At 42.3% G+C, this 116,564-nt stretch overlaps 2 protein-coding genes across 2 annotated transcripts; one reads left to right on the top strand and one right to left on the bottom strand.

Moving 5' to 3' along the window:
• Positions 1–7,000: 7,000 nt before the first annotated feature.
• On the top strand, positions 7,001–46,997 carry vopp1 (VOPP1 WW domain binding protein). Its single transcript, XM_049565643.1, has 5 exons — positions 7,001–7,319; positions 32,119–32,177; positions 41,746–41,823; positions 42,879–43,012; positions 46,789–46,997. The coding sequence occupies exons 1-5, from the start codon at positions 7,269–7,271 to the stop codon at positions 46,992–46,994; spliced, it is 528 nt and encodes a 175-aa protein (XP_049421600.1). The 5' UTR covers positions 7,001–7,268; the 3' UTR covers positions 46,995–46,997.
• Positions 46,998–58,019: 11,022 nt separating this feature from the next.
• Positions 58,020–103,872, bottom strand: lancl2 (LanC lantibiotic synthetase component C-like 2 (bacterial)). The gene is made up of 10 exons (XM_049565593.1): positions 103,453–103,872; positions 101,614–101,818; positions 93,436–93,553; positions 91,973–92,180; positions 89,472–89,619; positions 79,468–79,614; positions 75,874–76,056; positions 68,993–69,169; positions 67,476–67,548; positions 58,020–63,472 (listed from the first exon to the last, which is right to left on the bottom strand). Exons 2-10 carry the CDS (start codon positions 101,776–101,778, stop codon positions 63,396–63,398), a joined length of 1,296 nt encoding a protein of 431 aa, XP_049421550.1. The 5' UTR covers positions 101,779–101,818; positions 103,453–103,872; the 3' UTR covers positions 58,020–63,395.
• Positions 103,873–116,564: the final 12,692 nt, after the last annotated feature.

A 116,564-nucleotide genomic window follows, 5' to 3' on the forward strand; every position in this document is an offset into this window, starting at 1 on the left:
TAGTCTCTCAAAGCACTTCATGATTACCAGGGTGAGGGCCACCGGACGGTAATCATTCAGGCTGGTGACGAGAGACTTCTTCGGCACCGGGATTATTGTTGCTGATTTCAGGCAGCATGACTGCCTGGGCCAGGGAGAGGTTGAAGATCCTGGTGGTGGGGGGGCAGTCCTGACCTGAAGGCAGCGTCGCAGGACCTGAGGAGTGAGCGGACCTGGCTGGTCATCCAGGGTTTCTGGTTTGAGAAAACCCGGATGTTTTTGTCCACAGTCACATTCCCGATGCAGAACTTGATAGAGTCCAGTACCGTTCCTGTTCATGTCTCCAGCTCCTGGTGTTCAAATAAGTCCCAGTCTGTCTGATTGAAGCAGTCCTGCAGTTTGGAGAGTGCATTATCAGGCCAAGTTGTAACAGTCCTTGTGGTGGGCCTGGCTCTGTGTCTGAGGCGGGTGTAGGCTGGGGAGAGCAGGAGGGAAAGATGGCCTGACTGGCTGAGGTTGGGGAGGGGTATGGCTCTGTATGCGTGCTTGATATTTGAGTAAACATGATCCAGAGTGTTCTCCCCTCTAGTAGAACACTTGACATGTTGGGAAAACTTCGGAAGTACAGTCTTCAAGTTGGCCTTATTAAAGTCTCCTGCAATTATGTAAACACCGTCAGGGTGGACCCGCTGCTGTTTGTTTATGGTGTTCAGCAGGAGAGAGAGCGCTGTGTTTACACTGGCATCGGATGGAATGTACACAGTCGTGACGATCACTACAGTTAGCTCTCTCGGTAGAAAAAAAGGCCGGCATCTTACAGACATGTACTCGAGGTCTGGGGAACAGTGTTTGTCAATGATTGTCCCGTTGTTGCACCAGTTATCATGCACGTAGATACAGAGACCCCCCCCCTCTGCTCTTACCGGAGTCCACAGTCTTGTCCCAGCAGAGCAGAGCGCGGCCTGCTAGCTGCAAGCTAGCATTGGGTATTCCTGGGTGAAGTCAGGTTTCGGTGATAATCAAAACACAGCAGTCATGAACATAGCGATTTCCAGCGAGTTGTAATTCCAGGTCATCCATTTTATGCACCAGGGATCTGGCACTTGAAAGATACAGGCTCGGTAGAGGTGGCTTGTGTGGTTGTTTTCCTAGCCATACCAAAACACTGGACCTACCTTCTGCTTCCTCTCCCTCCTCCGTCTGCGCCGCCTCCTAGACCCGACAACAATCCACGGAGAGCCCGGCAGTCTCGCTATGTCGTCTGAGATGTTTTGCGTGTCGTGAAAGTCGCTCGAAACAGATATCTGGTGATGGTCGCCGATATCCAAAAGTGTCTGGCGGGTGTACTGAATGTTCACAGCACCGATAGTGCACGAACAGGCAAAAAAGAAGTACAAAAACGACAAAAAAGAGCACTGAAGAGGCCACATGAAGCCTCATGAAGCATTTTCTTTATTCTATGAGCCCACTAGATGGCGCTTTTTGTTCAACAAAAGGTTGAAAACACACTGAATTGGCATTCTTTGAGCCTCTCTCTTTAAACCATGAGCACCATCTAGTGGGCTCAGAAAATAATGAAAATGCTTCATGAGGCTTCATTTGGCCATTACTAGTGGATGGGTCCAGCAACCACCAGCTTTCACCCAGGAGGCCAGTGTTCACTTCCCATAAGATTGTAAAGCCAAACCCTGATCTTTCTCCTAAACCCAACGACGTGCATGTGTTGTTGAAGAAAAAAAAAACCAACGTAAATTTGCGGTGTTGTACCGATGTAGTGCTTTTGTTTTGAAAGAGACTGCATGCAAACTGTACATTTCCTGTGACAATTGAAGTGTATCTTAAAAACAGACGATGCATGTAAAAGGCTGAAGTTGAGACAGCATCATAGGACGTCAACAACCAACACACCCAGGGTACCTTGCATATGATATCTCTTTGTTCCGTGAACGCTCAAATGTACCCTGTAGTTATCTAACTGCCCCAAATTACTTAGAAACAACGCAGATTGCCTGTTTGCTTGTAATAAGGTCATTTTAAAATTAAACCACCTCAGATTTATGAAGTGATGGAGAAGTCATCACACCATCTTCCCTCGTGTCCAGGTTTCTGCTCAGTTTTATGGTCATACAAAGATTACACCGTAACTCTGGAGTAATTATGTTGTACAATGCAGGCTGTAATCTAAAGTATTACCAACTAGAGTTACAGGGACCAGGGTGTTTAAATCCTCTGTTACCCTGTAATTACTACATCAGGGTTCATTTGTCTGGGGATACTGCTGGAAATAGAGCAGATGAGAGATTGAGGCGGTAAAGAATCAGTGAGTGTATCTGTGTGTGTGTTCCTAGAGCATTTTTCCCATTAGCACTACTGCTGATTCTCATGCAATACAACGTCTATGCCAAATAACAAGTGGCTGCAGCAGAGCACCAGAGGAACATCTCATCAGCCCTTTTTCCCATTATGTTTCACAGCTGCAGACCAAAAACATTTGACGGAGGATTTTAAATGTCCACATCTGAATATATTCTTTTTGGTAAAAAGTTTGTATTTTGAACATGACATTCATTCTGTTGCTTTGCGCAGTGGTAATTTTGACAGCTATTTTAGATTTAGTCTCAGTGTTGAGATGAAAATGCTCATAGTCACATTTAAGATACTTTTTATCTTTCATAGTTTTAGTAGACAAAATTTCAAATTGTTTTAGTCTACATTTATTCATTATGCTTTCTCTTTAAACTAATTCATGAATCAGAAATTAGAATTAAGGTGACAGGGTGTTAAAAAAATTCATTTAGACAAATAATTTCTACACAGTACCGAACTATCATTTCTCCAGCAGTGTTTGACAGGTTTAAGGGCTGATTTACTTACTGATTACACTTACTGATGATCATTTGAAAAGATCAACATATCTCTGTTTATGCTCTCATCAAATAACAATGATCTGTTGACATGTGGCATAAACCAAAACTACGAACCTATTGTCACATAAAGGATAGCTACAGTGAGGAACCTTACTTGAGACATAATCTAAACAAAACACAAAGATCGCTGTGTGTACAGTTGCCTTCAGGAACATTACCATTATCCTGAGAGAGGGGAAGGTTAAATGTCACCTCAGAGGAGGAAGGAATTTGTGCAATTTAGTTAAAGTTGAGAATGAGGTTCATTTCTTGTTTTATTGGCCTATATATGAAGACATAAGGGATGTACTTTTCAGTAAAATTACCTCTATTTATACTGATTTCTTTTGGTTGGATGATCATGAAAAATTTGACTTTTGTTTAAATAGGGGAACCTTTGTGTGGTTGACTTTCTTTGCCAGGCCTGGGATAGAAGGTAAAGTATTTTGTTTCGTGACTTAGCAGTGAAATAACATGTACTTTGAATTGTTACTGCAACGTCATTGCAATTGATGGTGTCTTGTAGTGATGGCCAAATGAAGCCTCGTGAAGCATTTTCGTTATTTTCTGAGTGCACTAGATGGCGCTCATGGTTTAAAGAGAGAGGCTCATAGAATGGCAATTCAGTGTGCTTTCAACCTTTTGCTGAACACAAAGTACCGTCTAGTTGGCTCATAAAATAAAGAAAAGGCTTCATTTGGCCATCACTAGTGTCTTGTAAACCCATAAGGGTTGGACACATGTATGTGCGCATGACAAAAAAAAATTAAAAAATCAGTCAAACCATCTTTCTTCAAAAGTCTATATGATGGCACGACACCTGATGAAGTTCTATTAACTGAAAAAGACCAAAGGATATGATGAAAAAGCTCTTGATAAAGCTCAGGAAGTGAACCTTGAGTTTGAAATATTTCAGCTGTAGCATTGGTAGGGTCGTTTTTGAATGTTGGACAAAACCAAGTTGTCTGTTTCCCCCTTCTTTATGTCCTAATGCTAAGCTAAGCTAAACTAAACTAATCTGATTTTGATCTTCATATCTGAATTTTGAAAAGAAAGCAGGTAATTGTAAGATATTGAACAATTCCTTTAAAAGATAAATGCCATAATCACAAGCACCAACTGAAGCCTCTGTGGCAAGATAGCTGTCCCTGAACGTTTGATTCTTTAGATTGGCGTGTGCTTTGAAGATGTTAAGTTATTGTTAGCTAAATCAAATATCACCAGCTGCCTTTCACATGACATTATTTTGGGATTTTGTTTGATTATTCAAGGTATATTTAATCTACTCTCATGATATCACATTCATTCATTCAGTTGCTGCATCAGAACACCCACATACACCTCAGTCTCTTCCCAAGAGACTGCTACAAAGCTCAGCTGTCTACACACATTGTGTGCCATTCATTTCCATCCCTGACAGTAACATCCAGCTCCATGTTCTCCTCTCCTGCCGAGGCTCTCCATGTGTTTCCTCCACAGAATGGAAGAACAGCAAAGTATAACAGCTCATCTCCCACACAGCGGGATGTTAATTGTAGGCATACGGTGCCAACTGACTGAAATCAATAGTGAATTCTCAAACACGTTTGGCATGACGCTGGTTTAGATTAGATTAGATTCAGCTTTATTGTCAGTGAACAGCGCACAGGTACACAGACAGTGAAATGCACCTGACCAGAAGAAACATTCAAGTGGAGAGAAATGTACAGAATAATATACAGAGTACAATATGGAATAAGCAGTAAGGGGATATAAATACACTATACAGTATGAGCATGATGTGTGTGATACACTGAGATATACAGTGTGGGAATAGGCAGTGCAGGTATATTAATAAATCTAAAGGGCAGAGTGCAATTACAGTACTGCTTATAGTAAGAGATAACATGCAGGATAAATAGCTGGAGGAGTGATATGAATACAAAAGGGCACATTATTCAGATGCTTACAAAGGTGGGTTCACAACGTGCGTACGCTCTGCTTGGTACACACATGGGGATGCACAGATGGGTTGTGACTGGGTGAAGAAATAAATCATTAATGAGCACAATATTAATTATTCTCTAAATGTGAACGTGGCAGAGAGCAGAGCAGAGCTTCTGTCCAACCCCTCATTAAGGGAGAAGCTAAAGAAAAATTATCCTTCCTCCCTCAAAATTGTCGCTACAGTTTTTAGTTTTGCTGTGAGCAGTTGGGGGTTCGGTGCCTTGCTCATCGGCAGTGCCCAGGAGGTGAACTAGCACCTCTCCAGCCACCAGTCTACATTCCATGCTTGGTCCAGATGGGGACTTGAAGTGGAGGCACTCTGGTTCCCAACCCACGTCCCTAAGATAAGGACCTAGCTACTGCTGCCCCCCACCATTTTGTTTTTTATTGAGCTAGAGATTAAATTACATATATCATGTTGTAGTGTCAGCGCTCATTTTGTTTTACAGGAAACAGATTTAAAATGATAAGCTCATGAACAAAAACATGGAAACAAGACAAAACATAGCTGTATTAAAGCTACTCTTACCTTTCTTGCATTTCACACAGCACTTAGAAAAAATCTGAACATCCACAACTCCCGCCTCCCTCCATGACGTCCTCATTCCGTCTATGATAGACGTAGGCGTTGGCAAGGTAACATCAGATATACGGAAGAGGAGAGCAAGTGTAACGTTACAACCGAGACAGTCAAACACAACCCCGGAGTTTTAAAACTCAACTGGAGTCAGTGATGACTGATGAGTTACAAGGTTAAGGTTACAGTGCTAACGTTAGATAGCATTAATGTTACTAGTAAGTGGAAACGCACAAGGAAGATAACGTTAATGTTTCAGAGGCTACGCTACAGTAGGCTAACGTTAGATAGTAGCGTTAACGTTACTAGTAAGTGGAAATACACAAGGAAGATAACGTTAATGATTCAGAGGCTACGCTACAGTAGGCTAACGTTAGATGGTAGCGTTAACGTAACTAGTAAGTGGAAATGCACAAGGAAGATAATGTTAATGATTCAGAGGCTACGCTACAGTAGGCTAACGTTAGATGGTAGCGTTAACGTAACTAGTAAGTGGAAATGCACAGGGAAGATAACGTTAATGTTTCAGAGGCTACGCTACAGTAGGCTAACGTTAGATGGTAGCGTTAACGTAACTAGTAAGTGGAAATGCACAAGGAAGATAACGTTAATGATTCAGAGGCTACGCTACAGTAGGCTAACGTTAGATGGTAGCGTTAACGTAACTAGTAAGTGGAAATGCACAAGGAAGATAACGTTAATGATTCAGAGGCTACACTACAGTAGGCTAATGTTAGATGGTAGCGTTAACGGTAAGTGGAAACGCACAGGGAAGATAATGTTAATGTTTCAGAGAAGAATGGCAATTCAGTGTGCTTTCAACCTTTTGTTGGACAAAAAGCGCCATCTAGTGGGCTGAGAAAATAAAGTAAATTCTTCATGAGGCTTCATTTGGCCATCACTACCATGCACCACCCCTCCGGCCCACCATACTTGGACCTCCGCCACCTTAGCTTACAATGTTGCCCCACCGTGTTTCCCCGACACCTATGTATCAAGTAAATTCTTCATGAGGCTTCATTTGGCCATCACTAGTTGAACAGGTGTACCTAATAAAGTGGACGGTTGACGGTGTAATGTTTTAAATTGTATTAGACAGTAGTTGGGTTTCCATCCACCTATTTTTATTCGCATTTTCAACAATTGCGAAAAAAAACTAGCGAAATATCGCAAAAAAGTTTTTACGCTTGGAGGGGGTGGAAAAGTCAAAAGCCATTTAGATGGAAACCCAGCTTGTGTCTGGTGTTGTTTGAGCATTTGTGTGTGTTTGAGATGTTCTTCCCAAATGATATTTGAATATCTATTTTTTACCCAATTGGCTCTGTAACTTTCAGAAGATGGAGACAAGAACATTTTTCACATCTTTAAGGAGTTTTTATTTCTGTTTTGTGTGTTTTATACAATAAATGCGCCAAATTCCTCTAAAACACAATAATAATAAAATGTGTGTTTCTGTTTGTGTGTGCGCGCGCGTCAGTGTGTGTTTGTGTTTGTGCGCGCGCGCGTGTACAGGGCGGGGGAGGGCTGGTAAAGGGGCGTGGAATAAGACAACATCACAGGCTAATGCAGCTTCCCAGCATGCCATTAATCTCCGTCTGTGGACCGTCTGACCGTCACCCTGGTTGCCTCCATCCGTCCTCTCACCCGAAGGACTCCGAGCCGGACCTGATGGATCTGATCTCTGGGTGTCATCAGTAACGTTAGCGGGATGAAAGCGACATAGTGATTAAGGGAGCATCTCCTCCTCCTCCTCCTCCTCTTCCTCGTCCTTCACTTTTGCACCAGCGGAGCTTGGCTTTCACTCTCCCACCGGCGGAGATATGAGGAATCCAGTGGCCGATGTAGCCCTGACATTCTGGCTATTTCTAGAGGTGAGCGCTGCCTGCTGTTATTGTCCCGAGCGGCGGTATTTTTAGGGCTTTTGACAGACAGACACGTCTGGTGTCCAGCATGGTGCTGCCCCTCTGAGTGTGTTTAATATGTGGAGACAGTAAAAGGTTTTGTTGGAGGCAGATCGGGCTGCTAGCGGGCTGCCTGTGATGTCGCTCTGTGTGCCGCCTGGTATTGTTTTGAGCGTTCTTCGCCAAATCCCATTCAAAAATATCATAATTTCACATTGTTCTGCTTGACACGAAAAATACACACATGATAGAAGACAAATTAGGATATTTGTAACATCAATAGCATCTCCTGGGAACTTCGGCATATAAGTGACCCACCAGGAAACACTTAATATCAATAAAATCTTAACATTGGTAGCACCCTTATCCCCGCTTCCATCTCTCCAGTGTTTTTTAAAAGAACAAATACATGTAAGAAAGAGCAGATGCTGGTGGCATAATGTGCATGATGGATAAAGAGAATGGAGAGCAAACAGTCCTTTTATTGATGATAAAACACACTGACTTGTTTGATAGGATGCTCTGTGAGAGTGCTCAGCAGGCTGTGGAGCTACCTGTGATTCTGTCATCCTTTGTCCTTGTGCCCAGACCCCCATACCTGCTCAGTAGGTTACTGGGCCTGTAGGACACACACACACACACAGAGGTGTGCATGAGGCTGAATCCAGTTCCAGGCTGTAATATCACATTTTTTAAAAAATGAATTTGTCATTATATTTTACTGCATGTAATGTGATTTTTTAAGTGTTGTCATAACATATTTCTCAGAGCTTGATGTATTTATGCTTTTTAAAAACCCAGTGTCGTGTCAGCAAAGTGTTCCTCTTTTCTTTACTGTGTATCACATGCTCTTTTTAAAGGGTGACTTCAGTATTTGTCAACCTGGCCACAATTTTCTCATGTTTTTGTGCCCAAGGGACTAACGGCAACAGCAGTTTTTAAAATTGGTCCAGTACTGAGTGAGCCTGCTGTAGCTGACAGCAGCGAAACAGGCTGCAATATAACCACTGGGGGCAATTGACCTATGGCTAAGCCCCGCCCTCAAACAGGATGAGCCAATCACAGTGTGTATAGCCATTCCCATACACTGGGACATTCTCTGCCTGGACGTCCATTGAAATGCATTACAGAAAGTCAGTTTGTTGGGTTTTATGAGCTTTTTCTGAGATTTGAAGTTTAAAAATGGTCAAACGGTGTGCATGGGGTACATGCAACTCTGACACAAGGTATCCTGAGAGGCTGGGCGACCAGGTGTATTTTTACACTTTAAACCACATCTCAAGCGAGAAAAGTGTCTCCTTTGGATAAAGTTGTGTGGTAACGTTAGACCACAACATCAACTCAACGTGAATAAGATTAACAATGATGTCTACATCTGTTCTAAGGTAAGTCAACATTGTGTTTGAGGCAACATATTGTCACTTTGCTGCAAAGAAATATAAAGTTATCTTTAACATCTCTAGCTAACGTTAGCTAAAGTTAGCCTAACGTTAGCTCCTAGCTGCGTTGTTCATCATGTCACCTTGTTTGCTGGGAGTTCATTAGCCTATTTTGTTCTAGTTTTGTACTTTGGTGATGGTACATCATTGTTAGCTGTTGTCCAAAGGGCTCTAGTTAAGCTAACATTAACTTCTGGAGCTTAGCTTCATTAACTTATCTGTAATGGCAGAGATAACAAAGGTTGGCAAACGTTATGCTGAATGATTCAGTGTAAATACTGTAGCACCAAACTAACGGAGAGACACTCTTGGTAAAGATGGTAAAAAGGCCGTTATCCTTTTCTCATATTCTGAGCCAAAAACCTTAACTTCAGTGGCACTTTAACTTGTTGTCTTTGATGGTGACGGCAACCAGATGCGGTTCACAAGCGTACACTGTGACCTGTAAATGTTGGCTTGTAATTTAAGCTTTTCATCGACCTTCTCAACAATAAAATGATGAATATATCCCTCCAATGCGTAGTTTAGGCCCTTTTGGTTACTTCTCAATGACATCTGATCGTTATGTCTCCAAAAATCATCAGTTGCCTCCTGTGAAATGCCGTGTACTGTGACACCTGCCATAGCGCCGGGCACTGAATGTTGATAGTTTGTCTGAGTGAGTGGAGGGGGCGTGGCTTAGCCATAGGTCAATTGTGCATCGTCAATTTATGCCCACTTAAAGTGTTTGTTTTTGCCACTGACAGACTCAGATTGATATTTTAAGTGTTTGACAACATTATGGAAAGGATCCCTACAAACTTGTAATCACCAAAGCCACCAAACTCCATTTAAATAACAGTTATATCATTTATCATTGTAAAACGCACTTCATTAAAAGTAAAAAATAATAAAATAAAATCACAAAAGCCGTCTTGGTTAGTCTTTACACTGTTCCATCAGTCAACAAACTCTAATCTTTGATTGAAATCAAACCTGATTCACCCAGTTAGATGTGAACATATGCTGCCTTTATACACACACTAAAATTACTGCTCATTAAATAAGGAGTCTGGTGGGTTTTGTGATGGTGATTTTGGGCTGTTCGGGTCAAACAAAAGGATCTTGTGTGTCTTGTGTCAGACACTTAGAATAGCAATCTGAGCCTGTAAGTGGTAAAAACAAACACTCTTTAGTGGACGTACATTGAGGGTGCACAATTGCCCCAAGTGATTATAATGCAGCCTGTTTCACTGCTGCCAACTGCAGCCCTCTCCCCTCCCAAAATTGTTGTTCCCATTAGTCGCAGGGTCCAGGTTAGAGAATATAGAGGTTAGTCTTTAACATCTCATAATGAGAATAATTTAGAGTTGTGTGAATGTTCTGGATGTTACTGAGGATTTAAGGATCATTTGAGGAGAATGAGGGGATGGTGATGAGTTCCCATTTTATTTTACAGGGCTCTGAAGGAAGCACAATGTGGTCACGATCTCCACTCCTCCTGCCAGTCCTGTACCGCTGACACTCATGTCTATTCATGTATTATTAATCAGGGGCCGGGCAGCTCTGCCTCTTGTTATTCTTCTTCTTCTTCCTCCTACAAGGAAATCTGCCTTCCCATGCATGCACAGAACTTTGCACATAGGTTCAGTCCTGCACCAGTTTCTCACCTGGCGTTGTGGGGTAGTAGTCCTGATGGTGGGGCTACAGCAAATTTGAAAATTCATAACGTATTTGTCATGCGTGCAACCACTTTGCAACTTTCACCAAAATGTAGACCGATATAAACAGAAATGTTCAGATGCTTCGAGCTTCAGGAATTATTATATTATGTTATTATTGCACCCACCTCCTCCCACAGTATTTGCCCAGTTGACACCAAACTTGCTCCACAGCATCTTCAGACTGTTCTCCACAAATGATCCAGCCAGATTTGTGAAATATCAAAAATTGAGCCCAAAGTGTATCAGAATGTCTTACTGTAAACAGCTACTGCATATTCTTGCTGAATAAATCTCCAATGTTCCTAAAAAATTACAGCAATTTTGATGTGATTGTAGAAGTAGTGTGGTAAATTGCAGATTGAATCCCAAAAATAGAATTTCAGTCTTAGTCAAAGAAAACTTTATTTCCATTTGCAGTATTAAATTTGGCGGCATGGCTGTGTTCTGGGGCCTCTCTGCCTGTCCTCAGGCCTACGCAGAAAGCCTCGTCTAAAAGTCTCTGTGGAAAGCCTGAGGCAGAGAGAGCACACCTCCCTGCCCTTCCATGTGCATATGACGAAAGCCTGGGCCAGAGAGAGCAAACTTCCCTGCTCTTCCATGTGCCTACATGGAAAGCCTAAGGCAGGGAGAGCAGCAGCAAAGACCCCTCAGGAACAGACAGAGCAGCGTCAGTGACAAAAGAAATGACACTGATAAGTCAGACACAGCAAAAGGAGGAGCTGGGGTGGAGGCAGGTTGCAATGCAGCTTGCAGAGGAAGCAGCAACAGTAGGCAGGCCAGAGCAGTTTAAATAGGGCGCCCTGAATGAGATTCACCAGTTGGTTGCATAGAAAGGAATCATGTGATCTATCAGCTGACTCCCTTCCATCAATCAGCTGCTCCATCAGTTGATTGGGCTGTTTGAGATCAGCTGATGTAGCTGGGATGTGAGCTGAGCGTGACATCATGTCCTGCATGAACTAACGCTATGCTCAATTTTTGACAATATTTTGTTGTCTCTCTAACTACAGCAGTCAGTGGAGGTGAGAGCATCTTTAAACATCACTTACAGAGAAATCAGTCTTTATAAAAATAAATGACAGTAATCTCTATATTGTCTATGAGGTACAGAAATTCTCAGAATTTTGTCTTGAGTACAGAAGTTTTGACACCAGTTTCAAATCTGCCTCTACAGGCAAACCTGACTGCTGAAGTCATAGCGTGATGCCACTGATGATTTCTTATTTGGCTCAATAAGATCCTGACTTGCTCTTGTTGTCTCAGGTTGTGGGTTTGGGTCCTGGGTGATGCAGAATAAAAATGCATATCTACTGACGTTTCTGTTTCTGTAGGCCGACACAGAAGTTAGCGTTACCTCGGTTTCTTCGTCATAAAGCCTGTCGGATTTTTCCATTGGATTTTGGATTATTGCTGAAAATAAACTTTGTGGCAAACAAATATTTATGATCCTGAGACAATTTGTTCAGCAAGATAATCTCCACAAATCAACACCACTTTTATGACTTTTGAAGCCTAAATGCAATCGGCAGAAATAAAAAGCCAACGTTAGGCTATAGACGAACTATACCACGGTCACATGACTTCAACATTGCCACCACTGCAAGGCTGTAAAGCTGTGTTCGGCGTGATGATGTTCTGTAGTCTCATTTAGCAACTTGTTAAGACACATAAAAGCTTCAAAATTCATGGTGGGATATTTACTGATGAATTTTATGTCGTAGAACAGGTAACCGCAGGCCTTGTTCAGGCATCGAACCAAAAACCCACTGACTTTGAGACGAGGGAACCCGGAGTGCTAACATGCTAACTCTTTCCCTCCTGTTTCTGTCAGTTGTCTTCCTCCTCTTTCTTTCTTCACCTCCCTTCTTCCTCTTCTTCTCCTTCCTCCTTAAATGCCCGGCCTCGACTCACTGCTGCACAGCAGCTATAATTCTCATCATTATTATTTTATTTCATTCAGCAGACTTAGGGAGCACATCCATTTTGAATGTGAGCAGGCAGCTGAGGGAGTTAAGCCCTCAGACCTTGTATTGGCTGCGTTCACTTTGATAAGAGGTTCTGACAGCTTGTACATTTGGATTGAGACTGCTGATGTTTTGTTTCATTTCCAATGGCTTTGACCAGCAAAAGCTTAAGTCATTTTACATCTGTCGGGATGGAAAAGCCTCTGAGACAGCAATTAGACACGGGAAGACTACTAGAGCTGGGTATCTTTAAATATTATAATACCAGAACCTTTACCCGTAACCTTTAAGTGATGCAATAGAGTACTTCATTTCATACCATTTTGGGTGTTGCAGAGATGGTGCAGCTGTCGACCCTGAAGTTTCTTCATGCTTAATGAGGTTGTTTATCATGTGACTCATTTCCAGCAGAGCATGTGAGCTGAACACGAGCGCGCAGAGATTGTGAGTGGAAGGATTTTGGATGGACTGCATAGTAGATTTTCTAAAAAGTTAGTCACCCTATCTGGTCTTCATCCCATTCCCAGTTTCGTTTAATAGTGACGGGGAGACGATAATGGAGGACAATTTAGTCTCGACGAAATCAAGGAATGCGCCACTATGGAAACACTTGGACGAAGGAGGCAACCCTTGTTTGCACTGATTGAATAAGCTGCAAAATTTATTTGTAAGGAATAAAAGAAACAACGTGTATTACCGACTTGATGCGTTTTTTTTTTTTTTACAAAAACCAGACCGTTTTGTTTTTTTCTCATACCGACCCAACCCTACTCACACCTGACCCAGAATGCATCCATGTGTCAAGTACACGTACTTTTCCATTAAAAAAAAATCGTCTGCTGCGAGCTCAACAGTGGAATCTACAAATTACTTGAGAAGGAAACTGAGCGAGCAGTGAGGCAATTGAGGTGAAATCTGAACTAATATTGATTGAGTGGCTTTACGGGGTTGTTGCTGCTGCACTTGTTGGCCGGTTGTACATCGCATTGAATCAAAGAACACTTGCGGTGCTTGGCTGTGTGCAATAGGGTGAAAATGGAATTGAATGAAGGTATGGTTAGACTGCAGGAGTTAGGTTGCACTAGGTAGGACTAGGTTGTTTCAGTGGGCACCTTAAAGGTAAGTGGGTAGGCTGTGACTCAGAGGTAGAGCGTGTCGTCCACTAATTGGAAGATCAGTAATTGCTGCTCTGCATGTCGAAGCATCCTTGAGCAAGATACTGAACCCCAAATTGCTCCCGATGGCTGTTCCATTGGTGTGAGTGTGTTAAAAACTGAGTAGTAGGTGGCACCTTGTATGGTAGCCCCGGCCACCAGTGTGTGTATATGTGTGTGAATGGGTGAATGTGACTGGTAGTATGAAAAGCGATTTGAGTGGTCAGTAGTGATGGCCAAATGAAGCCTCATGAAGCATTTTCTTTATTTTATGAGCCCACTAGATGGCGCTTTTTGCTCAACAAAAGGTTTTGTTCTTTGAGCCTCTCTTTATACCATGAGCACCATCTAGTGGGCTCAGAAAATAAAGAAAATGTGTCATGAGGCTTCATTTGGCCATCACTAAACTAGAAAGGCACTCTACAAGTGCAGGTCCATTTAAAGGTATTGAGTAGCGATACCCAGTCGACCACTCTTCAGGGAATATTGTAGAATGTAGCTTAAAATGTCTCACTGAATGAGATGCAGGTTTAGTTTAGAATCTCAGGGATTTAAGATTCTGTCCACACTCATGAGCAGTCTTTTTTTTTGTCACTTAAATATCACGGGCATTATTACTGTAGGGTTTGAGGATGTGCAGGTACATGTACAAAGTTAGGTATGGGGAACAAAACTGATGCAGCATAGTATTGTGATATTGTATCTATACAGGGGTGTCAAGCATCAATCTTTTACTATATTTTTAGTTTTTGCAAATACACATTTTAATTCAACTTTTGGTGCTAAAATAGTAAAATGAATCGCTTTTTCGGTCCACTATGTGGCACGTTATCTCAAAAAGGACTGCAGACTGCTTCTCCAAACTAGAGCAGGACACCAAAGTCACACCAGAGCAAACACCGCAGACCTCCTGCAAAATGCAACACAAGGGTGGAGCAGACAACGGCTCTAACATGGGTGTTGCCATTAAGCAGGATACCCTCATGTGAAGTGTTCGGCTCGCACTTCGTCTGTCCTCTCAGAGAGCATTAAATCTGCCCACAGTTCAGTCTGTCAGGTGTCTACAGCATTTCTGACAGGTGTTATGACGGTGTTGGTCAGTCTGTCTGCTCTGTGTCACATTTTGCTGCAATAAAAATGATTAAAGTCGATAAACAGACTGAAAACCTTATCTCAGGAGGTCAAACTGATGTTGGCAAAGTTTTCCTTTGGGAACTTATTTGCAGTTGGGAAAAAAGTCATCAATCGCAATACATTTTACCACAATACTTAGCATCTTGACCTAAGTATTGTGATAGTACCATATCGTAGGTCGTCTGGTGATTCCCACCCCTAAACAAAGTACACGTCTTAATCATTGAAAAAGTTAAATGTGTAACTGAAAAAGTGTTGTCTACTCTCCTCTGGTGAAAATATTAGAAGTTCTTAGTCGTAGTATTAAGTAGAAACAGACGATTTCACAACTGCGACAATAAAACAGATGTATTAAAGTTAGTAGTGGTGGAATGAAATTTATCATATTTATTCAAGTACTGCACGGAAGCACAATTCTCCACTGTGACTTGAAGAAAGTGCGTTCACACACAGTTTTCACCTACAGTAGAATGAATGAATGAATGAGGTGGCATGATGGTAGCCTGGTTCCAGACCATAGACCCTGCCCACTCAACTGAGTAGGCTTGCATTATTGGTCTGGCATACTTCAGTGAATTTGCGATTTATCTCGTCCAAACGATGGACGGACCAATGAACGCCGGGGGTCTAGCGATTAGCCAATCAGCGCCACGCTGATGTCAAGCTGTACGCTGGTGGGTAACTGGTGAGGATAGCAACAATGGCGACCGCTACAGATCCTACAGACCTAACGATGCTATCGAGGTATTTCGCCACTACTCGCGTTAATGGAGGACCAAATTAAGGAAGCTGCTAAACTGGATTTAACGGCGATGCAGCTGGGCGTGCACGACGACAGAGGCATTTTAAACAGGCAATGCTTGCTTGTTTTCGGCACCCCCGAGGCATGGATACTAATGACGTCAGATTCTGGGTGAGTCGTTGATCTCTACTGATTGGTTAGGGAAAAAATCAAATTCCCTCCCCCTTGTAAATCGCCTTCAATGGAAGCCATGTCAGACTGAAGGTTCTGGGAGCTTCAGTCTGACACTCAAGCTAGCCGGATGGTGCAGTGGCTAGCTTTGTTGCCTCACAGCAAAATGGCTCCTGTTTCAAACCCGTGGTGTGGAATCTGAACCCCGGGGTGGAGGAGCCCTTCTGTGTGGAATTTGCATGTCCTCCACATGTCAGCGTGGGTTTTCTCCAGGCACTTTGGCTTCCTCCCACAGTCAAATATGCAGGCTAGGTTAATTGGTGACTCTGAACAGGCCGTAGATGTGAGCATTAACCTTTTTTCACGAGATACAACTGCAGTGTAACCAGACACACGTCTCTGTCAGGTTGATGTAGATGTACAGTGTTTTCTTCTGAAGTAAAAGTACACATTCAGTAAATAGTATACCGCCAAATTCTTTACCTTGCAGGTGCTTTGGAGGCCTTTTGTTTGTTGATTAGCTGTGCCATAGAATAGCAACATAGTTTAAACATCATAATAAATCTGTAGCTGTCTGGGGCCAAGGTGTGTTACTGAAGTGCGGTGTCGACAGTGAAGTTGTTTGTATGATGGGCTCTGGAGAAAGCAGCAGGAGTGGAGCTGAGTGGGTGAAAGACTTCTGTGACTATAGGATAGAGTTGATGACAGAAATACAAACAGGGACGGCCTCACGTTTGGGCTTTTGATTCCCTCCTCAGCTGATCACCCCTGAATCGCATCGTTTTATTGAATTGTTTTTACACTAATTGACTTGTATTAGATGGAGGTAGGATCAAGAGGAAGCTCGAGTTGAATTAGTGTGTGTTGCATGGCTGGGACGGCTCTCATTTGGAAAGAGAATATACCACAGACTCATTTTTACAATTCATTTCATGCTGTATAACTTCATTTGAAGTCATTTTAAAACACTTAAGAAGTCAAAACTGGTTCATTTGCTCATTTCAAATATCTAATATTAATTCATTCTTGCTGACTCTGAATTAAGCTTTGTGACTCATGGGGCGCTGCATGTGCACCCTCCATTGAGCGGCCAGCACTGGTACAGACACTGGCATACAGGCAGCACATTAACCCAACAACAGCCAACTCTCTGAATCAGAGTTTAACAGCTACAGCTGAGTAAACAGTTGTTGGTGAGATCAGAGGTGTCTGTCTAAACCCTGCACCACCTAATTGTTCAAATGCTGTGGATTATGTGAGTTAGAATAAAACTATAGTCAGTCAGTCAAACTTAAACTGTGATTTTGATGTGAATACAAAGTAATTAGTTACATTTACTGCTGTTTCTGAGATGCTTTTGGTGGTTACAGTACAGTTATTGTGGGGGCGATATATAACTCCTAACTGCTTTTTAAGACAAACAAATTCTAACTAATTCGATGTGTATTTACTGAAGTATGGAAGATGAAGAAGATGAAGATGGAAGGGAGTCAGCTGATAGATCACATGATTCCTTTCTTTGCAACCACTTGGTGAATCTCATTCATGGCGCTCTATTTAAGCTGCTCTGTCCTGCCTACTGTTGCTGCTTCCTCTGCAAGCTGCATTGCTACCTGCCTCCACCCCAGCTCCTCCTTTTCATGCTGTGTCTTACCTATTAATGTCATTTCTGTTTGTCTTTGCTACTGCTCTGTTCTGTTCCCGGGGGGTCTTTGCTGTTGCTCTCCCTGCCCTTCCATGCGCCTACATGGAGCGCTTAAGGGAGGTTTGCTCTCTCCACCATAGCCTTTCCACCTAGGCGCATGGAAGGGCAGGGAGGTGTGCTCTCTCTGCCTTACGCCAGGTGCACAACCTATTTCTCCTGTTTTAACAGAGAGTTTCCCCAACGCATTCCCCAGCCCCAGAACAACGCCGCGAGGACCTGGCCAGATGCGGGCGGCTAGCTAGCGTGCTGTTAGCGAGAGCTAGCAGAAGAGCTAGCAATATCTTCCTGCGAAGTCACTGTACCAACTGAACTGAGACGAGTTGAGTAGTGTGCTATTGAAAGAGCTGATATAGAAATGAATGCGAAATTCTAAAATATAGAGTAATTATCAACCGCATAGAAATCAACCTATGGTCAACAGTCACTCTTAATAGTGGAAAAAAAGCTTATGCTTCTTTTTCTTTTGCATAAATAAATAAGATATTGTTTGTTTACAACTGCAATTGTAATTTATTTCCTACTTCCGGCACTGTTACGCTCCGTTTCTCCTATCTTGTCAACGGCCGAGTAGGAAAAATCCAACGCCTCCACGGTCCGACGGTCAACAGAACTGCTGCCGTGCTGCGCAATAGTCCGTTACTATCCGTCATTTTCACCTCCATTGGAATGAATGACTTTGGCTCAGCGTCAATCCGTCAGTGCGTTAGGTTGTGGACCTAGCTTTAGGCTTTCCGGTAGGCCTCAGGAAAGGCAGAGAGGCCCCAGATCAGAACCATACCACCAAATATGATACTGCAGATAAAGTGAAACACTGTGTAGATGTGAGTGTGCAGAAATCTGTTCTCCCAGTTTGGACTTGTTGTTGTGTTTCCAGCACATTGCAGGTTGTCCTGCACTCTGACTGGTTAAAAAGCAGTTGAACTGAATAGTTTTGTACTTTGTCATTTGTCTCATCGTCAGAGCTGGTAATGTGGGCTAAATGGTGTGTTTGTTGAAAATCAGACTTAAGTCAGCTCTAATGATGGAGTGTGACTGACGTCAGATGTCTGTGTGGTTTTCAGGAACACATTATTTACTGCACAAGTCAGTCGCAATTATCAACTGGAAAAATATGGTCATTTTAACATGAAATCAGCCTGCTGCTGACTGTCCACCTCCTGCAGTGTAAAGAAGTGTGTAGCCAGAGACACTTTGGATGTTGTCAGAAGAATTTTGTACATTTTATTTTCCTGAATTAAACAAATATCTGAACAATATCTGAACAGTGTGCTGGAAGCTTAAAAACTTTCTCCATGTATTATTTAAAACCTCATTTCAGACAGATGTTGGATTACTTTCAGATGCCGTCGGCCTTTTTTGTGTTGTGTGACAGTTGGCAGGATTATTATGAAAATATTTGAAACGCCTCACCTTACATAAATCCCACACAAATAACTGACTGAGCTTTTCCTCAGGCCTTTCAGAGTCACTCAACCATTTATTGCCAAGAGACTGTTTTTTATTGCTTTAGTTTGCAGGTTATCTCTTTAGTTTTTGTTTCCTTTTGCTGTAGATTTTAATTAACATTTGTTTTATATTGTGATGTGATGTTTACTTGTATGCACCCCAGGAAGAGTAGTTGCTACTTTGGTATTGGTTATTAGGGATCTGAATAAACACTCAAGAAAAACCTTTGCCAAGGTCGTTAGCCGTCTGTTAGTGTAATTAATATAAAAAACAAAATAAAATCAGTCAACGGGGTTCAAGATAAGTAAGACATTAGGGTGAGCGATATGGGGAAAAATTCATATCCTGGTATTCTCTACTAAGTGGGCGACATGTTCAGCTGCATCCTGATCCCCTGTTATTTTTGCTGCATGTGTTTTTCCACAGCAGGGCAGGTAGAAGAAGTTTACCTGTTGGAGGTGAGTTGTTTGCAGAGGTGCAGTAAGAGCCTGTTGTCTGCAGCTCTTCATCAACATCTCACTGTGGCTGTTTCTGATTTCACTCTTCCTATCAGCTGTATTATTACACTTGTCTTTATTGAAGAAAAGCTGCAAACAAAGTTCCACTAATACAGTGATAAAGACATTTAATTTCCTGTAAATTCTTCACAATAAAAATCCTAGCTTATTTTGTTATTTTATTGTGAAACAGCAAAGTAAGGAAATGTTGAGTTCTCGAGCAGCAACTTCACACAACTTCTAACACGGCTGATAGTGAACATGAAACAGTGAAATAAAGCAGATATCTAAAGTACAAACAGGACGCAGGAGAGAAACTAAACTCCAAACCACAGAGATTCAGTTAGAAGCTACAGACGTACTGAGAGCTGAACACACAGAGACTTTTACAGACGCCTGTCTCTCTGGTCTCCTGCAGACAGAGGTGAGGAGAGTCTCATATCACACACGCCCTGTTTGAGCGGGATGGTTTTGTGTTGACTGCAGTTGGTGAGACGCCACTGCTACCCGCTTGAGGGCGGGCGGCATGGCTTTTGGACCTACTCTGGAGAAGGAGTAGGTGCGCAGCTCGACGTGGCACCGCACGTCTAAACTGATAACAAACAAACCGGTGCTCGATTGGACATGGCTAAAAGTTACAGAGGAAAAGGCCCACAGTATTGTACGTGTGCTACTGCGGTAACTTAATTCATCTCACAGGCTGGGGGGGCGCATGGTACTGCACAAGATGAAAGGACCAGCTTAACAACACAGCCAGCAGTTAAATACAGCTCATGGAGGTAATTGAAGTAGGTAAGGTAAGGCACTTTAAAACACAGCGTCTGATTGCCACAAATATTGGCAAAACGACTCCTTCTTTGACTTCTTTCGGAACACAGAGGCCTGATACACACATTTGTAGATTTCCACGTACACCTTCCAGGGATATCTCTAAAGGTAAGGTTTTTAGGTTCTCTTCAGTTTCAAAGTCATCCACTGGTAGTTGGTTGTACGTCCATGGGCACACTGCAAACAGGACCTGCTAATAGCTAATTCAGCTTAGTTTTAAAGGCGCCAGTTGTAGGCCTCAGAATAACTCTCTGAACTCATCGATGTATAAGGAGACCTGGATGCAGTGTTGGAGCTTGGTCATTCCTATTTAAGTTAGTCAGTGAAGCCAAAAACGTTAAACTGCAGCGTGTATTATTACCCAGATGATCGTCACGGCTTCCCCACTTCCCAGTTAACCTGAATAGGGATATAATGGTTCAGATGTAAGTAGTGATGGCCAAACGAAGCTTCATGAAGCATTTTCTTTATTCTATGAGCCCACTAGATGGCACTTTTCTTCAACAAAAGGTTGAAAGCACAGTTGACATTGACACTCTTTGAGCATCTCTCTTTAAACCATGAGTGCCATCTAGTGGGCTCAGAAGAGAAAATGCTTCATGCAGCTTCGTTTGGCCATCACTAGATGTGAGTAATATGCGTTTTATTTGGTTATTGTTTCATCCTTATACAAACGTTCCTGTATTTGATCAGATAGATTGTAGATTTGACTGAATATAATTTTGTTGACTCAAACAAAGCCTATGTACAAATTATCTGTACAGACAGATAAGCAGCAGGAACATGACACCAGCGATCACAGTGAACATGACTGTAGCTGTTGCTTGAACGTTTTCCCAGCAACGACTGAAACAGAATTTAGGTCTGTTCATCAGCAGCTTGCAGTCTTGCGCCATCTCAGCCTTCACGTGGTGACAGCAGACACATCACTGAACGTACCACTGAAGTCCGTTTGGATTCAGCCTAACTCCATGCTCTTAGTTAAGAGACTCAGCAGTGCCTCTGCTTTCTCAGTACACTTAGGAAAACCAATCTGTGTGTGAAGCTGCTTGTGCCTTTCTACCACTTCTCCATGGACGGACATACTGTATTACAGTATGGTGCGCCAACTGTTCAGCAGCAGACAAGAGAACTCTACAGAGTCATAAACACAGTCCAGAAAATAACTGGACTTCCCCTGTCCTCTCTGAAAGATAACTTCAGATGATGCTGCCTCTAAAGAGCCAGCAGCGTTCAGAGGGATGCAACTCACCGATATCACCATCTCCTCTCTCTGCTGCCATCTGGAAGGTGCTACAGGCCGTCTTAAGACCTGCACCTCCAGGCTCAAACTGCCTCTACCCCATAAACATAGTTGACTTTGCAATGATATAATTATAAGGTGCAATGGCATTTGGCACTGTGTACAAAGAGCAGCTTTTGATATGTTACATCTGTTGATTAGGGGAAAGTAGGCAGCACATGATCGGTCTTTGAAGTATCGAACGCCATAATGCTCACTAGCTCAGTCCATAGAGACTTGGGTTGAGATCTGGAGGGTTGCTGGTTCAAGTACCCGCCTGGACCAAATATAAAGTGTGGACTGGTAGCTGCCTGATTGCCTCCTGCGCACCGCCAAAGTGCCCTTGATCAAGCTCTTGAACCCTCAACTGCTTGGGGCACCTGTCCAAGGCATCTCTCCATTTAATGCATGCACAGGTCCTGTTTGTGCATGTGTGTGTATTTCGGGCTTGTGTGTATACGACAGCAGATTATGAAAGCATCTACCTCTTGTCTCTGACTGGAGCTTTGGGTTTTGTCGACTCCAACTTGGGTCTTTGTCCACCTCTCTGTTCAGGCCACCGTATCCGTCCACGTGCAAGGGCAGGCTTGTTGTGTGCAGTCATCCCGTTAATGAATAGTCCATATCCAGGCTGGCATGGATGTCGTTTCTGTGTCTATAATTAGAGTATGATTGCATTATCACGCAGCTATATAATTAAGGTTCTCTGGTGTTTGTTTCCTTCCTTCTATATTCAATCGAGGCTGTGAAATTGAGTAACAAAAACTAGCTTACATGATTTTCTAATGTTGTTACATTAGTGCATGATTTCCTCAGGACACAGTGAAGAAATGCTGCAGCAGCCGCAGAGTTAAAAAAAGCACATTTTCTGTGATTAATTGCTTTGTGTTTACAGCATCTTTCTCTGTAGTTTGTGACAGTGTGTCTGTGTGTGTGTTTCACCGCGGCAAAATATGGTCCCGGTGACACCTTTTGTAGCAGGAACTACCACAGAAGCCATTTTGTATTTGCCAGGTGTTTATCTGTCTGTGTGTGTGTCTGTCTGAAGCATCCCAATCGTGCAAGATGCAGTCATGAAACGTTACATGTGTGTAGCTGGGATCAAAATGAAGGACAGGTTTGAAGATGGGTGCGGTCTGAGCAAGGTGGCGGCAAGTGGGGGTAGAAAGTAGGAAAGGGGCTCCCCTACTTAAAGCCCATGCACACATTTGCTTTTAGTTGCGGATCTCTGTATTGCAGCTGGAGTAATCCAATCCCAAGATGGTCTTGAGGACCCAGTTCAGAATTAATCTGATCGGATTTCAGCTGTCAGTTGGCTCACATCTTGAAAGTAGGTTGTGCAAAAGAAGAAAAGGGATTCTGAAATTGGATTAGATCATGTAAATATGTCAGTCCATCTTTTTAAACTAAATTTCGTTGGTAACTTTTCTTTTATTGTAGCCTTTATTTTAGTGCCATGACAATATTTTCAACATGTAACAGGATCCTGGGCATATTTCTTTTTTAAACAGCTGTGCAAAAGCAGATAAAACAAAATAATAATAAAATAAATCAATAAATAATAAAATATTTTTCATTACAGTATAACTGCGCAGGTTTAAAGTCAGGTGTCCACAGTAATATTGACTTTTTGTTACCTTCAGTACCTAGTGCAGGTATTTTGAAATATTAATTTGACCATTCTCATGTAGAAACCAGTATTTACTTGTTTCAAATTACAGTATTTAGATAATTTGGCAGATATTAGGCACTCTCACTGCTAACAGCAGAGAAATGGTAACAACATGCCCGTTAATGCATACAGGCAGACCAGTACATTACCAAATGTACATTGTGTACATGACTCAAGAAGCTCAAACTTCCTCCAGCTCTGTTTCCTCCTAATTGTTCCCACTTCAGGCAAAACACAGACTGACAATCAAATGATCCTTGTTGGCCTGTTGCTGCTTGTTAATGGCATCTGAGGGGTCAGCGGAGATCAATAAGAGAGGGAGGAGGGGAGAGGTGGATGGATGGCAAATGAGAAGAATGGAAGAAAGGAGTGAAATATAGAGGAGATGAAACAGAATGTTAGAGTCCAGCAAGAGAGATTTTTACTGGCTGATATCGACGCAGTTCTGTCAGTATTTTAAAATCTCCTTTTGACCAAGATATTTCCTGAAATTGCCTGTTACAAAATCACAAGAATTTCAGTTCATTCTTGGCAGTGTTTATTGATTAAGACCATAATGAGCAGGGCTAGGTACTCGATACCTTTAAGGTATAGACCGAAATAACCTGGTACCAGTAGCGGTCCTAGCACACTGGGTGCTATAAGCTACATTTTACAAGATAACATTGAATACATCATGAGAACGTTATAATTTACCTCCACCCAATCCTCATTGACACAGTGTAAATCAACGCAACCTCCGTCAGCGGTCCGTTGCGGCCACCGGCTGCTTAGAGGTAATGATAACGAGCTCTCCTCCTGCTGACGTCATGTTCTTTCTCTCCACATCCACTCCTCTCAGTAGTGTCGTGGTAGTTGAGTGGCCACCAGAGAGCTTTTGTGGTTTGACACGATAACGATACAGCGTGATTCGGGGCTCATGTGATGTTGAATAACTCGTCCATCTTCCCCAGAGAGAAGGTAAAGAGAGGGCACTAGCCGGCATTGCCCGGTACCAAGTGGTATCAAAACGTCTCCAGTCCAGCGATACCTGCATTCAGCCCTTTTTGGGCTGCAGGTCTGGTGAAGATAAGCGTGCTGTAGTCTGTTTGACGAAGTCAGGAGTTTAGTGTGCCACCAAAACATTACAAATTATGGCTACTGTAAAATTTAAATTAAAAGCCTCAGTGAAACGCAGAGTCCCTTTCTCTTTGCCACATGTTTTGAGAAATAAACACAGGTCACAATTAGATGCCAGGTCTGGTTGCCATGGACACCATGAAGCAGTTCATTTTTATAATAGTTCTTTGGATGTAAAACCTCTTAAAGCCCACCGGTAGTGATGGGCAAATGAAGCCTCATGAAGCATTTTCTTTGTCTTCTGAGCCCACTAGATGGCGCTCATGGTTTAAAGAGAGAGGCTCAAAGAATGGCAATTCAGTGTGTTTTCAGCCTTTTGTTGAACAAAAAGCACCATCTGATGTGATGATAAAATAAAGAAAACACTTCATGAGACTTCATTTGGCCATCACTACCCACCGGGTTGTGAGTTAGCTCCTTAGATAGCACATACAAATGTAAGTGTTTGAACTTTTGCCAGCCACCCTATGGAGGAAACTCATTTCGGCAGCTTGTATCCGCGATCTCATTCTTTTGGTCACTACCCAGAGCTCATGACCATAGGTGAGAGTTGGGACGGAGATGGGTCAGTAAATCGAAAGCTTTGCCTTCCAGCTCAGCTCCCTCTTCACCACGACTGTCCAGAGTAGCGCCCACATCACTGCAGAAGCCACACCAAAGCACTGATCCAGGACTGGTTCTGTCAGCACCAGTTAGCGGCTAAACAATCAATCAATTTTATTTATAAAGCCATTATCACAAATCACAATTTGCCTCAGAGGGCCTTACAGCACACGACATCCCTCTGTCCTGTCGTCATTTTTTAAAAGATACCCAGCCCTGATAATGAGAGACTAAACTGCTTTGAAATCCAAGACAATAAGAAAACATGATCATGTCAGTAGAGAAGTGTCGTCACCCCTACAGGGTAGAAAAAAATAGGACGTGGCGGCAGCTTGAAACAGTTGTGATGAGTGTGTTCAGGAACGTCTGACTCTTCTCAGGAAGCTTCTTTATTGACCCGTCTCCTTTCACCATCTAACCTACACCATCCTGCAACTTCAAAGGCAAAACACAGCCTGATCACCACACACACACACACACACACACTCCTGCCTCTAAAGCTTTCATGTGCATTTGAGAACCATTTGAACTGTTCATCCCCACAAATGTCCTTTAGCCAAAACCCATCTGAGCTGCTTTTAAAGCAGGGAAACACATTCTCTGGTTGCGTAACGGTCATTTTTGTCCCGCAGGAGCACAGAGGAACATTTTCCTCTGCTGTCAGCGCTTTCACTGAGCTCTAATTAGAGAGGGACAATGAACAGAGCTGGACAGTGACCATTGCTGGCAGAGTGTCGGAGAGAGGATAACAATTAGGTCTAAACTAATGTAGATGGATCGTCACAACATTAAGAAGCCTTTGTCATTGTAGTTATTGTGTGTATGTCTATATTAGAAATATTATTTTATGTTAATATTTGATTTTTGTCCTTTCTGTGCATGTACTGCAGGTAGTATGCCAATAACAAAGTCCTAATTTATCTCGCCTACACACACCATCCTACCAGAGGTGATGTTGTTAGGCAGTCGTTGGCAGAGTATTGGGAGATGAGAGGCCAAAAGCGATTAGATTCTGAGGAGGATTGAGAGGGAGGATCAAGTGTGTTGATATCAAAGCCTGAGCTGTTCATAGGATCTGCTTCAGCAGCACGAGGCCAGCAACAGCAATTAACTGCAGCCAGATAAGTGGACATACTGATGCAAAGAGGAAGGCAGACATATAAATGGTACTTGCATGATGTTAATGGCGTGTCCTCTCTCTTCAGCATTAGAGCCTGTGCTTATTCAAAAGCTGTGGCTGATGTTGAGCATCACATTCATGGTCACAAGAAGATGAATATTAATGAAATAGGTGATTCTGTGACATCAGCACCACTGTCAGGTCTAAACGTCCTCTTTTGGACACGGTCTGCCACGGTCATGTTGTGTCAAATATTATCCTTAAAGGCTGAATTGCATTAAATTTACCTTGAAAATTCACAGTCCCAGAGGATTAAACGTTATTTCTTCTTTTTCCCCCCTTTTTTCACGCCTCTGCGTCTGCAACATGGTTTTCGGCTATTCGTCCATCTGTACATGTGTACGTATGTACATACATCTGTCCTATCATTGTGAATACGCTCAAGAATGCCCCAAGGAAATTTCTTCAACTTTGATACCAATGTCCACTTGGACTTAAAGGATAACATGGGATAAGAATTTTGTGGTTGAACATCAAAGAAAAGCATCAGTGTCCATCTAGTCTGAGTGGGCGGAAGTTCGCTGCAGAGATCAGCCTCTCATTGGGCGGAACGAGCTACCCGCTGAAGTCCCGCCCTACCACCTCCGGTTGTGTAGCAGTTTTCAACCGTTTTCAACACGTCCTTTACTAACTTTTGCGGTGTTTGATCTTGCAGGGATGTAGCCATTTTTCTGCCATGGTTTGCATCCTGTAGGCGATATTTTTGTGGGCGTGTTGCACCAAAACCTGTTTCCCCCCGGCAATATTTTTGCAAGCACACCGTTGCTGTGGCACTGCCCAGAACGATTGTGATTGGTTGAAAGAAATACAAGCAGCCAGGGCATTTTTTTCTCCAATCTTAAAGTGAGAGTCGGCCCAGCCAGACCTTTCTTTTCTTGAGAAAGGTCTGGTGAGCAAGACTAGTGTCCAGCCATCCATTTTCAACCACTTATCCGAAGCCAGGTCTTATTCCACTTATTCCAGATGCCCCTCTCCCCAGCAACACTTTCCAGCTCCTCCTGGAGGACCCCAAGGTGTTCCCAGGCCAGATGAGATATGTATCCCTCCAGTGTGTTCTGGGTCTGCCCCGGGGCTTCCTACTGGTGGGATGTGCCCAGGACACCTCATTTTGTTACTTCATAATGCTCTACATAAAACACTTTTCTGGACATTATTCAGTGTCATATCTCCAGAACAGAAGGGGAGACACTTGGTCAGATACTGAATTTATGACACTAATCTTGGGTTTCCACCTTGAAACTGTGCTGATTGTAGATCTTCTGTGTGTGGAGCCTCCGTGTTTTCACAGGCATGGATGTAAACTGTAAGAGAAACTTGACTGGTGTGCAGAGGCGTACAACTGCGGGACGGTAATTCTAGTTGTCTGATAACAACATTATATTTTCAGGCAAAAACACCTACAGTACACTGCATATCTAATGGGCAGATACTTTAGTGAGTACTCATATATTTCCCAGCTGATGAGCCAGTCTAATTTGGATGGCAGTCAGGTGGTCCACCACTTTGGTCCAAACTGAAATATCCCAACAGCTGTTTGATGGATTGCCAAAGAATTGGATACAGACCATGGACACAGCATTGGGGGCAGGGCCTGATCATTCCTATGGAAGTTGTTCAGAGGCGCATGAAGCCAAAAAATCTCAGTTTCTGTGATATTAATGTTCCCACATCTTCCACTTTATGGGGACCGTAGAGCCAGCGCATTAGGGACTTACGGCCACCAAGCCTGGCCAAGTGGCTACCTATTATTCAAAGTTTATTAAGGATAAACCCCTTGAGATGCATCATCTTGTTTTCGAGGGGGTCCGATACAACAACGAAAAATACCTTCCACTTAAGTGCTCCACTAACTTTAATGGGGATAGAATGATGCAATCTTGTGGTTCTTCTAGACTTTCAAAATGCTGTTGGACTAAATGGATCAAATCCCAACCGTGGAACGAGTCATTTTGCACCTGGACCTGGTCGCTGTAATTTCACCCTTGGCCACAATTTAAAATTGGCTTCAAAGCCTGGTGCTGTTCCTTGGAGCCTGGTAGATGATGTACTTTATTATCATCCCCCTGTTTTTCCAGCTTGCTCCACCTTGCTACACAGATATTCATGGTCCTTTGAGGATGTATCCTCATGACTTTGATGATCCCCTAATGTTTCCCCCAGCACCTAAAACAGGTTGACACTTTGGTTTAGACTGAAATATCTAGAATGGATTTTAACAGAGGTTTGACACTCAGTCCTAGAAAAATACGAGGCCTTAAATTCAGCTGCTGTGTGTTTTAAAATATTTAAGAAACATGGAAGGAGAGACAAAAGTTCAAGTGAACTGGCTCTCTGTCCATCAGATTATAATTTATCTAACTCTGAGTACACACTTTCTGTGTGGGTAACATTTCCCACCAGCGACCTCACTGATAGCAGAACACAGCCTGGACAAACAGAGTGGATGTGCATTGTGTCAGTGAGAGGGGATGGGATGCTTTCCTCTGTTGCAGCTGTACTTTGTTAGCATCTCCTTTGCCATTTTTCTCTCTGACTCTCACTGTGTGTGTGTTCCTGCCATTTCTTCTCAGCCATGGTGTCTCAGTGTGGTCCTATTCTCCACGAGTACCCTGACAAATAACCTGTTGTGAGCCACCAAAACAGCTCCACCTGGCATGCCACCCTGCAGCTCTGTTCTACACGCAGTGTCACAGATGTGGTTGGAGATTGTTGTATTGTTTTAGGCCTGTATTTATCAAACTGCTAAAAGCAAAGTTTTAGACAAAGTGAAACATAGAAGTAACAATCCTTCAATTTTATATTTCTACTTATTAAGTTAAAGCCACTACAAGCAACTATTAACTGGATATGCAAAAGTCTCTGGTTTCTGCTGATTCTGTGCGTGACCTACAACAGCAAATGAGACCATCGGTGTGAAGATAAGCTATTTCTATATAGTGTATATCCATACCTTTAGGAAACTGTGTCCGGGTCCGCGCCAGGTTGCTTCCAGGACGAAACGATTTACGGCACTCAGACGGCACACGTCATCTTACCTAGCTGCTTACATTTATAGTGACTCTTATAAATAGTCGCTATTCCTCCTCCTCGACCCGACGTCCGCGGGGAGTTAAAATAGCAGCAATCATCGGGTAAAAGTTCTGTGAAAGCACTGGACTCACCAACAGTCAGCCACGTCTCAGTCACACAGAGAAAATCCAATCCTCGGGAAGTCAGGAAATCCTTCAGGATAAAGGTTTTGTTCGCTAGCGATCTAGCATTTACCAGCCCAATCCTGGCAGCAGCCGGCGGGTCCACGGCGTTAGCTGTCCGGGGAGCCACACACAGAGGCCGCAGGTTGCGCAGATTCACCCCGCGCCAGCGGGGACGAGGAGAGCAGGGGCCGCGGGGCTGGAACACCTCAACCGGGCTGACGACAGGTACCAGCCAGGCGTTGACAGGGTCCAGTGAGTGTAGAGAAATAAAGAGGCGAGGCACCGCTCCATACTCAGTCCAAGAAGCCGTGGAAGTGCTCGCCCAACAGGCCTTCAGCCTTACCAGCCGACCGCTGCGTTTACCCCGGCGGCGGTGGCGCTTACGCCGGAGAGGTGGAGCTGGGGCGCGGCAGAGGTGAGCTGGGATCCCCGATAGGAGCGGGGGCAAAGTTTTCCCGTCTTGTTGTTCATTCATCCCCAAAACAAACACACGTGCGAGCCAGGTAAGCGTCTTTACGATAATACGTGCTAGAGCTCATGGGAAATGTAGGCTTCATTCCGGCAAAACACTACTGCTTTTGTCCACAGGGTCACCAAAATCAATTCAAAATGAAAGTTCCTTGTAGGGGCTTTAAGACTAAAAACTATTTATGAAATCTTCCAACTTAAAAGCACAACCAGAGCTCTCATGGAGGGAATGCCAAGAGTGTGCAAAGCAGTAATCAGAGCAAAGGGTGGCTATTTTGAAGAAACTAGAATATAAAACATGTTTTCAGTTATTTCACCTTTTTTTGTTAAGTACATAACTCCACATGTGTTCATTCATAGTTTTGATGCCTTCAGTGAGAATCTACAATGTAAATAGTCATGAAAATAAAGAAAACGCATTGAATGAGAAGGTGTGTCCAAACTTTTGGCCTGTACTGTATATATATATATATATATATATATATATACACATACATATATTTAAGAAATAAGAATATGGCAGTTCAGTCAGGATCACTTTAGTTAAAGAAAACTTTTTTTTCTATTTACAATGTTGTATTTGGCGGTGTCGCTCTGTACTGGTGCCTCTGCCTTTTCTCGGACCTAGGCAGAAAGCCTAAGGTGAAGAGAGCACACCTCCCTGCCCTTTCATGCGCCTACATGAAAAGCCATGTTACACAACTTTTTGAAATGTATGTATGTAAAAGTATGGGGTCAGATCAGTCTCATAATGAATGAACTCATGCAGGGTTTTTCACTAATGCACATGCTCTGGTTCACAAATATGTAATTTAAATTTGGAAATTTTCTCCACACTTTTAAAACAATCGCAGAGCTACAGTTATGTGATTGGTTTAAAAGTGTGGAGAAAATGTAAGGAGCCATACGATTGGCTGAAAGCGAACACACCTGATTAACTGATGAATCTGTCAATCAGAGTCATAAATTTGATTGACAGATTTATCAGCCAATGGTGACGTTCGTTGACCTGTGACGTCAAGGGAGTCTCAAAATTCACTACGCAGATTTCTCTCACAAATGTAGAGAGATTCACAAATGAGAAGCAGTTTGTAAATGCACATTCAGCGATTCGCATGATCTGTGAATTTATATTACAAGTGTGCCTCAAAATAATATTTGTGAAGCAGAGCGTGTGCATTCGTGAAAAACCCTGCGTGAGTTCATTCATTATGAGACTGATCTGACCCCATAGTGATGACACCAGTGACTTTCTGAAAAGTTCAGAGATTTTCTACAAGAAGGACTTAACAAAAAACAGCACAAAAAAGCCAGAGTGCTCAGAAATGTTGGGCATGGCTGCATCATTCTCTCCTCATTGTGAACAACTGAAGAAAGATGTTAGTGCTCTCAATAAAAAAATGCCATGTGGGCACAGGCACTAAGAAAACAAGCAAATATCATGCCACTCGTGTCACAGCTGTGGGCATGAAAGACCTCTCGTGCTGGGGAGCATCTGGGCAAGTAATCTGTTGCTTAACATGCATTGTTGAAGCTACAGTTTGTTTATGTAATCAGCACGGGCACCACTATAGTAAAACTTACCTCATGGTACTCGATACAGACTGTTGCTGTAACTGAGTGAGGGTGTTTTTTCCTGCAGATGAAACATCAGATTTGCTCTGAAAAGCTGCTCCCACTTCACTGTGCCACTTTAATTCCAGAGTACTTTTTTTTTTACCACCAGGAGTTAATAGAGTTCAGTGCATAACAATGTGATATGAGCGAATGTCATATCAATTTCATAACCATATCTAAAAACAGCATATTTTCATTTGCACTGAGACTGGAGTTCAGCTTGTTATCATTGAGAAGATGTCTCAGCTGTAATGGAAAGTGATGCTGCCTGCCACCCTGAGGCAAGGCACGTCCCTGCAGTATGATTCACTTCATTTTGCACGCTCTCCTCTCTTCGCCTTCAACCGACTCCTTTTCTCTCCTATCTCACCTTTGCTCTCGTCGTACTCTCTTTCTTCTTCACACTCGCAGCCTATACTGTACCGCTTCTTCGCAGAGCGCAGGATGATAACAGTGAAAATCCTCTATAAGCCACTACAAAGCAGGCTGCATTTTCACAGATCATTTCAGAGACAGTTAATTAAAGGCGCTCTTCAGCCAACCAGCGTCAGTTCTCTGTGCTTTCCCAACTGAAGTCACTAATGGAAAAGGGAGGATTTATACATAAAGGATTCTTTGCATCTCATTGTAGAATTATATCAAATTAAAAAAGAAGGTTTTATATATGATAGAAGACGAAGCTCTAAATATTTTGAGCTTTTGAAATGTTTGGGACTTTGAGTGTTACTTCAAGTAAAGCAGTTTATGCCTCACAATCCATCCAGAATTAGAAATTCTAGGACTAAAACTGCTGTTTGTTTGTGTGGTGTCTATTTTAATAACTATCTAAATCTGTCTTTTATCTTTTACAGTGTGTAGAAGCCAAAAAGTACTGCTGGTATTTTGAAGGCGGATACCCCATCTACTTCATGTAAGTACCACAATGTTGCACTTCTACGACTTCAAACCCATGAACTTGGGGTGGGCGATACATCGATTAGACTGTATAGCGGCTTGTTTTACGTGGGATGTACAAAATGATAAAGTGATGACATCATATATCCAAAAGTTTAAAGGTCATTTGCACTGTGGCATCATAATGTTTTACAAAAACACTTTCCTGGGCATCACTCAGCATCATAACTCAGAAGGGGAGACATTTGGTCAGATACTGAATTGGTGACTCTAATCTCGGGTGACATCCTTCAAACTGTATAGATCTGTGCTGCAGGGCGGGAGATGTGTATGAAGCAACCATGTCACAGACTTGGATGTAAACTGGAAGTGTAACCTGACTGGTTCGAGGAGGCGTACAACTATGTAATTCTTGTTGTTAATGAAATGTGACTTCTCTCCCTGCTTTTTTTTTTTGAACAATTCTCCTTTGTCACACTTTGGCAAAGGTGTAATAAAATCCTCACAATGTTTGTGACAACAAAAAGTGCTGAAACTGTCTGAATCTAGTTAAAGAAAAGAAAAGAAAAACTATCTTGAGTCCTGACTCTTGGTAATCGTCAGGAGACGGACAGAATTTGTCACAGTGCACATAAATGGCGAGCCCACAGAAATGAAAGTTGACACAGAAGCAAAATGCATTGTAATGTCCCTGGAGACTTTCAAAGAGAAAGCTGCAAACGTTGTTGCTTATGGAGGCAGCAGAATTGAGACCACAGGCCTGACATGCTGTTTAAAGGGGCGGCGCCACCTATTGCCTCTCTTCATAGTGGACAGAGGAGTGCAACCTACTAGGTTTCGTGCATGTGTGAACATGGGCATTGCCACAATTAGCTCCGATGTCTAGTGATGGCCAAATGAAGCCTCATGAAGCATTTTCTTTATTTTATGAGCCCACTAGATGGTGCTTTTTGCTCAACAAGAGGTTGAAAGCACACAGAATTGCCATTCGTTGAGCTTTTCTCTTTAAGCCATCTAGTGGGCTCAGAAAAAAAAAAGAAAATGCTTGATGAGGCTTCATTTGGCCATCTCTACCGATGTCCCAACGCAGAACATCACATAGACTTCATCACACAGACTCTCAAGCAGTTCGAAGACCTGTTCAGTGATAAGCCGGGAGAACTGTCAGTCACAAACGCAATTGCAATGCCACACATAGTCAAAAACACATAAAGGCACATAAAGGACACACAGGACATCAGCATCAATCCTAAAGACCTCAACACAGTGTTGGAAAGGTGCCATTACTCAAAAAACAACACAACTGAACTTCAGCGTTACAACCCTGACATCAACAACTGCTTTGAAGCCTGGCCCTTCAACCTTGAAACCAGTGCAGCGAGAAAAACCCAAAGCAGCAGCTCTGTGCCCGCTGAGACTGTCGAAACCGCTGGCGTTGGCTCAGACTGCATGGAAAGTTGTTGTTGGGATACAGAGACAATCAAGCTGCACAGCTAATAATAGACAAAAAAGAGCCGGCTAGATTGTTTGACCAAAGAGAACTTCAATGAAGAATGGTACAAAAATAGAGAGTGGATGATTCTTTGCAAAACCCCCAAGCGAGCCTTCTGTGAAATGCAGATTTGCTGCTGTCAAACAGCTTGTAACTTTCTACAAATGTGGAGACGGTGGCTTTGAAAAGTCTGGAATTAACAACTGGAGAAGTGGCCAAGCCTCATGGACAGCCATGTAAAGCCTAACTTTAACAAAGAGTGTGTCCAAAAAAGGTGCACTTACATCAGTCAAACACTGGTCAACATTCAGCTTGTCAGACAGGAGCGCACTGAGCAGGAGGAAAGAAGAGATGGCGCTGTCTGCAGTTATACCAATAAGGAGAGCAACTTTCAAACGGTAGTCGAACTTGTAGCTGAGAAACCCCCACTCTAAAAGCTTCATGCTCACTGGTAAATATGCATCACACAAGACAAACAATGAACTGATACACGCCATGTATTGAGAGTCTCTCACCACTCTCATGACTGATTAAAAAGAAATGCAAAATACTTTGCAATTATTGTGAATAAAACTCCCGATTGTTCTGGACATGAACAGCTGTCCTTGTCTCTACAGTTGGTATCAACTGAATTTGTTGTTTTCGAAGACTTCGTAGGAATGAATGACTGTCCCGATACTGACGCAGAATCAGTAACCCTCACAGTCACAGACGTATTACTTGGATGAGGCTTTGACATTGGTGACATGAGAGGGCAATCCTACAATGGGGCATCTGTTCTACAGGGACAAATGTCAGATGTTGCTAATCGTATTCAGACACTAATCCAGAAGCAGTCTCAAAGCATTGCACCAATCACAGTTTAAATCTAATAGTTCAATAAGCTGCTTCAAAGTGCAACATTGTGCGTGGTGCCTTCAGTTTGTTACACAACATACAAGAAATCGTTAATAACTCACCAAAAGACTTTAAAACCGTCAGTGTTTACAGCTGCGTAAGCTGTAGAGATGTTGATGGACTCAGACTTCGACAATTCCTGTTCTGCTCAACATTCTGAATCCGATTTGGATGAACAAACGAGTTTGGTGGGACGAAACAGGATCTCCAAGATGGTGACAGTAGTCAGGTTTCCATCCACCTATTTTTAGTCGCATTTTCAACAATTGCGAAAAAAAACTTGAATGGAAACGCCAGAAATTCGAGAAAAGGCCGAAAATATCACAAAAACGTTTTTTCGCTTAGAGGGGGTGGAAAAGTCAGCGTATCGATATTAGGAACATGCGACTTTTGGCAATGGAAACAGATTTAGTGAATAAACGATGACACAGGCTACCGAATCCTACGGTATACGCCCGCCGGGAGCCGTTGAGCACCGCGGACAGTCGGACCAATGGGCTGTCAGACCAATGACATGGACCCATGCTGACAACGCTGACATGAGTGTGATGAGAGCTCTCGCAATAGCCAAGAAGTTCCCAAGGAATCTCTCCATCTTGTCGTAGTCATGGATGTGCTGGTAATTGTTTACATCAGCTGTGGACATGAGACGCTCTCAATGACGTCATGTCACGGCGCCCTCTTCTTCTACGGGTGTTCTTTTGCATTTTCATTTTTCATGAGAAGCGCCACTTTCTGCTCGACCTGTTGACTCCCAATACTCGCAAAACAATAATGAATGGAAACGTGCATAAATTTGCATTTTCTTTTTCACAAAATTCGCTTAAAATTTGCGATACATTTGGATGAAAACCCAACTAGTGACACACGGACAAGACGACCGCAGAGGTGGAGGAGACAACAGAACACTGAACGGTCACTGAACGTGGCGACGTGTTCCACTATACCTCAACCAGAATATTATTTTCATTATTATTGTCATTGTTGTTATTATTTTCATTTAAACAGTTTAAACAGATGTAAGATAATGAGAAAAACCAACACACACACACACACACACACAAAAGTAGAAAAGTAAATGTAAATGACATATACGCTTTTCTCATCCAAGTCTGCCTGACAGTTTGATGTATGTAATGTTTACATATTCATAGAACAAATTATTCTGTGGATCTTAAAAAGATTAGTGAATATGATCAAAAATAATACTCGGGCAGGGAAAGCGATAAAGCAACAGTAATTTTTTTCACTTATTTTATGCGCAGAGTAAAAACATTTCTGTGCACATATGAGTGAATGAAGCCCAATGATGACTAAGCAAGACCTTTACACATCAAAATTAGCTCCCCACGTGTTTAAATGCTTGGCTGAGGTGGAAAAGCTGGTGTACTGATAAGAGCAAAATGTGCAATAAAAAGAGCTGAAAACATCAGATCTGTTTGGAGCGATGAGGAGACAGTAGTCTTCCTCTCATTATTAGACAAAGCAAAAATATTTCCATCATGATTTCCACGTGTTTTTTCATTGTCTGAGCTTCGCCTGGAGTTCTTTTAATTACATCGTCTTATTGCTCCCTCTTCATCTTTAATGACACCTGAGTGGAGAATGAGCTCCACCAGCCGTTAATTTCCATGAACTAACTCCTGATATTCACATAAAAAATAACATTCATTCACTTTTTGTCTGGTTAAAATTGGTGCTACATCTGGAGACGTTGCTCATGTGTCATCTGGAATACAGTAAAGAGGCCACCATCTGCATTGAGCTGCAGAGTGCAGTGTTGACTCAGTGGGTTCGTGAGCACGTGCAGCTCTTGCATCAAAAATCAATTGAGTTTGATTCAATGTAATTTCCACATTATTGCTCACTGGAGCTTTAATCTTTGCTGCTCACAGACTTAGGAAGCAGAGTTTGTTTTACTGATTCAAACAGATGACAGGCGTCCTCCACACTTCCAGCTTTCATCTATTTAGTTTGCTTTCAGCTGCTGGCCACAGCTACAGTGGTGATGAGACGGAGGAAGAGAGAAAGAAAGACTGGGAGCATCAGTGAAGAGAAATTACGTTAGTAATGAAAAACAACACAGAAGACAATCCTCCTTTCTCCTCCACTTTCTTTCTACTTGTCCTCTCAGCCCTCAGTTTCTGTTTTCCTCTTCAGCTTTAACAATACAGGAATCCAGTTTATTTTTCAAATAACAGTCCACGTGTTCAAAAGAAATTTGTGACAAAGAGAAAAAAGAAAGATTTGTGCACAGCATTCACTGCAGGAATATACATCTAGTTTGATAATAACTGAGCAGAGGACAATCTGCTTTACTGTGTGAGTGATTCATGCCCCTGCCTCGATTTCAGTCTCAAGATGAAAAAATACAATATGTGAAAACAGGAGTGGCTCCTTATTACCATCAAGGCAACAAAAAAAGGAGTTCAGTCAGGACCACCTTAGTCAAAGAAAACTAATTTCCATTGGCAGTATTATATTCGGCAGTATGGCTCTACTCTGAGGCCTCCTTGCTGTTCCCAAGCCTAAGCAGAAAGCCTAAGGTAGAGGACACCTCCCTGCCCTTCCTCGTGCCTACTTGGAATGCCTAAGGTGGAGAAGGCACACCTCTCTGTTTCATGCGCCTACGTGCAAAGCCTTAAGACAGAGAGTGTACACCTCTCTGCCCTTCCACGCGCCTGCATTGAAAGCCTGAGGCAGAAAGAGCAAACCTCTCTGCCCTTCCATGCGCCTTCATGGAAAGCTTAAGATGGAGAGAGAACACCTCTCTGTTTCATGCGCTTAAGTGGAAAGCCTTAAAGCAGAGAGAGCACACCTCTCTGCCCTTTCATGTGCTAACAAAGAAAGCCTAAGGCAGGGAGAGCAGCAGCAAAGACCCCCCAGGAACAGAACAGAGCAGCATCAGTGACAAAGAGAAGTTACACTGATAAGTCAGACACAGCATGAAAAGGAGGAGCTGGGGTGGAGGCAGGTTGCAAAGCAGCTTGCAGAGGAAGCAGCAACAGTAGGCAGGCCAGAGCAGTTTGTGATCTATCAGCTGACTCCCTTCCATCAATCAGCTGATCCATCAGTTGATTGGGCCTGCTGGAGATCAGCTGATGTAGTTGGGATGTGAGCTGAGCGTGACATCGTGTCCTGCCTGAACTAACGTTATGCTCAATTTAAACTTAAAGGAGCAGTGTGTTGGATTATCCTATGAAAAAGTAATGCACCAAAATTCTTACATATCGTACATGATAATGATGCCAGTGATTGGGCGTAACCCGGGTATTTTGGAAGGCTGCGATCATGTGACCAACGTGCTGACAGAAGTAAAGAAAGAAGAGGTCCAATTAGGCGGCAGGTTGGGGTGGTGGATGGGTCACAAAATGCAGGACTTTACCTCTGAGATAGGTGTTTCGGGACCGTGTGGACTTTGAGTCATTTTAAGATAAGTCCTCGCCATGTTTCTTTCTCCTAACTCCTAACCACAGTAACTTGCAGTTTACTTGCCTAAACCTCACCTCTGTAAATTTAGTTAGTTGTGTCACTTAACTTTAAAGACGTAATTTTTGTGGGCAGCTAATTCGTAGGATGTTATGTAAACCGTTGTATGAGGATACAAAATGAACTCCCCTTCCCTCACCCCCTCACATTTATACTTATTAAACAGATGTATTAACAAATTATTGGGATTTTATTCGCGAAGGTTTTATTGCACTCACAGTAACGAGCATAGTTGTCATCACCTTGAGTAGACTTCGATTGTCTTCACTTCACCTGCCTCACATCAGTGCCTCTCTGCTCTGCTGTGTGCTGACTTCACTCAGTGTGTGTGTGTGTGTGTGTGTGTGTGTGTGTGTGTGTGAAGGAGCTGAAGCAGGCGAGAGGCTGCAGTGTAATAATACATTAAAGAACCAGAGGGGAGCTGACTGCTGGCAGTAAACATCGTCATATTTAAGTTTATGTTCTGCCTGTTTAACAGTTGTTTGATAAACTGCCATTAAACCTTTGACGCAGGCGAAAACCTCTTTGGGAGGCGCCAAAAATTCCTTTGTGCAGGAAAAACCCTGTGTCAAGAACGCATTAGGCCTGTCTGTGTTGCCTCACCCATCTCACAGTATCAATAATTCATTTAGAGGCATGTTTTCTTTGTATCGAGGCCTACTGCTATAACAGGTACAGTGCAGTGGTGTGCAGGCTGAAGGCAGTGTTTATTCAGTTTGACACTGTGACTACAAATGATTGAAAATTAAAGAAATAAGCACATAGGACTAAATAAACCTAGAGTATTATCCATTTGTCATTTATTAGAAGGTTAAATACAAATAATCCAAAGCTCTTCTTCCACATCATGATGCAAAGGTGAACACCTGTCACTAGTGATGGCCAAATGAAGCCTCATGAAGCATTTTCTTTATTTTCTGAGCCCACTAGATGGCGCTCATGGTTTAAAGAGCGAGGCTCAAAGAATGGCAATTCAGTGTGCTTTCAACCTTTCGTTGAACAAAAAGCGCCATCTAGTGGGCTCAGAAAATAAAGAAAATGCTTCATGAGGCTTCATTTGGCCATCACTACGTGTTGACAGGTTGTGATCTGATACCCTGAAGTCAACCTGCTCCGGAGCAGGTTAGCTGTTCAGCATCAGTTACCATGGTGATTTATCCCGGTAAAAAGAAAACCAGCTTCGTAGTACTAAAAACCAAGAATTAACCCTGACATCCCAAACCCCAAATCCTGCTTCACAGTACAGGCCTCAGAGCTGTCCATAGATATAACTTATTATAATACTAGAATTTGCCTGACAATCATCACGTCTTATCATTTTCCTCAGTAGCAGTGTAATGCAGTTTTCACAAATTTGGGCTAAAAATAGTTGTTGCTCACAGTACTACTAACTGAATCCATGCCAGCATTATGTTTCCCATTTACATCCCCGAGAGCATCGTGGAAACTGTAGTTTAAAACCTTCGGCATGATTGTTCCCTAAATCAAAGGTTCTTCTTTGGTAGTTCTACAGCTCAGAACACTGAAGTGCTTGGGTTGTAACCATACACTGCTTTCAAGGTATGAGGTGATATAAAAGTTGACGGTTACCACACTGTGCACACTTCCAGCAGGATAAGGCGCCATGCCACAAAGCTCAGATTATCTCAAACTGGTTTCTTGAACATGACAGTAGGTGTGTTTCCATTACCCCTAGAACTGCGCAAAACCTAAATAGCACAATAGAAAACAGGTAATGGAAACATCTGAATTTCGCAAAACCTCTCAAATATCGCGAAAAAGTTGTTACGCTCTCATGAGGTGGTTTTTCAGACGTGTAGATACAGATGTATGTCGCAAAATGTAATGGGAACACTTTTAGCGCATTAACACATCAAGTGACCCACTACGTCACCGGACCGGTTCTTTTCCATCCAGTTTACAGCGGCTACCGTATAACCAAAACAAAATGACACAGTACGTGTGGACAGAGGAAACCGCTGCCTTCATCTTTTGTTAAAAATGGTCATGGCAACAGCAGTAGATGCAACCAAAACCACATTGCCAACATCGCCATTGCCAAGTTTACGGAGTAGACTCTGGACGTACATTTTTTTTAACGAAAATTACGCGATCCCACGAGACAGAGCTTTACGAGAATTACGGCTTAGATGTCAAACACCTTTCAATGGAAACACCTGCAAGCCGCAATTGTGCTTTATCGAAATTGTCGAAATATTGCATTTATTATGCATAAAACTGTAATGGAAACGCACCTAATGAGTTTGCTGTCATGTCAATATGGACCAAAATCTCTGAGGAATGTTTCCAGCACCTTGTTAAATCTATGCCACCAAGAATTAAAATGGGGTCCAACCAGGTACAAGCAAGGTGTACCTAATGAAGTGGCCAGTGAGTGTATAATGCAGACTACACATCCAGAGTTCTATGAGTCAGTTGTCCCAATACTTTCAGTCAGTAAAACACTAAACCGTGGTGATATGTTGCTTTTTCACTGCAGTAAGAAAAATCCATATTGTCACAGTTGCCCTGTTAAGTCTGGATCTTCTGGAGCCGACTGTTCTAAATTTATTCTAAACTCCATCATACCTCCAATACAAAGAATATTTATATATGCAAACAGGCAGGAAGTTGAGCAGGCATTGGCATGGATGTGGCTAGTTGCAGAGACTCTCCTGGTTTTCATACTGCAGACTCGTAGGCCTCCAGGGGCAACGGTTGCTCATCCCTGAGCTAGTGTTGAAATGCCAGACAGGACTGGGAGTCTGAGGTATGCACTGTCGTGCTGGCTATCCACAGTCATCTGTCACACAACACACACACAGACACACACCGTGTTATTATTTCAGCTGCATTAGTGCAGGTTTCCTGCTGCTCTCCATAGACTGATCAATCACCGCTGGCCACTGTTCTGAATATTTGGCTCCCAGGCTGCTGGGCTTGCCATTTGAAATGAAACTTTTTTTCAAGTTTTGTTTACGAAGCAGAAATCATGATGAATGGCAACATTACAATACACCTGTGTCTGTTGCTGTGAGGCTTGTTATAGTGGAGGAAATGTCAGTGTGCTTTAGTGATGCTCTCTGTCCTCCAATAAAACAGTATATAGACAGGAAGTCATTTTCTGCAACCTGTGAGGGAAAGTTTGTAGTTCTGTTCTCTGTTCTATACTTCTTCCTCTGTTGGCCGCTTTTAAAGCTAAAGGACGATGTTGACCAGCCTGGTTAATCTCAGGATGGGACGGTCTGCTGGTTTAGAGGGGTTTCACTGGGCAAAATTCCTGGTTAAGCCGGTCATACCTGGACATGGGTGGTGTAGCTGGTCCCCATTGTCTATTAGCTGGTCAAGCAGGTACAGTTCATTCTTTAGCTGGGATAACTGGTCCAAGATGACGACTGGATCGGTGGGGCCAGTGCTTTTATTAATGCCCCGTTTCCACTAAACACTTTCAGTCCAGTCCCTCTGGAACCAGCAGTAAGCCTTCAGACATGGTACCTAGACCCTCGGTGTGTTCAGACAGTCCTCTTAAATGTGGGCGGGGTTGTTGTCACTCACTGCTCCGTCCAGCACTCGCTGTATTTCCTCATCAGCGCTGACACAGATGGAAGTCTGCATCAAAATTTGTGAGAACAGCCTGGTATATTTTGGGGTTCATTGTGTATTGCTCACTGATTTCCCTCGCTGTGTGCTTTATTTGTTGTTGCAGATGTCGCTCCTATGAGGACTGCTGTGGGACTCGCTGCTGTGTTAGAGCCCTGTCCATCCAGAGACTATGGTACTTCTGGTGAGTTGCAGTTTGGGCTCTGTGTCTCCTGCTCTCTCCGACAGGCGTGGACGGAGTAAAATGCCCATCTTAAGTCCTAGTCAGACCAGAAAGTGCCACACAGAAATGTAACAAGCATAATCAACTCACTTATAACAGAGTATCTTTGGGTTGTGGACAAAACAGGACATTTGAGGACGTCATATTTGGCTCTGGGAAACACATCAACTATTATCACAGTTTCTAACATTTTATAAACCACACAACTAACTGATAAAAAAGAGGAAATAATCAACAGATTAATCGACAGTGAAAATGAGCAAGCTGCAGCTCTACTTCCAATAAAAGCAACACAAAAGTGTTGAACTGTGTATAAATGCATTTTAGCAGTGGCAGTAAATGGACAAAGGCTGTGTTCTTGCTGCAGCAGATGAAGGTTCAATTCCAACCTTCACCCCATTTGACACGTCCTCCCCACCTCTACCCCTTTCACACTGAAGCTGTTTTATCAAATAAAGGCAAAAATGCCAAAATCCTCACAGGGCACACATAGTATTTACCCGCATGTTTCTGTGAGATGAGGGATTTACAGCAGAGGAGGGTAATTTTTATCTGAGGAAATAACATGCTGTTTAATTATATTTGCAACTTGGTGTGACTTTGTTGTGACTAGTCATGGTGGTACCTCTGTGTCTGTTTCCTGTGTCGCAGATATCACTGTACTAACAAAACATTTCAAAACATCAATTGTGTACTGTATTGTGTAGTGACGGCCAAATGAAGCCTCATGAAGCATTGTCTTTATTTTCTGAGCCCACTAGATGGCACTCATGGTTTAAAGAGAGAGGCTCAAAGAATGACAATTCAGTGTGCTTTCAACCTTTTGTTGAACAAAAAGCGCCATCTAGTGGGCTCAGAAAATAAAGAAAATGCTTCATGAAGCTTCATTTGGCCATCGCTAGTATTGTGTATTACTAAAGCCTTATCTTTTCCTCTTCTCCTCCTCGCTGGAGTCATTCTGCTTCTTCTAAGACAGCCATGATTAAAGGTCTGAGATGTTCTTGTCCTTCACTCAGGGTGCTGCTGATGATGGGAGTATTGTTCTGCTGCGGTGCTGGCTTCTTTGTCCGCAGAAGGATGTATCCGTCCCCTCTGAGAGACGAGCCAGCCTTCAACGTCTCCTTCACCAGGCACCCTGTCACCACACCAGGTACAGCAGGATTCAGACAAATACACACATTAAAAAGTGGCAAACACAATTCCAAAAATGGGGTGGAATATTAAAAATGACAATAAAATAATGAAAATAAAAAACTTGTTAGACTTTACATGTAAGCTGTGATGGGATTTAGTCTAGTCTTTAGTCGTTTCCTATCATTCTAAGTACAGTATATTTAGTAGAAGAAGTACACACACATGCACAAACAGGACCTATACATGCATTACATAGAGAGATGTCAGAGTGAGGGGCTGCCTTGGACAGGCGCTCTGAGCAGTTGGAGGTTAGTGCCTTGCTGAAGGGCACCTTGATGGTGCCCAGGAGGTGAACTGGCACCTCTTCAGCTACCAGTCCACCTTCCATACTTGGTTTGTACAAGGGACTTGAACCAGCGACTCTCCAGTTTCTTAGCCAAGTCCCTATGGACTTAGCTGCTGCCGCTTCATTTGAAATAAAACATAAGTTTAGTCAGGACCACTTAAGTCAAGAAAATTTGATTTCCATTTCGTCGCTGTCCGATGAAAAACACGTATCTCCACTTTTGACGATTTTGACTTTTTACAGTGCATGGAGTATCCATAATATTCCCTAGCAAAAATCTCTCAAAAATTCTTGAAAAAACTGTTGCCTCTCAGCTCCATGCCCATCTCTCTTGCAATAATCTTTATGAACAATTCCAGTCTGATTTCCGCCCTTTCCACTCTACTGATACTGCATTGCTTAAAATCACCAATGATCTCCTTCTGGCAGCTGATTCCGGTCTCCTATCCATCCTCATTCTGCTTGATCTGAGCGCGGCCTTTGACACCATCTCACACACCATCCTCCTGGACAGACTTCATACTATTGGCATCACACATACACCCCTTGACTGGTTTAAATCTTACCTCTCTGGCCGCACTCAGTTCATTCAGCCAAAATCATTTACCTCGCACCCCCTCCCAGTCTCCACAGGTGTATCGACTGACAATTCTTCCATCCTCCCCTCCCCTCAGGTAAAGAGCCTGGGTGTCATCCTCGACAGCACGCTTTCCTTCTCATCCTGCATTAACAGCATAACCCGGTCAGCTTACTTTCATCTCTGCAACATCAACCGCCTTCGTCCCTCCCTCACACCTCACACCTCACACCGCTGCCATACTGGTTCACAGTCTTGTCACTTCCCGGCTTGACAACTGCAACTCCCTCCTGTTAGGTCTCCCCCAGAAAATCCTCCATAAACTGCAGATGGTTCAGAATTCTGCTGCCCATATTATCACTAGGACCCCATCCACCAGTCATATCACACCCGTCTTACAGCAGCTCCATTGGCTCCCCATCACCTACCGCTTCCACTATAAGATTATACTTCTGAGCTACAAGGCCATCCACAACCTCACCCCTCCGTACCTCCCTGCCCTCCTTCCTATCACCATACCTGCTTGCACCCTCAGATCCTCCTCTTCTATTCACCTCACTGTCCCCTCCGTTCGCCTCACTACCATGGGGGGCAGAGCATTCAGCCGCTCTGCTCCCCAACTCTGGAATTCACCTCCAAAATATTGATTCTCTACCACACTTCAAATCCAGGCTGAAAACTCACCTGTTCAGGCTCTCTTTCTCTCTTTGAGTGGGTAGATGTTTTGTTTCTGTTTGTGTTTTTCATCGGACAGCGACGATTTGCAGTATTACATTTGGCACCGTGGCTCTGTTCTTGGGCCTCTCTGCCCTTCCATCCACCTAATTGGAAAGCCTAAGGTGGGGTTAGGGGTAGCACACCTTTCTGCCTGCCTTCCACGCGCATACATAAAGAGCCTTAAGGCAGAGAGATCTTACCTCTCTGCCCTTTCATTTGCAAATGAGAAAAGCCTGAGACAGAAAAAGAGCAAACCCCCCTGCCCTTCCATGCGCCTACATGGAAAGCCTAAGGCAGGGAGTGCAGCAGCAAAGACCTCCTGGGAACAGAACAGAGCAGCATCAATGACAAACAGAAATGACATTGATAAGCCAGATAGAGCATGAAAAGGAGGAGCTGGGGTGGAGGCAGGTTGCAAAGCAGGTCGCAGAGGAAGCAGCAGCAGTTAATTAGCGCGCCTTAAATGAGATTCACCAATTGGTTGCATAGAAAGGAATCATGTGATCTATCAGCTGACTCCCTTCCATCAATCTGCGCTATCAGTTGATTGGGCTGTTTGAGATCAGCTGATGCAGCTAGGATGTGAGCTGAGGTTGCCTCAACTATCGCTTTACTCAAATTTATACTATACATACAGCGTCTCCCAAATCTTAACCAAGTGACACTTTGCATCATTTTCTATCAATCGAATGGCAACTTGTGTTTCAAAATACTGTGTCCTCTGTGTCGAAAGCCAAATCCAGAGAGTAATTTCCTTGCCTAATCTAATCTTGTTCAGTGTGATCAACATTGCGGTCTTTAAGGATTCTTCATTTAAAATGTAGAGATTTGTGGGGGGGTTCAGCAGCTGATAAAACGACTTAATATTAAATGAGTAGAATTTTACTGTGTCAGTCAGCCAAGCAGAAAATTGGATAGAGTGCCCCAATAATAACCTCCATGTAAAACTCAATTCTGCAGCAGACCAGATACTAGAAAGGTGACCCAGAAGAGGCAGTTCCAACTAGTTTCTCTCTCTGATGAACTCCAAAATAAAGTCACTGTCACAGCTTGTTCAAATCATTTCTGACTCTGTGCTCTGAGAATATCAAATGATTTCATAAGAGTTCATTTGGGGCTTTGGATTGAAGCCAGACGTTTTATCCCAGAGGAGATGGGTAAGGCCTCTCGGTGGCTCAGACAAATAAAAGAATAAGTAAACGAGGTGAGGAGTCATGTCAGTGGTTTAGCCTTTTACCTCATGATCCATTTAGCCTTCACTTTGGAGTCATGTACTGCAGTGAGCAGTTATTTATAGCGTTAAGAGGTTAGGGCTCACAATGAGAGTCGAAATTGTTATTCTAATATTTTCATTACATGAAACATGACATCATTTGAACCCAGGATGGGGGAGCCCTTCTGTGCAGAGTTTACATGTTCTCCCCGTGTCAGCGTGGGTTTCCTCCAGGTGAGACATGACATGCAGGTTAACTGGTGACTCTAAATTGTCCGTAGGTGTGAATGTGAGTGTGAATGGTTGTCTGTCTCTATGTGTCAGCCCTATAGGCGATAGGCTCCAGCACCCTGCGACCCCCAACAGGTTAAACCGATATGGAAATGAATGAAATGAAAGAGCCATTCAGTGTACTTATTTTTTGTATTTGGTTTTTATCGCAACTTTGATTGTCACTGGTGGATTCTGCATTTTGTTTTCACCATTTATCTGTTAATTCAAAATAAGTTCCTGATTCCTCAAAAGTAGTGATGGCCAAATGAAGCCTCATGAAGCATTTTCTTTATTTTCTGAGCCCACTAGATGGCGCTCATGGTTTAAAGAGAGAGGCTCAAAGAATGGCAATTCAATGTGCTTTCAATCTTTTGTTGAGCAAAAAGCGCCATCTAGTGGACTCAGAAAATAAAGAAAATGCTTCATGAGGCTTCATTTGGCCATCACTAGAGATGTGCAATATCTTCTGCTGACCTCACCAGGAAAAAAAAAACACCAGCACCATCTAGTGGACCGAAAAGGCAACTGATTTTATTATTCTAGTAACAAAAGATTGATACTTGGTGTTTGTGTGTCGATACAGTATCACCACAAAATATTGTGATACTATGCTGCATCAATTCCCCCCCCTTAGTAAATGATGACCGTTTTTCATCTTCTTTCCAGTTTCCCAGCAGCCAGGGAGTATGCAGGGCTTTGGGGTCAACGGAATGACAGGTAACGACCCAGGGGTTACCATGACACACCCGGCATACCCGGCACAGCCTGGCTCCGCCCACATGATGATGGGCTCCTACCCTCCACCTCCATCCTACTGCAACCACCCGCCTCCGTCCTACGAACAAATATTTCAAAACAGCGACAAGAAGTAACATCGGCAAGGAACTGAGGAGATGGGACATGACAAGGAACAAAGGGAAGGAAGGAGGCAGCATTATCAGAGAGTTCAGACGAAGATGAGGAAGAGGAGGAACACCTGCCATTTGTTTGCAACTTAACTGTTTGTTGATGTAAGACTTAGGAAACACACAATCTCCTGTTCTGTGGAAAAGACCAAAAGAGGCACAGTAACCAGAATCTAGATGCACAGACACTCATTCACTCACACACACACACACACACACACACACACACACACACACACTGCTTCGTCCGCAGTGCTTCATTTACTCTTGGTTTATGTGGATCTTTGTGTACAGTGACCGTGCCAGCCTTGTTGAACCGAGGACGAGTGAGGATGCACCTGTTCAGGTTTTGGATTCACCCACTGTCACCTTTCTGCTTCACCCTCTCTGCAGATGTAACTGTGAACTGAACGGTACAGATTATGTATGTCAAACTCATAATGTAGTAAAATGCTGGATACTGTTTTTCTTAACGGACGGTGTTTTAATAGTTTAGAGATCATGTCAGCTGCAACAAAGTAAACCACATGATTATAAGAAGACATTTTGAAAAGGACGATCTTTGTACAAACCACTCTCAAAACCAATTCCGAGGATGACGGCGACTTATTTTCCATCCAGCATTTTACTGCAAGATGGGCTCTTTACTAAATGATGAGTTCTTGATACATTTTTTATGACAGTATGTGTAGTCCGGTTATGTAATGACATAATGAGCTGCTCCAGCAGTCACTGGCTCATTCTCCTCTTAGCAGCGATGAAGGCTTTAGCTCACCACAACATGAACCAGACAAGCACAGATGGAAAAGAGGCTGATGAACTCCTCTTTGGTAGACTCCTCCGAGTCTCAGTGGTATGTCACTTTAGCCCCGTTTCCACCAAACACGCTCGGTATAGTGCCTTTGGAACCAAAAGATCAATTCAATTCAATTCTATTTTATTTCTAAAGCCCTACATCACAAATCACAATTTGCCTCAGGGGGCTGTAGAGCACACAACATCCCTCTGTCCTTTGGACCCTCACAGCGGGTTAGGAAAAACTCCCCAGCAGTAAGCCTTCAGACATGGTACCTAGACCATCGGTGTGTTCAGACAGTCCTCTTAAATGTGGGCGGGGTTGTTGTCACTCACTGCTCCGTCCAGCACTCGCTGTATTTCCTCATCAGCGGTGACACAGATGGAAGTCTGCTCCTGGTTTATCGTCCACAGAACGAGGCTGCACACCCACATTTTCACAACAAAATAGAACAGGCTGCAGTGAGAGTCTCTCTCCATGGGATATTTCAAAATAGCAGCTTTGTGCATTTAGTCCTTCTCAGGCAAGCTCAGGGGTTTAGTGTTGCTGTAGCCCACAGGAAGTGAGGATTAGAATATATGACCTTCACATAATCCGCCCCAAATGAATCTATATTTTTAAAGTCATTACTAAAAGTGTGTCATATAAAAACTAAAGTGATGGTCAAAGTTGTCACAGTGAAATTTAAGGTGTGCTGATGGATTCATGTCATCAACTCATGCATTGACTGACAAGTTTACTAATAAAACTCTCCACAGTATGAACAGTGGTTACATGAGCCTCAAAACCAGACACAACTCAGCCCTGAGCAGAGTGACTGTCCTCTACTGACCAATCAGACTGCAGTGTTCACAGCTCCACCTTTTAGTACCAGATCTGTGTGCTAGGTACCCCAACAGAGGGGGGACCAAACATGGGAACCATTCTGTTGGTACCATCCACAACTTTTCACAATGGAAACAGAAAAAATGCATGCCAAACAGAACTGAACCGTTCTGCTCGGTGGAAACGGGGCTTTTTTTTGACTGTTATGTTGCTGCTGTTCAACTGTTACATGTCACTTGTGTACCACCAGTGTTGGGCAAGATACTTGGTAGTGATGACCAAATGAAGCCTCGTGAAGCATTGTCTTTATTTTCTGAGCCCACTAGATGGCGCTCATGGTTTATAGAGAAAGGCTCAAAGAATGGCAATTCAGTATGTATCTAGTGGGCTCAGAAAATAAAGAAAATGCTTCATGAGGCTTCATTTGGCCATCACTACTACTTGGAAGATGTAGTGAAGAGCAACTGAGGACGGATCCCTCTTCCAGGACAAACAGACGTGCAATAGATGTCGTACAGAACAGATCAACATGATAAATTAACAGTAATCCGTATGACACAATGAGGCAGAGAGAGAGAGAGAGATGCAGGACAGATAGTAATGATAATACCAATACACTATGCTGTTTTTATAGATTTTTGACGACAAGCTATTTTATGACGTTTTGTGTCGATCTTTGACAACATGCTATACTGTGACATTTTTTTGAGATTTTTAACGACGTGCTATACTATATTTTCTTGAGACTTTTGACAACATGCTATACTATGATGTTTCCTCACAATTTTTGATGACATACTTTACTATGTCGTTTTTTTTGGTGATTTTTCACAACATGCTATACTCTGAGGTTTTTTCGTGATTTTTTATGGCATGCTATACTATGACGTTTTATCTTGATTTTTGACCAGATGCTGTACTATGATGTTTTTCGTGATTTTTGACTACATGCTATACTTTGATGTTTTTTTAGATTCTTGACAACATGCTATACTATGACGTTTTTACGCAAATTTTGACAACATACAATACTATGTAGTTTTTCCGATTTTTGAGGACATGCTATACTATGAAGTTTTTCTGTATTTTTGACCAGATGCTATACTATGAAGTTTTTTCCTGATTTTTGAGGACATGCTATACTTTGATGTTTTTTTAGATTCTTGACAACAACTACTATGATGTTTCTACGCCAATTTTGATGACATACAATACTATGTCGTTTTTTGGATTTTTGACGATATACTATACTATGACATTTTTTTGGTGATTTTTGACCACATGCTATACTATGACGTTTTTTTTTTTGTTTTTTTTTAGATTATTGACAACATGCTATACTGACATTTTTTGGGATTTTTGACATGCTATACTTGACGTTTTTTGGAGATTGTTGTTGACATACTATACTATGACATTTTTTCAAGTTTCACGACATGCTATACTATGACTTGTTTCATGATTTTGGACGACATACTATACTATGACTTGTTTTCATGATTTTGTACAACATGCTATGCTATGACATTTTTTCATAATTTTGGACGACATACTATACTATGACTTTTTTTTCATATTTTTGGACGACATGCTATACTATGACATTTTTTCATAATTTCAGACAACATACTGTACTATGACATTTTTTCATCATTTTGGACAACATACTATACTATGACATTTTTTCATAATTTCAAACAACATACTGTACTATGACATTTTTTCATAATTTTGTACAACATACTATACTATGACATTTTTTCATGATTTTGGACGACATACTATACTATGACATTTTTTCATAATTTTGGACGACATACTATACTATGACGTTTTTTCATGATTTTGGACGACATGCTATACTAAGACTTGTTTTCATAATTTTTTGACGACATACTATACTATGACTTTTTTTCATAATTTTGGACGACATACTATACTATGACATTTTTTCATGATTTTGGACGACATGCTATACTATGTCGCTTATTAGTGATTTTTGAGGGCATGCTATACTATGAGGGGTTTTTTTTTTTTTAGATTTTTGACGTTTTATCTTGATTCTTGACAACATGCTATACTATGACATTTACCATCCAAATTAGTTGATCTGTCCCACAGTCTAAAACCCAAGATATTCAGTAAACTATTACGTATGACAGAGAAATGAAGCAAATCCTCAGTTCAGTCAGGACCACTTAAGTCAAAGAAAACTTTATTTGAGCAGGTACAGCAGAATACAGACAAGTACACACATTTAAGTAAAATAATAATAAACTAATTAACACTTTACATGTAAGTTGTGATGGGGTTTGTTTCGTCTTTAATCTTTTCCCATAATTCTAGGTCCAGTATATTTTGTAGAAGAAGTACAAACATATGTAAAAACAGGACCTATACATGCATCAAATAGAGATGTCAGAGTGAGGGGGCTGCCTTGAACAGGCGCCCCGAGCAGTTGGGGGTCAGTGCCTTGCTCAAGGGCACCTTGGGGGTGCCCAGGATGCAAACTGGCACCTCTCCAGCTGTCATTCCATGCTTGGTCTGTACCTGGTGACTTGAATCAGTGACCCCATGGTTCCCAACCCAAGTCAGTATGAACTGAGCTACAGCCGCCTCATTTATGAAAAAACATACATTAATTCAGGACCACTTTAGTCAAGAAAACTTTGCAGTATTTTATTTGGTGGTATGGCTCTGTTCTAGGGCCTCTCTGCCCTTCCACGCAAGTACTTGGAGAGCCTTAGTTGGAGCACACCTTTCTGCCCTTCCATAAGGCAGAGAGATCTTACCTCTCTGCCCTTTCATGCGCCTATGTAGAAAGCCTGAGGTGGAGAGAGCACACCTCTCTGCCCTTCCATGCACCTACATGAAGTGATGGCCAAATGAAGCCTCATGAAGCGTTTTCTTTATTTTCTGAGCCCACTAGATGGCGCTCATGGTTTAAAGAGAGCGGCTCAAAGAATGGCAATTCAGTGTGCTTCCAACCTTTTGATGAACAAAAAGCGCCATCTAGTGGGCTCAGAAAATAAAGAAAATGCTTCATGAGGCTTCATTTGGCCATCACTACCTACATGGAAAGCCTAAGGCAGGGAGAGCAGCAGCAAAGACCCCCCGGGAACAGAACAGAGCAGCATCAATGACAAACATAAATGACATTGATAAGTCAGACACAGCATAAAAAGGAGGAGCTGGGGTGGAGGCAGGTTGCAAAGCAGCAGCAACAGTAGGCAGGTCAGAGCAGTTTAAATAGGGCGCACTTAATGAGATTCACCAATTGGTTGCATAGAAAGGAATCATGTGATCTATCAGCTGACTCCCTTCCATCAATCAGCTGCTCCATCAGTTGATTGGGCTGCTTGAGATCAGCTGATGTAGTTGGGATGTGAGCTGAGCTTGACATCATGTCCTGCCTGAACTAATCACAGCAGTGATATATAACATATATTGTGCGCCCTAAGGAGCTGGTAAACACAGGTTTAGAGTAGCATCTGACCGGAGCACAAGTGACATATTTGTTTGTACCATTAGCCAGTAGATCAGCAGCAACTTTATACGAGTCCAAGTGAATGACTTAAATCACCATACAAAACTAAAACAAGTGCACCATCAGCCACATTTCCATTTTGGCGTAGCTGCACTGACGCACAGACACTAAGGGCCCACACTATGGAGAAATCCTTGGGTCAGATTGAAATAAAAGAGCACATAGTTTAGGGGACATGTTTCAATGAATCAACCCTGCTGGTGTTTAAACAGAGAGCCGACTGAGAGAAGTGGATGCAAATAACGGTGCTTCTTGTGCTCTTTGACTGTGATGTTGTAGTTGAGAGTAACTGTGCTGTGTAGGAGCTGCAGCAGTGATCCATGTTTATGTTCAGCTGACATTCCTGCTGAATCATTGAGTGTTGCATGCTGAGAGCCTCACACATCGAGCTGCTTCCCAGAGTGGCTCAGGGCAACTTCAGATAACAATTTCTTTGCACTCAGCTTATTTGCACTTAGCATGGATGTTTCATCTCTCCATCTCTGCTCACTGAAACCCCAGTGAGGGAAAATCAGAAGCTGCTGATTGGTCATTTACACGACCTGACAGGATTTAAATCAACATTTTGCTCCTTCAGTTGCAGCTGTGGCAACAAACGTCTGCTCAGCTACTGGCTGTAGCTTCATATGTGTATTGTATGGAGATGAGAGTGGTATCAGTTTTCTCATCTAACTCATGACAACAAAGCGAATAATCATATTTCCCAAAATACTGAACTAATACAGAAAGCACATTGTGAGCACTCAGTTCAGTGAGTGAGGAGGAAGTCCGACACCGTCTCTGACTTCACGTTTGTATTAACTTTGATGGAAAATATGGAAGCTCATTTCCACCAGTGTGATGGGAAAAAAGTCCTTTTGAGAAACTTTCTAGAAATAATAAGTTAGTATCTGAAAATGATGAAAAGCTTTAAAATGAGTTTGTATCTTAAAATAATGAAAACTTTATTAAAATAAGTGCTTAATTATCTAAAAATAATGAGAAACTTTGTCAAAACAATGGCTCAGTATCTAAAATAACAAGGAACATTCTCAAAAAAATGACTTGGTATCTTAAATTAAGAATTTAAGGTCTAAAAATAACGACTTTGTCGATATTAACTCAATAAGAGGTCAATATTTTGAGAAAGTTTCTCATTTCATTGAGGAATATTCTAATAATTTAAAGATACCAAGTCATTACTTTGAGAAATGTCATTATTATTTTGTGATACTAAGTCATGATTTCAAGAAAATTTCCCATTAAACTGATTTCGTCCAAAAAAATAATGCTTCTCTTCACTGCACAGCCACCACAGCTTTGAAGTCATAAAGAAAATGCACTATCTGGTGAGTTAGTTTTTCAAAGTTCTTCCTGTAACACATTTTATGAATGAGGCTGTAAATTAGTGGTAAAGAGGACAGGATCAAATATACAGTGTGGTGAAGTGTGACCACTTTTATACCAAACAATTCAGGATCCTGACAGTAGTGATGGCCAAATGAAGCCTCATGAAGGGTTTTCTTTATTTTCTGAGCCCACTAGATGGCGCTCATGGTTTAAAGAGAGAGGCTCAAAGAATGGCAATTCAGTGTTCTTTCAACCTTTTGTTGAACAAAAAGTGCCATCTAGTGGGCTCAGAAAATAAAGAAAATGCTTCATGAGGCTTCATTTGGCCATCGCTACTTATCAGTACTCATCAAACTGTGAAATCTAGCGTAACAACAGGGTAGAAAATAATTTATGAAAACTGAAATCAGATCTAAATATCACATTAGAGTCAGTTCAGATTAAAAGCTTCCCATAGTCCTCCAGTACAGTAGTGATGGCCAAATGAAGCCTCATGAAGCATTGTCTTTATTTTCTGAGCCCACTAGATGGCGCTCATGGTTTCAAGAGAGAGGCTCAAAGAATGGCAATTCAGTGTGCTTTCAACCTTTTGTTGAACAAAAAGCGCCATCTAGTGGGCTCATAGAATAAAGACAATGCTTCATGAGGCTTCATTTGGCCATCACTACAATACTGAGCAAACTGAATCCTAACTATCACATGAAAGAGAAGCATATTTGTCAGAACCTGATCACAGCTGAATGTACATGTCGTCGTGGTTACTTACAGCTCGTGTTTGTAAAAAGGTGACATGTAGCTGTAGTTCAGGGTGATGTGCTCATTTAGCTGAAGAACAGAATGAGTTTTGTGCTGCAATAAATACCAGATGACAATGTGGTAGTTTCAAGAGGTAGCTAAGCTCTGAGCTGTAGCTCTAAGTGCTGCATCAACTGGTCCTGCTTGACAACGATACACAACAGTACAACGCCCTCAACAGGCACCAGCATTTGAAAACATGGTGGGCCCCATGCAAGAACTTTTCATCCATTACTTCCAACCCCTTTTGTTGGAGCTCAGTGTAAGTTCTTTGCCACGATCTCCTTCAGCCATTCATGTTGCTGCTGCCAAACTGAAAACCTGTTCTCCTCTCTGCTCCTGTCAGCTGTCATTTTAGGCATAATCGTCAGTCCTCCTCCACCCCGTTCACCTCCAGTCACCTTAACCAGAGCCCAGGGCGAGCTCATCAAATGCCAACTCCTCTTCACATCCAGATCCTCAGCTTCCTCTTCATCTCTTCTCATAACCACCACCAGCGTCTAAACTCCATTACACAGCTTCAAAACAACAAGCTGTTGACATTTACACGTTTAAAATCAACTGAACTCAACAGACCTGATTCGTCTATCTTTTAAGGGACGAACACATCATACTTTGTGGCTTGCATGGCTAAATAAAGATGAAATTAATTAGTAAAAGAAAAAATATAAAGTGGCAAAATGTGTAATGACGGGTTCATCCTTTGTTTGGAGGATGAATGTGCTCTCAGAGAATGTTTTTTATGTCATTAAATGGAAACTTTGACCTGATGGGGACGCTAAGTATGGAAGCCCAATTCTGCTTCTGAAAAAGTTTTATTAATAAATAAATAAATAAATATGACTTAGTAGCTCAAAATTTCAGCTTTTCTCTAAAACTATTGGACCAGTCTGCCTAATATTTAGTGTGCATTTTTATGACTGTATGTTCAAGGACTTCATGTCGTCAGGGTGATTCACAATTGTTGAAAGACCTGTTTGACACCACTGACTGCTGACTCCTCACTCTTAACAAGCTAGTTGGGGGCCACAAGTCATCAACAAAATCACGCTGTAAAACGACGGAGCAAAAGGCTTTCCTGGAAATCGTCTCGGCTAAAGACAACAAGAATTACCGTCTGTTGCAGGCCACATTTGGGCCTTCGCCTTGCACAAAAACTGATTTCCATAGAAAAGTTTGGTCTCATTTTGAACACGTATCTGCAGATTAATTCTATACCCAGTACCCAAAACACCTGGTGGAGATCTGCACTCTAAAAAATGCACTTTTTTAGCTATGACTTTAAGCCATTTCACACCAAGTACTGATTCTCGTCTGACGAATTTGTCCAGAAATTTATAAAAATGTATTTTGTACATTTTTATCAATGATTTATGAATGATTGCCTTCCATTTCCCCAGGAATGAAAATATACTTAATATTATTTTCTTTGTGTTCCATGGGCCAATTTTCCAGCAGATGGTAATAGTGGTGGTTAGTGATGGCCAAATGAAGCCTCATGAAGCATTGTCTTTATTTCCTGAGCCCACTAGATAGCGCTCATGGTTTAAAGAGAGAGGCTCAAAGAATGGCAATTCAGTGTGCTTCAACCTGCTGTTGAACAAGTGCCATGTAGTGGGCTCATAAAATAAAGAAAATGCTTCATGAGGCTTCATCTGGCCATCACTACAGGAAGCTTTTTTTTCTTTGACTAAAATAACACAATAACGCAGATCGTTTGCGCTGCACCTGGTGTGCATAACGGTCATGCAGAAAATTTAGATTTTCCATATTCCTGCACCACATTTCTGTTCAGAAATGGCTTTTAGGATCTATAAAACGGAGAAAATAACTTTTCTAGTGAAAAAAGCTTAGTGTTGAATTTTGTTTTCTTTTTCTCTTCCTCCCTAACAGGCAGAAATGGACTTCCATAGGCTAAAGGACGGAAATCAAAACCTAATACTTCATACTGTAGGAACCAGGAATATCTACAGCAAATTCCAGTGCGATAATCTGGCTTGTAGTTTTCTTGCTTTTACAAAAATTAAATGTCATTCACATCAGTCCATCAGCTGTGTTAAAGGCAAATACTTACACCATTTCTAACCCTTATTATTTTGGTCTGTCATGAATATACCTACATCCAGTCTTGGTGTACCTCTGTGTTTCCTGTCCAATTGTGGTAAATTTAAAGACGAACAGACTGTCCTCTGGTGGACTCCCCGTATGGCACCAGATGGAGCTGTAAGAGATTTGTACAACAGTAAAGCCTGTATCGGCACTTTGTTAGGATCATTTAATTCTCAGTTTTAAAAACTGTTTCATGACATTTTGGGGGTGACTCCTGTCCTGTCCTGATCCATCCTGCTCTCCAGACAGATGTGGTGATGTTTCACTGTGAAAGAACATGTGTAGTGCACACACCTCTGTAGTGACCCCTCCGACTCTGATCTGGTTTCAGCAGGTTTTTGAATGAGACCAGGGCCCCGAGCAGCGACAGAGTCAGTCATTGGAAACACAGCACAACGTTAGAGGTGTTTTGTTTAATCATGTCAAACTATGCAACAGGTAGTGTAATTAAAGCATCTTAACCTGTGTTCTCTTTGTGTCTCTGCTGTTTTTATCCTCTCCTTGTTAAACTCTTCTCCTCCTTTTCATCTGGTCTTTAGACAGAAAAAAACATTATACATTGTGAAATATGTAAATAAACTTCACTTCTGATAAAATGTGATACTGACTGAAGGATTTACTTGATTTTGTTTGTTCATACCACCAGTAGCATTTTACGATACAATAAAAAAGCTAAATATTTTCTGAAGGTGCCTCAGATGCCTCTACATCTTGTGTCGTCTCAATTTGCACATATAAAAAACGTTGAAACAACAAAAAAGTCAGAAAAAACGAAAACAAAAAAATGAGGTTAGTTTGTGTGTCAATGACATAAAAAGGCAACAAAAACAAATGGCCAAAAACATATTTTAAGATCACAGTGACCTTGGTCTTTGACCTTCAACCACAAAATTCTTATCAGTTTATTCTTGAGTCCAAGTGGACTTTGGTACCAAATCTGAGGAATTTCCCTCAAGTGCTCTTAAAATATTGCATTTACAAGAACGTGATGGATACAAGGTCATGGCGACATCGATCTTTGACCCTTGACCACCAAAATCTAATCAGTCCGTCCTTAAGTCTAAGTGAACGTTTGTGCCAAATATAAAATTTCCCATTCATGAGAATGAGACTGACGCAAGGTAATGGCGACATTAATCTTTGACCCTTGACCACTAAAATCTAATCACTTCATTTGGTTATTGAGGTTAACGTTTGTGCCAAATTTGAAGGAATCCCCTGATGGTGTTCTTGAGATATCACGTTCACGAGTCTCCCTCAAGTTGTTTTTGGAATATCGTGTTGATGAGAATGCGATGGATGCAAGGTCATGCACGGACATTGATCTTTGACCCTTGACCACCGAAATCGAATCAGTTCAACCTGACGTTAAGTGAACGTTTGAGCTAAATTTAAAGAAATTCCCTTAAGGTGTTCTTCAGATGTATTACATTTACGAGAATGAGAAAGACAACGTCACAGTGACCTTGACCTTTGACCTATGACCATCAAAAAGTAATCAGTTCATCATTGAGTCCAAGTGAATGTTTGTGCCAAATTTGAAGATCGCCAGTACGGAGGAATAAAAAAACAAACAAGAAGCAACAAGGAGCTCTATTCATTTTTTATTTCCAACAATATCAAACCTTACATGAATTCTGTCACTTGACCTTTGTCAACATCGACTCGCCCAAAATCAGAACAATTAAGACATCTTACTTTTCACCGCTCTGTCACTGAAGTCCAAGAGTGTAATGAGGAAAAACACACACTCTCTCACACACACACACACACACACATCTTGACAGCAGTTAGGCAGAGAGCAGATCAAAAACACAGACAGAGAGGTCAAACACTCCTCACGGCCGGGATCAGGCCATGAGGCCAAACACATCGGGACCAGTGAACCTGGAAACACTGACAGATGAACACACAGGTTTTATATGTGACGTTATCCTCATGCAAAGACATTCAGGACGAGATCTCTGCAGGAGAATTAGGCATTGATGTGCATTCATGTGCTGTCGGGATCATTGGATGTACTGCACACTTTTACCACCAGGTATCACTTTAACTCATCGTTGGTACCACACATGACGGCGACCATCTGAGCTCAGGGTTTATTAGAGCTTTGTCTATAAGTGACGTACAGAGCTCTGATTGGAGGAAACTACGTCAACTGCAAGTTAGTCCGAGTGGGCGGAAGTTAGCTACGCAGACCAGCCTCTTATTGGGCGGAACGAGCCACCCGCTGAAGTCACGCCCTACCACCTCCGGTTGTGTAGCAGTTTTCAACCGTTTTCAACACGTCCTTTACTAACTTTTGCGGTGTTTGATCTTGCTTGGATGTAGCCATTTTTCTGCCATGGTTCGCGTCCTGTAGGCGATATTTTTGTGGGCGTGTTACACCAAAACCTGTTTCCCCCCGGCAATATTTTTGCAAGCACACCGTTGCTGTGGCACTGCCCAGAACGACTGTGATTGGTTGAAAGAAATACAAGCAGCTGGGGCGTTTTTTTCTCCAATCTTAAAGTGAGAGTCGGCGCAGCCAGACCTTTCTTTTCTTGAGAAAGGTCTGGTGAGCGAGACTAACTGCCGGTCAACTCTAGTTTTGTACCGAAGGCTTTCGTCAAATATTAAAAGAAAAACAATTAAAAAATGTTTAAATCACCAATTTTTGGGTGTTGTTGTGGATCTTATCACGTCTGCTAGTAAAATACTTTTAGAAACTGAGTGTGCTTAAAGTATAACTTTAAATGCTTCACACAATGTTCCAGCAGTGAAACATTAATGTGTTTGGCACGGCAGGTTCACATTGGGTTCACACACACACACACACACACACACACACACTTTTGAAACCTGAGCGAACTGATTTCTTTTGGAAACGTGCAAGAAAAGACAATGAATAGCTTGGCAAGAAATTGCAAATTGCAATGCAAATTGAATGAAAATTGCAAAAACTGACCCCCCCCTGAAAAAAAAAAAAAATTTAAATAAAAAACAGGAAAAAATGATGAGGAAAAAAGTATTTCTAAATATTATAATTATATTTTTACATTTCTATTTGAGAAAAAAAAATTTCTCTCTCAACAAATATAATTGGCACTTTTTTCAGGCCATTTCCTTGTTTGTTTTTTACTATTTTTCAAGACATTTTTCCGTAACTTTAACTAATTATTTGCTAATTGTTTGGTTATTTCTTGTAAAGCTGCTCATTGCCTTTTGTGTGTGTTTTCAAAAGGAATTGGGCCAGTTTGTTCAGGTTTTAAAGGGTTAATTATTATACTATTATACTGTTGATACTCCCTCCTTTTTCCTCCTATTGTTATCTCCTAGGTAGGAGACATTATCACCTACAAATGTGATGTTATCTCCTACATATGTGATATTATCTCCTAGGCGTGAGAGATTCTCTCCTACATATGGGATGTTATCTCCCTCATACAGGACAGTATCTCCTAGGTAGGATATATTATTTCCTTTACATGGGATATTATCTCCTGGGTTGGATGTTATCTCCTAGGTAGGAGATATTGTTTTGTACATGTTATCTCCTAGGTAGGATATACTGTTTCCTTTACATGGGATATTATCTCCGAGGTTGGAGATATTATCTTCTTTGTTGGAGATATTAAACTTTAACCTTTATTCGGTGTGTTTTAACAGTGACAAAGCTGTGCAAAATGACAAGCTGAGTGCACAATACAAAGGACACTGAAAGTTCAGCAAAATGCAGGAAATAATAAATGGTTTTACCTTTTTCAGTTAACTAACTACAAATATCTGATGTTCCACATCACATGCTGCTGTTGTTCTGCAGCAATAATGAATCTATAGAAAAAAAACAGCAAAAATAGCAAAATTATTTTTTAAAAAAAACTTAGAGGTAAATTCAGGTTTTGGCCAATGTTGCCAGCAAAATAAATAAATAAATAATGACCTTGCCTGTCAGGGTGTTTTCTTACTTTTAGTTTTAAGTTAAACTTCTGTTTAGACATCAGGGAAATCAGTCGTTAGGAACCTCCCTTATTGAGAACCTGCGACTTCTTCTTTGGTCTTTCTTTAGTTTATGTGATGTCTACCAACCCTTTTCAGCTACTGCTACCACATCTCGAATTTCTTATTTCAAAGGTGGTTTTGAATGTATTTGCTTTTTCAGCAAATTGTTGGCCTGCCGATCAGCTGAAGATTTCAAAAACATCAGTTTTAGGCTAAGCTCTGACAGAGTCCTGAACCCAGATGGCACCTGAACCTAAATGGTAGCAACACTCATGTAGTTTCTAGATGGTACTCTAAATAGTCCAGGACGTTCTGTTTCAGTTGATGACGCAGACGTCACTTTGGGTGCTGTCAGTAGATCTCACCTTAGGTGTTAGGGCTTATTTCTTATCGGACAACTCATAAATGTAGGTTTGATTCCTCAGCTGTGTTTGTACATACAACAGTAGTGGGTTATTGGCGAAGAGAGGAACCAAAGTGAGGCGTAGTTGGGTGGGCAAAGTTTAAGGCATAATATACTGTACCCAAAACCTTATGTGGCCGTACCTACTGTTCATTTTCAAATGTTTTGAAAGCCAGTGCGTGCTGATAGATGCAAGCGAACGTTATCGTTGTGTCTGCTTGGTAAAGGACCAATGCACAAAGCGGCACTCTAACTTTGATTTTAAACCATCAGTCACTTGTCACTTTGTGGGGAAAAGCCTCAGCTGGGGGACAGTGGCTGGTGACTTCACACTACGGCTTTAACCAACCAAAGAAAATTTTGATAGACTGGAATTCTACCTACTCATCTACCAACTGATTGGTTGACGGGGGAAAAACCTGCACAGGCTATCTTAAGATTAAATAAATCGCCAGTCCACAACCTGGTGGCGTTACGTGTCCACCAAAGCATTTTTCTTTCCTGTCACAGGACTCGACATTAATACTTGCCCACAGTGAGTTAACCCTCTTTTCAGATGAGTGAAATTTAAATGTGATCTTCTGTAATATGTCAGAAAATGAAATGCATACATTTTACACTTTCCGACTTGACCTGCTTGCGCACGTCCGTCTCACCACTAAGTGTTAAACCGGACTGATGCTATAAATGTGACAAACTGAACACCACAGAAGTTAACGTTAAGGTTAACGATGACTTAACGATTATAACAGTGAAACAAAGACCGACCCTGCTGTACAGGAATCAGTGACTGCATTGTGCGCAGATGAACGGTGTCTGGCTTCGCCCAGAGCTCCCAGCCCATCTGGTAGCAGAGGTTCGGGTGCTGGCGTCGGCACAGAGAGGAAACCAAACACCGTTCATCTGCACACACAGCTTAGCGAAGGGTCAGTTACCAGAAATAAGGGCACAGTGTTTGCCGTTTCTGAACATTAGTCCCCTTTGTGACTTCAGCCCTTCTTACGTGACTCAATCCCCCAATCCCAAATGGATCCCTTACAGACTCACTGACTCGAGCCCTAAGCCCTTACAGACCTAGGACCAATTCCATTTCTTCCCCTTAGCCCTAGTCTTGGCCCTTCCCCTTGGTTCTGCGCGTTCACGTGAGGGGAAGTGGTGTCCCAATTCTCTGTCAGGTTAGCTCTTAACCTGACCAAGACAAGGGCTAAGGAGAAGAAATGGAATTGGTCCTAGGTCTGTAAGGGCTTAGGGCTCGAGTCAATGAGTCTGTAAGGGATCCATCTGGCACTGGGGGACTACGTTACCCTGTGCCAGACTGGACTCAGAAGAGACCGCTAACACGAACTGGACCCCTCCATCGTATCACGTGGGACAAAGACAACACAGAGTGTGCAGGAGCTGAAATAACATCATCAAAAATGAACGGCAGGTGGAAATGAGTGCTAACTTCAGCAAGCAAAGCACTAGCCTCTAGAGTGTTATAGGACTAAACAGCGCAACACATCCTCCCAAATAATTAATATTGTACTAAACACGACATGAGACTCAAATACCTAATGACTGACACCAAAAACTAAATAGACTCGTCCAAAAAAGGGCCAACAAGGGCTTGTGTACAATACTGTATGACACTCTCTAGTCAGTCACCACAGAAGTGGACAGTCTTGTCGCAACATTCTGAACCAAAACTCACCAAAAACAATGTTATTGTCACTTGGAAATGAAAAAAATATGCACTATATCTGTCATATTATTACAGTTCCTTACACAGAAATTAAAGAGAAACTTAAGACTTAACAGCTGATATACTGGTTAGCTTCGCAAAAGCCTGGTGATCTTTAAACTATGCTTGTGTTCATAAAATGAAAGTTGACAGAGAAACCTTTCTCCACCATGTGACAAACACCTGGAGAAGTGAAACAGCACACCTACAAACACAGGAAGGGGAAATCACTACACGGACAGAATATGAGGCACCAAGAGCCAGTTACAGTGAGCATGCAGAGGCATAGAAATACCAAAACAGCTTTAGTTCACTTCACACACACACGCATACACACTCACCCTCTTTCTTGGCCTAGGTGCTATGATATTAAAGGCTGAGGGTTAGAGTGTGTTCTTCTGTGTCCATGCCAGCTGGCGATTAATTGGGTGAGGAAGAGACATGGGGTCCATGTCTTTGCCCCAACACAATGGAGGATGACGGGGGACCTCAGAGCTGAAAGACTCACATGTTTGGACAGAGTTCCAATGATAGACTCCGCAGGATTTAAGTGTCCATCTTCAGGAAGACAAATATGTCCTCTTCAGTCCAGCTTTTATTTTCACAGGATCAACAACATTCAACCTGTGGTTTTGTCCAGAATTAATCTTCCCTTTGTCCTTTTGCACATTATCAATATCATGACCCAACTCACGCTGCTCAGTTCCTCATTTTCAGTCGGTCACTACTTACTCATGACCCAGGTTGAAAGCTGCATCACAAACACATCCTTGTCCAGCTCTTGAGCAAAGACTCAAGTTTGGTCCAAAACACTTTGTCCCTCTTCCCCTTCATCATCCTCAGTCACATCAGTTGGCAGGTCAAAGCTCAAAGGCAGGGAAGCAGGAGGCTTCAGGCTCTGCCACCTCTGACAGGTAGTGGATGGCCCCCGCCATACCTGAGAGGAGAAACATCCATTACTGCCAGCCACTCAAACAGAAGATACATTTGTGCGAATGCGATGTCAGAAATGTAGAAAACATGTGTATCAAGTCGATTCAAATAACTCGTTCACATTCTTAAGAAACCTAATCTGAAGCTCAACTCTGATAATTGCCAACTGATTTTGTGAAACATGTCATATTTCTAATCTTTTGTCGTGTTTAACTTGCGTGTTTCAAAGACATCTGCGTGTTGTGAACATAACAGAACACAATATGAATCAAAACTGTAATTTCTAATGACGACAGCAGGTGGGCGGCCTCGTGGGTCACCCGGTGCAGCTGGAGGTACAGTAAGGCGAGGCCTGGAGTGAAGACAGCACACTGGGGATCAGTGATAGGCTGACACTGACACATGGAATTACCATGTCTTCAGTTTTATCGTGCTGACAACTAGTGATGGCCAAATGAAGCCTCATGAAGCATCTTTGTTATTTTATGAGCCCACTAGATGGCGCTTTTTGTTCAACAAAAGGTTGAAAGCACACTGAATTGCCATTCCCATTCTTTGAGCCTCTCTCTTTAAACCATGAGCGCCATCTAGTGGGCTCAGAAAATAAAGACAGTGCTTCATGAGGCTTCATTTGGCCATCACTAATGACAACCAATATTTATGTCTATTTTTTATTTAGGAGAGGTAGTCACACGCACATCCATATTACCAGGTGCCGAGTAGAAAAGACGTGATCAGGATGAAAGAAAAGACTCGCAACACTGTAGCTGCTCCCAATAAAAAAAATATATATATACTTTATTCTATCATCATAGTATAAAAGGACCACGTTTCAAGCCTACCGGCTCTTCATCGGGTCACTTGTGTTGAGACATCTCAGCTGGTCACATTTATAAAATTAGCGGGCAACACCCATGGGTGTGATCAACACATCAATACACACACAATCAATCCATATAACAACAAATACATCACAAAAATATTAGAAATAGGGGTTAATCCCGCATAGAAGTCAGCCTTAATGGTCCTGAAAAAACAAAATAACAACCATTGACAGCAGTAACTCCTTAAAAAGGAAACACAGAGAGGGGGCTAATAATAAATCTAATCTAAAGCCTCATGATATGTGCGAAGTGTTAGAGCAAATCTCTCTGTAATCACATAGCTTAACTTTATCTCAGATGAGGACAATAATAACGTCACTATTCAAAGTAAGTAAACAAAAGAAGGAATAGCAAAAATATGTAGAAAAAAAGAAAATATACGAAAGAGCAACCATAATATTACCCCAAAAAAATATAGAAAAATACTGTTGTGAACATAACAGAACACAATACAAATCAAAACTGTAATTTCTAATGATGACAACTAGTGATGGCCAAATGAAGCCTCATGAAGCATTTTCTTTATTTTCTGAACCCACTAGATGGTGTTCATGGTTTAAAAAGAGAGGCTCAAAGAATGACAATAAAAGCACACTATGCTTTCAACCTTTTGTTGAACAAAAAGCGCCATCTAGTGGGCTCAGAAAACAAAAAAAATGCTTCACGAGGCTTCATTTGGCCATCACTAGAAGCAGGAGTAGATTTTGTTTGTACCTACTAAAACATCGGAGCTACTGACATATTGATGAATGCTGAAATACCAGTAAATTTCCTTCTGTGATCAATATACACACATTTGCTCTGCTCATGTGCCTATCAGCAGAGAGAAGTAAGACGAGTCAGGTTAAAAAAGACTGGCTCAACATAACTTCATGTTACTAGTCAGCTGGTCGCCAAGCAGCTGATGAATGAACCACAGATAAAGCATGACACTTATGACGACCCTATTGTTCAGTAATAAACGTTTCAGTCTTCCTATTTATAAGAGTCCGTGTTGGTTATCATGAGAGCACTTACTCCGATCAGTCAGTAAAAGACGACGTTGATTATTTTATAAAGCATTAAACTAAGTAGTATTTTGTGTCTCCATAAGCCGTTGATTAGACCCCCTGCTTCTGTGCAGTCAGTGGTTCGTTTCTACTGAAAGGAGCTTTTCTGCAGTGTTATGCTGCCAGTAGTATTCTTAGTTCTGTCTTTACAGCTTAGTGAAAAGCCTCTCTTAACTTCACACTCATAGAATTACACAGGGTGCTGTATACCTAGGATGAAAAGGTAGCAGCAGCAGACTGTGTGAATAAATGTTTGTAACACAAATTACAGGTCTGCCATTACACTGAACAAAAATTAAAACGCAACGTTGTTTTTTGCTCTCGTTTCTTCACAGGTGTAAGTTCAAGAGCTACGATTCTTTTATGCACTCAAACGATGTATTTCTCTCAAGTTTTGGTCTCAACTTTGTTAAAGTCCACCTAAGTGAGCACTTCTTCTTTCACAAGACAATCTATTTAGGTGTGACATATCAAGATGCTGATTACAGAGCATCATTACTACACAGGTGAACCTCGGGATGGTCACAATCAGTATCAGATTTGGTGCTTTAATCACCAAATGAACGACTGATCTATCTGCTCATGTTGATGTTGTGAACAGAGTGCCCCATGGTGGCGGTGGGGTTATAGCAGTGATGGCCAAGTGAAGCCTTACGAAGCATTTTCTTTATTTTCTGAGCCCACTAGATGGCGTTCATGGTTTAAGGAGAGAGGCTCAAAGAATGGAAATTCAGTGTGCTTTCAACCTTTTGTGGAACAAAAAGCGCCATCTAGTGGGCTCAGAAAATAAAGAAAATGCTCCATGAGGCTTCATTTGGCTATCACTAGGTTATAGTAAGGACTGGCATCACAGAGAACAAAAACAGATGGATTTTATTGATGATGGTTTGAAGGTACAGATACTGTGGCAAAATCCAGAAACCCACTGTGGTTCCATTCATCCACCGCCATGACCTCATGTTGCAGCATGATAATGCACTGCCACATGTTGCAAGGATCTCTACACTACTCCCGGGAGCTGAAAACATCCCGGCATTTGCATGGCCTGCATCCAAACAGACATTAAGCATGCATGGGACGCTCTGGGTCAGCGTGAATTACAGCGTGTTCTAATTCCTGACAATATTCAGCAACTTCACACAGCCACTGAAGAGAAGTGGACCAACATTCAACAGGCCTCAATCAAAAACCTGATCAACTCTGTGTGACAAAAGGCGTCACACCAGATTGTGACTGATTCTTTGGGGTATCTGTGACTAAAATAAAAATGCATTTCTAGTGCTAGTCATGTGAAATCCTAACAAACGTCTTTGAAAAAATGGCACATTATCAGTCTTCATTTATTGTGACCACCCAAAGACACACCTGTGTGTAATGATGCTGTTTAATCAGCATATTGATGTCACACCTAGTGATGGCCAAATGAAGCTTCACTAGTCACACCTGTCACTAGTCACACCTGTCAGGTGAATGGATTATCTTGGAAAAGAAAAAGTGCTCACTGACATGGATTTTAACAAATTTAACAAACAACAAAAATTTGAGAGACATGTATCTATTGTGCATTAAAAGTCTTAAGCCCAGTTCAGACCAAAGATTCGTTACAAGACAAGTTGAACGTGCAACTACTTGCAATGTGCCGTTCTGTAGTATGGCCAAATGAAGCTTCATGAAGCATTTACTTTATTTTCTGAGCCCACTAGATGGCACTTTTTGTTCAACAAAAGGTTGAAAGCACACTGAATTGCCATTCTTTGAGTCTCTCTCTTTAAACCATGAGCGCCATCTAGTGGGCTCAGAAAATAAAGAAAATGCTTCATGAGGCTTCATTTGGCTGTTACTACCATTCTGCAACATTCCTAAACTATTTCGTCTCGTCACAAATCTTTGGTCTGAACTGGGCTTTGGATCTTTTACTTCAACCGGTGAAATATGAGAGCGAAGACAAAAGTGTTGCATTTAAATCTCTGCTCTTTGTACACTGATTCAATCGATGGGGCGCGTGCAGGGGAAGGAAATATCAGAGCAGTTTATCATCAGTCTGGTGGAAAGCTGAAAGATAAATATTTGATACCTTCAAAAAGAGAGTAGGGTCTGTCTGGGATGCGACAGCCGTGGGTCCCATAGGCCAAACACCACTCAGCAAACTGGAGGAAGGAAATATGAACATGTTTATATACCTCCTTCTGCACGTCTGAGAAAATGTGAAGAAAATTATACATCAAATAACTTCATTAAGTCAGAGCCACCAACAACACATTCAGTGCCCATTAAATGTAATTTATTCCAGCATCAGAACATCTACTGTCTTTAAGCTGATCATTTCAACTTCTGCACCGAAATCTAACTCATTTTGGGGAGGAGGACTTGAAATATCATTCCATCCAATCAACAGACAGTAAACCATCAAAGCTAACGATTGTTAATGGTAAGGAAATGTACATTTCACTGCAGTCCTGCTGTAAAATACAATACAGCTGCTTCATAACAGAAATAATAAATTCAGTTAAACAGTGTCAAGGCTGTTTGGTCGCAACAGGAAACTGAAATAATGTACTGTTAAACAACTTGAACTCTGATGAAGGTGCACGACATGAGCAGCTTACAAGGCTGTTACACAAAAAACATTATGCAACTCATTATTTATTTATTTTTTACCATTTTACGAATATCTCAACCTTTAGCTGACAAAAATGTTAAACACTGCCACTTTAAATAGAACTTAAAGGGTTTTTTTGGGGAGTTTTTCCTTATCCACTGTGAGGGTCATAAGGACAGAGGGATGTCGTATGCTGTAAAGCCCTGTGAGGCAAATTGTGATTTGTGATATTGGGCTTTATAAATAAAATTGATTGATTGATTGATTAACAGACTCAGCATCACACTCCTATAACGCTACCAGACTACTGATGTGTGCATCCATTTTAAGGGTGCTGCTTGTTGTTATTTATGTCATGTTAATTCATTCTAAAGGCCCGAACGTACTCGGGTGGAACGTAATGTCCGCAAGCCCTGTGCGCGCAAAGCTCAGATTTTATGACCACGCTCTGTGCACCAGTGACTGCTCGGCGTGTATTTTTCCCATCGCGGGGATTTTTCACGGACATTTTTACAGGAAACTACAACGCAGAAGTGCGCTTGACTATGGAAGCCCGAATGACTGCGGACATTCCTCGCGGAGTCCGTTCTGCGTATGTTCCGCCCGAGTATTTTCGGGCCTTAACATAGTCGGCATTTAGAGATGGCCAAATGAAGCCTCATGAAGCATTTCCTTCATCACACTGCCATTCTTTGAGCCTCTCTCTAAACCATGAGCGCCATCTAGTGGGCTCAGAAAATAAAGAAAATGCTTCATGAGGCTTCATTTGGCCATCACTACTGGCATTTTTAAATTCCTAACCATCACCTAACAATGATGAAGCTGCCGGCGTCACATGATTACGTCTGATGCTGCGTAACTGCTTGTTCACACTCTATGCGTTCAAGCATTTCTACAACTGGCCCAAGTATGTTTTCAAATCAGTGACTCTTGCTCGTGTTGTTTTTTGTACTCCCAGTTCGGTAAATCATGATGCTGTAACTTGTTCCTACCTTGCAGACGCGGTACAGGTATTTCTTCTCCTGCGTGAGCTTGTAAAGGGACAGGAAGGCGTAGCCGTTGCCAGCGGTGCCATGACAGATGCCGTAGCCTTTCCTGAGCAGGCCTCGCTGCCAGATCACCTCAGCACAGTCTGCAGCCTCCTTCAAGTACTTCTCCTCTTTAAACACCTGGGGAGACACAGATGAAGCAGAATGAATCGTCAAACCTGGAACACAGGAAGAGCTCACAACAACCGCTGTTCTTGCAAATCGAAGTCATGACAGACGTCGCTGCTCATTCCTTGTGGCATCAGTCAGGATTTGTCATCTTCTATAATTTTGTCTACTTTGGACCAGGTAGTCGTCTGATCTGCTGAAATCACTGTTTCAAAACAACAATACTTTTTTTGGCATCAGAACCAGAAGGAGTCACAACCCTCGAATCATTTAAGCCACACCAGATATAAAAACATCGCTGACAGAATGGTTGGTGTGTTGTATCTCTCCCTGGAGGACAGATAAGAGCTGAGCCCACAGAAAAGACTGAATGCTCCCACATGCCCACACCTCATTAGAAGGTAATAAATAGGGCTGAACGATTAATCCAATTCAAACAGACAAGGTCGGAAACACCTGCTCCTGTGGGTTTCACGTGCCCACACACTGCACTGCGCTCCATGTGACATATGTGAAGGAGAGTAGGTAAAGAAAAAAACTGGTAAAATGCCACTCACATATTTACATATTACATTGTTGTAAGAGTAGTGAGGCCCTTTGTGTGCAAGGCAAGCGTGTGGTAGACCAACAGACAGACATTGTCCAGTGTTTCCTTTTCACACATGTAGCACACAGCAGGAGAGGCTCTGTGTCATAGGGCTCTGCAATATAACCACAAATCAATATCGTGATTAATTGAATATTTTACCTCGATTATGATTAAGGAACGATTATTACCTCCGCCAAGGAGGTTATGTTTTCGCCGGCGTTGGTCTGTTTGTCTGCAAAATAACTCAAAAAGTTCTTAACGGATTTTGATGAAATTCTCAGGAAAGACAAGGAACAATAGGACAAGGAACAGAGGATAAAATTTTGGTGGTGATCGGTTGAAGCGAAGTGGATAAAATAATAAAATGGCGGGAAATCTGAGCTGCGCTCTCCGAGTGCTTTTCTAGTTTTGAAATGAAAACGTCCTGCAAGAAAGGTCACATTTTGGTTTTAATGTCAAAAGCAAGTTCCCTAAAAAGCTAGATAATAAATAACTTGCATTCCTTACAAACAAAATCAATTATTTTAGATATTGCCATGTGAAAATTGAAAAATAACCTGCATCTCTTCAAAAGGTTTTAAGTTCTCTAAAATGGTATAAAATAAATAATTTGCATCTCTTGCAAACAAAATACATTTTTAATACTGTCATGTCAAAAGTAGAAAACTATAACTTACATCCTTTGTAAACATTTTTTTTTAAATTATGGCATGTCAAAAATAGAAAACTAACTTCACTGCTTCAAAAAGGTCACACTTTAGATTTAAAATGAAAATCAAGATCTCTAAAACAGCATAAAATAAATCATTTGCATCTCCTACAAACAAAATAAATTTAAAACATTATCATGTGAAAAGAAGAAAATAACTTGCATATCTCTTTAATAACTTAATGCAACTTCCAACACAAACTAGCCCGCCTCCTGCTGATGTCAACACAGACCTGTTGTTCACAGTGTAGCATCATCAGGAAAACAATAGGGTGCAACTTCTGATGTGATGATAATGAGTTTACTGCGATCTTTCGTCCCAAGGAAGATGTTTTCCATTGTCCCCGCGACGCTGTTATTCCGGAGCTGTGCTTTTTAACCTGCTCAAAATTGATCTGACGCAACGCAAAAACATCGGCCACTGCCATCGGTGAGTGTCATCGTATTTGCGATAGGCCTACAGCAGTAAACAAGGTGACTATCAGCTGATAGATTGGTGCATCCCTAAAATAAATTCATTCATTTCATAACAACATGTGAGTGTGGGCTACATGAAAGATGAGTTTATATGTTGACTGTATCCACTGTTGTGTTGGTCACTGATTTACTGCTTGTGTATGTGAATAATAGACGATAAGGAATGTCTTTAAAAAAAAACTGCTGAATCGTAATACAGATCTAAAAAAATATCACAATTAATTAGATTATTTCCCCACACTGTTCAGGCTCAGTAATAAATCTGATCCAGAGAAAATCGTTGCCGTTACATTTAATAAGGGAGCTGACAGATGACCTGTCAGACATGTATGAAGCTGCTGAGATGAACGCAGACACGGAGTGAACGCAGTGGGAAGCTGACAGCATTTCTGATTGGATGTGATGATAAAAGCCGGCCTCCTGCAGCACTGTGAGGCCTGTGATGGCTTCAAACAGGAAGCAGAGCTTTGAACAGCAGCAGCCTGTGTTCATGGAGAGAAAGGGACAGAGAAGGACACAGACTGCAACCTCAAAAAATGTGTTATCAATTAGTTGATAGAATTAATTACTGTGATAACTGATTAGTCCTCCAGTCATTTATCAGGCAAAAACACCAAACATATTTAATCCATTGATAAATGATGAAAAATTGTTAGTTGAAGCCGTAAACACAACCTCAGCCGCATTAAGTAAAAGACTGATATGTCACAATCACGCTCAAGTGTTCTCACAGCAGCATTTACAAGTGGACCAGATCAAATGCCTTGTGTGAGAAAGCTGCTCTTGATTGGTCAGAATTTCCATGTGGGAAAAATCCAGGAAGTAAAGCAAACATTGAAGAAGAGTACACTTGCAAGATAAATGTGACACTTTCTAATGTCACAATGGAGGGACAACTACGCAGGTTGATTTTAGCGCTGCTCATCGTGGACTATATTGCTGTCATTGTTCATTTTAGTCAAACCATACAGTTTGAAAACGAGGCGCGGCTCCAACTAGAAAACAATGTTTTGATGCATTGGATGTGCTGAATGTGCATATTAAGGCAGTACAGGAGGAGGTGCACATTAATAATCCTCCAGGACTGGAACATGCTCATGTTTAACCCAAACAATGTGTCATGTGACTGCAGTTGCTTCACATCCAGGTCGGAACACCTTCTCACCACAAACCAACCGCACCAGAGTTCCTTTGGAACCGGACTGAGACCACCTCTTCAAGAAGGTCTCAGTCTGGTTGTTTTGAGTGCGACTGCTGTGTTCACACCTGTACAAACGAACCGCAGTGAGGAGGGAACCGAATTTGAGTCTGATTGAACTGAACCAAACAGGGCAGGTGTGAAAGCAGTCTTAGAGACTGAAAGGTTTAACGCCATCCCAGAGCAGGTGTGCTGTCCTGTATATGGAGAGTTAATGATGTACCTTTTTGAGTAAAATGACCTCTATTTATGTTGAAAAATTTGAGTTTTGTTTCAGAGGGGGAACCTTTTTTGTGTCTGAATGTCTTTGCCAGGCCTGAGATACAAGGCTGAGTATTTTGTTTAATGGACTGAGCAGTAAAATAACCGTAATTTGGTTTGGTCACTGCAACGTCACTGTAAACCCATGAGGGTTCGGCACGTTTGTGCGCAAGACAAAATCAAATCAATCATCCATTCTCATACTTTTTACTTAAATGCAGATTAAATATGTATCTGACACACAACTTAGTTTTCTTCATCTAAATACTGAAGGTCTGTATTCAAACTATTAAGCTGATAACCTTGTGAAATAAAGGAGTCTGAGTGGGAGAATGCGACTCCTGAAACTGTCTTGACACGATCAGCTATAGATCAGATGTATCACTCTGGATTTGTCAGAACTACAGAAACACTCGGTCCATTCGTGGTGCAGTGTTGTCACAGAGTGATGCTCCTATCAGCTCATAAACAATCTTTGAAGATGACACAAACTCACACAGAAACCCGACAACAGTCAGGTTTAATTTCAGCCTGACATCAAGTTACTCACATAATAAACCTGAACTGGTGACAGCTGATATATTAAGGGAATCATTACCTTGGGAGCTTGGCTAATTTTGCAAACTCACCAGTGCAATTAAATCATTTTCTGCTGCAGTGTGTAGCCTGACTGTCACCAGAGAAAATCGTTCCAACAACAGCAGGCTGAGGTGGACAGAAGAGCAGAGAGGACGTGAAGATCAGATTTTGATCTGCTTTGTTCTAGATGATACTGATCCATTAAAATATGTCTGGGTGGACTCCAGATAATGGTCCTCAGGGTCAGCTCTAGACATCTCCAGTAAATGGAACAAACAGGCGACAGAGGCAGGAAAGTCTGGAGCTGCTCCATCGACAATGAATGGTGAAAGATGCTCTAGATGACACTGAGAGAACCCAGGGGAATGCAGGTACATTTTAGGTTTCAGAGCTGAGAACACTACAGCAGAATAAAGCTCCTTCAGGTATAAAAAAGGCTCCAGACTTTATAATCGATGCTATCACAAGTTTGAGACCTTAGCCCTGTTTCCACTTTCAGTCCAGCACCTCTGGAACCAGCAGTAAGCCTTCAGACATGGTACCTAGACCCTGGGTGTGTTCAGACAGTCCTCTTAAATGTGGACGGGGTTGTTGTCACTCACTGCTCCGTCCAGCACTCGCTGTATTTCCTCATCAGCGGTGACACAGATGGAAGTCTGCACCTGGTTTATCGTCCACAGAATGAAGCTGCACGCCCACATTTTCACAACAAAATAGAACAGGCTGCAGTGAGAGTCTCTCTCCATGGGAAATTTAAAAATAGCAGCTTTGTGCATTTAGTCCTTCTCAGGCAAGCTCAGGGGTTTAGTGTTGCTGTAGCCCACAGGAAGTGAGGATTAGAATATATGACCTTCACATAATCCGCTCCAAATGAATCTATATTTTTAAAGTCATTACTAAAAGTGTGTGTCATATAAAAACTAAAGTGATGGTCAAAGTTGTCACAGTGAAATTTAAGGTGTGCTGATGGATTCACGTCATCAACTCATGCATTGAGCAACATTACAAGTTAACGTTCCACCTTAAAAGTCTCCGGCAGTCGGCCCAGTGAATGAAGTTATTTTTTCTCAGACTCCAGCTGCTGTGAGAGGCAGCAAAACATCCTTTCATTTTATAGTTACAGTTTACTAATAAAACTCTCCACAGTATGAACAGTGGTTACATGAGCCTCAAAACCAGACACAACTCAGCCCTGAGCAGAGTGACCGTCCTCTACTGACCAATCAGACTGCAGTGTTCACAGCTCCACCTTTTAGTACCAGATCTGTGTGCTAGGTACCCCAACAGAGGGGGGACCAAACATGGGGACGCTAAGGAACGCTTCTGTTGGTACCATCCACAACTTTTTACAGTGGAAATGTACATAAAGTGTAGTGAACTGAACTGAACCGTCCTGCTCGGTGGAAACGGGGCTTTACTTCTCTGGTTTCTGGCTTTATGAGAGAGTAACTCATGTTCACAAATATTAATCTAACTTTTCAATGCCATGGAAATAATATATTGGAATCTGTAATCTTGGTAGTCTCGCCACCAGACAATCAGAGATCTCCGCCTTCTGATAGTCTGGGGACACTCCTTTCTAAAGTGTGTTTAACACACCGGAGAAAACAGCCAGCAACAAAGCAACGCCTCCTGCATTTTTGAAAAGGACACGCCTTCCCAGAAATGTGCGCTCCTCCTTTTCTCGTCAACAAGGAAACAAACACACAGAGAGCTTGAAAATGGATGCCGAGAGATTTAACTCCGTTTTATTTTTAACGTGTGCTCAGTCCACGAGATTGTGGAAATGACTAGGACTATGTTCACAAGCACAAGAGTTCAGTGAGCCACCGAAGGACCACTGAACGTAGGGAGTTTTTGAACACTGAAATTGTATCCGCCCATCTAAACAAATTCAGGGAGAAAGTCATCAGTCTTAAGTTAAGCAAAGCGTCCAAAGACTGACTTGTGAGTCTATAATTTTGGTGGTGTTCCCCTTTAAGATGAGCAAATTAATCATATAGCTAGGATACTGAAAAGCCATGTCATGTGGCATTCCTTTATTTCCTGCGCTATTAGTGCTGCGTTCCTGTGACGGAGACAATTCCATGTTTAAAAAGTTTGTAATCTCTCGTTGTAATAACAGATACCCAACATTATTGCTCGGTGAAACAACAACTGTCAGACATGCTCATGTTCTCTGAAACCGAATCAGTATTTGGTGTGTAACACCAGCTTTAAACACACACTAGAGCTGCAGCAGCTTACCTGAAACCTTCACAGACAAACCACATGATTGAAATGCTTCTGGTGCAACAACAAACGAGAGCTGTGTTGTGTGTTCTGTTAACAGTGAGACAGTGATAAGCAACCATGTCTCCCATTGTGCTTTGTTCTCTGTGTGGTGCCAAAGAGTCTCTGTGTTAGTGAGAGGAATGAAAATGCCGGAATAGCAGTGCATTAGCTGCCAAGTGGCTCCCTAATGGGCCAAGAAAAGAAGAAATTAGCCCACAATGCATTACTGCAGTATGCATGTGTGTGTGTGTGTGTGTGCACAGCAAGGTTATTAAAATGAAGGATTGCTGGTGGTTAGTCAGGAGGGAAGAATTCATATTCTGCCTTTGTCATAATCTCCTCACAAGTTCAGCAGTGACAAGATAAAGTGTGTGTTGAATAAAAACGATTAACAACTTTTACAAGTGTTGTCTTGAAAGTGGCAGCTGCACATGCCAACATATCTGGAGCAGTGTGATGTCCATGCAGTGCAGAGCCGTGCCACAGGGGGCCAGTGTCGGACAGGATGGTTTCACACAGCAGCAGCTCTCATGTCAGGTCAGTCCAGACAGATTCTGTTTACCGCTGCTTCACTGGTGATGTTACTGCACAATGTGAAGCACACGGCACAACGCATAAGCCAGTCTCACCTTATAAGCCATGATGAACATATGGATGACACCAGGGGCTCCGTGGCACCAGTGAACCAGCCGGTCACTCTCGTTACTCAGCGATGACGGGAAGTTCCCTGAACGGAACCTCTTGTGGCGGATGTAGTCGATGCTGGGACGGACCAGCTCCGACAGGATGTCTGAGTGGACCTTAGCTCCTGGCTGGAGACAGACAGAGACCACGTTAAGTTAAATAATTACTGGTCATCACGGTGAATCATCGCCTTCTTGTAGCTGTAGTCAACTGTGTGTAGACACTGAGACAGCAAAATATATGATAAAATATGTTTGTTTTTTAATGAGGCTGTTCACCTGAGCTCAAGTTAACAGCTGTTCACAATAAACCAAAGTGCAGCCTGCCTGGTGCAGTGCAGGCAGATTGAGATCCACTTCATACTCATTCACAAGCCACATTTTGATCCAATCTTACAAAGAACTGATTTAGCTGAGCAGCCAATAGCACTTCTGTGATGTGTGCCTGTAAGAGTTAGCAGCTCCTCCACTGGCTCTCAGCCCAGGACAACGAGACCCTTCAAACACAAGATGTTAGACCAACAATAAAACACTGACCTACTGATTAATGTCCACTCATCGAGGACGGGTCTCTTGCCAAGTAAATACGCTGAATCACCAGAGAGCTGACTGAAAGGGTCTATGTGGCGAACGTCTGAGCATCAGTGTATCTTAAGATGCGGACACCCCAAACCGACATCAAAGAACTAGCGGCGACGAAAGCCAACTGTTGTGTCGTCTACGTCGCCTCACGTCGCCCTGTGTCAGTTGCATTTGAACACACTACACGGACTACATCCGACAGCCAAGTAGCACGTACGTTCTGCGCCTGCGTGAGAGAGAGTGGAGTGAGAGAGTGGTACATCCTGTCAGCCGAGGGGTTTCCTATCTGTGCAGCCGAGCACCGCAGCACCTCCACGGACTATTACATCCAGACGGTCCCGGTGTTTCCTCCGCAGGCTCCACTTCACTCAGCTGCCCGATAAACCCGCTGCTTCTTCCCACTTTAACCTGAATAACAAACCAGGGCTCGGTGCTCCGGTTGGATCCAAACGGAGAGCCGGGGCTAGCTCAGAGACTAGCGGAGGCTAACTGGCTGTGCTTCCCTCCGGTCATGCTGCGGCTAACGCTCCGCTAGCTGCTCCCAGCTAGCTCCGGTTTGTTATTCAGGTTAAAGTGTGAAGAAGCAGCGGGTCTGTGGGGCAGCTGAGTGAAGTGGAGCCTGAGGAGGAAGCACCGGTTAGCCCCGGTTTCACTACAGGCAGATTCACTCGCTACAGGGGTGAGGAAATAAAACCTGAACAGCCAATCAGAGTGAGCTCTCTCACCGACAAGCTCCGCCACCGATTCAATATGCTCAATCGGCTGAAAAGCAGTTGACACCGACGGCACGGGACACACCGCAAAAACTAGGGTGACAGACGCTCATCCAGCCCGACTGTGGTTGACGACCGACCATTGGCTTGGTGTGTCAGGGCCTTTAAACCCATTCTGACACATTACAATGAATGAAGGAGACCTTTGCCAACGGGGCCTGAAGATTATTATCTGCAATGCAACAAGCAGCCTGTGCTAATATCATAACAGCCAAATACTCATTTAGTTTTATAACTGTTCTCCAATCGAAGAAGATGTCCTCAGAGATGAGATGAAAGAATGAAGATTGGAACATGTCTGATGCTTACTGAAATCACTTGAATCAACTTTTAAAGGCAGTGGACAGAACAAGCATGCCGACTCAGGCAAAATGGCTGGTTTGCAGCCAAAGTGTGGCACTGCCTTCAATCACAGCAGTGTGCTGCTTCAGCCTGTCAAACAAGTCAATACACAGTGAACAGCAGAGCATAGGAATAGATTCTGTTTGAGAGAGAAGTCGTGGGCATGTAAGAAGAGCTATTGATGGACTAACAGCTAGATATCAGCCTCTTCAGCTGAGGTGACATTACACTAGTGGGACTAAAATGTGATCAATATGTGCCTGTCATGTTGCTGTCGTCCAATACAGAACAACTTCTGGCCTGATTAAACTGTTCAATGCAGCTAAATCCACGAATTAAATCCGAATCTTTTAACACTTAAGATAAAAGCTTCATCATAGAAATCGACTTCATCGACTAAACTATTTCCATCAGCAATCAAAGACTGATTAACCAGACTAGCATGGAAGTACTGATATGATCTCTGTCTCTGAGAGAGGCACTCTCTGTTCTCTGTCCTCACTGCAGGGAGCTCTGCATTTTTATAATCTCGTCACATCTTCAGCTGTGTCATCATCACGTTGGTCATGTCAGGTCAGGTCGGTTTTATCGCCTGATTAGATTTGGTTTTACATTTAGAAGAAACCAAACTGTGCCTTGAAATGAAAACGGTTATAAACATGAAGCAGATTTGTGACCTATAAATGTTTCATCTACCACAACGGACCAAAAATTAAATGACAGTGATGTCAAAGACGAGGCTGGCAGTGACGAGCCCACAGAGAATTATCACCAGCTGTGCAGTTGATCACGGGCTCCGATCACAGTAAGGTGCAGGCATCACATCCACCGTCCGAAATTGACTTTTTGACTCACTGGCCGAGGTGGCCAGTAGAAGGAAAAATCCACCAGCTAAGCATATTTTCACCGGCCAAAATGATAAAATGCCTTTTTGTGTCATGAATACATTTGCACGCTGGTGTAGTGGTCAGCATCGTCACTAGTGATGGCCAAATGAAGCCTCATGAAGCATTTTCTTTATTCTATGAGCCCACTAGATGGCGCTTTTTGTTCAACAAAAGGCTGAAAGCACACTGAATTGTCATTCTTTGAGCCTCTCTTTTTCAACCATGAGTGCCATCTGTTGGGCTCAGAAAATAAAAAAAAATGCTTCATGAGGCTTCATTTGGCCATCACTAATTCCTCACCTCAATGCAAGAAGGTTCCTGGTTCGAACCCAGGGTGGGGGAGCCCTTTTTGGTATATGGTGCCGCAAAACAGCACTTCAAAGTCAGTTTTGTGGCATCATTTCGTGTGTCTGTGTGTTTGGGTGCGTTCCAAATTGCATACTTCTTCCTTTTAGTAGTTACTACAGCTGCCTTAAAAAGTACGTACAGTCTTTCTCTCTATATATTATATATCCATTAACTTGGAGATAAAATAAAACTGTTCACCGAGCTCGCTAGAGACAGAGGTCAACCCTGGGTGTGCTGCTGTTGTTACTTTGCAATGTATATGGTATTAACTTTAAAATTATAACTGCATATAAATAACACCAAAACGCGGTAGAGACTCAGCATGTTTTTTTCTTACACAACTGTTTCTGTACATTTAACTGCCAGTGTCGCAGATAGTCTGAGGGAAAATGTACCTGTAGTCGGCCCCTGGCAGGTGTAAATTTCGGACTCTAATCATGTCCGTAAGTAAATTTCACTGTACAGTACAAGAGACACTAAGTGATTGAAGTCTTTCTTAAGTGTGGCAAGTGTCCAATATTTGACTATTTGCTTACACCACACACTGAAAACATGTCCAAGTTTACAAAGCCAACAACCACCCAGTGGAACCATTCAGCCTGTCTTACCTGCATGAGCATGCAATAGATGCCAGCCATGCCATGGGCGGCACCAATGTACTGCTTCTTGTGCCATTCGTAGAGCAGAGGGCAGCGGTCCGTCTTCTTCTGCTCTGCTGACATGTTCTTCCCTGATTCCACGATGGCAGTCACCACCTGAGGATTGGAGAGGGAGAAGGCAAATGATGGCTCTGACTGTATCCTGACAAAATGTTGATGACTTCTCTTCCTGGTAACTGAATTGACAGCTTAACGGCTTAATCTTGTGTCCTCAAGCTTTTAACTTGGAGAATGTTCACTCTCATCAAATCTGCTTCTGTCCAAATCCTTTGAAACTCTTTCGCTAATCTCATTAGGATTGGATTTTAACATTTGCAAATAACTAGCTTTAAAAATAGATAAAACTTAGAGATCTGATTTACACAGATCAACCAAAACATTAAAACCAGGTGAAGTGAATAACATTGAACACCTTGGTACAATGCAGTGTCCTGCTGGGGAACCTTGGGTCCTGGCATATATGTCGATGCTACTTTACGCGCTCCACTCACCCAAACAACTTTGCAGACCAAGCCCCTCATGGCAACAACACTCCCCGAAGGTAGTGGCCCACCCAACAGGACACTGCATCATGCCACTCCACAAAAACTGTTCAGGAATGGCCCAAGGAACATGACAAAGAGCTCAAGGCATTGACCTGGACTCCAAAGTCTCCAGTTCCCAATACAACTGAGCATCTGAGGGACACGCAAATACCCCAGATGTACGGCCCATCCACGGTGAGGCCTCTACAGATAGGAAATAGCTTTGACATGTCAAGGTATGGACACAGGAAGTCTAGGAATGCCCAGCTGTGTCTGGCACCAGGGTCTTCACGGCAGATTCTTTGAGTACTGTGGGTTGCGAGATGATGTACCAGCATGTCCCAAGGATGCTCAATTGGATTTGGATCTGGGGAATGTGGAGGCCAGGTCAAGGCTTTAAGCTCTTTGTCATGTTCCTCAGACCATTCTTGAGCAGTTTTTGCAGTGTGGCATGACACATTGTCCAGGTGGAAGGGCTACTGCCATTGCGGAGTACTGCTGCCACAAGAGGATTGGCTTGGTCCGCAGTGGTGCTTGGGTGGGTGGGGCGTGTCAAGAGGCATCTACAGGTAGATGAAGCAGGATTGGTACTTTTTAAGCATGCAATGAATGCTGTAATCACCACCGCAAACCAATTTCAGACACCACTACAAAGCTGGAGAATTTTGGATGATGATGTTTAGTTAACCCAGCAACTGGGGATGCACATGCCAGTGCATTCTTAGTTTCTTAGAAAGAGACAGGAGACTGCAAGGTGGTGGCAGGGGAGGCAGCATCGGATGGTGATCTGTACGATGACTTTGGGGACTACGAAGAGGAAAGACTGCTGTTTGCCAGAAGAGGTGAGGGAGACAGCTAAGAGGGTACTTGGTGTGTCATCTGGGCAGAGGAAAGAAGACAAGGACACTTGGTGGTGGAATATAGAAGTAAAGGAAAGTACATGGTGGAAGACAGTCAGAGAGATGAAGGAAGTAGACAGGAGTACAGGAAGACTAGGTGCAAGGTGAAGAAAGAGGTGGCAAACGCTAGGGAAAAGTGAGTTGTATGAGAGGCTGGATACGAAGCAAGAAGAGAGGGCTCATACAGATTGGCCAAAATCGTACAGTCCCATATGGTATAAGGATATGGGATGCTGAATTTTAAGATTCTAAGTTAAGGTGATAAACTGTATGGACTTGACTTCCTTCCAATTTTTTAAAATATAAAGAATTAATATCCAATTTCTCACTCTGCCTTTTTAGTTAAGCACAAGACTGCTGAACTTGCCGTACAAAATTATAGTCTAATTGAAATCCAAGACAAGAGCGATAATAATTCTAGTGGACGGCCCCTGAAGTGTTTGAATTTCTCATCTCAGCAGAGCTTATTTTTGGACATCTGGAATTACATTCAGACTATCCTTCACATGGATGATGAATTCACTGTGTAAAAACAGTCGTCGTGCGACGGAGGTCATGCTGAGCATTAAAATGTAATGAAGCTAAAAAGGTCAATACAATGAATATGTAAATGTAAATATAAAAGAGGCTCGAACCTACAAAGGCTAATTCAGGACATGGAAGACTCTATTAACATTTGAAATCTGTTTAGGGCTAACCGAGTCCTACACACATGCATCACTGCCTCCCATAATGAAAGAGTCAATGTGGAAAAGTAACAGAGGGCCAAGCAACCCCTGCGAGGAGCAAATTAGCTGAGGTCAACAGCTGAACTCAATAACAGGGAAGCCAGAGATGAAATCATTTTCTCTGTGGGCACAGTGGAAACATGTGCTGTATATGTGCGCTCATTTCTGCTGAGATCTGCTGCCTGAGCTGCAACTGTAAGGTCGCAGGTGCCAGGTCAGGTTTGGGCCTTTTTGAGTTAAGCTTCAGTCGCCAGTCAAATTAGTTGTTTTTTTAAATGTCATTTATCAAGAAATGCCGCCATTCTCTCTCTGACTCAGCCAATCATCTGCAGCCATGCACGTCATGTGTTACAGATCAAAGATTCACGACGAGACGAAACCGTTTTAGAACGTTGCAGAGAAAAGTAGCAGCGGTGTAAACTGACCTGTCTGAGCTCGACTCCAGCAAGCTGATGGTGTCACCTGCAACTCAGCGGGTCAAATTACCAGCGACTGGTTTTAGAATGTAAAGCACGTCACCTGTTTCTATAGCCAATCAGCTTGTAGTGAAGTCCGCTGGTCAAGTCAAAATGACAGCAGACAGCATGTTTGCTTGTTGCGGCAGGTAGTCCGTCCCCGCCAAGCCCTCTGTTTCCGTCCTCACGGTGTGCCGGTGTGGGACGGTGGGTCGCTGCTGCTGTTCACTGTATGTGTTTATGCCCCGCCCACACACGTTTATTTATATTATTGTGCCATATTGATTATGAATACAGTACATCTGATGCTGGTTTTGTTTCATCACTGTAGCCAGTATCTCACTATCACTATCTTCATTCAGATTTTAAGAAGCTACAAAATATATTCAGCCACAAAATAAGTCTGAAAAGCTGCAAATTAGATCAGAAGCACAGAGAGTTGTTGACTAGAGATGATACGCCGTCTCATGGTGGTCACTTCCTGTCAACGTTACAGATCAGAAGCACAGAGAGTTGTTGACTAGAGATGATACGCCGTCTCATGGCGGTCACTTCCTGTCAACGTTACAGATCAGAAGCACAGAGAGTTGTTGACTAGAGATGATACGCCGTCTCATGGCGGTCACTTCCTGTCAACGTTATAGATCAGAAGCACAGAGTCGTTGAACAGAGATGATGCGCCGTCTCATGGCGGTCACTTCCTGTCAACGTTACAGATCAGAAGCACAGAGAGTTGTTGACTAGAGATGATACGCCGTCTCATGGTGGTCACTTCCTGTCAACGTTACAGATCAGAAGTACAGAGAGTTGTCGACTAGAGATGACACGCCGTCTCATTTAGTTGTATTGTTGAGAACCGGCAGGTTTTCAGAACATTGCAGAACGGCGCATTGCAAGTAGTTGCGGGTTTAAACTCATCTCATTGCAAATCTTTGGTCTGATCTAGGCTTTAGGCACGTACAGAACTCTAAATACAACTAGTAAGACTATCGTCTCATGTCAGTGGTTTGGGTCCCTTTTCCTACGGCCCAATCCCATTTCTTATTTTTACCCCTACCCCTCATTTACAGGACAGAGTTACAAGAGGATAGTGGTTGAAATCTTGCCCTATGAAATGGGACAACCCTTCAAGAGCCTAATACATCATCTGTAGGTGTCGATGGTGTCTACACAAACAAATGCAACTATGACAATAATAGTAACTCTATTACATGTGCCATATATCTGATGGGGATAGAAAAGCACGGAGACTCGCAATTCAGTCAAAATTAAGGAGCGATAATGGTTCATTGAGATGTGTCGTGTCACTGCTGACTTTTTCAAGATTCAAGTAAGTCAGTCTCTTATTCTGACCAAGTGTTTTTTGCCTTAACGCAGCCATGCAGATGATTATGACAATAGTGTAGGACAACAAATGCAGTTAAATGTAAACAGCACAAGTGTGTGTGTGTGTGTGTGTAGGGGGGTGTGACTAGGGGCTGGAGGTTCTGAGTCAGCAGTTTGTGTTGTCCCCGAGCAGGATAGAGTGAGTGAAAAAGAAAGGAAAACTGCTGCAGCACTGCCTCTCATGACAGGGCAGATTTGCAGCCAGCTTGTTCATTTACACGTCCCTTCACTATTTTATGCATCTAAACTAACGTCCCTGCCTCTCCTGGCCTCAAATGCACCTTTCTATTTCCCCAACAAGAAGCTATCTTCAAAGTGTGCACTTTAGAGTGGATAAATGGCACTTATTACTGCCTGCGGTTGTATGCCTGTGCTTACCAGTCAAGTTTCTCTTATTTGCTTCACACACAGAAGATCTACATAATCAGCACAGTTTAGAGATTAGAGTTAGAGTCACCAATTCAGTATCTGACCAAATGTCTACCCTTCTGTTCCTGAGATATGACGTTAAAAAATTGCCAGAAAAATGTTTTATGCTAAATATTATGATGTCACAGTGAAGTTGACCTTTGATCTTTTAGACATAAAATGTCATCCCTTCATTATTTTATCCTGTTAAACCTTTGTATGAAGTTTTGTCAGAATTAGCATTTGAATCCAAAAATGTATCAGTTTATCGTTGAGTCCAAGTGGACATTTGTGCCAAATCTGAAGAAATTCCCCCTGAGCATCTTGAGATATTGTGTTCACAAGGATGAGACATTCGTGCGTACAATGGACAACGCGAAAACATAATGCCTTCGCCACAGCTATCGCCAGCGTGGAGGCAAGAAAAAAACATTGTGCAGAGATTGCGCTGTTAGGCCGCTACAAAGTCCCTTCTTCATGCCTCCTTTGCATGTTTACACAGCACCAAACAACAAGAACATCATGCTCCTCTAGCGTGTGATTTTAGACGGTATGTCTGCATCTTGGAAGCAAAAGAAGAGTGATGGGCGTGACGTGTAACACAACAGCGTCAGCCTCAAGTGTGACCTTTTTACCTTCCCTGTTACATGGCTGCTGATCTCATCCTCTGCTCGAAGGGTAAGGAGCTCCCAGACCTCATTGTGCTCACAGACATTTTCAGCCACTGTTCCTTCTTCTTTGAGTTAGCTGCTAACTGCTATCAGTTGCTTTCGAAATCTCCTGGCAGTCATACACAAAACACGTCGTCAAAACGTCACGCCCATTCCACCCATGATCTCATCCTGCCGGTTGTTTACAGACATTGTTTCTGCACTGTTACTACTAAGCAGAGCCAGCAAAACGGTGATATTTACGCCTTGAACAGTAGTGATGGCCAAATGAAGTCTCGTGAAGCATTTTCTTTATTTTCTGAGACCACTAGATGGCGCTTTTTGTTCGACAAAAGGTTGAAAGCACACTGAATTGCCATTCTTTGAGCCTCTCTCTTTCAACCATGAGCGCCATCTAGTGGGCTCAGAAAATAAAGAAAATGCTTCATGAGGCTTCATTTGGCCATCACTATTGAATAGTCCAGAATGTACCCCGCCTCATGCCCAATGTCAGCTGTGATAGGCTCCAGAAACCCTGTGACACTAAATAGGATAAGCAGTTACAGATAATGAATGAATGAATGAATCTTCATGGGCTTCAAGACCGGCAGCCCACACACACGCATCCCTCAATAAGCAATCAACTGTCTCTCTTGAAAATGTAATTTAGGAGGAATTAATCTGTTTGCAGCCTAAATTAATCACTATAAACAAACTGAAGCCTTTGGGATTCAGCAGCAAGAGGATTTACCAAGACAAATCTAATCTGAGAGTTCTGGATAGGACTCAGAGCTACTTGAATGTTTGGCTATCAGTGTATCTGAGACAGGCAGCCGCTGGGGCCTGGAAAGCAGTCTGCTGGTAAATGACATCCTATAGCTTTAGAGTCTGTCGGTTTGTCAGCATATTTCTGTCAGTCTGATTCAACTCAATCAGTCTTGATTAATTCTAAAAATACTGTCTATATATTGATTATCTTTTTTGGAGGAATGAATGTGAACTAGGGGTGTGAATGTTTCAGTATCTCACAATCCAATTTGATTCTTAAGGTCATGATTGAATTCAAAATCAATTCTCGGTTCAAAACAATCTCCGATTCTGTACATGGGGGCTGAATTCAGTCTCTACCCCAATCTGCTGTGCGCTCAGAGAGGTGGTGTGGCCCACTGCCACAGTTTAATATAATTAATTTGCCCCACTAGAGTGTCACGTTGGCATTCTCCTGCAAATAACCAACACTTTACTGAGCTAACGTTAGCCGGGGGCAACTAACCAGGAGCCATACTGCTTGCTGTAACTCGAGCTAGGTGATCTACAACAAAAGTCAGACAGGATGTTCAGCATATTAACTTTGCTAGATGTAAAAAAAAAAGTCTAAAGAATCAATTTTTGGAAGTTTTGGAAGTTAACCAACTCAGACTCGCAAACAATTTTTCCCCATCCCTAACGTGCACCACTAAAAGCAACACACTGACATGCACACAAATGTACAATCCCAACTTCCCACTTTTTCACAAAAATGTATTATAGGTCTCGGTTGATACCATGATATTAAATTACATTTAACATTAGGGCTGCCACTAACAATTATTTTCATCGTCAACTAATCTGTCGATTATTTCTTCGATTAGTCGACTAATCATTTCATCGAAAAATGTGTTAAAATATTGAAAAATGTCGGTCTGTCTTGCCCAAACCCCCAAATTACGTCATCTAATGTCTTGTTTCATACTCACACCAAAGGATTTTATTTCATTGTCATGGGAGAGTGTGTAAAGCTGCCAATATCTGAATGTAAGAAGCTGCAGTAAGAGTATTTTGGGGTACGTTTAGAGTACTTTTCTATGAAAAATGACTCAAACCGATTAGTCGACTACTAAAATAGTCACCGATTATTTTAATAGTCGATTAGTCATCGATTAGTCGACTAATCGTGGCAGCCCTATTTAACATTATATAGAATTTCATCTATATTGACCACCACTAGTGATGGTCAAATGAAGCCTCATGAAGCATTTTCTTTATTTTCTGAGCCCACTAGATGGCACTACTTGTTCAACAAAAGGTTGAAAGCACACTGACTTGCCATTCTTTGAGCCTCTCTCTTTAAACCATGAGCGCCATCTAGTGGGCTCAGAAAATAAAAACAATGCTTCATGAGGCTTCATTTGGCCATCACTAACCACCACTATTACCATCTGCTGCAAAATTGGCCCGTGGAATACAAGAAAAAAAAGTCTGTCCAGATTTATGTAATATATTATGTAGTGAGGACTTTGAAAGAATTTAATGAAAGGTATTAAATGTATTTCCATTCCTGGGGAAATGCAAGTTATCACAATATTGACATGAATAGAACCAGTGAATAACCAAATCCAATGAGCTTGTAGTGGACTACCAGAGGAATGGGAAGTCCCTTGTCCTGGTTGTTGTCCATGAACAACAGGAAGAAGGTTGACTTTTTGCCAATAAAATGTCATCACTTCATTATCTTATCCCATCAGACATTTGTGTGACATTTTCTCAGAATTATTCTGGCATGTATAAAATCCATCTTCTAAACTAACCACCTTTTTTAGCTCACTACTGGTGAGGCTCTGAGAGAAGTTTTACTTTTCACTGACTGTGAATCTAGCAGTGGATTAAACTTATTCTCTAATTAATTTAATTTCAGCATCGGACTGTGAGAGATTTGACTGTTTCTTAGTCAAGCAAATGCAGTATCACAGCAGGACAGCAGCTTACTAACATAATATTTTGCCGAAGCAGACAGCTAGGTTGGCATTTGCTAGAAAAGACTCTCCCACACACACAGACACACACACACCATCTTCTTATTTCCCCCTTTCTTTTGGAGCTGGCACAAACTGGAGATACTGTATCTGGCTGCAGCCCAAACAATAGTCACTCCTCAAAAACACACCCCTCAGCTGAAACCCTCTGTTCAGCACCGAGCGTCTACACTTCAAGCTGTCAGTCAGAGAGGCTAAATCCTGACATGAAGAAGCAGTCTCAGAGCACTTCAAAGAGAGCAACACCAAAGTAAGAGTTAAAAGAGAAAAACACATTTCTTAACTGCACCCTGGAGCACAGCCACTGTTTGGTAAAGTGTGCAGAGTGCTGCCGTGCTGTGTGTGGCGCTGACAGGTATATGAGCACAAATGATGGGGAGATGAACAGCAGTGCAGTGCTGCAGGAAACTGGAGCTTTAAAGCTCCACATTTTTATTCCTTCATCAGTCATAATAATACCTCTATCTAACACTTCTGTGAGCCCAGTGCTGCTGCCCACTCTCCCAGCCCTTCTGTCACACTGTGCATGTGTGTGTGTGTGTGTGTGTGTGTGTGTGTACGGTATATGTGTTTTGGCCTGGCACTTTACCAAAAGGGGACAGCCGGCCCTGCAGTTTTCTGCAGTGAGTATGCGTGCTTAAATAAATAATCAAAATAGAGTGTGGACAGATTATTATCCAGTGTGTTTGTGTGTGTGTGTGTGTCCTCTGTGCCCTGGTACTAGTTGCCTTTTGTCTCAGCACGATGTCTAACAGATGGTTATTACAGCAGCCTCACAGAAAAAACATGTCTGTCATCTAAAGATGCTTTCCAAGCACAGTTTCACCTCATCTGCTACAGAGCGAGAGCCCCGGCTGTATCTAGGCTAACGGCTAACATGCTAACTATTATTTTTATGTCACTAGTCACTTGAAACAAATTTAGGACGATAGGAGACAGGTTGAAATAAACCGAAATTTCCCTTTAATATAGGCCTATATTTTATCTGCAAGTGCACGTCACACACTGAGCGAGCCGCCTGTTAATGACGCTGTGGGCTAATGGGCATGTAGCTACTTCGATGTTTCAGATGATACGTCATGTTTGTAGTCGACCAATGAAGATGAGTTTACATATCACCTTGGGTTTGTCCTTCACCTTCTCAAAATGATCCCACACTTTGGATTTCCTGCCCGACATGTTATTAACTAGCCTGTGGAATAACCGCAGGTACCAGCCCTGGAAATTAACCTGACTCCTGTCTGACTGCTGAGCGTGGACACTTCCTGTGGCTGTCCTTTCACAATAAATCCCCACATTTTCCAGTCATATAGGTTTGGATTTATTTTGACGAGGTGAAGCTCACGTTTTTTTTTTTTTCAGCGACTAAGCGACTAATGAAATCTTGCTGCCTAACGACCTTTGTGGTTGACTAATTTTTTGAGGACTGTTGGGGGGCAGCCCTACAAGTTACAGTTTACATCCACGTCTGTCAAGACTCACATGAAGCCATGACAGTAGACAACGCTTCAAATTTGGATGTTGCTGCAAAGAAGCTGCAGATTTCAAGACATGAATCCTTCACACACATCTTCAACCTGGCAGCAGAGAAGCTCTATATAATCAGTACAGTGTCAGTGTCTGAAATCACTCACTACTCACAATATAGTAAACTATACAGTGACTTCGCCATTTTGTAGCGCTGTCCGTATGTACAGTGGGAATTTTATCCCCTATAAAGTGGACTGAAAGTATCCGTGTTTTAACTAAAAAATGCCTGGGGTAATCTTATAATAAATGGCTGTAACTTTATAAGAGAAGGTTAGGTGTCGACCAAAATTTATTTGCAAGTCCAAAACATCTAACTACAACTTTTTAAATCTGTTTGTGTTCACAGTAAAAAAAAACCCACAAACTTTTTACTGGCTTTTTAAAAAAAATCAGTATACTTAACCATTATCAGACAAAGCAACTTGACTTCAAATTAAAATGATGTATGGCGCTTGATGCTAGCTGCTAGAATGAGGTAGAGAATCAAAATAAATCCAGGAGAGTCAGGCCTCAGGGGTTAAAACCAGCATTGAACAAAGTTTCACCAGTTAAGTTAATTTAAGAGCAGGCGTGTGTCTCACCTTTGTAATGGTGCCCTCATCCACCGTGTCAGCTCCTATCTCTTTGTTAATGTAGAGCAGAGCGTAGAGGTAGCCGGCCCGGCCATACAGCAGCTCGTCTGGCATCTCAGAGTCAGGACTCAGCACCGACCTCTGCAGCTGGAGGAGCCTGACACACACACACACACACACACACACATATATATATATAAAAATGTTTGGAGATTAGGCCTGGGCGGTATCACAGTAATACAGTATACCAGGGTATTTAGAAATCCCAAAGGAATGATTTTCAATATTGTAGAAAAAACAGAGGTTGTGTTTCTCTCTTCGGTATGGAAAATAGGTGTAAAAAAAATTCCTTTTTTGACATTTTGCGAGTTTCTTAGGGTGTATTTATTATACTGTAAAATCTGAGAGAGCTCAGGGAAAGTATTTTTTGTGTCTATCCAAAGCTGGATTTATTTTATTCCTCTGTCTGGACAAAATCTCCTCACATCAATACCAACCAAAATCTCTGTCCTCACAGTAGAACTGTAGTAAAAATACACAGAAAATCATGGATAATGACAGAGAAACTTATTTATTGAGCATATTCAATGACGTTATTTTAACAATCACATCTATAACTGTCTGAAATGATCTGAATCAGCCTCCAGACTGGTCGGGAACACAGAGGAGGCAGATTAGTTACTAACCTTGTGGCTAATCTCCACATCAGTACATTCAGCTGCTGGTTAACAAATGTCAGGAACTCTGGCTCTTGAGAAGCATTTATTTTCTGACAAACTGTAGCTCCAACTGTATTCACTGTTACTTCATGGTTTACTGACTCTGACTCACAGCTTTTCGTCCCCACACACACGATGAGCGCTCCCAGTAAGGCTGCTGTTACCCAACAGTATTTACATTTAGCATCATTTTGTCCTGTATCTTGACTGAAGCCAGTGTGCACACCATCAGCATGACATGTTATTGTGTACCAGCTCCCACACTGCATTTCTTTACCATAGGAGTTGTTTTGTTGAGTTATACTGAGCACACATGGTTAAAGATGGAACAAAGCCAATTCCACTGGTTGTGTATGTAGGCCTGCAGAGGAACATTCTTGCTGTGCTTATGGGGTGGGCGGCAGGATGAAGAAATTGATTTATCAAACATATCAACATGATTAAAATTAGGCTGGTTAGAGTCATGGTGTCAGATTTGATTATTCTTTTATCTAACTACCAGCCTTGATTCCACTGAAAACACATTGTTGAGCCACAGTGTTAAACTGGCTGACATGTTCCTTCATTACTATGAACACACACACTCATAGTCGACCAGAAAGGTCATTAGTCGGCAAGATTTCATCGGTCGTTTAGTCGCAGAAAAAAACATGAAACTCTGTTAGGAGCTGCACCTCATCAACATAAATCCAAACCTATATGACTGGACCATGTGTGACTTTACTTTGAAAGGACAGACACAGGAAGTGTCCACGCTCAGCAGTCAGACAGGAGTCAGGTTAATCTCCAGGGCTGGTACCTGCGGTTATTCCACAGGCTAGTTAATAACATGTCGGGCAGGAAATCCAAAGTGTGGGATCATTTTGAGAAGGTGAAGGACGAACCCAAGGTGATATGTAAACTCATCTTCATTGGTCGACTACAAACATGACGTATCATCTGAAACATGGAAGTAGCTACATGCCCATTAGCCCACAGCGTCATTAACAGGCGGCTCGCTCAGTGTGTGACGTGCACTTGGAGATAAAATATAGGCCTATATAAAATATATCATTTAATCATTACATTCATATCAGAAACATGCAGGAGACTAGTCCACTGATGGACCCTGATGACGACTGCTGGTCCACTGGGAAGATTCTTAGTCGTGTTCAATTCTAAGTATGAAGTAAGTCTGAACATTACACAGGAATTCTGAAATGGTTTTGATTATTCAAGGACATTGAGAGACTTTTGCAGAGCTACCAAAATGAACCTTGGTTTCAAAAGGTTAACAACACTCAAGTTAAGTGCACTCTTTCTACATAACATTTGGTAGGAATTGTAACAGTCAGGTAGCTCATGAGACACAGATCCTCAGCAAAACCATTCACGCTGTTTTTCAAGTTTCAAGTTTTCAAGTTTCAAGGCATAGGGCTTTAGAGGTAGCACTGTGCAACATTCTAATAAACACGGATGTATGAGCCATGGAAGTGCAACTGACAAAATGTGCACTGCAGCACAATACTGACGAGTCCTCTGTAAAGGCTGATCATTGAGACGCTTTTTAATTGTTCACGACCGCATATCATCGTATCGCCCGCCCCTACATCCACGATCAAACCCAAATTCTGCGTAAGATTCATCCAAAAAAATTCCTACACTGCCAGAAACCTCAAACTCTACCATGTCTACATGCAGCGGTATCATGAAATATTCCTGTGACTCCACAAATTTTGCTCCTCATTGTTTAAGAAGGCAACGTTGCTCACATTAGACGCACCGTGTTGGACACATCCACAGTCCACTCACCTGGACAGACAGTCTTGGCTGTCAGCAGTGTTATTCAGTTTGTGGTGAACCACCGCGCCCACTGCCAGCGGCCCCGCGTCGCCACACAGGAACGTCACTTTACGACCATTCAGGATCCTCATGCTCCTCTTCACGTAGTCCAGTGCCCTCTGCAGGTGGGCGGCCTCGTGGGTCACCCGGTGCAGCTGGAGGTACAGTAAGGCGATGCCTGGAGTGAAGACAGCACACTGGGGATCAGTGATAGGCTGACACTGACACATGGAATTACCATGTCTTCAGTTTTATCATACTGACAATTAGTGATGGCCAAATGAAGCCTCATGAAGCATTTTCTTTATTTCATGAGCCCACTAGATGGCGCTTTTTGTTCAACAAAACGTTGAAATCACACTGAATTGCCATTCTTTGAGCCTCTCTCTTTAAACCATGAGCGCCATCTAGTGGGCTCAGAAAATAAAGAAAATGCTTCATGAGGCTTCATTTGGCCATCACCACTGACAACTAGGGTTGGGTATTGTTTGGATTGTTTATTTTCTGCTATAAAATTCCAGTTTTTAATAATTCTCAATTTCAATTATCTGGGGGGCGGGGTCAAAACAGGTCGCATGTTAACTTCACAGGAAAAAGAACTTTTATGTTTAAAAACTTTTACAAAATTCATATAATTAGTGTGAATGCTTCTGCACTCTTCCGTACGTTTTTTGGCATCTACTTCTGCATACTTTCAGCTACAAAAACCATTCAACCATCAAACTATTTAACTATTTTCTAACACTTACACGTTTTAAAATATTCAACTTTTTTTTTTTTACAATAGAAACTAAGGGGGAGAATCTTCAAATCTCTTAAACCCACTGCACTTTGAAATGCTACTGTGTTGAGTCAGCTTTTTTAAAACCTTCAAATATTCCAAATATTGGTATAATCTGACTTTTCAGTGATATTCATACTAATTAGACCCACTTCAACTTTTTCAACTATTCCTATCACTAGCAATTTTTGCATTTTTAGCAATTCATTTCAGCTGTCAGCATCCACACGCATTTTCTACAGGAAATTGGAAGCCGTACATTAATTGCATCCAGATGAATTTAGTGGCTGTCATTAAATATTACGATTCAATAATATTCTGCTTATTCTTTTTTAATTCCCTGTGCTGTAATTGTAACACTGTCACCTGCAGAAATGAAACACGTTACAGTAAAAATTAATTTATTTTCTAGACATTGCTTCACAAGCGACGGGAATACTCTTACTGATCTTCCCATAGTGTCTGAACACAACAAAAACAAAATGTATTGCTTTACGCAGCGTCGTCCAGTCCACAAAAAGCGCCAATGTGCAGTTGTCTAGGAATCGATTGGCAGAATCAAAATTCTTGATGGTTCTTTTGGAATCTGAATTTTGGAGCTGATTCAGATTTGAAGCCAATTTTCAATGCCCCAGCCCTGATGGCAACAGACCTGTCCAGCCGGTGTAGGTGGAGAAGTCATGGGGGTCGGCGGTCTTCAGGCCTTCCTCCATCTGCTCGAGGAGATCTTTGATCTTATTCTGGACCTTCTTCTGGAATGCAGCGCTCACCTGAGGAGGAGAGAGACAGCGCATTCATGAACTCCAGCCAGCTTCTAGGTTAAAATATCTGCTGGTTTCTTAATCCAATGGATTCTGGATTATTCTCTGATTGCAAGCAATGTCACTGTGTCAACTCGGCCTCTGTCAATCTGTGATATGTAAGGGATAATGTATAATGAGCCGGTGAATACTGGGAAAATAACTCCCGACAGGGGAATAGAACGCGGAGGGGTTTCATTCCCCTGAAGGGAGTTATTTTCCCAGTATTCACCGGCTCATTATACATTATCCCGCTTATTACACGGCTAATTATCAGTTAAATAAATAATGTTGTCTGCCTCTGCGAAGTGCATTAAAACCGATCGGATTCGACAACTTTTGGTGAAAGTTTTGTACTCACCCAGGCTTAGTGGACTGAACCGAGGCATAAAACTCGCGTAAAATGTCATTAAGCATGACTGCCGAGTGTGTATTCAAATCCGTCTTCTTTTGTTTTTGGCAGAGAAAGTCTGTAGGTATTCTTTTTCTTCAGTGGCATCCGTTAAAATCAGCCACTTCTGTTTGTTTTTTCCCTCGGAAGTTGTTTGACAGCTGCAGTGTTGCAGGGCAGCATCCCTAGCAACGCTGGGCTACATAGCAACTGTGTGCAATGACCGTTGCTACTAGCAGAATGCCGCTACTGACCAATCAGAAAACAGCATTTAATAGAGCCGTGTAATAAAAATAGTTAATGAAGGAATGGACACAGGCGCAATTCAAAAGGGTTACCACTTTTTGTTTCTATTGTTCACTGTGCCAGTAAATCTGAATAAAATACACTTTGGTGCTAATCAAGCTAACGATGTGTAGCATGTTCAGATGGCAAAAGTTTTACATTAAACGTTTAAATTTTAATGCATGATGCTAAGCCGCTTAGAACTAGGCAGTAGTGGGTTTTAATATTCTGAAAGCAAAGACTTTATTTTAAATGAGATGAAAACCCACGCTCCCAGACCCTGCTTTGTAGCTGTAAGTCTTTTATTCAAAATCTGAGGGAGACATAAAACCATTTTCCACCCAAATAAGCACGTGTACAAGGGTTTTTAAAACACAGGAAAACCACCAAAAAATAGGCCATAGACTCCTTTCCCATTGCCAGTAGACAAGAGCCTTGAACACGGCTCTGCAGCAGACAAATACGCCTTTCTGTATTTTTCTGGTGTGTCATGATCGACGTCACAGACAGGCCAGAAAACAGGTTAGTAAACAATAGAAAGCAGCATGGAGGCAAGTGAAAATGTTACGGTAGTTTCTATTTTTTTATATCGATTACTTACTCAGTCTGTCTTTCAAACTTTGAGCAGACTAATCTGGAAAGATGTCTGAGCGCTGCTAGGGCGGAGACGGACGGTATTTTGTGGTGGCGCATCATTGCATTGACGACAAAGGGGCTAAAATTAGGGCGTTCACCAGTGTGTTGTATTTCCATCACTGCCGATCAAAGCTGGAGCCGATAAATACGCGTAACTAATGCAGAGTCATTTGACCAGTGTGTGAATGCTGACTGGAAACTTTCCCATCACACACACTACAGCTTTTTGTGCAGTACGAAAGGGGCTGTATGTGGTTGACAAAAGTTTGGTGCTAGCTTGTCATCATGCCTTTACAAGCTTCCAAATTGTACTTATCATCCAAATTTGGTGATAACAGTTTCATATTCGGAAAGCCAAAACTTTCTTTATTAAAAATCAAACAAAGACCCAAAATGACCTGAAATCCACATGCTGACAGTTTTGGCCATCTCGTCCGGCCCTACATGAGCTCCACGTCTAAATTTGCCTTGCTAATTCCAAAGGTCACACAATGCCCGACAGTGTGTCCTGTCCGCCCCATTCTGTCAGTAGCAGAAAGCCTAATCATGTCTCAGGACACCACGCAGTTATGAACCCAACTCTTCATCATCAGGATTCATATCAGGAAACACACTATGTTAATGAGCTTATTTGCACAAAGCTCAAGGCTCTATTTACCCTTACAGATTTCACAGCACAGTGTAGGTCAGAGCATGCTTCAAAGCCTGGTTTGATGCAGGATATGGGGTTAATTCATTCTCTGCAGGCTCCATTCACATTCAGCCTACAGTGTGAACTGTATGAGACGAGGAGCCGGGCAGCTTCCTGAATCAAAGCAGAGATTTCAGTGAGTGTTTCTCACTCGCCACCTCTTCAAACAAACGCAGATGGGAGTCCGGGGGTGCGCAGGGAACGAAGGAGCTATTTGTTGGACTCAAGGCCCATTTACTCCTATCCACTGGCCTGATAAATTAACAGGGACCGCTTAGAGAATAGGTTTCCCAGCCCCTGCCAATCTCTGCTGCTGCTGATGGAAGCCAGTCATGTGCAGACTGTTTTTCATACGCTGGTAGCAGCCTGCATTTGCAGTCAGTCACCATTTTCTCAATGCACGTTGGGATATAAGGCTGTGTAACCTAACAGAGGCCTGCACGAACAATTGTGTCGCAAGTAATTATCATAATCATGGCTCACCAACTGTTACTGTGCCCAGCAGGCCTGTCAAGTTTTGAATTTCTCAAGAGAGACACTGTTTATGCAGAGAGAAAGCGTTGTGATGTCAGAGCGATGGGCTGCCGTAGTCAGGCGCTCCGAGCAGTTGGGGCTTCACATACAGAGACCTGGATACACCGTTGGAGGCGGGGCCCTGTTTATTCCTACAAAAGTTGCTCAGTGGCACATGAAGCCAAGACATTTCAACTGGACGAAGTACCTCAACACATCACAATGATACTGTAGGACAGTGCTTTAACAAAATATTTACATAGTGAGATTTTTGATAAATATCATCAGCATTCTGAGTAATCGACTCGTGTACAAGTACATCACTTTACTGAAATTAAGACTCTAAAACCAGGAAAAGACAACACTTACGATATAACAATACCCTAAATCTAAGACAATATCAACTCTCACATCCTTAAATTACAGCTGGACAATATAGCTTAAAAATAATATCGTGATATTTTAAGGCTTTATCGTGACACATGATATATATCTTGATATTCCGAAATCACCTCTAAAGTATTGTAGACTTCTAAAATACAAAATTGTTCCGTGAACTACAGTTAGAAGTTAAGTTAAATAAAGTAGCTACTGTCATTATAAAGTTAAAATACTGTTGTGATTAAGTTAAATAAAGTTATAATTAAACAAATCAAAGTGAAACCAATGGTGCTTTTATTTTGAAGCACCTGGCTCGTCTCGGGCCGTGAGTGTTAATGTTTTTTCTATTTGTTTACAGTTAGCTGTTAGCGTTTGGCATTACGTCAAGCTTTTGCCGCAGGACCTTTAAACATGAAGATTTATTCACTGCAAGCTGGAAACACACTTACAGCTCTACAGTTCATAACAGTTCATTGGTGCTCCATGGTCGCAAAATGTGCCTAAGTAGAGCCTCCGTCTGTTTCTGATTTTTTGCCTGGCTTTGGTCCGGCAGGGGTCTCGTAGGCCCGTCGAGCCGCCGTGCTCGCCGGGCGGAAGGGTCTCGTTGGCACGGCGGCTCGCCGGACCTATGCCAGGCATTGTAGGGGAAACGCTGCGACTATCAATCAAAATTATTTGTGATCGATCAAAAGCCTTAACAATCAATCATCAATAATTGAAAACTGATGCCCATCCCTAGTGCAAACATAAGCATGTTACCACATACAGTAGTCAGTGTTACTACCAAGGCCAAGAAGCACATCATGAACTACATACATTAGATTGTGGGGTTACAGATTATGTGAAAAAAACATAACGGGGCTGTCCCATAATTCTCAACTAAACATTAGTCAACCAGAAAGGTCATTAGTTGGCAAGATTTCATTGGTCGCTTAGTTGCAAAAAATGTGAAACTCTGTTAGGAGCTGCGCCTTGCCAAACAAAATCTAAATCAATCTCAAAATCTATAAATATGGACCATGTGTGACTTTACTTTGAAAGGACAGACACAGGAAGTGTCCACGCTCAGCAGTCAGACAGGAGTCAGGTTAATCTCCAGGGCTGGTACCTGTGGTTATTCCACAGGCTAGTTAATAACATGTCGGGCAGGAAATCCAAAGTGTGGGATCATTTTGAGAAGGTGAAGGACGAACCCAAGGTGATATGTAAACTCATCTTCATTGGTCGACTACAAACATGACGTATCATGTGAAACATGGAAGTAGCTACATGCCCATTAGCCCACAGCGTCATTAACAGGCGGCTCGCTCAGTGTGTGACGTGCACTTGGAGATAAAATATAGGCCTATATTAATGAAGGTTCATTAGTACGGTTTGTATTTCTCTGTAATGTAGCACAGTGTTAACAATGTTACTGATACTATTCTTTCTCACACCTTCAACTCAAACCATTGTGTTGCCCCGCCCAAATTATGTAATTTAATAATTAAGTGAATAAGTAAACATGCAGGCGACTAGTCAACTAATGGCCCTACTGTATCCTTCATCAAATTGTCAGTTGGGGGCAGCTCTAAAATAAAGCACATTTACTGTCCCTGAAATCAGAATTAATGATAACAGCAGCTCTTAATTGGATGTTGGTACATTTACACTCACAGTAGTTAGTCCTCAAAGCATCAAAAACCTTCCTGATAAAAAAAAATTGATTTCCCCCAGGAATCTAGTACCATCAATAAACATGCAGTCTGCTCTCGTTTGCATTCTGCTCCAATTCAGTTGCTTGTCCGTCAGAAAATCCTTTTATTCCCAGTCCAGTCTGAACAGAACAGACAGTCCTGAAGGCTAAAGCCCAAAGAGCCTGACCAGAGCCTGTCCTCTGTCCTCGAACAGGGAGGATTATGACCAAGCCTTTCTGTTCTCTCTGCTCTGACTCAGTGCTACAGTCATCCATGGATGAAGGGATCAATGGTGAAGGATAGAGAACAAAGCAGAGGCAAAGTGACAGGATTGTTTCACAAGAATAAATGTTACTGTTTAGCATAACAATGGTATGTTCAGAAAAAGCCAAAGAGGAGAACGAGGGAGTACAACTAAAAATGACACAAGGAGCTCCGCCTGACACAATTTATACAAAACACAACCCGTCATTAGTACGACTGGGGTATATTTTATATCAGGGAGGCACCATAATATCAACACATCATTGGTATCGGCCAATATCGACTTTAAAATGAACAATAAGAATCACCTAACATGCTTCTTCTTATTTTGTACAATGAACGAATATTACATAAACTGAAAAGTGTTGTATTTCATGTCTATATCTGCTGGTGGGCCGTCACAATAAAAGTATGCATGTATGTTAATTTCACTACAGAAGAGACTTGATGATCACTGAAATCAATAGATATTGGTATCTGTTGTCGGCGAAATGAGTCGTCACACATCAGCGTATCAGATATCGGCAAAAAATCCAATATCATGCACCCATTGCAGGCACACATTCCTGCTACATTTCTCCAGCTCGAGACTGTTTCTTCACATTTTGCTACCATTTTTGGAGAGTTTATGGCAATTACCACTAGTGAAACATACAAATATGCCCCCATTTTTTGTGTTTTCAACTCATCATCATGTGTCATGTGAAACAACAGGAGGGAGCCAGTGTGATGTGTTACTTTCCGAACAAAGTTACCACTGGTGGGTTCGTAAATAGTCACTCTGAACACCAGAGTGCACTCTAGCACAAACTGGAGAGTTCAGAAATTCGGAGTATTGTTGTTACCGTCCTGTTATTCAGAGCACCACACTCTCGGGAAAGAAGAGCGTACTCTGGACACTCTGTCTGAGGAGACGGAGCAGCAGTGTGCTATCAATTTTAACTTAATTCGTTCATCCATTTTCAAACAGAATACTCTATTTCTTTGAACAACCGTGCTCTATTTTTAGTTTAGAGTGTCAGATTGGACACTGCTCTACTCTCCAAGACTTTGCTCTGTTCTACCTGTGTCGGTCTCCAGCTTTAGCTGCGGCTAGTTTGACCACAGTCTTTTTGTTGGTTAGCCAAGCTAGGTCCAACCCTGTCCTACTGTGGTTCTCAGGTGGTCTGCAGACAACGTCTTATGTGTCTACTGACCATCACTCACATCTCCATGGTCAAACCAGCCACTGTTAAAATTGGAGTGCCACCTTTTTTTGACCTTAAAGCCCCTACAAGGAACTTTCATTTTGAGTTGATTTTGGCGACCCTGTGGACAAAAGCGGTAGTGTTTTGCCAGAATGAAGCCTACATTTCCCATGAGCTCTAGCGCGTATTGTCGTAAAGACGCTTACCTGGCTCGCGCATGTGTTTGTTTTGGGGATGAATGAAACAACAAGACGCGAAAACTTTGGCCCCGCTCCTATCGGGGATCCCAGCTCACCTCTGCCGCGCCCCAGTTCCACCTCTCTGGCGTTAGCGCCACCGCCGCCGGGGTAAACACAGCAGTCGGCTGGTAAGGCTGAAGGCCTGTTTGGTACCTGTCGTCAGCCTGGATGAGGTGTTCGAACCCCGCGGCCCCTGCTCTGACTGTTGGTGAGTCCAGTGCTTTCACAGAACTTTTACCCTTTGATTGCTGCTATTTTAACTCCCCGCGGACGTCGGGTCGAGGAGGAGGAATAGCGACTATTTATAAGAGTCACTATAAATGTAAGCAGCTAGGTAAGATGACGTGTGCCGTCTGAGTGCTGTGAATCATTTCGTCCTGGAAGCGACCTGGGGCGGACCCAGACACAGTTTCCTAAAGGTATGGATACACACTATATAGAAATAGCTTATCTTCACACTGATGGTCTCATTTGCTGTTGTAGATCACGCACAGACATCAGCAGAAACCAGAGACTTTTGCACATCCAGTTAAAAGTTCCTTGTAGCGGCTTTAAAGAAGTATTTCACTGATATAAGGAGAGTCCTCACATAAAACTATGCCGCCTATGCAATAAAGGGACACAAATACTTTTGACATTGCTGCTGTGTGACCAGAGAAAACAGAGAGAAAGGACTGTGGTTTTCACTTTTGTTCATTAGGTAGAAAACCTATAGCAACAGCGGGGAACACCAGTGCTACTAGTGGAAAACAGTTAGTCTAGATGACTTTGATATGACAGTGCTGTATTTTACAGTTTAACTCACGTCATTGAGTCAAAAGATATAATCGTTGCTGCTGCTGTAACTGTTCAGAGTTGTAAAATCAAGCCTTCAAACTCATGGACCTACCACGGTGGCCCTGCTGGGTCCATTTTTATTGACTCACTGGCACCTGAAGCAACACACCTACACCAACAAAGCTCCTTGTGTTGCTTTGGCGATGAGCTGTTTATGTGTCTGAACACCCACTAAGAATCAAAGCTGTATCGCACACAGGCACTGACAGGGTCCCTTGTGATGGAGGGCTCCATGTGCCTCAGTGACGGTAGGAGCCTTACGCAGACTGGGGACACTAGGGACAATTCCTGCAGGTGGGGCCGAGGGTGAAGCTCTGACCGCCTGGTGGCCCCACACTGCCATCCATCATGTATGCATGCAGCTTAAGAGTTACTGCTTCATGTAACACAAACTACAGCCTTTAAATTGAGGATGAAATCAATTTTTTTGTGGGTTACCTGTTGGGTACACGCCCCAGTGCAGGACCCAACTGCACCAACAGGCAAACACATTTCCGTACACAGAGACAGGGGGCGTGGCAGCATGATAGTTGTAAACAGCAGGTACATGCCTGACACTTCTGGTACACTGATATATGTGCGGTAATGACGACATAACTGTCCGGTACCGGTCCGTGGGAACTTATTTTGGGCGAAAGTAACGACATTTCTACGAACACACATTAGTGAACGAGGCCCCATGTTCTCAACGTGTACATATGACGTTAGCATGAATGTTTGCTCTGTTCAGTGAGGCTCAGTTTGCTCCTCTAACCAGCCACCCGTCCCTCAACATGTCCCAGACACACCCAAACCACTGCAGAGAGGAGCACAACAAGTGTCGACCAGTCTACACACAGTAACTGCGACAGCTGAGCTAAGCTAACGTTAGCTTCAGTTTCAGTTAGCACGTCAGCGGATGTTATTTTAAAACAAAAATTAACCTCTGACCTTTCCTTCCGCGTCAAACGGCTCATTGTAGTCTCCGTCTGCTCCGGAGTTGGAGGTGAGGACTCCTTGGTCCCAGTCCGGGTACGGGTTTGGGAAAGAGCGCTCCTCCATCTCTGCCTCTGTAGCCGAGATCAGCTTCAGCCGCTTGGACATGTTATCTCCCATCGCTACGGCGGCTCGGCGGGGATAAAAATCAGCAGGCACACTGTACGGCCAAAAGTGGGAATAAAAAATCGCGTTTCAGAAAACATCATATTCATGTTTAAATGTCACCAAAGTGAGACGAATTAATAATATGAGAATGCGAAATAATCAGGAAAATGTGTTTTCATATATTTAAAGTTTGTTGCAATGTGTAGTATTATCTATCTAAGTATTATCTACTCCTCACTACATCATCACTAGGGACTGTTCGTAACTTATAAGGGGGAGGAGGAGGTGCAAAGAGATGGAAGCATGTCAAATCATTTTTAAAGCTCTGAGAAGGAACTTAACTTTTTATTTCGGCTCAGGGGAGTGGCATACATGTTTAAATGGCTGTATTTTGTGTTTATTTCCCCGCTGTTGCAGGCAGGTTTGGAAAAATCACCAAAATTACACCCTTTATCACAGCCAAATTCTGTTAAAACAGAAATTAAAATTGGATTTTAAATTTCCGACAGTCCTTGGACACATCATGTGTGACAATCGCTTCTGTCAGAAAAAATATATAACCAAATCTGAGCTTAAAAAAAGTGATATTTCATCCAAATCATATTTTTCTTCTCGTTTCGTGTCATTTAAAATTTGCCCCAAAATAAAGCACTTGTACTAAAACAAACATTATAGGGTAGGTTTTAAAATCTAATAACTTGTCTATGGTGGAGGGAGGGTTGTGCAGTTTCCAACAGTCACTCAGGGAGGCTCAAGGAGAAATATTTGTAGCGCTGGGGATTGTAAAGAAAATAAATTAATAAATAAATATAAGAAAAGCAACACCCTGGTCACTCTGATAAGTAAAGAACAGTTCCTTAAAGCCTCCAAAAAATGAAAATAAAAAGAAGAATGTTTGATTTATTTCAAAAGGTTGAAACAAAAATATAATAAATTATATAAGAATATAATAACTATTCCTGCTAGCTAGAGAATGGGATAGCAGCCTTTATTTGAAGACAATATAGCTCATAGGCCCTACAGCTTTATTGTTATGACCATATTTTAAATTTTGCATTTCAAAATGCAGATTTCTCGCCTAATTTTAGCTGTCTGGGAGGATATACGTGTCTATATCAGGGTTAAAAAAACACAGTATGAATATTTGTCATCCCTGGTTCCTTGGCATTATTATTCGGCTGTTAATTTATTTATTTATTTTTGGTTTACATATTCAGACTAAACTAGGGTCCTTATAGGAAATCCAGGGAGGAAAAAGTTTGCTCACCTTAAACTTTCAAATATCTTAAATTAACAGCTAATACTGACCCTTATTGAGGAATTAAATTAAACACCTGAGGGTAGAAAAAAAACTTTGGCTAACGAATGTCACCTTGAGTAGGCTGAGCTTTCCACATAGGCCCCGACACTGGTTAATATTGGTTATAAATCAGATTTTAAAAATGTATGCAAAGGATTTCAATGCTATTAAAAATGGCTGGATTTCAACACCTCCTTTGTTTTGGTGGCTCAAATGAAGGTAAAGTAAGAACAACGAAATGCAGATCAAAATGCATCAGTGGAATCACAGAACAATTGTTGCTGCACTGTGATTGCTGTAAAATGGATCATTAATAATATTAGCAGCCTCAGCTATTATTGCTGGACACTGCAGGTACTGACAGGTGGGGCCAGGATCGGGCTTACCAACAAGCAGAATAATCAGCAGGCTATCCGATCAGCGGTCTCCACAGTCCCCAGTGTCTTCTACAGCTTGTTTGTCTGAGGTTGATCCTGCTCGGTGGTTGCAGCAGCCTTCAGCCTCCCAGCAGCGCCTCTCAGCATCCCAGTGTGCAGCCTCTCCCGTTTCCCGGTGAATGGAAAGTGGGAGCCGCAGTCAGAGCGTGCAGGCGGTGCAGGCTGCCATGTGTCACCGCATCACCGTGTCTCTCCGAGCCTCTCCCTCCTCTGCATCCTCCCCGCTCCTCTTGAGCGCACAGAACCGCCAGAGTGCTGCTGATGCTGTTTGGCAAATCAGAAACCCTCCTTCCGCCTCCGTTCGAGCGTGAGACACAGACCCCGTGCGCACCGTGCACACCACAGGCTGCAGGAGGTGTCCTAAACCCGCACCACCCGAGCTCTTCCCGCCAGTACCCGTCGGTACCCAGCAGTAAGGCAGCTGACTCCAAATGTGAAAGGTGACAGATGGTGTTGGTGTGTGATGCTGCTGGGATTAGGCAATATAGCAACAAATCCACCCCCCATCACACATACCACCTCCCCCTGTCGCCTCTTTCATCCCCCTTTCCCTCTCTGTCACTTTCTCCATGTGCTTCAACAGCCTCCATTTGTACGGTTTTCATTGCACACACCCTGTAATGCATCATGAGCAGCAAACACTGGCAGCCACCTTTAAATAGACACATCCAGAGAGTTTAACTTAATTTGATTCTCATTAGATTTCATCAGTTTGATAAAGGGAAACATTTCAGCATCATCTCAACAATAATTTCCAGCAGCACTTTACATAAATGCCTCTCTGACTCCCTCCTTCCAAACAGGCTGACCACTATAACAATTCATGAGATCATGGCACTAATGGCATTGGATTCAACTATTTCCCATCAACGCTCGCCCTCACTGTGTATCAGTAATCCAGTCCAATATACACCAGGACATCTACAGCAGTCTGACCTACTGCTGCCTCCCAGTGAAGCTTTCAGTCTCTTATCTGGTCTTTTTCTGTCACGCTATACTCTCCATCGCAGGAAATGGACGAGCTCTAAATGAATATGCTAAACAAAAGGGGCTTATCTACATTAGGGAGGGCAGATAAAGCCTCCTAGTTTGTCTGTATGTGGCTGATAATACCCTTTTTTAAAAGTAAAAATGGAATCAGCATTGTCCATACCATGAAATTAGATTTTTTTTTCATTGTGTGGTTCCTAACTGGCGGCTAGTAGCTAACAGTGCTAACCCCACAGACAACACTAGTGATGGCCAAATGAAGCCTCATGAAGCGTTTTCTTTATTTTCTGAGCCCACTAGATGGTGCTTATGGTTTAAAGAGAGAGGCTCATTCAATGGCAATTCAGTGTGCTTTCAGCCTTTTGTTGAACAAAAAGTGCCATCTAGTGGGCTCAGAAAATAAATAAAATGCTTCATGAAGCTTCATTTGGCCATCACTAGACAACACTTAACAACAACAGTGGTGACAGAGCTAATGGTGTTAACCAAGGAGGGAGCTGGAGGGTGGGCTCTACACTTTCGTCACCAGTGGTGGACAAGTTACTCTTAAAATGTAATATATTACATATTACTAGTTGCCTGCATTTGAAAGTAATGTCACTTGACAATATTACTCTCTCTGTAGAATAATAAGTTACTTATTACACTACTTTTGCATTACTTTCACCAAAGTGACCTCAAAAGAACTGACGCTGATGTTAAATGGATTGAGGGTCATGACCTTTTTAAATGAAAGAATATTCTTGGACACGGGGAGGGTCAGGCAGAAGGTCAGAGTCTGATCATGATGAGATATGGATCAATATTTGTGGGCCTACAATATGAAACACAACAAACAAATGTTGATGTTAGCACAACAAACAGAATGGTCTGTGATTAAGTCTCTATGAGGAGCACAAATGAATACACCGGAGCTGGAGACCCACCTGCTGGTTTCCAGTGTGTCGGTCAGCTACAGCAGCACCGGAGAGAGAGTCATGCATAAGAACGGGACTGTGTGCCGGCGTTGCTCCGCAGTTGTAGGAGATGTGAATGGAAACACATCCAATATATACTGACATCACCCAGATGTGCCGATCACCAGGACCAGGAAAAAACAAACCAGAGGTCAGCTCTTTATCCCCGCTGCCTTCTAGCAGCCAACGGGATACAGTGTAGATGTCGCAGGTATATTAATGAACTCTGAACACGATAACGCACAGTGCGGCATCACCCAGACGTGCTGGTCGCTGGCACCATTCTATTAAGGAGCATAAAATCACATGACAACACATAACAACCTTTGGGGGGTGTTTGTGCACCGGTGTAAGCAGAGTGGTGTGGACAAATGAAGTGGTACTGTGCTACGTGACATTGTAAACGTACTAATATTACCCCAAATCCTGTCGCTAACGTGTTATATTACTTTAGTGCTACTTTTGTAACACGTTACCCCAACACTGGTTGGTGCAGGGCTAAACCAGAAGTTAGCCACCCATAGGTATGTAGAGCACTTGCTCTATGGGCCAAGATCCGGCTAATTTCATACTTTATGGCATCTAGCTTTTTTAACTGGCGGCTAGCAGCTAACAGTGCTAACTTTAATGACAGCACTAGTGTTGCATGTTATACCGGTACTAAAATAGTACCGCGGTACTAGAGTATTCTCTATTTGGAAAATACCAGTACTTTGAAACTGATTCAATTCATTAATTTAGTTAATTTATTTTACTCATTTATGCACGCAAACGCCTTTCTTGTTCCTATTGGAGCACAGATTGCACAAATGGTGTGTAAGACAACACCTGTATCAACATTCGCAGCTGGCATACGTGAAAAAAGACAAGAGAAAGTCTGCCTCACAAAGGGAGACAACGCGAGACAACACAAACTTGGTGGGACATTTGAGTTACCAAACCGTGACGTCCGTACCGAGGTACTTACCAAACCATGATTTTTTTGGTACTGTTACCCCTACTATTTATTGTTCTAAAGGTTTGTATCCAAAAGGACTTTTCCTTAGGAAAAGTACCGAAGAGTATCGAAATTCATATTGGTATTGGTACCAAAACAAAGATTTTGGTATTGTGACAACACTAGACAGCACTAGATAACATCAGTGGTGACAGAATTAATGATGTTAACCAAGGGGGGAGCTGGAAGATGTGTGCTACACTTAGGTGACAGTGGGTAATTTCCTACTTTTTTGGCTTCATGCACCTCTGACCAATTTTATTAGGAATGAATGGGCATCCGGTTATCTCAATCAGTCCATGTTCAAAGCCCGGCTCAGTTCCTGTGGAGCCGGGTCAGGCCGGCTAATCACAACACATCACAAGCTTGAATTACAGCACACACAGATATGCTCAGGATGCCATTACTCCACATATCTATACATAGCAAATGATGGTTTGTTTCTGTATTAATGCCCTGAATGTCACATTCACAACTCTCTGAATGAAACTGAAGCTCTGTTAGCATCCCCTAAAGGCTGCGAAGGTATAAAAACATCAGTACTGGATGACTTTGAAAAACGGAATTCGTAGATATATGCTAGGCTACTAGCACACAGACTTATCTCCCACCAAACTGTTGGCTATTGAGTTGCACTGTGGGTAATGTAGGCTCCATGTTTTGACTGGGACGGCGAATGCGAAAAGGTGATCTCTCTGCTACCTGCTGCACTGACGTGAACACTGTTTTAATGAAGATAATTAACTGTCTGTTATAAGTCTAATGACATCATTGGAGTGTGATGCTAAATCAATGAGGTACTCTGTTCAGGTCAGGAACAACTAGGATCATGTTTAAAGAAACCAACGTTCACTGTTGGTAGAAAAGGGAATGCAAGCAGCAACTTCACAACTTTTTCCTTTCCTTTCTAACAATTGCTGTCTTCTCTCTTGTGGTCGTCTTCAAGAAACGGTGTTCGTATCTAATTTACATCTGCATACATTTCATAAGAACAGATGCCAGAGAAAGAACAGAAATGTAGGCTAAACTACTGAGTTTAGCCCGAGGAGGTTTATGAAGGGGACTATAGAGAGCATGTCACATCTTTGAAACATCTGCTGGTTGAGCAATTAGCACGGTTCACTTGCTGAGTTTATACAGCATTCACCACATCCTACTGTACACAGAGTGCTACTGCCTGATCACTGTGTTCTGCTTTTCCTCCCTCTGGATCCAATACTCAGTGGGAGATTTTTGATGAAATCATGAAGGGCAGTAATGATGTCCTAATCCCTTGGAGACTGGCTGAAAACCCATGTAAATGCTGGGATAATGCCATGTATCTGTGGGAGTCTCATCAGTCGCAACATTTCTTACAAGGTCCATCAGAGCAGCACCAGAACTGTCTTTTTTTACCCTACTGCAACAATATACTGGGATACTGTACATGGAAGGGAAAGCAGATGGCGTCTGGAGTGACTGGTAGCCATCCAGGGTCAGTGCAGTGCAGGGTCATCCTGAGGGTCAGCAGGAACTGTCCCTTCCCTAGTTCTGTAGCTGAGACTGTCATTCCCTGAGTCCTTTTATTAATAACGCAAACTTGTGCAGTTTATTTGCAGCAAGAAGTAGCAAAGGCTTTTTGATGTTTAAAGTCTTTCTATCCTTGATCATATTGCTGACAGGCAGCTCAAATAGGTTGGTAACTCGTGTCGCTTCTTCTTTGTTCCAAAATGAGTCAGTTATGCTTCACATGTGTGTCTGCTCTCCAGTGAGGAGTGAAAATCAAAAGGAATCAGAAAACAAAATGGGTTGAGAAGAAATCCAACAACTGTGCTGTCGGAAATCCATTGGACAATTTTCTTTGAATCTAAAGTTAATTTTTCTTTCTCCAACACCCCCCAAATCTCTTCTCTATCTTCTTTACCCTCCTTGATCCACTCACTCCCACACCTCTATCCTTTTTTCTGCAGAGCAACTTTGTTAAGTAGTTGTAGATGTCTTATGCACATTTTCACACCCACCTGCTCGCTAGTGATGGCCAAATGAAGCCTCGTGAAGCATTGTCTTTATTTTCTGAGCCCACTAGATGGCGCTCATGGTTTAAAGAGAGAGGCTCAAAGAATGGCAATTCAGTGTGCTTTCAACCTTTTGATGAACAAGTAGCGCCATCTAGTGGGCTCAGAAAATAAAGAAAATGCTTCATGAGGCTTCATCTGGCCATCACTACTGCTCGCACCACCTGTCCTAAATCCACCTCTTCATCACCTATCCCTAACTTCTTTTTCACCCCTCTTTCCCAGTAAAGTACTTACCTGATTACCTACCACCACCCAACCACCTACCCTCTTGACCCTACCTCCACCTCGCCTTCTTCACTCTATTGCTCCTGACCTCCTTCCTCAGCTGGCCACCAACATCATTAGCCATTGATATTTGGTTGCATTTCAGTTCTAACATGATGTTATGTGACCAAAATTCAATGTCAGGACAACATTCAATGCCAAATGTCAATTTGACAGAAAATACTGACAACAGATGATGCTGATATTTTTGTTGGTCGTTTTGTTATTCTTCCAAACTTCTCATGCCAGTGTCATCTTGATGTAGAATAACATCATTTAGTCATAAGGTATGGAGAGCAAAACCCAGCGTCTGAAAAACATCATAATATTGACGTCCCTACAATGTGAAAGTCAGTCTTTGTTAGACATTTAAAATATCATCAACCCCGATTTTCATTTCAACCCAAAATTCAACTTCTATCCAACATAAGAATCCAACGTCATTCTGGCTTTATCCCGACATCCGTTTCAGCTGAGGCCATTCCTCGTCTACCTCATCAATAGCTTTTTGATAACTAAGAATGAACCCTGTAGGATTTGTCTGTAAATGTAGTTAGAAAACATGTTTCTGTAATACAACAAATCCTAGATATCGTCCTAGAAGATAACACAAACGCCTTGTTCAGACTGCAAGCCCAAATCAGGTTTTTTTTTTCATATCCAGATGGCACCCAGATTGATTTTAGTCTGAAAGAAAACACATAAAATATGATTTTTGCAAATCTGACCCAAACCAAATTTGAAGGCAACACATTCCCATTTCGACCTCGTCACATATCGATGTTTGGTCATGGACTTTGCACACAGAGATGCAACGTCCAAGGTACCCTGGGTGTGTTGGTTGTTGACGTTGAGGGATGTCGTGTCAACTTCAGCCTGTTACATGCATTGTCTGTTTTCAAAATACACTTCTGTTTTCACAGGAAATGTAACACACTTCGACAAAACACACCTACATGGTTGAGTTTAGGCAACAAACACATGTGGTTGGGTTTAGGAGAAAAGAACAGTGTTTGGCTTCACAGTCTTTCGGGACACGAACACCGGCCTCCTCATGCCGCTGGGCATCGTCAAACCATAATGACAGCTTTTGTCGTCAGTGTCTGACTCCTAATGTCACTGACCAAGCGCCAGTTTAATGACTTTTGAGTGAGACCAGGTTGTTGAAGGTGGTTTGAAATGTGATTCCAATTGGATTTGCACAGATCTTTCTCAATTCAGATGCTCTGGCTGCTGAAATTGTTTTTCAAAGTGTCCTTGAACACAACACACCACAGCAACGGAAAATCCAGAGAAGCTTTGAATAGAAGCATGCTGCTACTAGCAGAGCACTAAAGAGGACAACGTGAGGAAAAACAGTCCGTGGACAGACGCCCAAATAATTTGTTTGGAGAGAAAAATGATGGACCTCCATTTCTCGTGCTTCCACATTGGAAAGCCACACCACTAGCATTGCTACGTAGGTACTGATGCCTACGTTGTTACCACAGCAACCCATGCACATCGGTCAATGTCTGAACACTAGGGCCGTAACGGTACATGTATTTGTGTCGAACTGTTCGGTACGCGACTTTTGGTTCGGCACGACCCTGTACCGAATTATTGGGCGCAGGATATTATTTTATTTTGTTTTATTTTAATTCCGTTTTTGTGAGCCGAACCATTTAAAATATCTAGTTCCCTGATGGACATAATTGAGTGACGGACCGAGTTTGACCATAAATCTCCGCTTTCACTTTGTGCAGCGCATTCTCGCATTTTGACAACATGGCAAGTGAGCCTGACGAACCTGAAGACCCACCCGCAAACTTTAAGTCCTCCGTTTGGGAACACTTTGGTTTCAGGGTAAAATACGAAGATGGAAATAAACAAGTGGACAAGACAAAAGCAGTGTGCCGACACTGCAGAACAGCGGTCGGGTATGTACTTGGAAACACGTCTAACATGCTAACGCATCTAAAGCGACACCACCTGAGTTTGAACGTTAACCGGCACGACTAGAAAAAGCAATCTGGTGCAAACTACGATATCGTCGTCGTTTAAAAAGAAAGAGCGTTTCCCTGACCATTGCGCTAAAGAAATAACCAACGCCATTGGAGCTGAGTAAAATTGTTTAAGCTGCACTTTAGATATAAGCATGTTTTGTTTACTGCACTTTAACAAAGTGGGAAAGCTAAGTAAGTTCCTAGTAAAACTGAATCTGAGCAGGCTTTAAAGCTGACCAGCTGCACTATACTTTTTATTTTAATTGAGTAAAACTGTTAAAGCAGAAATGTATATTTATATTTTTCATTCAAAAAATGTGTTAAAAAACAGCAGGATTTTATTTTTCACTTTTATATTTCTATTTTCATTCAAACAATGTGAAAAAGCAGGATTTTATACATATTTGTTTCATTCAAAAATTGTGTAAAAAGAGTTAACTGCTGTGGTGGTATGTTTTAATAAGGTTACCAATAAGTAAAAGATATTTAATAGTTGTCTATTTTTTTCATTAGTGTACCGAAAGAAACCGAACCGTGATCTGATTTAACAAAACAATTCTGATTCCAAGCAGTCTGAACGTAGCCTAAGTCACTGGGCTCTGTTATCCTCTCACATTGCTTTTCCTACCACAGATATGCTGATGACTCTCAACTAATTCTGTCTGAAACCCAGGTGACTCTATAGGGTTAACATCTCTCAACAGACACCACCTGAAGCTCAGCCTCGAGAGGACTTAGCTGCTCGTCCTTCCCGGGAAAGCGTCTCCCGTCCACGACCTCTCCATTACCATCCCACAACCCACTCCTGCAGATTTATTCTCCACATCGGGAGGATACATCTGGCCCCAGCTCTTGTCATTTTAAACCTTGACGGCTGCACCGCTCCCAAAGCTCCAAAGTTTAAAGGGGCTATATTCTCATATCTTGTTTATTTGTGGAAAAGATTTTTTTTCTTTTAAAGTATTGTAGGTGGGGCTATTTCTGCTGGATACAGTTGTTGCATATGGCGTCTTAAAAGTCCTGTTGTTACAGTCGATTGTTAAACCATTTACCTCACAAGAAAACCTTTCAAATCCAACAAGCTTTAACATGTAAATAAGACATATTTGAATATGTTATGAAGTAAACAAGGCCACCAGTTACCCCCTTGCTTCCAGTCTTTTGCTCAACCAAACAAACCCCGGATCTTTCACTAGTAGCAGAGGAACCACGTTACGATTTTAGCAGATTTTTTGACTCATTTAAAGTGACATTTGTGAGACTACTGACAAATTGTGGCATTATAAGTTATTACCTTATCATTGGCTCTTTTCCTCTCTTGCCCCAGGGTGAGAGGAGATCCATACTCATCTGTGCTCCTCTGCCAGTGACACACATTTGCTTCTCATTTCCATTACAATACGCCGCTCTTTCAGGGCAATTGCCAGAAATGCAGGCTCAGCTTTTTCTCGGGCTGTGTGTGAACCGAGGTGATGAATTACTTTGGTAATCTCAAATATTTCTCCTATTCCTCAGCTAGATATGATATCTGTGAGCTATTGCTGCAGTAATAGTGTAAGAAATGTTCATTTTGCTGTTGTGTTTTTAGATCCAGCAGAACATTGCTTTGCAGATCAGGCAGATGTGCCGGCATAAATTGAAAAAAGCCGATGCAGAATTACTCCGCAGCCTCAAATTGCCCACTCCCTCACTTCACTGACGGCTAATTCATCAGCCTGTCTCGCCAAGCACAACATACACAGCAGTCACACACACACCAACACTTAAATATGTTTTAATTCATCAGGAGTCCTGGAGTCGGAGATGAAAAACGAGCAAGAGCATTTTATTAACATTCTCCACAATAAAGAGGAAATCTCATCTCTTGATGCTCAGGAGAGTCTGAAGCTGTTTCCCTTCCGAATGCAATGAAGCAATCGTGCATGCACAGTCTGAGTGTTGTGTTGTGTGAGGGGTGCTTTACACAAACAACTCTCTCGGAAGCTAATAAATGTATATGTAAAGCACCTTTTAACAAACAAGGCTGGTGTGGCAGCAGCTCAGTCTGGGACTTGGTTTAGGAGTCTGGCACACAGGATTTTTGTCCAATGGATCACTGTAAATTTATCACGTTGATCCGGTCTGTACGACATCTATTGCACGCCCTCCTCATTTGCTCTTCCTGAAGTTTCTACCATTTTTTTCCCAGTTAAAGGATTTTTTGGGAGTTTTTCCTTATCCGCTGTGAGAGTCCAAAGGACAGAGGGATGTTGTATGCTGTAAAGCCCTGTGAGGCAAATTGTGATTGCTGATATTGGGCACAGCACTGAAGCTGCAGAGTTGAATATCTCCCTCGAACAAACTATTCTTACAGCTTGGACTTGGACCTTGGTTTTAATTGGTATTTCATGTGCTTTAATGTTCGGCTTTAGACTGTTTACTGAGGGAAAACATCTAGTTTTACAGATCAGTGTGATCAGCATCTTTCACTACTTCAATCACCGAACAGGATGACATCACCTTACAGCATGTCTGCTTATTGAAGCCCCATAAATCCAAGTGTTTCGCCCTTGGAACCGTTTGCTGAGAATGTACCCGCTTCATTTATCATTATAAGCCTAATCCAGAGGATATAAATTTATTAGAGCTCCTGCCTCTGCCTCTGCTCTGTCTGCCTCCTGACCCACGCTCCAAACTCCACTTACCCCAGAACGACACTTCAGCTTCCCTTCAGAGCCCAGAGAGTCCGGATGATTCACCCTGGTGGATTTTGCTCAGTAGCTTTTCCATCTGATTTCTGTCTCAGAGGCTTCACATTAGATAATTATCATTACCACTGATTAGCTGTTTCTTCAGTTATTCATGTTGATGCAATATTGACGCAGTGAGTCAGAGAGGTAAAGCCCCTATTTATAGGATTTAAAAAACAATCCACTTTTGGTGACTGGCAATGATCGAATCAAAAAGACACTGTGGTGGATAGCAGTACAAGAAGAACTGAGATTCTCTGCTTTCAGTGAGTAAAAGTAGTAATACCACGTTGTAAAATACTCATATAAAAGTTCTGTATTTATAGAAATTTATAGATATCAAATAATGTACTTCGTTACTTTTCACCACTGCCCAAAGTGATATTTTTGTTATTGCCTCCTTAGTGAGAAGGGATTTCTCACACATAAACACAAACTGCAGCCAACTACAGGAAATGACACTCTGACATCTAATTATCTGAACTCAACTTTAAAGCCAAGATATAAAATAAGTAACCTGTAAAAGAAGGAAAAGTCACATCAGTGACTGCGTTTGCATTTTGCACTGGAGCCAGAATTTGGTGTCAGTTTGAGTCAATGGGCAGGCATGACAAACACACTACAGCCCATCGTATCTTTGTTGTTTCACCTCTGACTGAAAAATCCTTCCACAAATTAAAAAAGACACACAACATGAAGCTGACTGATGTTTCATCTTCATTGTTATTGATCCCTAAACAGATCATAGCTCTGCCCATCAAGCTGTCATTCAAGCTCCTGTTTGCTCCAAGATAGCTAACGCTACCTGCTATTAGCACGTAGTATTATAGGCTACATTTATTTGATTTTCAATAATTAGCTAAACCTCAAACTGTTAATGACATTTATTAATACTAGTCCATACCCATTGGTAGCTGTGTCACCTTCTACCTATGCCAGTCCTCAATGCCTATGTGCAGTTTCACATAGATTGACCACGTCAGTGAGTAGAAAAACGTGGGACAGACAGAATGACTGACTGACAGAATGACACACTGACAGTTTCCGTGATTATGTACAGCATACCATACCATGACTTAGTCATACCAAACATTAGAAACAACACCAACATTGGTCCACAGGGGGAGCCACAGCGATCGGTCGCATTTTAGCCATTTTGAAGCATTTTTCTGTTGTTATAGCGCCACCCAGTTGCCAATTAGAGTTAAATTTCTCCAGTCACCTTGAGGCGTCCTGTTCTACATATCTACCAAGTTTAGTAAAAATCCATATGGCGGTTAGGCCTAGATAAGAAATGAGCTCTCTAGCGCCCCCATTTTGTTTGATGGGCTCAATAATGGAGGGGTCCCCTCAGATTATGTGTGGTCATATGCCTACAAAGTTGCGTGGTGATGGGTGAAAACCTTGAGATGTTCTACACCTTTATGTGATGAGCCACGCCCTCCGCAATATTCATTGCCTTATAGAAGCTCAGTTTTAGTAAGTTTTCCAACTTTTGCCAAGAGGGACCTTTAGATATTGCTCCCTAGATTATGTTCACCCAGTTTCATGCAGATCGCTCAAACTTCCTAGGAAGAGATCCATTTGAAGTGTTTTTCAAAAAATTCAAAATGGTGGAAAATCTATATAAGCGGAAGTTATGGGTTCTTGAGGCAAATGTGTTCCTCATGAGGAGAGGCATCTCTGTGCAAAGTTTCATGTCTCTACGACATACGGGGCATGAGATATGCCCATTCAAAGTTTGACATTTCAATGGGTTGCTATAGCGCCCCCCTTTGGCCAACTGATGTAATATTGCTTCATTGGCATCCTCCCATGACCCTCTACCACTGTGCCAAATTTCACATGGATTGACCAAGTCAGTGAGGAGAAAAACGTGGAACACACACACACACACAGAGTTTTCTTCATTATATAGTAAGATTCAGAGGAGCTAACGTTATGTAATGTTTCTATTATTGTCAGTTTGGACCTTTGTCACTTAACTTGCGGCTACTTCTTATTTAATTCATCAATGATATAAGTTACACTTTGCACTTTGTTTAGCTAAAGATAGCAAGTAATATCTCTGTTGAGTTGACCTTGCACAGCGTGGTGCTCGGGCCCTTATCAGATGAATGCAACACAGAAAAAAGATCAATATTTCCCTTGAGTTAAATAGATGTATAAAGTACCAGAAAAAGAAACACTGCTTAGTTACTCTGCACCAGTGCTGGGGATGCTGGGCTGTGTGATATGTATGTAGCCAGTGGGATTTTCACCTGCAACAATAAGGTCAGAGTGTTTCCACAATACAAAGGGCCTCCCTACACCACTTGAAGAAACAAACCTGCAGCAAGCCTTTGCTCTATTTGATCTAGCACCAGCCATTAGCACACCAGGCTAACGCAACACATTGGCTGCACTGTGTCTGTCTTCCCACCTCTAGTGGGCAAAAATAAGACACACATGGACACTGACAACTAGCAACAGAGGGAGGGAGAACAAGACCTGTAAAACCTGCGCCTGATCCAAGCCTCGGGCTCGACTCCGCAAAAAGGCCATCAATAGAAGAACTCTGCTACCTTTAGGAAATAGACTTTTATTGATTTTAAAAGCCTGCATTGCATTGCCACACAACAATAACCTATCTCTCACTTCGACAGGCAGGTTCTATGTTTATGCAAATGGATTTTCGGTCACACAGATAAGAGCCGCTGCCGTGAGAGGAGGAAACACACAATCAGAATCCTCTGTCGACCTTTTAGAACTTGACAACATGAACATTTTCAATGGGTCCTTTTGTAGCCATTTCCTGTTGGCGTGTTTGTTAACGTAGCAGCTGATAGGAAATAAACAGGGACCAAAACTGTTCCCATAGCAACAGAATTGCACTGACAAGGTCTACAGAGACCAAATAAGCATCAGAAGTGGCAATTTACAGGTTTTATCTATCTGGCAGCAGCTTGAAGCTGCTAGACATCCTGCCAGATTCAGTTTCATTCATTCATTCCTGATTCATCCTTATAATCTATCATTATGTCATTGTGATTGTTTATGCTGTGACTTTATTATGTTGGTTATTCTGTGCATAAGACATCTAT

Source organism: Epinephelus fuscoguttatus, linkage group LG21 (genome assembly GCF_011397635.1).
Source record: "Epinephelus fuscoguttatus linkage group LG21, E.fuscoguttatus.final_Chr_v1".
Taxonomy (NCBI): domain Eukaryota; kingdom Metazoa; phylum Chordata; class Actinopteri; order Perciformes; family Serranidae; genus Epinephelus; species Epinephelus fuscoguttatus.

Coding starts and splice junctions, on each gene's coding strand:
- lancl2 (XM_049565593.1), bottom strand. CDS start 101,778: ATGGGAGATAACATGTCCAAGCGGCTGAAGCTGATCTCGGCTACAGAG. Junction 93,554..101,613: donor CGTTTGACGCGGAAGGAAAG/GTCAGAGGTTAA, acceptor TCTCCTCCTCAG/GTGAGCGCTGCATTCCAGAA. Junction 79,615..89,471: donor ATGAGGGCACCATTACAAAG/GTGAGACACACG, acceptor TCCAATCCTCAG/GTGGTGACTGCCATCGTGGA.
- vopp1 (XM_049565643.1), top strand. CDS start 7,269: ATGAGGAATCCAGTGGCCGATGTAGCCCTGACATTCTGGCTATTTCTA. Junction 7,320..32,118: donor CATTCTGGCTATTTCTAGAG/GTGAGCGCTGCC, acceptor TATCTTTTACAG/TGTGTAGAAGCCAAAAAGTA. Junction 43,013..46,788: donor GCACCCTGTCACCACACCAG/GTACAGCAGGAT, acceptor TCTTCTTTCCAG/TTTCCCAGCAGCCAGGGAGT.